Raw genomic sequence first — 144179 nt, 5'->3', positions numbered from 1 at the left:
CAGTTTACTAGAGTGGACGCTTTGGTTATTGCATTGAGATTTTTCTTCATTTCTAATCTGAATTCTATGTGTTAAATTTCCCTTAAACACTGCTTTTGCTGCATCCCACAAATTTTGATAATTTTTTGTTTTGTTTTCATTTGATTTTTAAATATCTCTTAAGATGTCTTTGTCCCTTGTGTTACTTAGAAAGGTGTTGATTAATTTTCAAGGGTCAATGATTCAATGAAATAGACTAGTTAATAAATATATAGAAAAGATTCAACTTTTCTAGGAGGAATAAAATACAGGCAAATAATAGTTAAACCAATGTTCTGCTTTCACTTAATATGTTAAAAAAAAGTGTCCACTTCATTGACTCTAAGCCATTTTTTTATTCTTATTTTAACATTGAAATTAAGTTGTGGTTTACAACTAATCTCCTTTTTTTTTTTTTTCTTTGCGGTACGCAACCTCTCACTGTTGTGGCCTCTCCCGTTGCAGAGCACAGGCTCCAGACGCGCAGGCTCAGTGGCCATGGCTCACGGGCCTAGCCGCTCCACGGCATGTGGGATCTTCCTGGACCGGGGCACGAACCCATGTCCCCTGCATTGGCAGGCGGACTCTCAACCACTGCGCCACCAGGGAAGCCCTAATCTCCTTTTTCAATCATGTTTGGTCAGGCAATCTTTTTTATTATTGCCTGAGTAAAGATGTAATTATCATTGCCTGAGCATGGTCAAGCATTAAAACTACTATTAGGAAAACCTTCAGAATCAATGTCAGTGATTTTGAAAAAACAAACAAAAAAACTAAACCCCAAACCTGGGTACAACATACTAGTGGAACATTTTTTAAACACTTAGTACATAATGTGGTGGGAGCAGTGGGAGGGATAAAACAGAAGTGTGTAGCAGCATTCTGAAATTGAAATCAGAAGCAGAGCAATCCTACATAATTGCAATATGGCTTAGAAACCAAACACCAATAGCTTTAATTTTCTACATAGACTCTGTTAAGAAATGCTGCAAAACCAATATTCTTTTGTATAGAAGATGATATCGTGTGGGGAAACATGGACAATAATGTCTCTGACTCAAAAAACGCTTCAGAAGACTCAGACTCTGAATGGAAAGACATTTTAGGAATACCATAATGAATATCATTTCCTGATTTATTATATGTAGATATAAGACAAATATCAAAATTCATGTTTAAATGTCTAAAAAAGCACTTTTAGTATTTGAAGTTAAAAAGTCTAAGTGATGGGCTTCCGTGGTGGCGCAGTGGTGGAGAGTCTGCCTGCCCATGCAGGGGACACGGGTTCGTGCCCCGGTCCGGGAAGATCCCACATGCCGCGGAGCGGCTGGGCCCATGAGCCATGGCCACTGAGCCTATGCGTCCGGAGCCTGTGCTCCACAACGGGAGGGGCCACAACAGTGAGAGGCCCGCGTACCGAAAAAAAAAAAAAAAAAAAGTCTAAGTGATAAGACATTATGTCACTTGATTGGCTGAATTTTTTTCTTTTTTTGCTGTACAGAAAATAAGATGCAATGTATAAGCAATGGTATGAGATTCACTAAAATATGATCATTGATAAATGTTCGTTTATATGTAATAATTTTTAACAATTAGTTTTTAAACTCATTTCTGTTTACCTTTTGTGAATTCTTTTTCTTCTAAACAAATATTTTACTACATTTTTTAAAAATGTGTTAATTCCCTCATTCCCCATGTAAATATTCACTTAAATCTTTAAATATGTTGTTTTACTTATAGTCATCTAGGTATTTTGCCTATGTGACAAAATAAAATTTAATCATTTAGGGCAGATTTCATTATTTAGACATTGCCATAGAAATGATATTTATCAACTATTCAAACCTTTGTTTGATACCAAGATATAAAAATTATACAAATGGATTATTGTGGCTTTAGCAGAAAGAGTAACTTCATAGATAAATTTCTGACATAAGTATAATTGCACTGTGCTCCCAAACTGTGATAAAGACTTTCATGGTCAGTGTAAAACCTTTTGACATTATTTATTTTCATTTAGAATTTTGTTCAATCTTCATTTTTTTTAAGAAAAGTATTTCTTTGTCTAACTTGTCACAGTCATTCTTTTGACTTTTTATTGCCACTCTTGTCAAGAACTGTGGAGACTGAAAGGCAGTATTGGTATGGCCGTGTCTATGGAGCCATAACTGGGAGTTTGTTTCCAGCTTCTGTTACTTAGCAGCTGAGTGACCTTTGGTGAACCATCTAACCTCTCTGTTCCTATTTCTTCAGATGTAAGATGGGGATTAAAATAATCATTATATCTATAGCTAACATTTACAGAATACTTCTTATTCAAGTAATATATTAGGAACTTTATGCATATCATTCCATTTAGTCTTCACAAGAAGTCTATGGAGAAGGTGCTATTATTACCTCCATTTCACAGATGAGATGCTAATGACACAATAGAATAAAATGAAATAGTGCTTATAGTACTCTGTGTGGAGAGTAGGCACTCAGTATGGTAATGATGATGATGTCAAAGATGAGATGACAGGGGGCTTCCCTGGTGGCGCAGTGGCTGAGAATCTGCCTGCTAATGCAGGGGACATGGGTTCGAGCCCTCGTCTGGGAGGATCCCACATACCGCGGAGCAACTGGGCCCGTGAACCACAACTACTGAGCCTGTGCGTCTGGAGCCTGTGCTCCGAAACAAGAGAGGCCGCGATAGTGAGAGGCCCGCGCACTGCGATGAAGAGTGGCCCCCGCTTGCCACAACTAGAGAAAGCCCTCGCACAGAAACGAAGACCCAACACAGCAAAAATAAATTAATTAATTAATAAACTCCTACCCCCAACATCTAAAAAAACAAAAAACAAAAAAAAAAGGTGATGACAAGTGGTGATGGTGACAGCAATGACAAAGATAAAATTTCCATGCATCAGCATTATGCCATCATCTTAGATAAATATGCTTTTAACTCTTAGAAATATAGCATCAACAGTTTATTTCATAAATATTTATTGATAGCCTTTCATGGCCAGACCCTGAATGTATAAATGTATATAATGCTATTTTCAAGGAGTTTCTAGACTAGTAGAAAAGGGAAAAATATGGTCAAAAGAAGAAAATATTAAGGGAAGGAATGATGAGGCGGAAAAGAAGGGAAGAAGAAAATAGGGAAGAGAAAGTGGAGAGATGGTAAAATGAGAAAAGAAAACAAGGCAGGATAATCTTGTAGGAAATGCAGTTGGCTTCATTTGGATTGCACAATAGGAGGTATATTCCAATCTCTAATACACGCCATGCATCAGAGCCCAAATTCAGAAATCAGCTGCTGGGAAGACACATGTAAACACAGCAGAGAATTTTTCTTAAGGATGTGTGATGATGCATAGCACCTGTCAAGCTGGAATCTAGTTTTATGCAAAACGACTGCTGGATCAATGGTCCTGATTCGGTGTGCCATTCTTTAAAAAAAAAAAAAGCGCTGTAGCACATGTGTGTACAATTGATATTATGAAATGATGTTAAATTACAAAATCTAGTGGGAACAAGATGGATCTTTTTTTTTATTCATGCTGTGACCAGTTTTCTTTTCAAACATGCATATCTAAGGATTATGGAAAGGGTGGAGAGGGATATGGAGAGACAGACAAGAAGAGGGGAAAAAGGGCAGAAATATCATAGTTTCCAGCTGCTTCAACTCCCTTGGAAAGAGATTTGGTATAAATTATATCAAGAAAAATAGGTGCATTCAATAGCTTTAGATACATTTTCTGCCTATCCAGTTAATATGTCAAAATGTTCTGCTTTAAGCAAGAGGACAGAAAAGCTTTGCCACACCACAAAGGGGCGTCTTAATCCCATCACTCCCTCATTACCCTCCAAGGAAGTAACATTAGGTAAGCATCTGATTTGCATCAGGGGGCAGCCTTGATTTCAGCGAAAGCTGTTTGCAATTCAATAAGCTCCATGCACTGTGTTGCCTTTTATATGATTCCTTATGGTGTGGTTGATCATGATCTTAATACATTTTTTTCCTTAATGGAGAACACTGAGGCAATGCTGCAGAATTAAACTTGGTCTCTGTGCAAGTTAGAGGATATATGAAGATTAAGAGAGACGAGCCTTCATATTTTATGATCTCTGACCTGGATTAAGAAAATTTGCATAAGGCACTAGGTTAGGTGGAGGCAAGGCTGAATTGATGGCCTTAGAAATGAAGACTGGGACAGCTTGAAAAGTGAGGGAGGGAGAAAAATTGGAAGAGAAAGAGAGGGAGAAGAAGAGAGAAAAAGAGAAACAGAAGAACTGAGAAAATAGAAGTTGCTTGGGAGACTGGATCATGGGATAGAAAAGCAATTTTGCAACCCTTGAAAAGGTTAGAAGTTCATATGATATTCATCAAATGCTCTGCTCATTTCCCTAATTCATTCCTCTTAGCTTTTTGAGTGTGCTGGTTATGCCACAGCATCTTTATAAAGCCTGAGGTTTTCTTTCTATTTCCCATTTTGAATAGTTAAATAACAATCACCTCCTTTATTGTCCTATAAATATTAATTCTGTTTCCATCTGAGCTGAGTTGTTAAAAAGTTAATAATTTAGAGCTATTTCCTGCTTTGCCTAGGTTACTGTTTGACAGAAAACATTTGAGGTAAGGTACTTCTTAATGTGATGGGCATGGCTATGGGTCACTAACTTGGACTTTCCAAGTGAGATGGCCATGGTGTTGAAAGCAACAGTCAAACACAGACATCTCTGCAAATGTGATAGAAATGAGTAAAGATACCGCTGATATTAGGGGAGAATAAGAAAGGAGAAATATAAAAAGCAATGGCTGTCAATGGCAAGGACCTTGAGAACAGGGTCCATGCATTTTGTAGCAATCGCCACAGAGTCTGGTACACAGCATTGCACAGAAAAGATGCTCCATGTTCATCATCACTCATCCAAAAGCATGAACTGATTGCCCTGGTGCCTGTAATGAAAACAAGAACAAGATTTCTAATTTCAAATTGCTTAAAGTCAAGTAGGGTTGAGACAAGTAAACCAGCAGAAGAAACATGAGTATCTCTAACACATTATCCTCATATAAATTTTGTGTTGCCAATTTATTCCAAATGGCATGCAATATTTTGGAGATATGAAGACTATTATATGAAGTGGAGTTTCTCAACTTGACGTTGACATTTTGAGCCAGATAATTTTTTGTGTTGTAGGCTCTTCCCTTATGTATTGTGGGATGATTAGTAGCATCCTTGGACTCTTATGCAATAAATGCCAGTAGCAACCCACCCCCATTTGTAACAACTGAAAATATCCCTAGACATTGTCAGATGTTCCCTGGGGGGACAAATTGTGCCTAGTTGAGGAACACTGCCATAGAGCATTCAGGTTCTTTTTTTTCTTCTCAGCTACTCTGGATTTTTGCTATATCAGCCTTTGTTATTTTATGTTGTATATGCAGTAAAACTGGCAAATTGATGGACTTCCCCTGAAAACCATTCTCTCCTTCCTCCATGGCAGTGGGTGCACATGGCCACTCCATTAGAGACTACATATCACAGCTTCCTTTGCAGATTGGTGTGGATGTGTGACTAAGCTTAGTAACTAAATTACTGGAGTGATTAGTGGTACTTCTAAGCATTGGCATTAAAATAAAGGACAAATTTTTATACTTTTCCTTTCCATTTTACTGTGAGCTGGATCGTGGACAGAGGTGAGCTAGCTTCAGCAATGCAAGAAAGGCAATGCCCTAGAGGACAGGAAAACAAGAGGATGGAATAACTTGGTCAGTGACAGTTTCCCTGAATTTGTGGAACAGAACAGTGTCATCAGCCTCAACGACCCACCTGGAGACTCTTAAAGACTTCTTCTTTATTTAAGCCACTGTGTTCTGGCGTCTCTTTGCTATAGAAACTTAGCCTCTCAGATCCTATCTGTTAGAATTGTAACAGATATAGAATATATATATGAGTCAATGCACATTAATATTTATACACATGCACACACACGTATGATCAGTGTGCAACATTCTGGTCAGGCAAAAAGTTAATAAAGAGGGAATATATAAGTATGTACATATTAGAATATAAATATAAAAAGCTATAGGAACCTTAGCTAATGGAGTAATTAATTCTGCCAATGTGGTTTCTGGGCCTTAAATGATGAATAAGAGTTTGTCAGAAAGATTAATGAACCAATGAAGGACTGTTCTCTAGTTTCACAACTTGAAAGGCTCTCATCCAGAAAGAGCGAGTGGTAGCTCTACATAAAGCAGCAGGGTTCAGCCAAGTCACTGATGGATGCTCTCTTTCAGTCGAATCACTTAGCTGCACTCCTACCTCACACCAGGTTGATCACCAGACTTGGAGGAGCTTCAAGATGGCGGAGGACTAGGACGTGGAGATTACCTTCCTCCCCACAGATACATCAGAAATACATCTACACGTGGAACAGCTCCTGCAGAACACCTACTGAACGCTGGCAGAAGACCTCAGACCTCCCAAAAGGCAAGAAACGCCCCACGTACCTGGGTAGGGCAAAAGAAAAAAGAATAAACAGAGACAAAAGAATAGGGAGGGGACCTGCACCAGTGGGAGGGAGCTGTGAAGGAGGAAAGGTTTCCACACACTAGGAAGCCCCTTCGCGGGCGGAGACTGTGGGTGGCGGAGAGGGGAGCTTCAGAGCCTCGGAGGAGAGCACAGCAACAGGGGTGCAGAGGGCAAAGCGGAGAGATTCCCGCACAGAGGATCGGTGCCGACCGGCACCCAGCAGCCCAAGAGGCTTCTCTGCTCACCCACCGGGGCGGGCGGGGGCTGGCAGCTGAGTCTCGGGCTTTGGTCAGAGCGCAGGGAGAGGACTGGGGTTGGCGGCGTGAACACAGCCTGCTGGGGTTAGTGCGCCACGGCTAGCTGGGAGGGAGACCGGGAAAAAGTCTGGACCTGCCGAAGAGACAAGAGACTTTTTCTTGCCTCTTTGTTTCCTGGTGCGCGAGGAGAGGGAATTAACAACGCTGCTTAAAGGAGCTCCAGAGACGGGTGTGAGCCACGGCTAACAGCGCAGACCCCAGAGACAGGCGTGAGATGCTAAGGCTGCTGCTGCAGCCACCAAGAAGCCTGTGTGCAAGCACAGGTCACTATCCACACCTCCCCTCCTGGGAGCCTGTGCAGCCCGTCACTGCCAGGGTCCTGTGATCCAGGGACAACTTCCCTGGGAGAACACATGGCGTGCCTCAGGCTGGTGCAACATCACGCCGGCCTCTGCCGCCACAGGCTCGCCCCACATCCGTACGCCTTCCTCCCCTCTGGACTGAGTGAGCCAGAGCCCCCTAATCAGCTGCTCCTTTAACCCGGTCCTGTCTGAACGAAGAACAGACGCCCTCAGGCAACCTACACACAGAGGCAGGGCCAAATCCAAAGCTGAACCCCAGGAGCTGTGCGAACAAAGAAGAGAAAGGGAAATTTCTCCCAGCAGCCTCAGGAGCAGTGGATTAAATCTCCACAATCAACTTGATGTACCCTGCATCTGTGGAACACCTGAATAGACAAGGAATCATCCCAAATTGAGGAGGTGGACTTTGGGAGCAAAGATATATATTTTTTTTTTCCCCTTTTTCTCTTTTTGTGAGTGTGTATGTGTATGCTTCTGTGTGTGATTTTGTCTGTATACCTTTGCTTCTACCATTTGTCCTAGGGTTCTGTCTGTCCATTTTTTAATTACTTAAAATAATTATTTTTTCTTAATACTTTTTATTTTAATAGCTTTATTTTATTTTACTTTATTTTATTCCTTCCTTCCTTCCTTTCTTTCCTTTTCTCTTTTCTTTTCTTTTCTCCCTTTTATTCTGAGCTGTGTGGAGGACAGGCTCTTGGTGCTCCAGCCAGGGGACAGGGCTGTGCCACTGAGGTGGGAGAGCCAAGTTCAGGACCCTGGTCCACAAGACACCTCTCAGCTCCATGTAATATCAAATGGTGAAAATCTCCCAGAGATCTCCATCTCAACACCCTATGCAGGACATAGGACATAGTGCAGGACACCCTATGCCAAACAACTAGCAAGACAGGAACACAACCCATCAACTAGCACAGAGGCTGCCTAAAATCATACTAAGGCCACAGACACCCCAAAACACACCAACAGACGTGGACCTCCCCACCAGAAAGACAAGATCCAGCCTCATCCACCAGAACACAGGCAGTAGTCCCCTCCACCAGGAAGCCTACACAACCCACTGAACCAATCTTAGCCACTGGGGACAGACACCAAAAACAACAGAAACTACGAATGTGCAGCCTGCGAAAAGGAGACCCCAAACACAGTACGTTAAGCAAAATGAGAAGACAGAGAAATACACCGCAGATGAAGGAGCAAGATAAAAACCCACCAGACCTAACAAATGAAGAGGAAATAGGCAGTCTACATGAAAAAGAATTCAGTATAATGATAGTAAAGATGATCCAAAATCTTGGAAATAGAATGGAGAAAATACAAGAAACGTTTAATAAGGACCTAGAAGAACTAAAGAGCAAACAAGCACAGATGAACAACACAATAAATGAAATTAAAAATACTCTAGAAGGGAGCAATAGCAGAATAACTAAGGCAGAAGAACAGATAAGTGACCTGGAAGATAAAATAGTGGAAATAACTACTGCAGAGCAGAATAAAGAAAAAAGAATGAAAAGAATTGAGGACAGTCTCAGAGACCTCTGGGAAAACATTAAACACACCAACATTCGAATTATAGGGGTCCCAGAAGAAGAAGAGAAAAAGAAAGAGACTGAGAAAATACTTGGAGAGATTATAGTTGAAAACTTCCCTAATATGGGAAAGGAAATAGTTAATCAAGTCCAGGAAGCACAGAAGTCCCATACAGGATAAATTCAAGGAGAAACACGCCAAGACACATATTAATCAAACTATCAAAAAATAAATACAAAGAACAAATATTGTTCTTTTGTTTCAAATATTGCAGAAACTCTGCAAGCCATAAGGGAGTGGCAGGACATATTTAAAGTGATGAAAGAGAAAAAGCTACAACCAAGATTACTCTACCCAGCAAGGATCTCATTCAGATTCGACGGCGAAATTAAAACCTTTACAGACAAGCAAAAGAGAATTCAGCACCACCAAACCAGCTTTACAACAAATGCTAAAGGAACTTCTCTAGGCAGGAAACACAACGGAAGGAAAAGACCTACAATAATAAACCCAAAACAATTAAGAAAAATGTGATAGGAACATACATATTGATAATTACCTTAAATGTAAATGGATTAAATGCTCCAACCAAAAGAAATAGACTGGTTGAATGGATACAAAAACAAGACCTGTATATATGCTGTCTACAAGAGACCCACTTCAGACCTAGGGACACATACAGACTGATAGTGAGGGGATGGAAAAAGATATTCCATGCAAATGGAAATCAAAAGAAAGCTGGAGTAGCAATCCTCATATCAGACAAAATAAACTTTAAAACAAAGACTATTACAAGACACAAAGAAGGACGCTACATAGTGATCAAGGAATCAACCCAAGAAGAAGATATAACAATTGTAAATATTTATGCACCCAACATAGGAGCACCTCAATACATAAGGCAAACGCTAACAGCCATAAAAGGGGAAATCAACAGTAACACAATCATAGTAGGGGACTTTAACACCCTACTTTCACCAATGGATAGATCATCCAAAATGAAAATAAATAAGGAAACACAAGCTTTAAATGATACATTAAACAAGGTGGACTTAATTGATATTTATAGGACATTCCATCCAAAAACAAGAGAATACACATTCTTCTCAAGTATTCATGGAACATTCTACAAGACAGATCATGTCTTGGGTCACAAATCAAGCCTTGGTAAATTTAAGAAAATTGTAATTGTATCAAGTATCTTTTCTCATCACAATGCTATGAGACTAGATATCAATTACAGGAAAAAATCTGTAAGAAATACAAACACATGGAGGCTAAACGACACACTACTTAATAACCAAGAGATTACTGAAGAAATCAAAGAGGAAATCAAAAAATACCTAGAAACAAATGACAATGAAAACACAACGACCCAAAACCTGTGGGATGCAGCAAAGAAGTTCTAAGAGGGAAGTTTACAGCAATACAAGACTACCTTAAGAAACAAGAAACATCTGAAATAAACAACCTAACCTTACACCTAAAGCAATTAGAGAAAGAAGAACCAAAAAACTCAAAGTTAGCAGAAGGAAAGAAATCATAAATATCAGATCAGAAATAAATGAAAAAGAAATGAAGGAAACAATAGCAAAGATCAATAAAACTAAAAGCTGGTTCTTTGAGAAGATAAACAAAATTGATAAACCATTAGCCAGACTCATCAAGAAAAAAGGGGGAAGATTCAAATCAATAGAATTAGAAATGAAAAAGGAGAAGTAACAACTGACACTGCAGAAATACAAAGGTTCATGAGAGATTACTACAAGCAACTCTATACCAATAAAAATGGACAACGTGGAAGAAATGGACAAATTCTTAGAAATGCAGAACCTTCCGAGACTGAACCAGGAAGAAATAGAAAATATGAACATACCAATCACAAGCACTGAAATTGAAACTATGATTAAAAATCTTCCAACAAACAAAAGCCCAGGACCCAATGGCTTCACAGGCGAATTCTATCAAACATTTAGAGAAGAGCTAACACCTATCCTTCTCAAACTTTTTCAAAATATAGCACAGGTAGCAACACTCCCAAACTCATTCTACGAGGCCACCATCGCTCTGATACCAAAACCAGAGAAAGATGTCAGAAAGAAAGAAAACTACAGGTCAATATCACTGATAAACGTAGATACAAAAATACTAGCAAACAGAATCCAATAGCACATTAAAAGGATCATACACTATGGTTGAGTGCGGTTTATCCCAGGAATGCAAGGATTCTTCAATATAGGCAAATCAATCACTGTGATACACCATATTAACAAATTGAAGGAGAAAAACCATATGATCATCTCAATAGATGCAGAGAAAGCTTTCAACAAAATTCAATACCCATTTATGATAAAAACTCTCCAGAAAGTAGGCATAGAGGGAACTTTCCTCAACATAATAAAAGGCATATATGACAAAACCACAGCCAACATTGTTCTCAGTGGTGAATAACTGAAACCATTTCCACTACCATCAGGAACAAGACAAGGTTGCCCACTCTCACCACCATTATTCAACATAGTTTTGGAAGTTTTACCCACAGCAATCAGAGAAGAAAAGGAAATAAAAGGAATCCAAATTGGAAAAGAAGAAGTAAAGCTGTCACTGTTTTCAGATGACATGATACTATACATAGAGAATCCTAAAGATGCTACCAGAAAACTACTAGAGCTAATCAATGAATTTGGTAAAGTAGCAGGATACAAAATTAATGCACAGAAATCTCTGGCATTCCTATACACTAATGGTGATAAATCTGAAAGTGAAATCAAGAAAACACTCCCATTAACCATTGCAACAAAAAGAATAAAATATCTAGGAATAAACCTACCTAAGGAGACAAAAGACCTGTATGCAGAAAATTATAAGACACCGATAAAAGAAATTAAAGATGATACAAATAGATGGAGAAATAAACCATGTTCTTGGATTGGAAGAATCAACATTGTGAAATGACTCTACTACCCGAAGCAATCTACAGATTCAATGCAATCCCTATCAAACTACCACTGGTATTTTTTATAGAACTAGAACAAAAAATTTCACAATTTGTATGGAAACACAAAAGACCCTGAATAGCCAAAGCAATCTTGAGAATGAAAAACGGAGCTGGAGGAATCAGGCTCCCTGACTTCAGACTATACTACAAAGCTACAGTAATCAAGACAGTATGGTACTGGCACAAAAACAGAAATATAGATCAATGGAACAGGTTAGAAAGCCCAGAGATAAACCCACGCACATAGGGTCACCTTACCTTTGATAAAGGAGGCAGGAATGTACAGTGCAGAAAGGACAGCCTCTTCAGTAAGTGGTGCTGAGAAAACTGGACAGGTACATGTAAAAGTATGAGATTAGATCACTCCCTAACACCATACACAAAAATAAGCTCAAAATGGATTAAAGACCTAAATGTAAGGCCAGACAGTATAAAACTCTTAGAGGAAAACATAGGCAGAACACTTTATGACATAAATCACAGCAAGATCTTTTTTGACCCACCTCCTAGAGAAATGGAAATAAAAACAAAAATAAACAAATGGGACCTAATGAAACTTCAAAGCTTTTGCACAGCAAAGGAAACCATAAACAAAACCAAAAGACAACCCTCAGAATGGGAGAAAATATTTGCAAATGAAGCAACTGACAAAGGATTAATCTCCAAAATTTATAAGCAGCTCATGCAGCTCAATAACAAAAAAACAACCCAATCCAAAAATGGGCAGAAGATCTAAATAGACATTTCTCCAAAGAAGATATACGGACTGCCAACAAACACATGTAAGAATGCTCAACATCATTATTCATTAGAGAAATGCAAATCAAAACTACAATGAGGTATCACCACACACCAGTCAGAATGGCCATCATCAAAAAATCTAGAAACAATAAATGCTGGAGAGAGTGTGGAGAAAAGGGAACACTCTTGCACTGCTGGTGGGAATGTAAATTGATACAGCCACTGTGGAGAACAGTATGGAGGTTCCTTAAAAAACTACAAATAGAACTACCATATGACCCAGCAATCCCACTACTGGGCATATACCCTGAGAAAACCATAATTCAAAAAGAGTCATGTACCCCAGTGTTCATTGCAGCTCTGTTTACAATAGCCAGGACATGAAAGCCATCGACAGATGAATGGATAAAGAAGACATGGCACATATATACAATGGAATATTCCTCAGGCATAAAGAGAAATGAAATTGAGTTATTTGTAGTGAGGTGGAAGGACCTAGAGACTGTCATACAGAGTGAAGTAAGTCAGAAAGAGAAAAACAAATACCATATGCTAACACATATATATGGAATCAAAAAAAAAAAAAAGAAATGGTCAGAAGAACCTAGGGGCAAGACGGGAATAAAGATGCAGACCTACTAGAGAATGGACTTGAGGATACGGTGAGGGGGAAGGGTAAGCTGGGACAAAGTGAGAGAGTGGTATGGACATATATACACTACCAAACGTAAAATAGATAGCTAGTAGGAAGTAGCAGCATAACACAGGGAGATCAGCTTGGTGCTTTGTGACCACCTAGAGGGGTGGGATAGGGAGGGTTGTAGGGAGGGAGATGTAACAGGGAAGAGATATGGGGACATATGTACATGTATAACTGATTCGCTTTGTTATAAAGCAGAAACTAACACACCATTGTAAAGCAATTATACTCCAATAAAGATGTTAAAAAAAAAAATCACCGGACTTCTAGAAGTGACAGGTGCTTTAGCACAGCTGACTCATGTGAACTCTGTGTGTTTTGATTAAAAGAGCTCTAGGTTTTCTTTTCTTGTCTGCATCAAGAGTCTCTGAAACAACCTTTAACAGAATATGATGGTGCTTTTAATGATTCATCTAAGTTTTCTTCCTCTGTTTTGCAGTGACTGTGATTGTATATCACATGGATTGCCCTCTCCTCTGAATTAAATGCTGCACTCTAAAACACTGCCATCCAGGAAACAAACTCACATTTGATAATATACTTATGAAAAATGACATGATGATTCAAATCAATTTTCTTAAGTTAAACTGAACTCAGACTGTCTCATGAAAATCAATATGCATGATGTCAGCTTATTTGCATTAATGAAAAAATTAACTATCTGAAAAAGCAATTGAGTTGTCCTAGCATCATTTTTTCCTAGAAATTTTTATTCTGTCATATGGGAAAAAGCCATATCACATTTTGAAAGTGGGTCACGATTACATCTCACTATAAATGAATTCCAACATTCTTTATACTAAATCTGTGAAATTTCTCACGAAACCTTACCATGCTTACCTTTTACCAGATTTTTCAAATATAATTGAGTTTTTCCAGTGAGCTGTACTCTAAACTTCTCTCACATTTGACCTTATATAATATGCTGATGAATCCTGGTATCAACTTTTCTTATTTATTTATTTTCTTACTGTACACCACTGAGTCTGTTTTTTTAAAAAAAATTGTAAGAAGTTTGATCCCTTGCTTAAAAACTTTATTCTCTGTCCTTTTTTCTTGTTTGATAGTTGCAGAAGATCCTCTCTTCATGTAATCTTTTCATCTAGTAGAAGTTGAATAATGTTACTTCTTTCTTTTCAAGAGGCTACTTCTGTTGCATCCACATTTAATTCTTTCATGGATATTGTACTGAACCAGTGGCACTCCAGAAACTTTAATTGTAATAATATGTCAGTAAATTTTTCTTAAAAATCTAATTTTAAAAATCTGCTAAAATATTCAATAAGCCCTTACAGTGCAATTTTGATGCTAACTACCCAAATCTAGCACAGAATTCTCAGGTTAAAGAAACAGTCCCCATTAGAACTCCCCTTACATCAGACATCATCTCCAAGTTTAGGGGTGCCCAGGCCACTTATACTTCTGATGAACTGGCTACCAAATTTGGGGGCTTCCACTATCCCCTCATATTCAATAATTCACTGAAGCAACTCACATAACTTAGGAAAATGTGAAATATTTTTGTATATGATTATACTTTTATTTTAGCAAATGGGTACAAATCTGAACCAGCCAAAGAGAGAGACACATAGGGTGAAGCCTGTGAGGGTCCCAAATGTGAAGCTTCCTTGTCCTCAGGACATATCACTCTCCTGGCCCTTGGATGGATGATTATCAACCAGGGATGCTCACCTGAGCACCAGATTCCAGAGTTTTTATTGGGGTTTTATTACATAGGCATGATTGATTGTTGAATCATTGAACTCAATCTCAAGCTCCTACCCACTCCCTGGAGATAAGAAATCAGGCTTATATCATTCGGCTCAAACCTCAAACCTTTTAATCACCTGATTGGTCTTTCTGATGTGGCAAGCTCCCATTTTGAAACTACCTGGGTACCTACCATGAGTCATCTTATTTGCAAAAACTCAGGTGTGGCCCCAGGGGCCCACCGTGAAAAACAAAGATCTCCCATCACTCAGTAAATTCCAAGGACTTAGAAGCTTTCTCCCAGGAATCTGGGACAAAGACCAGACAAGTTCTTTAGTATACAACAATCCTCCCTTTAAATTAAACTCAATTTATACATCACTGAGATACTCACTAAATGAGTTTGGTGCTTTTTATCTATTACTATACTTTTCAGGAAGAGCGTAAAAGAAGTTTGGGGGGGGGAAGAACCAAGAATAGAATATATGTGTTAGGAGTAGGCTTCGGTGAAATTGTGAAATATAGATCTTCCTCCACTTACGATGGGGTTATGTCCTGATAAAACTATTGTGAAGTGAAAATATTGTTAAGTAGGAAATGCATTTAATACACCTCACCACTGAACATCAGAGCTTAGCCTAACCTGCCTTAAATGTGCTCAGAACACTTACATTATCCTACAGTTGGCAAAGTCATCTAACACGGTCTGTTTTACAATTAAAATATTCAATATCTCATGTAATTTATGGAATATGGTACTGAAAGTGAAAAACAAAATGGTTGTAAGTGTATAGGTTGTTTACCTTCGTGATTGGATGACTGACTGGGAGCTGCAGCTCGCTGCCACTGCCCAGCAACATGAAAGAATATTGTACCACATATGGCTAGCCTGGGAAAAGATCAAAATTCAAAAATTACAATTGCTACTGAATGCATATTGCTTTCAAACCACCATAAAATCAAAAAATCTAAGTCGAACCATTGTAAGTCAGGGACTGTCTGTAGTTGAACATTAGAATATTAAACTTGAAGAGATTTCAGAGATTCTCTACTCATGTTATTTTTCTTTCAAAACAAATAGGTCAGGAGAATTAAGTGCTTTACCTGTAGAAAAGAAAATTAACTCTCAAATTGGAATGCAAATTCAAGTTTCTCAGCTTTTCCCACCATACCACTTGAGTATTCCTTTGGAGCCTGCCTCAACTCTTCACTTAGGGCCCACACATTGGAGTTTCTCTACCCTGCCCTCTATCTTTCTCCATCAGTTGGGAGACTTCATGATACCTAACTCTCTTCTTTCCCTCCTGTTCTCTTCTACCTCTCCCTCTTCAGCACTTGGCAACTCCAGTGGGCTAAAAACTGAACTACAAATTCTGTTCCTTACACGTTCAGATCTCTGAGATCTGGCAAGGCCAGAAATGTGCTCATAATTCATTTATAGCTCTTCTAGATATCATGATAGCTTAACTCAGGTTCTGAAAATTAACCTTCTCCATTGGCATTAATGAAGGGGATTTAAGAAAGGAGGGACTTGGCTATTTTGTGTACACAGGTAGTTTTTTATACCACAGAAGGCAGAATCTGAGTAAATAAAAATCTTTGCAGAGTAGGTCATTAACTGAGTGTGCTACTTAATGTGACAGGAGAAGAATCAGAATAACAGAAGTGCCTGCTGACTGATCCTCTCATGGTATATCTCCTATTCTTCTCCCAGGATAACCTTTCTAAAAGGCAAATCTTACCTGAAACACAGGGCTGACAGTCTGTCAGTGCTCTCCACAGACTTCAGTCCCCTTAGCTTTGCATGCAATGGCTTCCTTCATCTGGTTTCAGCCTGTCTTTCAGTCTACTCTCTAGCCACTCCAGCTAATGTTACACTGTACCTCCCCAACCATATTATGGCATTCCACACTTCCCACATGCCATTCCCTCTGGCTGAAATGCCCTCCTGCTAATCCTCCTGGGCCTCTTTAATGCATATGGGTAATCCTTGAAAAACCAGCATAAAAATTACCTTTCTTTGAATATTTCCCAAATAGATTTGATTAAAAGTGTCCCTGTTCTAGTCTCTTTCACTAATCTTTCGAAAGCCCTGAGTTAGCACTTTTCATGCTGTAATCTTTATAATGAGTTATCTGTCTCTCTCTCAAATGGATTATGAATTCCCCAAAGGCAAGGACCATGTGTGCTTGATTTTGTATCTTCAGAACGTAGCACATAGCATGAGCTAAATTAAGGTTTGATGAATGAATGAATGAATGCATGAATGAACAATGTATATCATTATCATCCCTTCATCTTTCCTAGAGCATTATGGAAAAGGTCTTTAAAGTGTTAAATAATTTCCAGTTTAGGCTTTGGAAGAATCAGTAACTTCAATAAAGTCATGAGTGTGTGTGTGTGTGTGTGTGTGTGTGTGTGTGTGTGTGTGTGTGCGCGTGTGTGCGCGTGTGTGCGTGCATATAAAATCTTGCTCCCTCTCCCTCCCCGCTCTCTTTAAATTCCTCAGTGTTCACAGGATGTTATTTTGAAATTGCATTACACATCATGAATTTTTTTCCAAGAGAATATGTTATGATCTTTGTTTTCAAATATAAATAGTAGGATGTCAGAGCTGTGGTGAAAGGTAAATGTTAGAAAATTTCATTCTCTGCAGTGGTAAATATTTCAAATGAACTGAAAGAACACTATCCCCAGCTGCATCCACGATTGCTATAGCCACTATTATATTTTGACAAAATACACATGGAATTTTGGCAGTGTCTTTTACAAATATCACAAGATTATTTTTTTTTTCCAACTTAAAGGCCAGTGTTTTCTCCTGGCTTCTGCTGTCAGGGCATTGTCTTCTTACCATAAACCCGTTTCATAATTTACTCAGTTTCATACAATTCACAGAACGTGTAAACAAAAGTCTAAGTTCATAACACTGTAAATTCTCAAAAATCAAAGATAAGCATCTATTGACAACGCTGTGGGACAGCAAGCAGGCCTCCTATCTCTTCTAAAATTCACCATTGTTACTTAGTCCTCACTTCCACAAGGCTAGAGCTCTTTGCTTGGAATTTTATTTAAAAGAAGATAAATAATGGATAAGTTAGTTGAAGTGAACAAGGTAGTATGTAATATCTAGCTCTCACAAAAGTGACATTTTAAAGGCAAGAGCTTATATTCAGACAGAATTTTTCATGGTATAAAATGTTTGTACATGTGAATGGATTGATTTTTAAAATATAGATCATAAAAATTGACATTTAATAACACAGCAGAATGTAATTATTTGTGTCCACTATTCCTGTTTGCTTACCAGATGTTGGCATCAAAAAAGATTAATGATATTCAAGATGTTTATCTTCAGATTGATATTTATACTGTTTTTTGAAAGTTTGGGCTTCCATTTTTATATACATATATGTAGGTTCTCTGATTTTGCATCTCTAGCAGACCTCTGTGGCTCCTATAATGATGTTGACAAAATTTAGCTAGGCTATTGTAAAATTAGCACAGTGGGAAAAATAAAGTAAGACACAAATAAGTTGCATGAAATATTCCATGGAATTAATGAGAGTTGAGGCAGAGTGCTAGTTTCCCTCGGTAGATCTAAGGACCTAAGAACTGTTCTATTTTCCTTGATTAATTAAGTAAAATTTTACCTTTTTTTGGGGGGGGGGGTGGGAGGAGGGAAGCATGTCTAAAAGTAGGCTCAGTAGTACAATTTTGGAATGTTTTAGATGGTTAAAACATTAAACTAAAACAACAATAAACATATTTTCTCTGTTAAGATTAAAATCTCAAATTTTAAAATACTGTAGCTAATAGTCTTTTGGCGTAAATACATGTACAATTATGACAACTAAGCATTAAATATATTATGCTTATGTAGAGTATCCATAGTCTTGGGAAAAGTTGCCAAAGCAAAATAGTATGTATTTTTAGATTTACATTGTGTTTTGCTGTATAGTCTAAAAGAAATGATATAGTTTGCAAGATGAGCTCAAAGCTCACTGTGAAAGTTTGCAAGCTTTAGTTACAACCCTGAGGCTTAGGATGCATCTCTGTAAATGGCTGGTGAATCATCATGTTCTATTGAATCCATTTTTTTTTTTGATAACTAAATCTCTACTATTTCCGTAGTCTATTTGAACAATTAAGTAATATATCTGATACAGTCATTAAAATTGCTAAAATTCAGGTAATGTTGACCAGGTATGACAATAATTTATTATTAACATTATTATTATTTTGGTAGAGGTAATGCATTCTTTTGGGAAAAAAATTTTTTTTTTTTTTCTCAGTGGGTCTTTTTTTTTTCTCTCTCATTCTCCAAACTCTACCCTGACAATTCAATTGAATTAGAGGAAGGGGAGAGAATGTATCCAAAGGAGACTTGAACAATGCATTTTCCTGTTTATGTTGATGCCCAAAAGGCGTTTAGAACAGGCATTGGCTGGTTTGCAGAATTTGCAGTAACTTAATTCAAATATCTTGCTGATCCTAAGGGTGGACTCAAAAAAGGCTATAAATGGCAATAAGCACTAAAACAAGTGCTGTGGTTACTGTTGGTAGAATGTTTTGGTAAAAAGTCTCCTCTTCCTGTGAATGTTCTGATGTAAAAAGGTTACAGACCACACTGAGATTGTGGAGGTCAATGAGGTTAGGAACACTGAGTTCTGCCAGTGACTTCCTGTGTGGTCTCCAGGAAAGATATTTAAACTTTCAGGGGTTCCACCTTTTCATGTATGGAAGAGAAATAATAACACTTAAATATTTCTCAGTGTATTGCTTTAATTAATTCTTGTGAAATGCTTTGAAATAAGCATCAAAGAGATTCACTTATGTGCTTCAGCTTTGATTTTATTTGTTAGTGAGGAAGAACATATTTTGCATGGGAGAAAAAAAAATCTTGGTAATACAAATGGTAAAATTCTATGCATTATATTAAGTTCGAGCTACATGATTTCATTAAGATCATTAAAGACACTGGAAAGTCCCCTTCTGTTTCATGTGGGTGTCCACAGAGATGGTATTCTCCCTCCTGGTAGCCACAACCACCCCAAACTAAGTATTGGGCATTATAGATGCAAGACTATATAACAGTGTACCTTTGGGAAGTTTGCAGGTTAAAAGGCTTTCCTACTACCACTGAGGGTTAACATTATTCAATTGACTAAAATGGGTTTGTCAGTTAAGATATTTTCAATACAAAATAACAAAAAACTCATACCGGCTTCAGCAATGGAGGACATGCACTGGCTTTTTCAATGGCAAAGATCAGAGATGATAGATAGTAGTAATCATTTTTCACAAGGTTATACTATAGAAAGGATTCCAAAATTGCAGTAGCTTATATTAAATGTTTCTTTGAAGCAGGCTACTGATATACAAAGGTCTACTTTTATCCTTGTAAGCAGGGCTGAAGGGCAGCCCCTACCTAGTATATCTCATGGAATAATACAAAGAAATGGTGGGATTATATATTGGCTTCTAAAGCTTCTTCTCAAAAATCACATGCTTTTGCCAACTCACAAAGCAGGTTGCATGGCAAAGGCTGATGTCAATGGGGTGGATAAATATAATTCTTAGAGGGATAGGCAATGAATATTCTGAAATAATTATGTAACCTGCCAGTGAGAATGCAGATCAGATGCAGTTTGGTCAGGGCTCAGCTCCATTTCCCTGAATGACTACCCTCCTTCATTTACTGGTTTGACCTCAGATCATTGTTCTTCATAGTAGTAAACTGATAATCATTCTCGGTCTCATATCCAGAAATCATCCATCAAAAGAAGAGAACTCTCTTCTTCCAACCATTATAAAAATATTTGGGTTTCATTTTCATTGGGACCACTTGAGTCACATGCTCAAGCCAGAAATCATCACTGTGGCCAGGAAAGGCCAAACATTGATTGTCTGAGACCTACAGTTGCAATGAACTCTGGGTGACTTTGACTAACATGCTGCACCCTGAATCAGAGATTGATGTTGATGCCACCCAAACCATACTGTGGCAGGGCCAGAAGAAATACAAGGAGCCAACCCCAGATCTGGGACCTGGGACTCCAGGTCCCAATCCATCTCATGATTGGTCAGCTTTCATGTCACTCCCTCATGAAGTTCCATTGCCCTCCCTGCCCTTAAATTCTGTGATATAACCCCCTATATGGTACTGTCATAACAACCTTAAGTTTGATTTAATTTGGAAGGGATTTCCGTTACTTGCAACTCAAAATGTTTTACTTAGTAAAAAAAAAAATTACAGGATTCACAACAAATTGTTACATCAAAGAGAGTTCAATAAAATTTTTTTTTAAATTGACCTTAGTTTGAATCTAAATCCTCTACTTCCTAACTATGGAATTTGCAACAAGTTATTAAATTCTCTAGGCATATTCCCCTATCTTTAAAAAGAGAATAATAGATGTATAAGGCTTTGGGCAAAAATTCAGTGAGGTAATGTACATGTGTAAAGGTCTTGCCTAGTGTAGGGTAATGACTAACTAATGTGGGGTGTTTTATAAAGTGCTAGAAGAGTTTAGAGATGGTAGAGATCATAGCTTGAGGGATTAGAAAATCTTTGTGGGGAATGTGGCATTTAAGCTTGATTTTAGCATCTACATAGAATTTCCACATGGGAAATCTCTAGAAGATAATAGGTAAGCATCCAAGGCTCACTGGCTTGTATCCAGCAAAGGTGCAGAGGTGGGATACACGAGGAGTGCTCAGAAAATGGGAAATAGGCAGGTTAGTTATATAAAAGTTCTTATTCACAACTCCCTCCATATTTCATCTCTATTTCCATCTCCAAACCTAAAACAGTCCTTTTGCCTATTTCAGCCAGGTTTTTACATGTGTGATCAGGTTCAGCTCCAGCCTCCTCCTCAGTGGTATTTCCTATCTCTATATTCACACTTTTCATAAATGGTTGCTTATTCAAGCAGGGCATTTTCAATACTTTTATCCATACTTTCATGCTGTTATCCATCTTACTTTTATGTGAATATTTCATAATTCCTAACGTACTCTGGCATGAATAAAAAATATATACCTTTATTTAAAATGTGCGTAATTATACTTCTGACTTGAGGGGAAAAGGAAACTTTCCAAATGGAATTAATTTTATCCCAAAATGAGCAATTAATAATGTATATTATGTACATTACATAGAATATTCCTCATTTAGAGAATGGCACAAAATTCACTTTTTTCCTAATTAAATTGTGCTTTGTTCAAAAGTGTGTGTGCATTATTTATTGCTGGGCCTGATTTCAAGAATGAAAAGAATTAAATATTCTCAGTACCACAGAACTAGTTTTGGTTTTCCTTTACCAGGTTCCATCCTTATATGCTTAACATGAGCTGAAAGCATTAGGGAGCTACCTAATTCCACAGGCCACTTCATCATCAAAGTACCAAATTCAGTGCTTCCAAAATCCCCAGTATAGAATATATCAGTTGCCTGTTCTCAGAGTCTCCTTTTTTTCTGACCTTTATAATAAATTTTTTATTCTTCTGTTTGAAATCTATTTCTCATGGCTTGCTGGTGATCTGAAATGCTTTGAACACTGAATAAAATATGTTGAGCTTCTAATCAGAAAAATTGGGTCACAATTTTTGAAAATAGGCATGATAATCACACATAAAAATGAGGGAAAATTGAGGCAAAACAAACAAAAGAAGGAAGTAAAATTCTTGGATTTAAAAACGTTGCATCTGACATTCTTAAACTGGATTTTGTTGTCGCCATTCTTGGTATGTTTGTATGTTTGTGTTCTTACTGGCACTTTTTAACCACCATTAAGCATTGTTTTGTTGCAATTGCTGCATCAGCCAGTGGAAAGCAAAGCATTTCTGGTCCAATTCTGGTAAAATTCTGACAATTGAGAGGAGGACTTTGAAAGGCAGTCCCCAGAGAGAGGGGTATATTTAAGTCCCGTCTTTACATAGGTTAATACTCCAGGCATTCCTGTCTCCTGATAAAAACATTCCTGGAGTTATTTTATGCCAAGGAATATCCATTTTTTTGTCCTCATAGTATGACAGTTTTGAATAAAAATCAAATGTTTTTAATCAGACCATTTAGTTCCACCTGTACTATACCAATCTGATACAAAAAAGAATGTTCAGAGATCATTTAAAACCAAGTAAACAAGAAGTTCAGGCCACCTGCCCAGTCTTGGAAAGTTCTGTTTTGCATTACAGTGCACTCAGGGTTAATTGGTTTTAATCTCAGTTTGGATCTCATTGCTCAGAATCACCAGAAACAAAATATCAAAATGAATGGATATAATGGAAAATTTTATTACTGGCCATTCTGAATGATCTTTGACAATATAAAGAAATGGAAGACCTTAGATATATGGCATTTTATTTGTTTAACTTAAAACTGGAATGGGGGCTTCCCTGGTGGCGCAGTGGTTGAGAGTCCATCTGCCGATGCAGGGGACACGGGTTCGTGCCCCGGTTTGAGAGGATCCCACGTGCCGCGGAGCAGCTAGGCCCATGAGCCATGGCCGCTGAGCCTGCGCGTTCGGAGCCTGTGCTCCGCAGCGGGAGGGGCCACAACAGTGAGAGGCCTGCGTACCGCAAAAAAAAAAAAAAACTGGAATGGGAGAGGGAGATGACAATGTTCGTTTCCCAAATACAAATTTCAATCCCCTCCCAAAAAATAGCTGAAAGAATAAGTAATCATATACAATAAGAAATTAATTTATGTTTGTATTTAACAAACTAAAAGTAATTAAAATATCTACAGGAAGCCGCCAATGACATGGACTTAGGAGAAAAATATTTTTTAAAACAATCCTGTAAAATGACTCAAAGAACTCAAAGATCTAGCTATAAAAAATATTTTCTTGTCTTAGAGGCCTCTGTTTCTCCTCAGAATGCTGTCATTATTGAAGATGCTCCATACTATAAATGGCTGAGAACACACAGAACCCTGCCTGTCTTTCATCCCACCAGGAGCTCCTTGCAACTCTTTTGACAACTAAATGAGGTAAGAGATAAACAATTGCATAGTGAATAGTCACGTGCTAGGCATATGTCACTTGTTTTGCTTCATGGTAGGTCATTGCTAGATTTTCTCTGAAAATCAACCTGAAACAAATTCTGTTTATATCATGATTTTGCCTCTAGATAGCTCTTGTGATGATTGTAAGTATATATACACCATTTTAAATGGGAGAGAATTTCAATTTTACAGTCAAATAAATATCTCCTTAAGCACGTGATTATTTTAGTCATCATTTCCTTGGATTTGTTTGTTTGCTTGTTTCTTCGTTATTGAAGTGGTCAGTTTTGCAAATGCTGCCCTAGATGTAGATACACCATGGTTTTGAATACAGGTAAAAGTAAATTCTTTGGTTGGTTTCCAGGAAACTTGTTGACGCCTATCATTTAATTGTCAGCAGCATTGAGAGCTCATTTCACAGGGGGCACTCCCGTAACGGCAACCTCTCCACTACTGTTTTGTGAGGGATTGCTTAGAAGAATCATTTCATGGACATCCTATGGTACATTTTTTTTTCCCCTTTCAACTGGTTACCTTTTCCCCTGGAATTCATCCAAGCCCTTTTCCACCCACTCACAGTAACTTTGGGCATCCCCCCACCACCCCCGCTCTGGCATTTCACTACTCAGAGAAAGCTTAATGCCATCTGCAAAGTGGGAAATTCAATTTAGAGAAGTTGAGAAAATGTGAAATATAATTGATCTTAGCATATTTCCAGTAGGACCCAGCACTTAACCATTTTATATCTGTTTGAATAAATGCTGTGGAAAACCCAAATAATACGGTTTTTTGTCTGCTTGTTTGTTTTTTTTTCACATTACAGTATCAAGTGACCAAACTTTATGCATTTTAAATTGCATAGTTTAAAAATAATTTTAACACATTTAATTCTTTAAAAATATTTTATAATAAAGGCACCATACATTGAAGACTTACTATGAGCTAGAACAGTATTAAATATTCTAATTTAACCCTACAACAACCACAGAGGTAACTATTATTAGCTACATTTTACTATTGAGGAAGTAGCTTAGAAATAATCTTTTTTCTTACCCAGGTACACAAAGCTAATAAAAGAGATAGAACAACAATATAAATCAATTGCCTGAGTACTTATCAGTTACAAATTAGGATGACTGTAAGTACAGTTTTAAAATCAGTTCATCTAAAGTAGTGTTTTCAAATACTTTAACAGTGAAATATTCTTTTCCTAAAAAAATCTAATGCAAAAGAGATTGACTGCATTTTGTCATGTAATATTTATTTTTCTTTTTGACAACAATAATGTGTATACATTGTAAACATTCAAACAGCATGGAAATGCACAGCATGAAAAGAAGTGAAAATTCTGTTTGACAAACACAAAACTTTCAGATAGTAATTTAGGTGACTGCTGAAGTCCCATCAGCCTTGGCATTCAATTTATTTTTGTAATTTACTGGGTTGTTTAGGAAATAGAACATCTTGACTCTTACAGACCAGCAAGAGGGTATGACCTTGTATTTGTGTGTGTATATATGTGTGTGTGTGTGTGTGTGTGTGCGCACACACAAGCATGCACAGATATGAGTTACAAAAAAACCCAGTACAGCTATAACCATCTTAATCAAGGACACATGTCTGAAAGTTCAAATATAGTCCCAGAGATGGTAAGAAAGATTTTAAGTTAGGGCCTGCACAAAAATGAATTCACCTGGCAGCAGAAATCAGTATGCTAGTGGACTACAGTGTGTTAAAATGTATATATAACACATCTGAATGTGTGTCTTAACAATTTATTACAGTTAAAATATTAAATTGGAATCAAATATCCATAAACCTTTCAAGACACCTTTAAGAACTAAGGTTCCATAGAAAACAGTGTGAAAATCACCTCTCAAAACAGCACGTCCACAACTAACCCCCTTTTTTTGAGTACTGTAATCCTTTCTAAACTCTGCCTAAGCTGTCGATCTTCACATCAAATAGTTGGCAAGCATCAGGGAAGATAAATACACAAAAACACACTCTCACACTCACTCATGTACACGTGTGAGCGCACGCACACACACACACTTCTCTAAACAATCTGTAGCCAATACCTACCCTAAAGATATCTGTTTGACACATATCAAATATGTTTTGATCCTGGGGTTGTAGAGAAATAACGGAAAGTCCTAAGCCAATGGCTCATAATGGGCCATACCAAAGGTAAGAATATCATTTGGAACAGACAATTTGTATAAAACAAAGAATATGGTTAAAGTTAAAAGTAAAACAACACATAAAACCTATGCTGAGGTTAAGATTGGTGTTTATTTTAATCCTTGGTTATGGTACTCAAGGATGTCAATCTTTTAATTTTTCCACGAATATGTTTTCTTAGGGGAAGAGAATGCTCAATTAGGGATATTATCTTCAACACTCATCCATATACAAATTGGTTATTTTAAGAGAGGTCCAGTCTTGAAAATCATAAACTTAGATTCAGTGGCAAGCAGATTTTCCTGTAAGTTTGTTTGTTTGTTTTATTCCTCATGTGGCTTGAATTCAAAACTATGACTAAGCCCTTGAACCAAGCCTCTAAGTCGTTTTGCCATTTGATTAAGTACCTGTTCTGGCTAAGAAGCTACATTTGTGCAGATGGTAGAAGAGGCACGCTAAAATATAAAAGGAAGACCAGTTTCTTCCTATTTTTTAATGTTGGCCTTACAGCAGTTGAGGGATTTAATTATCTTCTTTTGAATCCTGTTGTGTTTTTTTCTTGTTAGACTTGGTGCAGCTTTTATTATTCATTTCTATGACGGCACAAGATGAACTGAAAAACACCAGGCACATAAGGAACTAATTTAACTTGGGTCCCAGTTAAGAATGAAGGAAGGTCTTGGTTCTGTGCCATATACAAAAGTGAGGGGCAGCATTCTGTGTTGCTTTTGTACTATTTAATATACCATCTAAAATAGTCCTTTCAAATGGTGGTTTTCAACGTGGGTCTTCTGGCTCGCTGGAGTTCCATGAAAGTCCTCCACAGCCATCTGCATAACAGTACCAAATACAAATAACAAAGGTAAAAAGACAGGTGAAAAACAGGACTCGGGCTATAGAAAAAGCAACATTAAAAAATAGAGAAACATTTTAAAACAGCATAATGAGGCTTTTCTTTTTTCTGTCTTTTTTTATTTTTTAGCATTATGAAGTAAACTGTGTAGGTCTGAGGAGTCTTTACTGTTTAAATATAGTCTATAAAACAAAAATTGGGGATAAATGCTAATAGTTTTATTTACACAGTTGATTTCACATGTCAAAGTGTTTAATAACATTGGAAGAGAGAAATATAGACCATAATCCCTTATATAAAATTTTCAAAGTCAGATGTGTTTCAGAATTGAGAATTTTTCATAATTTAATGAGGTAATAACAAGATATATGACATATATCATGTAACATCACTAGGAGTGTCTGTCTGAGGTAATGCCCAGTAATTAAACATGTTAGTATCTACACAGCAAAATGTATGAATATTCACATTAAATAGAATAAAGAACATAAATAATCTCATTTCCATCATTTCAGGGCAAGTCTTGCCAAAACTGTTTTTGGTGTTTTCTGCATTTCAGATGTAGTTAAGGGATTATGCACCTCTATTGCCTAATAGCTCTCCAAGATGGCACACCAGTTCACACTCCCACCAGCATTTATAGATGATTTCTTGGCAGGTCTTTATCATCCTTGAATTAGTATCCAGCATGGTGTCTAGCTCATAGTGAGTATTAATTTTTTAATTGAATTATTTAAGCAAAATATTACCATCAAGAAGAAGAACCAAAATAACACCCTCTGGGGAATGTTCAGTGAGCAGTCACTTGGAAATAAATTGAATAACAAAAATATGGGGTTTTCTCAGATGCTGTAATTTGGTTTTGGTTTGAGTAAGGCTAAACTAAACAATATCTGCATTTCCCAAGGCATTAGGACCCCCAAGTATTTAAATGACCAAGCTGTATGCAGTCAGTTACAGATCAAACACATAGTCCAGTTTAGGTGTTTAAACGGCCAAATATAAAATGTGTTAGAAGTGTTTCTCATACCTTTACAGTGAGCATGCTAGGAGCTTATTGACAGTTCAGGATACAGGATTCTTCTAGCACAGAGGTTGGCAAAGTTTCACTATAAATATAAACCTCATCAGCTGAAATCTAATTATTATTATTTTTCCTTAAGAATACTATGGCGTTTTTCCTATCTCATATCGTCATTAAACCACAGCAGTCCTTTCTAATTAGCATTTGAGGGTATTTGTCCAAACAGTATCAGATCTGAAATATACCAAAAGTTATCATAATATGTAATGCAATTCCACCAAGAAAAAGTAATCCTTGGAATGAATCTCAAAGAGTAAGTCTTTCTTGGTTTAACACAAAACAGATTAGGCATCTAGAATATTCACCATTTACTTGTGAAAACAATTGTCTTGCCCTGTTTTTTGCCTGACTCTGCAGAGATGCCCCTCTCCTTGGTTCTGGGCTACCAGCACTCTCTAAACCCCATAGCTGCCAGGCATATTCTTTTAGAAAGTGAATATTCCAGAAATGCATTTATCATCAGCTCTGGATCTAGAGAATGCTTCATGAATTTCCTCTGAACATCAAAGCTCTTATATTTTAGAAATTATAAATATTTAGGAGGGGAAATGTTAATTCAGAGATTTACATTTTTTGTTTGCCCCCTACTGTTTACCACTCCTTCCAGGCCATCTCTCACCCTATCATAGTAATGTGTCTAAGCCATTCATCTGTTTAATCATGTTGGTCCTTTTCTTAGAAACCGCCTTTGGTTCCCTTTTACCTTTAGTGTAAGAAAAATTATTTTGTATGTTTGTTACTCTTATTCTGAATTTACTTCTCTGGCTTCAAGTGTCTTCCTTCCTCACCTGCCCCAAGTATACTTGTGCTTCAACTTCAGCAAACTCCATGCTGTTCTAAAAATACCAAAACCTTGATCTTGTATTATACCATTGTACATTCTTGTCTTTTTGTTTGTGATACACTCCACTCCTTCTCAAGCAAACTCATATTTATCCCCCAGGAAGCAGTTTAAATGTCATCTGAGGGAAATTTCCTAACGATCTCCCTTTGCGCTTTTATAACACTTTTTACATCCTTCTATTATAGCACTTTGTCAATGTCATTTTAAGTATTCTGTGATATTTCTATCTCTTCTTAATCTTTCTGTGTCTTTCCAGAACATCTCATATTGCCAAGCATATTTTTGGTGCCCTGTAAATGTACCTTGATTAAATAAAAATGGATGAATGTTTCATGGATTCGTTAACAAATTTCTTTTGAGGAGGGGTCAGTTCATGACATAATAAGAAAACTCCACTCCAATAATACAGAAATCCATGGATTTTTTAACTGAAGAAATAAATATTTTTCATTTTGAACCCAACTTATGCTATGATGAGGCAAAACATCATGCAATGTCTGTGAAAATAACATCGTCTGTGTTCATGAGATTTGCAGATCTTTCTCAACAATCAAGTTCCTAAAAATCCTCTGATATGTGATAAAGAGTGGAGATGAAGAGTAATCCAAGTTGTAGTAAATGTCAACGATGAAGGATTATGAGAATACCAAACACGTGTGCTAAATTGACTTTCTTCAATATTGCACACAATTTTTAGAACATATGATGTCTTAAAAACCAGTGACAAAGAAGCCACCCAGGCCCTGTTTTCATGCAGGGCTGAGCCTGATTTCTTTATGGCACATTCTTCCTGGAGCCCAGGACCTTTCTCTAGGCTATTTTTTGCTGTCAAGAGAACAAAATGCAGGACTTCCCTGAACTGCCATCCTTCCCTGCCCAGTTTCACTGCTCTCTGCCAATATCACCAAGCAAAGCCCAAGGGAACCAGGACCTGAAAACGAACCATTTATTTGGTTGCATTTCCTCACAGGGTGATATGCAGTGTTCATCTAACTTAGACACTACAACAGCTGAGCAAAATAGGGTGTCACAAATGAAACACATTATGGCTAATCCAAGATTATTTGTATTTGGAGTAATTGATTTGACTCTCTTCCCATGATGGCTGTACCAGGAGACATCTTTTCTCTGAATTTCCATTTTAACATTCCTACTTGAACCTAGGGATCTTATACTCTTCTACTGAAATTGATATCACCCAGCATGAAATCCTCTATTGAATCTTCCCCTTTTATGCGGGGAAAGAGGAAGCACTTAGCTTATCCCCATTTCTCTACACGTCATTAATCCTATATTTTTTTCTGCAGCCCTGAAAGAAAAAGAGTTTTTATTATTTTTGCACTGGTGTTCTTATTTTAAATAATCCTACTTCCTGAAAGGATTTATAGAAAAAATATAGGAAATTTTAGAACCCCCAGATATTATTGTCAAATAGGAATTAGTGCCTGGATGTTGTACTCAGCTATTAGGAATTTGGGTTGAAATATTCTAAAATTTTGCAATTTTTACATAAATGTGGATTATGCTGGATATTCAGGGATATTTCTCAATATAAAGATTCAAATTCTTTACCATCTCTGGAATATTGACTTATTTGCCTTTTATGATACTAACATGGTACTGTCTTGATTACTGTACTTTTATAATAACTCCAGAAATCCCGTAGTGTTATTCCTCCAACTTCGTCCTTTTTCAGAATTTTCTTGACTATTCTAGGTCCTCTGAATTTCCATGTGAATTTTAAAATCAGCTTGCCAGTTTTTACAAAAATGTCTGCTCAGATTTTGATGGGGATTGCATTGAATCTATAGATCAATATGAGAAGAACTGACATCTTAACAATAATGAATCTTACAATCCCAATCTTAATAATACTGGATTTTGTAAGAGAAAAGATAAACTCATGTGCTTTTATCTAATCTCTTTACTGGAAGGTTTGTTTATGATCTTTCATTTTTTTTTCCACAATCAGTCTTCCCCTTCTAACTTCTAACATAGAAAGTTTCAACTGTTGCTAAAATAAACAATACTCAATTCACTTAACACAGTTATCTTTTCTCACCAGTTCTCTATTTTCTTTCACAACTAGATCAATGGAGTCAAATTGCTGTTAATACATTTTCATTACTAACATTTCTGAGATCTAGTTTGGCCTACAACTTTACACCACTAAGTCACTAGTGTTCCCATCCTGATCAAACACTAATATTCCTTTTCTTAGTCCTTTTCTTCCTGATCTTTTGGTGTATTTCACCACTGCCTTTTCTCTCTGTAAACCTCCCTTTCCTCATTGAATCCTAGGGACTGTATATTTCTGGTTCTGATCCCCAAATCTTTGACTATACTTTACACCAGCTATTAGATGTAGTGTAATATTTTCTAAAACATATTCCAGAAAGCACCAGCTCCTCAGGATATTGATCAGCAAAAAAAAAAGAAACAAAAAGAAATATTAAATATAGTCAGCCCTCCATATACACAGTTTCCACATCTGTGGATTCAGACAACCACAGGTAGAAAATATTTTTTTTTAAATTCCAGAAATTTCCAAAAAATAAAACTTGAACTTGCCACTTGCAGGCAACTATTTACATAGCATTTACCTTGTATTATGTATTATAAGTAATCTAGAAGTTATTTAAAGTATATGGGGGAGTATGCATAGGTTATATGCAAATACTACGTCATTTTATACAAGGGACTTGAGCATTTCCAGATTTTGGCATCAGCAGGGTGGAACCAGTCCCCCACGGATACCAAGGGACAACTGTAAGTTTAGGCAACACAAGCTTAGAGTTCTTCAGTTTGAAGCCTTTAATATGCTAATGCGCATCATGTATCACATGGAAGATGTTACAACATATGGCATTTACCAAACCTGCAAGCCTTGTGATATAAGCTCTGAGCAAGTAATAGGGCGTTAAAAATTGCCATGCCTAGCAGGGGAAGCTGAGTAATTCAGGTATCTTCCCATTCCTTAGTTTCCTCTGTTTTATTCACATACAATTTTCCAGTCTCATCTTCGAAATTTAGCATAGATTTTTTAAATTTTATTTATTTATTTATTTACATCTTTATTGGAGTATAATTGCTTTACAATGGTGTGTTAGTTTCTGCTTTATAACAAAGTGAATCAGTTATACATATACATATGTTCCCATATCTGTTCCCTCTTGCGTCTCCCTCCCTCCCACCCTCCCTATCCCACCCCTCTGCACCGAGCTGTTCTCCCTGTGCTATGCGGCTGCTTCCCACTAGCTATCTATTTTACGTTTGGTAGTGTATATATGTCCATGCCACACTCTTGTGACAAAGCATAGATTTTATTACTCAAAATATCAATTCTTGATTTTTTCTTTAACTTTTCATCATTATAACAGTTATAATGATCCTAAAATTTCAGCACAATATTCCTTAACTTGAGAGATAGCTTTCTCCTAGCAGCGAGTAGAATTACTTTTAGTTTAACAGGTATTTTAAAAATAATTTTGAGGGAGAGAACAGGGGTGGAAATGGTGTTGAAAAAACAAAATCATCTTGGAGGAGAGCATAGCTCTGAATTATAAAAATATTCCAATCTTCCATTCTGTGGTCAGAGGGAAAAACTGGATCTCAAAGTACCAATTATGGGTTATAGCTAGTATGTTCAAGATGACTAGAAGTACTCTGCATCAGAATACAGAACACTGTGGTCAGACTAGGAGGAAGATATGCACTTAAAAAAGTTTCAACAGTTGGACTAAACCAAGCTCCCTCACGCCCAAAAGAAGAATGATTTCAAACTCTAGTAAAAGCATAAGTTTCCAGTCAATGTGACAGAATGGCCTAATCGGTAATAAACTGCAATGAGTTTAGGGGCTATTTTACCTTCTTTGGTTAACATGGTATCTGCCATCTTTCTGGAGCTCTGCAAAAAGTGATGTTCCCTGACTTCCAGGGTAAAAATTGGCAAGAAGTACCAAGGTCTGTCCACGTTTATGAAACCAAGAGCTTAGACTATATTCTTTGGAATTTAAGAACCAAGGAGGGGAAAAAAAGGTAAACAAGCATCCATTAATTTAAAATTATTTATTTCATTTAAAGAAAAAAAAGTACAAGAACATTCACGCTTGATAAATGAAGAGGGATAAGGATATATATTTTTGAGTTCATTTTACGTGTGATTTATTTTAACAGACTTTCTCTACTGATTTTTAACTTGGATTTTCCAACTCACGTTATAATATTAACTTGCAAAATAAATGTGCTTTCAATTTTGTTTTAATATGAAGTCATGGGTATTTGATCAATATTAAATGAATATTAAAAACATATTTATCTAGAATCAAAAATATGAAGTACCACAAGGAAGGAAGTATAGTTTTTGCCATTAATCATTTAAAGATATTTGATAGTTGTGCTGCCTGCTGGGTCTTTTGGAGCAATGAAATCTTTTCTTCTATTTTTTTCATACTTAAGAATAATGAACAGATTAGAATTCATCCTGTTCGCTGTCATGGTATAGAACCTTACAACAGGGAAGATTGACTAATGTGTTGTCTCATTTCAGAAAATGAAACATCTTTTTTCTTAAAATCCTTATTTACTGTGGTTTTGATATGAGAGATGTTCTAAAAGCCTTGGGAGAATGATTTTCATTGGAAAGGTGATTGCATATCCAGGTTCTCCAAAGTGTACTTTAAGTTAAGCAATTTGTGGCAAAATTAACATCTTAGATTGTGTGATAGTCAATGTTATGTCAACTTAGATAGCCTAAAGTCCCCAACTATTCAATTAAATATTAATCTTGGTGTTGGTGTGAAGGTTTTTGGTAAATGTGATTAACTCCACAATCAGTTGCCTTTAAGTAAAGGAGATTATCTTTGATAATTTGGGTGGGCCTGATCCAATCAGTTGAAAATGTACCCCCCCCCCCAAACCCCTGAGATTTCACTGAAAAAGAAGAAATTCCACCTGTGACTGCAACTTCAGCTTCTGCTCTAGAGTTTCCAGCCTGCCACATGGGTTTTGGACTTGCCAAGCTAGCCTATCCCATAAGCCAGATCCTTGCAATAAATCATATAGATTATATATGAATATAGATATATATATTCATATAAGCATACATACACACACTCACACACTATGTAAGTGTGTTTTCGGTTAGAGGATTTTGTGTCTAATTGTAAATTATATGTATTTCTTTTTTGTTGAGGACTAATTGCACAATATAATTGTACGTGTGTGTGTGCGCGTGCGTGTGTATGTATGTCCCACTAGTTCTGTCCCTCTGGTGGAACCCTGATTGATACAGAGCACGTGCTATGCACTGTCCAGCTGTTCCCCAGAGAGACATATCCTGGTCATCCAAAGTTTCGTACCCTCCCTTTCCCATCATTATTTAGCACAGCATCATGCCTATTTTCCTCATAAAAGTTATAATGATCTGCAAATTTTTTAATTGTTTAATTTTTTTTTACTGCCTTTCTACACTAAAATAAAATTTTCTGAGGTAAGGCACCCTCTTTCTTCCAATAATGTGTCCTTTAGACTCAACACAGTGCCTGGCTCATAGTAGGTGCTCATTTTGTTGGATGAATGAAAATAAATGAATTATCTCATTTAATCCTCATAAAGTCTCTGTAATGTGAGGTCTATTATGCCCATTTTACAAACCTCAGAGAAATTAAGTGATTTACCTCAAGTCACACAACTAGTAAGTGAAGAATCTGAGATATAAACCCAAATTTTTCTATTTCCAAATCTATATTATTTCCTTTGTGTAACATTGACTGATTAGGCTTTTTATTAAACTTAGCATCTACAGTATATCAGGCTGTCAGTTAAGCACTGTGGAGAACACAAGAAGGAATTACACACAGTGTGATCAGATATACAATTCGCTCTATTACTTAGCCACGTGCATACCTGCAGATGAAGCAACTGTTGTGGTACTTCTGCTTGAGATTGGGAAGAGGCCTCAGAGCTAAGGAAGCCATTCAGATGGGCCTTGAGTAGTGGGATTGGAACTGTGAAGAAGATCAGTTTAAACACAAGAGGCAAAATTGGCAAAGACACAAGCAGGTGAAGGTTGAATGAGGAGTGGTGACAATTCAAGTCACTTTAGAGTAGGAGGTATGTGGGTGTCAGGAACAGATAGGAGACCACGTGTGAAATGGACTTGAAAGCTGGACTTAATCCTGTATGTAGTTGTAACAACCATGCTAGGTCATGCTTTGTGTGTTTGTTTCGTTTTGAAAATGTAAACTGTGATTTAAAGATTGTTAGCAAGTTTGAGTTTTGATCGTGGAGACATTAATAACTATGGACTAGAAGGAATCTTTCACTGGGCCCTTTTAGGGTGTTATTCCTGTCCCCTAAGAAACAAATAACAAGATATAATTAAATTTGCAAAGATTTTATTAGGGACCACAACTGTGTGAAATAAAATGGAGAGGGAGCTAGAAGAGACTAGAAGAGCCGTCTGAAGATGATGCTGACTGGATCCCTAGTGAAGGAGAGAGAGAGGGGAGATTCAGCAGAAGCATCCCTAACTGTCCAACAATATCAGGAATGTTCAGCAAGGCCATCAGGAGTTTTTGAGTGAAGTAAACTATCTCAGGAGTTCCTTGTCTCCAGGAATGGCCTGACTTTGTTCTCCCCATTATGCTCAGTAATTGACTGGGTGTGGCCTGTGGGAGGTGTGGCACAGCTTCTGAACCCTTGATCAGTGGTGCTGCCTATAGCTGGAGTCTGTGAGTCAGTCTTTAGTTACATACTTCAGCTAGCCTGTGCCCTACAGAATTAAAGATTTCTTTTTGTCCTAATTAGGGCTTTAGACTATAGACTCCCTGAAAAGTATTATTTACTTTAGGGAGAGATGGGTGATGTTTGGTACAATTATTTTTCAACAAAAATAAAAAATATTTATTTCACAATTAGACACAAAGTCCTCTAAATGTGAACCACTGAGGTTAGGTTTCCACTTAAATGCCTGTAACTGAAGATACATCGCTTCTATTTTAAAAGGAAGACATGAGCTGGCAAATAGCAGGCTATGGGATGGGAAAGGAAAAATGTATAGAAGAGAACTAACATATTATTTCATATATATGAAAATAAATATTTTTATATTAGCCATTAATTTTATATCCATTTTCCCACTGTAGAAACTGAGGCTTAGTGAACCTCACACAACTACAAAGTCAATAAAGGTTGTATCCATTTCTCTGTTCCATGATGCTTTTTTCTTTTTTAAAACTTTATTTTTTAGAGCAGTTTTAGGTTCACAGCAAAATTGAGAGGAGGAAGGTACAGAGATTCCCCGTATAGCCCCTGACCCCACACACGCATAGCCTCCCCCATAATCAACATCCCCCACCAGAGTGGTACCCTTGTTACAATTGATGAACCTACACTGACACATTGATAATCCCCCCCAAGTCCATCGTTCACATTAATGTTCACTCTTGGCGTTGTACATTCTATGCGTTTGGATAAATACATAATGACTTGTCTCTATCATTATGGTATCACAGAGAGAATTTTCACAGGCCTTAACATTTTCATCTCCCTTCCATACCCATAGCAGCCACTGACAATTTAACTGTCTCCTTTGTTTTGCCTTTCCCAGAATGTTGTATAGTTAAAAGTATACAGTGTGTAGCCTTTTCAGATTGGCTTCTTTCACTTATTAATATGAATTTAAGTTTCCTCCATGTATTTTCATAACCTGATAGCTCATTTCTTTTTCATGCTGAATAATATTTGGTTGTTTGGATATACTACTGTTTATCCATTCAGCTACTGAATGACATCTTGGTTGCTTCCAAGTTTTGGCAATTATGAATAAAGCTTCAGTCAACATCTGTGTACTAGATTTTGTGTGGACATAACTTTTCATTCCTTTGGGTAAATACCAAGAAGTGAAATTGCTGGATCATGTCGTTTTATAAGAAATTGACAAACTGTCTTCCAAAGTAGCTATACCATTTTGCAGTCCTATCAGTAATGAATGAGAGTTCCTGTTGCTCCACATCTTTGTCAGCATTTGGTGTTGTCAGTGTTCTGGATTTTGGCCATTCTAACAGGCCTGTAGTGCTATGTCATTGCTTTAACTTGAAGTTCCCTGATGACGCATGATGTGGAACATGTTTTCATATGTTTATTTGACATCTGTATATCTTCTTTGGTGAGATGTCTGTTAACATCTTTGACCCATTTAAAAATTTTTTTTGGCGGTACGCGGGCCTCTCACTGTTGTGGCCCCTCCCGTTGCGGAGCACAGGCTCCAGAGGCGCAGGCTCAGCGGCCATGGTTCACGGGCCCAGCTGCTCCGCGGCATGTGGGATCTTCCCGGACCAGGGCACGAACCCGTGTCCCCTGCATCGGCAGGCGGACTCTCAACCACTGCGCCACCAGGGAAGCCCGACCCATTTTTAAAATCAGATAGTTTGTTCTCTTATTGTTGAGTTTTGAGAATTGATTATTTTATATCTTTTACATAGATGATTATGTCATCTGCAAACAAAGACAGTTTTATTTCTTTTTTCCCAATGTGTATACCTTATATTTCCTTTTCTTGTCTTATTGCATAAACTTGAATTTCCATACAGTGTTGAAAAGGAGTGTTAAGAGGGGACATCCTTTGAGCTCATATGCTTTAACTTTTAAATTCCTACACTAACAATCACTCCTTTGCTTTATTTTTGCCCCACGATTTAATAAAGATGTTGTTTTCAGGGTCAATATGTCACAACCAGAGGAAAAAAGAAGAGAACTTGGAAGCCCATAAGGTCAATTACATGAATTAAAAATATGATTTTGGGGAACAAATGAAGAAAAACTTGGCAAGGGTCTCAAAAATCTGGTTTTCATATTTTGGAATGTATCTCTAAAAGATAAGATCTCTTTAAAGACTATAACCACAATACCATTATCACCCACCAAAATAAATATAACAGTTCCTTAATATCATCAAATATCCAGTCTGCATTCTCATTTCTTTGATATTCTCATATTATTAAATACATTACTTATTGAATCTTTTCTCCAACATTTTATTATAAAACTTTTCATACAGCAAAGTCAAAATTATTTTATAGTGAACACCTATTTACAGATGCTCTGTCTGAAATTAATATAGTAATTTCTGCTTTCTTTTGATTAGTGTTAACCTGGTATATTTTCTTCTATCCATTTATTTTTAATCTATACTTGTATTTCTATTTGAAGTGGGTTTCTCATAGACAACATTTAGTTTTGTGTTGTTTTTTTAATCCACTCTAACAATTTCTGTCATTTAATTGGTGCATTTAGACCATTGGCATTCAAAGTGATTGTTGACATAGATTACTGTCCACCATATTTGTTGCTGTTTTCTATTTATTGCCCTCATTTTTTGTTCTTATTTCTACTTTCTCTGCTTTTGTGGGTTTATTTTTTTTAAGGCAGGGATGAGTGGATGGGGAAGAGGGCCAGGGAATTGTTGCCAGTTATAACTGTCTCAGTGATTGCTTTTAGATGCCTGCTTGCAGGGTGGCTTTTCTCTGTCTTTAAATAGGTTTGGGTGTGAGTGCTTGCCTTTTCAGCACAAAACCATAAAAAGATGTGGTGGATAGTAAAAGAAAGCCCTCTCTGTTCCCCAAGCATGCTAACCACTTTTGTGGTTTTAAATGAGCATTTTATATGATTCCATTTTGTCCTTTCTTAGTGTATTAATTATACTTATACTTCTTCTCATTATTACTGTTATTTTATTGTTTTTAGAGGTTGCTCTAGAGTTTGCACTAGACATTTACAGCTAATCTAAGTTCACTTTAAAATAACACCATACCACTTTATGGATAGTTTGAGTACCTTATAATTACAAAATTATTTTAATTTCTTCCTCCTGTTCCTTTTATCATTGCCGTTATTCATTTCACTTATATATAAGCATATATAAGCATGTATTTATATATAAGATATATACATAAACATTCATAGTCAAATACATATTGTTGGTATTTTGATTTTTAACTAGTTATCTGTTAGATCAATTAAGAAAAAGAAAAGTTTCACTTTACTTTCACTTATTCTTTTTTTGTTACTCTTTCTTACTTTGTAGGTCTGAGTTCTGACCTATATTATTTTCCATCTTGCCAAAAAATTTCTTTCAACATTTCTTGCAGTGCAAGTCTACTGACAAAAAGTTCTCTCAGTTTTTATTAGCTTGAAAATGTCTTTATCTCTTCCTCACTTTGAAGTGTAATTTTGCAGGGTACAGAATTCTAGGTTGGTGTTTTTTTCCACTGAACACGTTACATATTTCACTTACTCTCTTCTTGCTTGGATGATTTCTGAGGATAAGTCAGATGTAATCCTTATCTTTGTTTCTCTATAGATAAGGTGTTTCCTTCCTCACCTCACCCCTGGCTTCTTTCAGAATTTTTTCTTTATCTTTGATTTTTGTAATTTGACAATGAATGCCTAGGTACAGTTCTTTTTCTTCTTATTAAAAATATTTATCTGCATGGTGTTCTCTGAGCTCTCTGGATCTGTTGTTTGAAGAAATTTGAGGAAATTCTCAGTGATATCTTTTTTCAAATATTTCTTCTGTTCCTTTCTATCTTTCTTCTCCTTCTGGTACTAGCATTATACATGTTACACCTTTTGTAGTTGTCCCAGTTCTTGAATATTCTGTTCTGGTTTTTTCTTCGTTCTGTGTGTTCTCTTTGTTTTTCAGCTTTTGAGGATTCTATTGATGTGTCCTCAGAGATTCTTTCCCCAGGTGTGTTCAACCTACTAATAAGTCCATCAAAGGAATTCTTTGCTTCTCTTACAGTGTTCCTTTTATCTCTAGCACTTCTTTTTTGCCTCCTTCTTAGGATTTCCATCTCTGCTTACATTCCCCATCCATTCTTGCATGTTGTTTATCCATTAGAGCCCTTAGCATATTAACCATAATTGTTTTAAATTCCTAGTGTGATAATTCCAACATCCCTGCTATGCCTGATTCTATGCTTGCTCTGTCTCTTCAAACTTTTGGGGGGGGATTGTTTGTTTTTTGTTGTTGTTGATTTTACTTTTGGTATGACTTGTAATTTTTTTCTTGTTGGTGGACATGATGTAAACAGGTCTTTAGTAATGTGGTAGTGATGTGTGGGGATGGGGGAAAATTCTATAGTCCTATGATTAAGTCCCAGTCTTTTAGTGAGTCTATGCTTCTGAACTGTGAACTTCACAAAAGTTTCTCAGGTCTTTTTCCTCTCCTTGCTAAATGAGCAGGGTGCTGAAAGTGACCACCCTGCCTTTCCATTTGTCACTTATTCATTGTCAAGTTCTTACTGCTCATTTCCTATGTGGAAGGTACTGTGCTAGCAGCTAGGAATTTTGCAGTAAGTAGGCCAGATGTAGTCCCTACCTTCACAGAACCTACTTTTAATTAAGTGACAGGGTAGCAGTTGCGCTTGCCAAAACTAGCTATGTTGCAGTAACCAGTATGCATGTTTGGAGACTCCTAACAAGCTTCCCTATTATTGAATAGAGTCTCCCATCCCTCCCTACACTTACACATACACACACCCTCAAAATTATCCTCCAGCTATCAGAATTGTCTTTCTCAATGTATCTGACCTTAAAAACCATCCATAGCTGTCCATTAACTCCAAACTTCATAGTATGACACACATAGTGTTTTTCTATGTGGCTCAGCCTGACATTCCAGCTTTATCTCTCTTTATTCCCAATCTACCTTATATAGGTATACCTTGTTTTATAGCAGTTTGCTTAATTGTGCTTCACAGATACTGTGTTTCTTACAAATTGGTGGTTTGTTCCAACCCTGAATTAAGCAAGTCTATTTCTACCATTTTCCCAACAGTATTTGCTCACTTTGTGTCTCAGTGTCACATTTTGGTAATTCTTACAATCTTTCAAACTTTTTCATCATTATTATATTTGTTATGGTGACCTGTGATTAGTGATCTTTGATGTAACGTTTGCAAAAAGATTACAATTTGCTGAAGGCTCAGATGATGGTTAGCATTTCTAGCAATAAAGTATTTTTAATTCAGGTATATACATTTTTTTTAGACATAATGTTATCACACACTTGATAGACTACAATATAGTGTTAACATAACTTTTATATGCACTGGGAAACCAAAACAATTTGTGTGACTCATTTTATTGGGATACACACTTTATTGTGGTGGTTTGGAACCAAATCCACAATATCTCCAAGGTATGCCTGTACTCCAGCCATGCAGAGATGCTCCAAGTTCTCCCAAAGTATCCTATTTTTTGTATGTGCTGTTTCTTTTACACAGAATGCTTTACTTCCTTTTTTCATCAGGCAAACTCCTATTGACCTGTTATGGGCTCATTTAAATGTCCCTTCACCTAAGACGTCTTTACTTTTTCCTCCGGTAAACTGGTCAGCTCTCCTCTGGAGTCATAATGATTTATATTTACATGTGTTACAAAGAACATTACATTGTATTGTAATAATTTGCCTAACTGCATTTCACCTTTTGTTCCTCTAAGATACCACGTCTTCTTGTTTTTGAGCCTTCAGTGCATAGCAAATTTCCTACCACATGGTAGGGAATGAATTAATGGTTAGTTGAAATTGATTTCATTTGAATTAAGACTGTGGTTGAGAAAACTTGGTTTTGATTATTTGTGATGAGCATTAGTTCCCATCCAGAAATGTCGTTTAGTTAAGAGCACCATGTTCTCATTTTTTGATGACTACATATCTAGGTGTATAGATTTAATCAGAGTAAGTCACCTTGTGAGAATTGTGTATAGGTCTTTCTCAACATTTTGTTAATTCTGATTTAGAGCAAAGACATTTGAAAATAAAATATGATGAGTCACAAGTGCTTAACATTTTAACATTTCAAATGCTATAATGTGATTTACCTAAAATTCAGGATTTAGGCAAAGGTTACTCCAGAGATATATGAAAATCCCCATGCTCTTCTAAAATAACTGAAGGAGGCTGTTTATTTTTACATGATATACAGTGAAAACACTGTAATTAGGAATGGGTAAACCCAGATGTGCTTTGGGTTTATCAAATTTCTCAACGTTGTTTTTGACTATTTGGGGTCTATGAAGACTAAAGCCTACATTTCCAAGAATTTTCCCTCAATTTTTAAATCAGTGTTTATTTTAAAAGAAGTACAATCCATATGGTTTTGATTCCTTTACACTTAACTCATCCAAATGCAGTTTTGCAAGAACTATTTGAAGTGAAAAGCATTTTGAAATTTTTATGAGCTTTTTTGCCTTTTTTCCCTCCCTCAGAAAAGGAAGCAATACTTTGCCAAGTGTAAACAAAGCTAATCACCAAACAGTTTTATATTCTAAAATAATGAAACCAGATTGGGTGCTGAATTTAACAAAATAGTTCGTTTATCCCTAGTGAAGTTTTGTCTAAGCTCATACAGAAACTGCCTTCTGTAAAGCACAGCCCAGGTGACGCCAGCATTGTACTATTCAGACTTTCAGCTCTCACACAGAACAGCAGCCAACTGAGTTGTTTCCCAGCCAGGGTTTACTTATGATATCTTTATTTTGTCACAGAAGCCACCAAGGTACGATATTAAATGTCATGACAACCCAGAAAAGTTAGTGATAGGGTATGTGAATGGATAAGCAATGCTGCATCTGTGAATAAGTGCCTTTCAGGATTGTCAGACCTGAATAGGAAATCAAGGAAATCAAAAAGCACAGGACTCCATACATGCTTTTAAAGTTGCACCTAGAAGAGCTGTAGACAAGCTATAGCCCATAGACTAAAAAAAGCCCGCCGTTTTTGTAAATAAAATTTTATTAGAACACACCCATTCCTCCGTATATGATCTATGGTTGCTTTTGTGCTATGATGGCAAAGTTGAGTAGTTGTGACAGAGACCATATGAAGGGTAAAGTCTAAAATATTTACTACCTGGATTTTTACAGAAAAATATTGCTGAATCCTGATCTAGGTGATATATGGCTAATAACCCTTAGCCTCTCAGCTCTGGCCATAATACAGAAATTCTCTCAGTGTCATATTCTCTCTAGATCAAGGATTAGGAGGATATTTTTTTAAAAAAGAAGGTATTATTAGAAAACAAACATATGTTATGAATATAAGTTATTTTTCATATGACAGAAATGAACATTTGCTGAAAATTTCCCAACTTCTAGCTTCTCTATGGCCAGACATTCTGGGGATTTGAAAAATGTATACAGTTCTCCCAGCACTAAAGTATTCATGGTAGAGATCTGTTTGGTGAGGTGATTAATTTTTTTTCCTTCTGTCATTAATATAACAGAAAAATAATAGTCATATTTCATAAACCTTACTTTGTGCTAACAACTAAGCTATGCATTTTTCCTGCATTATTAATCCTCACAAAAGCACTTTCCTAAGTTGTTTAAACTCTTCTTCTTTTGTAAAATATGGATAATAATATTACCTACCTCACAAAGCTATTTGGAAGAATAAAGAATTTAATACATGTATGATATTTAGGAGAAGGCCTAAGTTATCTGTCAGCCCCCATAAGGAGCCCCCAAAAGCCAGTTGAGCCAGCAGAACTCAATTTATTAAACCTACTGTGGTAAAGGGGAGTTCCAATCCATAGTCTTAGGAGAGTCTCAGAAGAGGGAAGTCAAGAGGAAAAAAGAAATATATAAAAATATGTATATGTAATACCACATATATGTATTTTTATGTGTGTATGTATATGTTTATATTGTGTTGTGTATGGTATTAGAATTTGGACTGATGATTTTGGGAGGAGTCTGGCAGAGCAGGTAACTGATTAGGCCATTTTTGATGTGAGAGTTATGGATTGGTGGGCACAGTGAGGCAAGGGGTTTGGTTCGAGTATTGATGCAGAAGCAGTTAGTCTTGCTAAATGAGTTGTTTTAGTGTGTCTTCTAGGAACAATTTCCTGGTCCACGTAGCTGTTAATTTTTTGCCCAGTCCCAGAACTGTTTAGCACAACAACAGGAAAGTGTGTTGATTTCAGTTTCACATCAGATGTAGTAAGGGCTAAATATGTATTACCAATTTTCATTAGTTTTTAAAATTATCATTATTTTATAGATGAGACTTAGGTTAGATAATTTTCCCACGGCCACACAGTCCAGTTATCATTATTGCCCACGTTTTGTTCATATCCAAATGCATTCATGTAAGTGTAGAATTAACAAGGTCTGTACTTTAAGCATCTCCTTGCTCAAATAAGCCTCATTCTCTTATAGGAGAATTTTTCTTAATTTTAGTGTGTGGGCTTTCAGTTTTGTTTTGTTTGTATTAGTTCAGCTGGAATCAGTTAAGTTTGATGGAGCTGATGGTGGTATGTGAATGGTGTTGGTAGCAGCAGAGGAGAGCGATGGGGTACTATGAATATCCTCAACAACTCCCCCTCAAAACACAAAATATATGTCACTTAGGCAAAGCTGTTCATCAGACCTATTGCAGTAAGAGGGAACATTACCTGGACAGTTTTAGTTAGGTCTCTGAAGGGAAAGTCAGAGAGGGATATCTATCAGTGTTGAGATCTGGTCACAACTGGTTTAAAGTGGCTTTTTCAAGACAGAAAACTGATTGAGATTAGACACAGTTAGTGGCATAAAACTGGTGGACGCAGTGAGGCAAGAGTTTTGAAGCAGCTCTAGTTAAGTAAAATATTGTTGGATAAGTGAACTGTTGGCCAGGTGAGCAATCTATTGTCCTAATAGGAGAGCTGTTTGCCTAGTTGAGCAAACTATTTGCCCAAATTGGTTTGCACAAATTTCCTAAAGCCAAGAATGAAATTATTTATTGGTTATATTCTTATCTTCCTGGGTGAGAACTTTTCTGAAACAAACACTTAAGCCATGTTGACACAGGTGGGCTTAGTTCTCATTCCTATTAATTAAGCTACACGGATGTAGGTGGGTTCAATTCTGAAATCAGACAGTGATGGATTATACTTGTGCTTATTCTCATTCCCAAGACTATTTCTTTTCTAAAAACCCCCTTTCGTATGTTAATCCTCTAATCAGGTGAGTTGTATGCAGATTGAAAAATTCAAAAATTTATTAGGTTAAACAATGTTACTCAGGCCACCAACTTAACTTATCATGGATTAACTTTATCTGCAGCCTTTGTATAGTATTTTTAATTTGTGGCAACTTTGTTAACACCTCTATCTTATAAAGTGCAAGTGTTTGTTTATTCACCTATGCACTAGAATTTTACTATCTTGTAATGTTGTGTCAGCTGGGCTAAGTCACTTGCCAAAGCTAAATGTCCCCTAGTCTTTTTCAGTTTGGATATATCTATACCTTTTATTTATTAATTATTTTTTTCAATTTTCTACCTTTTCACGGTAAATTAGTTGGGAGATAATTCCGTTTTTTTCATGCTGCTGCTGATCTACTTCTTAGGGTTTCACTTTTACTCACTAAATAAAGAAAAGAAAAACAATTATACAATTGTACCTGAGCAAGCAGATAAAGCCCTAAGATGAATAGCCGTAAGGATCCACCTAACTACATATCAAGTAAAAAAGAATGTAAGCATTCTAGGCAGAAGCTAAATAAATATCGTTAGGGAAGGAGGATGGAAGGGAGGGAAGGAGGGAGATAAGTAAAATTTTTAAAACTATTAAAAAAGAAAATCATTCTTTAAACAGATGTGTTGAAACATGATCAACAAAAATAACAAAAAGTTTTTAAATAAAAGGAATAAATCATTTGGAAAGGAGATATTCCAGATTTTAAATATAGATATCCAAGTGCATAAACTGTGTATCACAAATCAAGTTTGCTAAGATGCCATAGTAATTTAAAAATAAGAAACAACTAGGAAATGGTCAATGATCAACATTAAATAGAAGTCTAATAAAACCAGTATGCAAAGGGACAGAGTATGTCAGGCCTATGAGGACTATAAGCAAAATGCAGAAATATCTCTCTCTAAATTATTATTTTTATAAATTTCATCTCCCTTGGTTAACCAATGAAGTTCTACAGGTGAAAGTTACAATTAAATACGCATTTCCTATCCATTACGGAGTATACAAAAAGAACTATAAAATGAAATGCAAATGAATTACCCTTTCTTGGAGGGGAAAATAAACGTTAACAAGGAAGCTGTATGGTAACAGGAACCATAGACATCTGACAAGCCACTACCAATTATGTATTATAATTCATGTTAATAATCAGCCTGTTCTTTTCAACTTTACATGTATTCATAGCACTTTATATTAAGTACAGAGAAAGCAAAGCCAGCAACCAGCAGCTGAGGCAGATCCTTCCAACATGGCAGCCAGTGGCAGTCAGTTAACTGCACCCTTGTGGCAAGTTCTTTCTTGAAGGCAAGTCTCACAGGAGCACGTTCATAGCTATCACAGCCTCACCTTGTGCCACGTCTCCCTGTATGCTGGGGAGCAGCTCCTCAGTGTTCTCCATTGGACTCTCTTCCTGAGAGAAAAGCTAGAAGGAGGTTAATGGGGTAAACTGCAATCGCCATCGCCACAGTTGGTCTTGGGGCAGCAACTGATGCTCATCCAGTCTCTCCTCCGCTATCCATTCCAGATTCTAGCAGTTCTAGTTATCTTACCTGATGGTTTGACCTAAATCTTCATTGCTGATGGATCTGAGCCCTTGGCAACCATTCTTAGCAGGAGTTGTTGCTCCTGTCAATTCATAATTAGAGTGGGACAAGGGAGTATGAGGAAGTGACCACGTTCCACACATACTCCTCCTTCTACTGTTGAGGGTCAATTCCTCTGGTATGACGGCAACTCTTTCTCTTGCAATCCTAAGTGCCCTGGTAACAGCAGCAGTGTGTAGTTCAATACTACCCTTGCTGTTCCCCTGGTAAATGTGCATCCTTTAAGGCAGGGTTTCTCAACTTTAACACTATTGACATTTGGCAGGAGGGTTGTCCTGCATGTTGTAGAATATTTTAGCATCATCACTGGCTTCTACACAGTAGATGCCAGTATTTCCCTACCCAATAGTGATGGTAAGTGGGGCCACCCTTGTTTCCATCCCTTGGATTTCAGATCCCATATATTTTTCCTATTTGGGACACAAAGCAGTATAGAGACCTCTGATTTAATGTCAATATCACATTATGAAGGATGGCGTGCCATTCTTTCAGACTGTTTATCTGAGCTGGTGCTTCAGCTGGGTCTTTAGAAGCATGTTCCAGCTCTCTGAGTCCAGTTACTTTTGGATATTGTGATATATGATGCTGCACCTTCTCTGCTGTGAAGTGGGCCCATTGGTTAGATTTTTTTATTGTTTGGGATTTAATGTTTGTGGATCAGGCATTCCATAAACCCTGGACAGTTGAGCTGACTGAAACTCAAAAGGTAAACCAATACTTGTAATAGGTATCTATCCCTATCAGGATGAACCATAGAAAAGGTATGATGTAGTCAACTTACAACTAAGTCCCTGGTTGGTTTCTTCAAGGAACAGTGCCAGATCATGTGCTCAGTGTTGGTCTCTGCTGGCTACACAAAGGTAACAGTAGGTAGAATGGCCTTGGTAAGTTGAAGTCCATGCCCTTGGGACCATATATAATCTTCATCTCTCCCACCATGTCTGTTCCATTCATTTGCCCATTGTGCCAGTTCCAGGGAAGCCAGTGACGAAGGCCATCTAATGTCAACTGGCTGAGTCACTTTGTTTACATGGTTAATTCAGTGCCTTTTCCATGTTGGATGTTTTCTCATAGCCATTACTGTATGATACAAAACTCTTCACATTTTATTTCCACTCCAGTAATGTCCAGCCACCTGCTTCTGTGCCAGACTTCCTTGACTTCAATCTTCTAACCCCTTTCCTTCCAGACCCTTAACCAGATGGCTAAGTAATTGGTCACTGCACGAATCTCTCTCTCTCTCTCTCTCTAAATATAGTGTTGGCACTATAACCCTAACAGGCCTATCAGACACTGTGCTATTTTCTTTGTTGTAGGAGACACAAAATGCAGCAATCTGTCTTTCAAATTTGAGGTAATATCCCAGTACAGCCATGACAACTAAACCCCTAAAACTATACTGAAGTGACAGGTCTGAGATTCTTTGTAGAGTTTATCTCCTACTCTCTGAAGCCCACATTGTCTTGCCAAGATTTCCAGTATGCTAGCCACATCTCACTCTTCCTGTCCAATCAGCATGATGCTGTCAGTACAATGCATCCATGTGATGTTCTGTGGGATGTCCCAATGGTCTAGAGCTCTTCACATTATATTATGTCATGGGAGGGAGTGTGATTAATATAACCCTGCTGCAAAACTGTAAATGAATACTGTTGCATGTGAAAACAAACTGTTCGTCATCTTCTTTTCCAATGGGAATACAAAAGAATGCATTTGCCAAATCAGTGGCTCTGTGCCATAGACCTGAGGCCTTATTAATTTGCTCTAGCGATGTTTCCACATTCCACACACCAGCTGTGATAGTCCTAGTAATTGGTTGAGCTTGTGGTATCTCTAGGATCCATCTTGTTTCTGCTGGGGCCAGACTGTGAATGAAAAGGAAATATGATAATGATCATCATTCTAGTTTTTTATTTATGTCACTAATCTTTGCTACCTTATTCCTACTGCACAATGTGATATGGTTTCTAATTTGCCATCTGGGCCGGTGGAGTCAAATTCAGAGGTTTCCAATTACCTTCTCCCACAATAATAGCTCTTACCATACCAGCCAAGAACCCAGTATGGGGGTTACTCCAATACCCACTGTATCAGTTCCAATTGTATACTCAGAATCTGAGGAAATGATGACTATGTTGGTCCACAGACCCAATGGTGCACTGTGAGCTGGGATTTAGTCAGCACTTCACTTATTACCTGGCTTCCACAAGCCCCCACTCTAACAGAAGGGCCATGAGAATGCCTCAAATCTCTGGCCATCAGCATCAGCTCAGACCCTGTGTCCAGTACTTCTTGAATTATCTTTCCCAGTGTGTAGGTGGCCGTAAGTCCCTTTACGAGAGGACTGAGAGAACCATTACATTATTTACTTGCTTCAGCGTTGCAGAGTCCTTCATACGAGAGACCTAGTTATATTTTCAGTCAATGGGTTCCAGATCTGAAAATGATTTCAGCAACTAAACAGGGAATTGTGACTTTTTATCTGGAAGACTGTCCTCAACTTCCTATTCCTCCATTCTTGACTATTTCTTGTTGTAGATATTAATCAGCCATCTTTTTGGTTGCCTGTGTACTCTTAGGGATACCATGCTCAACTGTCTCCATAACTCCCTGGAGGTCATACCCCCTTCACAGCCCTTCTGACCTTGCTGGTGTTAATGATCGTTGTGGTCCCCAAGCTTCTGGTGGTTAAGAGCTACCACCTGGCTTCTATTTCTTTGCAGTCCCATTGTCCCCAGTGACATTACATGCTCAGAGCTAGTTTGCAGAGAAGGACCTATATTGACCTCATAAGTCATGATGGTGCTATAATCACCAGTACATTTCTTATATTCATGGCGCATGGTGTTCTCTGGGGCCACCCATAAAATATAATCTTCTGATGAGCCTTATGACCACACATATCCATTCCAGCAGGCCCACTTTCCTCACTCTCTTTATTCCTCCCTTTACTCTCTGCCAAGGCATCAAGAAATCCACTTTGCTCTGTGGATTGGCCATCATTTTCCATGCTTCCTACCTCAGGGGTCATTGGCAAGGTTTTATGCCCTTTGTCCTCAGAGAGTGTCTCCAAGTCAATGAATTCTTGCCCTCCTTGGTCAAACACCCTCAAAATGAAAAGTTAACTCTATGCCCAGATGGTTTCACTTACGATTTCTACCAAATATTTAGGGAAGAAATGAAAAATACTAATTCAACATAAAATCTTCCAGACAATTGAAGAGGAAGGAATACTTAATGACACATACCCATGATGAAATAATTCTAAAATCCATAGAGAAATGAAAAAAATAAAAAATAGTTTAAAAAACTTATAAAATAGTAAAAAGCTAGAAAAATGTATAGTACATGACTTCAAGACTTATAAATCTGTAGTCAACAAGACAGTGTGAGATGTACATAAAGGTAGACACATAGATCAATATAATAGGATGGAGTCTAGAAATGGATCCACACATATATTCTCAATTGATTTTGAACCAAAGTTCAAAAGCAGTTCAGTGGAGAAAGGATAATCTTTTCAACAAATGGTGCTGAAACAATGGATATCCATATGCAAAAGAAAGCACTGTCCATACCTTGCCACTTACACAAAAATTAACACCAAATGAATCATAGACCTAAGTATAAAATCTAAAACCATAAAAGTTCTTTTAGGTAAATATTTCTTAGGTACAATGCAAAACGCATGATCAATTTAAACAAACCATAAATTGGACTTTACCAAAATTAAAAAAATATAAGTAAACAACTTTTACTCTATGAAAGTCACAGAGGTGACTTTCCTCTGTGGAGAGGATACCAAAGGTGTTGAGGTCCAGTCTCTTAAGAGAATGAAAAGACAAGCCATAGACTGGAAGAAAGTACTTGTGAATCACATACATGTGAAAGTACTTATATCCATAATATATAAAGAACTTTCAAAATTCAATGATTAGGAAGCAAACAATATGATTTTTTTTAACAGCAGAAGGTTTGAACAGACTCTTCTCCAAAGAAGATACATGGTAGACAAATAAGCAGAAGAGGAAAATAATAATTATGATAGTGATGAAATAATAATAAATTTAGAAAGTAAAGCCTGTAAGGAAGTTGTTACTGAGTAAGGATTATTTAATTTAGCAATTTGAATTGGCTTTTCCAAGTTGGAACCAGAATTAATTAAACTGTGGGCATATGTGAAATTATAGGTGAGCCCTTTCTGCTACCATTTTTGGTTGTCTTTATTCATGGTCTTATGTTGGTGGTAGCAACATGCAAAGTCAGGAATTATTTGGTTTAGCTAAGCATAAAGATTGATTCAGTATTTGCTCTGGGAAGATATAAATTTTCTCTGCTGCTTTTGCAGTTTGTTTATAATGTTTCTTAGTTGTAAAACTACAAAGGCCATTCCCATGGTAGAGATAGAGGGGATGGGATGGAGAGGAGTGCTTCCTGAATAACAAATTAGAGGGAGAGTCAAGAAATTACGTTGAGCTGTTAACCTCAAAAAGAAATGGTCTAATTATACATTGGAACCATTTATCTTGGAAATATCATGCAGCCCAGGGCTTAAAGGGAAAGGGCCAAAGATTAGATCCAGAGAGAAACCTGTGAATTTGTTTCTACAGTGTTCTGAAAACCCCATCAATAGAAGCAAAGGGGCCCACTGGCCAACTGAGTTGGTCTTAATACCTACTCTGTCCTTGGCATCAGCAGACAGGGGAGTACGTACAGTCCTTTACAGAACAGACATAGTCTGTGAACTCTGAGTTTACAATCTGTCGTCAGCATTTGGGGGTGTAAGGATAAGGCTTCTATACTTATACTTTTTTTTTTTTTTTTTTACTCCAAATCAGGTCAGATTGCTGGATATTAAGTTCATATAAGCCAGTATTAACTTTAGGCCATGTCATAAAAATTGAAACTGATCCCACAAGTGACCCAGATACATTGAGGGATCATCCTGATCTCCAGGGACAGACAATTTGTATCTACATAATAAGGCCTAATTCTCTCCCAAAGTTCTTCTCTAGGCCAAAGACAAGATCCCTTGGTACCAAGTAAATAACCATGTTATCAAGTAAGAATTGACTGTTTAGGGTGAGCAGACTAGCCCACCCACAAACCCTATATGTGTCTTTTAACTGGCCTCTGCTCCAAAGCATTTTAAACAAAGTATGCGTGCCATGAATTTCAAACTTGTAAAGCTTCTTGTGTACATCTTCACATAGAAAAATAGATAAAAATATATTCACATGTTTCCAGGACTTTGGGGAGTTTTCTTCTCATTTCCTTTCACTCCATACAATAATGTAGAAATGCCTTTATTCCGTTTGGCTGATCTTAATGTTATTTAATTATCATTTTATTTAAGTTACCAAATAGACCCTAGGATTCTAACATATATATATATATATATTTGAGCATATTTGTCGTGTGATCTACTTTTAATATCTTTTATAGAATTTGATATATTTTGGTAGGATATTAAAAGCAAGGGTTCCCTTTGTGCCAAATATTTTTGTGTTAATAAATGTAATATTCTGGAGCTGTATGTTATACTATTAATAATTAATAACAATTTACTGAGCACTTACTGTGTGCAAAGCAGTGTGTCAAGTGCTGACATAATTTAATTTGATCTTTAAAACAACTCCATACTGAAGGTATTACTGACACTTTAAACAGATTGGGAAGTTGAAGTTCAGGAGAGTTAAGTAAACTGTACAAAGCCCCACTGTCAATATGACCCCAAAGGTCCTTCCTCTTAACTTCTGTTCTATATCACCTCACCACATTTAAAATTCCTTTGTTCTCAAGAAGCTAACATTCCAAACAGATGTTAATGTTATTACCTTTTCTTGCAATTTTCACTCATGGTTTCACCTAAATTTTGGGTCATCTCTTTTTTTTTTTTAATTTAATTTAATTTATTTTTTTATACAGCAGGTCCTTATTAGTCATCAATTTTATACACATCAGTGTATATATGTCAATCCCAATCGCCCAATTCATCACACTGGGTCATCTCTTGCTTTGGTTACATGCGAAATTGGCCAAAGAATTAACACTCATAAAAGGAAGAGATTCTGATGAAACTTCTACTGACTATTGATCATTTCAGGACTTTAATGGAAGAAGTTTATTTCATATTTCAAAGGGAAGACAAGTTCACTGTGAATAGTCTTTTATTAAGCAGCATTCTAGACAGCAGTCAAACTAGGAGGACCAATGTAATTACACATGTTCCCAACTAAAGCACATTAGTCATGTTCTATTTTAGAAGAAGAGCCAGGTTTGCGGTAGGCGAGAAAAACAAGTGGAGTGATTGAACCACTAATTTGTTCTGTGTGATATACATAAAGCAAAGGTGCAAAGTGGAAACAAGGTGAATGAATGTGTTTTCATCTGAAGAACATGTCCTTTGGTTTTTGCATTTTTCATGACCAGCCATATATAATAGCCACCTACATAGTACAAAATTAATTGTTCATTTATATTCTAAAATATCAGCAGTTTTTAGTTTAGTTGTGTGGTTTTCCTCTTAGAAAGGATGAATGAGTGGCATCTAGTGCATAGTATGGGGACATAGATCCAGTTTATATTTTTGATGTATAAATTTCAGAGTATTTAGCCTCATGTTTGGCATAAATAACTAAACAAACATATAATTACAAAAATAAATGTATTTCATGATTTGGAGCCATTGCACGTTTAAGAACATCATTTTGTTAGGAAACAAGTTGGGGCCCCTAAAATAGCATCATCCACCTAGAAAAAGTTTTTGAGTGTTTATTTAAAAATTTTTAAAACACACACACTTGGAATCACTTTCTTGAAAAGGTTTAATAACTTCTGATTAAATGTGTTTTAAAATGTTATGATGTGGTCATTTGAGTTTTGTACTTTGAGATGGGCTATAGAGTTAAGGCTTTAGAAAAGATAAATTCTTTATCATGTTCTATATTTTCTGACTGGAATGCTTACCCTGGTAACAATTGAATGAGCAATTTATTTCACCCAGAAAAAAAAGTATGTATCATTAAAGAGAAGCAGGAACCCAGCTAGTAATATGGATAAGAAAACTTTTCCTAATTAGGCAAGAGACTAGCTTTCATGAAGATCAACATCTTCACATCCTGGCAAATTAATCTCTCTTAGCAGGAACTGGAAAGAGGATACTGTCTTTATCTTCCACAAAGGGCAGTGTTATTTTTGTGATATGAGAGATGGAAGGAAGCAAGGGTGAGAAAAGACAACCTAATTCTGCCCTTTGATTAACTAACTATGAGCTTCTTGAAGTAAGACAACAAATAATGAGTTTCTTTTATTTCCTATAATTCAATGCCTTGCAGAAGGTAGAGGTATATGTGTGTTGTGTGTGTGTGTGTGTGTGTGTGTATTAAACCTTCTTTCATATTGGCCATTAGGTTTTGCTCCCTAAAAAGATGAACAAAAAGCATAGATTTTACATAAAAACAGTATCACAGCTATGAGAAAAAAGGAAATATAATGAATGACAAGTTTTATTTCAAGGAAATATAAAGATGGAAGGCACATTTTTGTCATAACGGGATAAAATGAGGAGGATATTAAGAGATAATGAGTAGAAGAAGAGTGAAAAAGGTAGCAAACTGTGCAAAGGAGTTTATTGTAAAACAGGTGTTGGTGGTTTTCTTTAATATCGTAATGTTTGGAGTTATTTTGTGTTGTGATGAAAGTTTTAGCTGTTTGAATCAATTGTCGAAAGGACTTTATGTTAGTCAGAAGTGTTTAGGGCGGCCATGGAGGTATGATGCACAGACTTCCTTTCAAAAGAAAACCTGTCAAAAGAAGTACAGTTAAATCACAGCCTCCAGATCCAGGTGCCTTCAAACTATGGCAAACGTGAACATGAGCCAGGGCCTCATGTTTCTTGCACAGTGCTCAGCCAGAGAGCATGGCAGTGGCAAAAGAGCCTCAGTTCTGAGGCAGAACAGGACTCCTCAAAAAGCAGTCTTTCCAATGAAGCTTCCCATGAGGTCAGCTGAGATTTTCTGAGCTGCACTGCTGTGTGAGGCTTACCCTACCCAATCCTCTGGCCTTCCTTCCCTCTTTCACAGGAGCCAGAACTTTGTCACAGTTGGAAGGCTTTCCTTGGATGTTCTTGCCCCCTTTACCTTTTTATGTTTCACAGATATTTTTTTTCCAATACATTTTTTGGGGTTTTGTCTTGTTTTAGTTTGGTTTGTTTTTTTTTTTTGCACTTTTAACTCAATGGCTTCTGCTTCCCCAAAGAACCAGTTGACATGATTGACACTGGAAGTGGTTTAGGATATCAGTGAATAAGATAGGGTTTGGCCACTGGATCATTTGCCACCTACCAGAAAATGAAGATCCCTTCCCAGTGTATGGATTATGGATAGTTTCTGGCACAAAACAGCAGTCCAGCTGATAAACATTTCATCAGTGGTGACTTTGGAGAATGTCTTGTTGAATGTGAATTCCCTAGCTAGGACAATATTCAGGTATTTGAAAAATATGGAGCAAAGAACCAACAGAAAAACAGTGGAATTACCTGATTATTAGTAAGTTATACTGTAGACCTAAAGAGAGTTAATGAGAAACTGAACATGGTTAAGAAGTAGCTTAAATGTAAGTATGAAAGCAGGAAGGCTTCTTGGGTAGCTTTTAAACAGTTTCTTATCTTTTGCAAAAGGAGAGTGTACATAGTTGGAGAGAAAATTCAGAATCTGGTATTTAGGGCCACTGAACTGCAAAGATGATTAAATGTTCAGTTGAGGAGTGTTCTTATGATAAGGTCAGAGCTCTGCTTAGTAAAAGTTGGGGCATAGAAACATAGGATGGGCACATCTGGGTGAATTCCCCCACAAAGCTATAACCTGAGTACCTGCAGAGTTGGCCCAAACACCTCTCTGAAGAGCTAGACATTTTCCCTTGCAGGAAGATAGTTTAGAGGCTGATCCCACACAATGTAAAACAGACATCCCTCAGTTGTCTCTATCTTCTCTCCTGGCTTCTAGGCTGAAAAGTATTGTTAAATTCCAACATAACCCAGCTGTGGAATGAAAACATACTGGTATTGATAAACAAGAAAAGAGATAATCACCCCATGAATCCTCAAGAATTAACCAGCATGTATTATCAGGAGTCAGGAAAGTATCTGTGGGATTGGATTTTCAGAGTATGTGGTCAACAGGCCTGGAAGTTATGACTAGAAAAGTAAGAATTTATTGATGTGGGGGCATTTTCTTGAAACATGGGATTTAATGTTCTGGTAAGGATCCCAGGGCATGGAAAAAATTTGCCAGAAGAATGGGTCTTAGAAATCTGGAGAAAGTCTTAATAATATTGAAATTCCTGAATTGCCACATAAGACGGTGGAGGCGTAAAATGGGTAAAAGACTCTGGGAAGGGGGTATGTTGGAATGGATATATCATGTCATGCCAAGAGACTTGTCAGAGTAATTTTTTCCATGGAAGAACCCATAGGGCACATAATTCACCAAAGCCATGGGGAATGTGCTGGTGAGACACCAGAATCATTAATTTGCTCCATCATGGCTCTTTTCTGAGGATCAGGGCTGACAGTGGCGAAACTGTTACATAGGTTAGTGTGTTAATAGCGATGGAGATGATGGGAGGCCTGAAGTCTCTGGGTCCAGATGGCCATGCTTAACTGCTGTAATCAGGAGGCTGCAATGACCATAACAACTAGCAAGGTCAGAGGGGCAACCAAAAAGCCTTCATCTGCAGAGAGTTTATATGCCGTCAGAAAAGAAGATTAGAAACAGTCTGCATTCACAAGGAACCCTCAGCAATATAATGAACATTTTTTTCTAAATTTTGACTATGTTAACTCTCCTGCCCTCTGTCATAATATAGTCCAAAGATATCAGAAACATCAGGAAATTTCACAGAACATGACATTGTTCCATTATACTCAAGTTGATCAAGACAGACTAAGAAAGCAGTGGCTAATGAGCTCAAAGCCTTGGTAAGACATACAAGCTCCAAAATGGGATAAAATCTACAAAGTTTCAGGACTTGCCACTTGTAGTCAGATTTTAGGTGTCCTGTGTCTATAATGTACTGGGTTATCCCTGTCAAAGTAAAAGACAAATTGATGTATTTTTGTTTTGTATCCCCGTCACAAAGAAGGAGGCACAAAAGTTGATAGTCCTCTTTGAGCTCTGTGGACAACCCATTCCACACCTAAGAATAGTGTCTGGCCCGAATATGGTGTAACACAAAAGGCTGCCAGGCTTGAGTGCAGTTTGGAGTAGGAAAAGGCTCTGTAGCTGGTCTAGGCTGCAGCGCAAGCAGCCCTGCTGCTTGGACCGTACTATCTGGAAGACCCTGTACTATTGGAGGTGTCAGTTATGAAGAAAGGGGCAGTTTGATGTATATACCAAGAGCCAGTGAGAGAATCACAACATTGACTTATGGGATTTCCGGATCAAGATCATACTATCTATAATGGAGAATTATAAATCTTTTAAGAAACATCTCCTGGAGTGCTCTGGGGTACTTGTAGAGATGCAATATTTGACTATCAAGTCAAACAAGTGACCGTGAACCCTTAGCTTCCCAATTCAAGTGAACCCAGTAGCAGTCCATCATAAAATAGAAATGACACATCTTGAATCTAGCCAACTAGAAAGTGTGAATAAGCTTCATGTACAGGAAATCCAGGCTCCCAAGTGATCCCATCTGGTTGAACTAGTGTTCTTCCCTCACCATGCAGCTAAGGTCAACTTAAAATGGTACATTTGGTCATATACTTTGTGCGGGATGAGAAGTAGCTTGAGGTAAAAAGATATATGGATTCATGGAAAGGGGCCAGTAGCCTGGCCAACTGGTGAGAGATCCAGATAGAAAAGGATCAAAAGATTAGGTTAAATGATAACAGATGTGGAAAGGTGAGGTAGAAAGATGTTGATGGATATATGGCAGCAGGCAAAAGTATAAGCTTTATTTTATCCCATATTAATTTCTATTAGAAAGCATTCAATACAGAAGAGGCAGTGAACAACCAAGTTTAAAAAAAAATGGCTGTGTTAGTTGATATTAGCCAGTGTCCATCACTGGTCACTCCAAAACAGGCACAATGGGCACATCAACAGAGTTACCACATTGGCCAACATGGATGCGAAGCCTGGGCTCCACAGTATGAATTCCTGTTTAATAAAGCCATTCTGACTACTGCCACCTCTAAATAGCCAACATATCAGCAATAGAGACCAACAATGAGCCCTTGCATAGCATTATTCCTTGAGAAGATCAACTGGCCACTTGGCTGAAAGTTGACTAGGTTGGGACCCTTCCTTCCTAGAAGAGACAGTGGTTTGTTACTCTAGGAAGAGATACCCATTCTAGATGGATTTGCCTCTCCTGGCTGCAGATCATTGGCTAGCACTACTATCAGGAGGCTTAAGGAGTATCTGATCTACTGAGTTGGAATTATGCACGAATCTCTGCAGTGAAAGTCCACTTCACAGTGAAAGGGCTACAGAGGTGAGCCATGAAAATGGGGTCCCTGGTTGTATTGCATACCACACCATCTAGATGCTGCCAGCCTGAAAGATAGAGCACTGGAATGACCTGCTGAAGGCTGAAGCTGAAGCACCAGCTTGGAGGCAGTGCTGTGCAAAGACTGTGTACAGGCTGAACTGACTACTGAGGCGACAGAGAAAGCCCAGAGGCAGAAAGTCTGAGGGTAGCATGTCTAGTGCTTGAGTTGTGATGCTGTCAGCATCCTCAAAACTGCCAGAGCCAAAGGTGGGCTTTGAGATAATAGAAAAAATATACATATTGGTCTCTGCCCCCAGTTCCTGGCACAGAACTCTTAAAATTCTTTTAATTTCCTAAGTAATGAGAACGTACACAGGAGCGTCTTTTGTTTTAATATTTGGCCTTTGACCCTCATTCCTAATATAGAGCTCCTAAATCCGTTGGAATTTCCTGAGTGATAGGAGTATCCTTTGTTCTAATGAGAGGACTACTGGGGGCTCCTGAATGGGGGCTGGTCAGCAGAAAGTCCAAACCATGATTAGAAGCTTGAAATTTTCAGCCCATTCCTCATTTTCCACAGAGGGGAGAGGGGTTAGAACTGGAGTTAGTGATCAATCATGCCTATGTGATGAAGCCTCCATAAAAATCCCAAAAGTACTGTACAGGGTTTGGAGAGTTTCAGGAAGGTGCTGTGAGAACTCACTCTCCCTCCCCCCATACCTTGCCTTATGCATCCCTTCCATCTGGGTTTTCATATGCATGCTTTGCCAGGTCTTTATATAATAAACTGGCAAACAGAAAGTAGACTGTTTTCCTGAGTTCTGTGAGCAGCTTTAGCAAATTAATCGAATCTGAGAAGGGGGTGGTGTGAGCCTCTGATTTAGTGCCTATGAGTCAGAAGCACAGGTGACAACCTGGACTTGCAATTGGCATCTGAAGGGGCGGGGGCAGTCTCGTGACACTGAGCCCTTAACCTGTAGGATCTGACACTATCTACAGGTAGATACTGTCAGAACTGAGTTAAATTGTAGAACACCCAACTGGTGTCCCGGAATTGCTTGGTGGGTAAAAAAACCCCACCCATCTGGTGTCAAAAGTGTTGTGAGTTTGGTAATAATGTGAGAATAAAGGCGAGACACGGGACTTGTGCAGGTTTTCTTTACATGGGTTCAGGTGATATAATATGTGATACCAGGTGTTTACATCAAACTCAGTTCGCATTTGAGTTCCTCCTCTCTGCCATGAAAATAGCAAGTCCCAGGGGAGAGCGGCTGCTTCTTTAGTCTAGGTCTAGAATGAGAAGACACGAGGAGCGAGATCCAGTTGAGCCCTAGTCCTCATGTAATATAAACAAAAACTAAATATTTATGCCATAAGCCACTGATATTTTAGAGTTGTTTGTTATTTCACCCAGAATTGACTGATATATTAACCAAGGTTTGAGTTGAGGGTGTTGTATAGATTTTTTAAAATCTTTTTCTGTTTTTTCTTTTTAGTGCCAGAAGGAAGAAAATAATAGAAGGTTCACCTTTGATATTCAAAATGGTATAGAATTTTCATTATAAAAATCATGAATAATGGGCATTTAAAATTTCTATTTAGCTGCTTTTTATAGGTTTACCTAGAAAGACTGCATTAGTATTCCATGATATTTCTAACTTGAAAAGTATTTCATAAAGAGTATTCTAGGAAGTTTATCTATTTAAAACATGCCGTCTCTAAAAACAAATTTAAAATATATAAGGACCTTTGAACATCAATAAAGCATTTCAGAGGTTATTTTTGCAGACTTGGGAATTTGGTTTTCATTGTAATCCTCTTCAAAATTCATTTTCATGAAAGAAAATACTCATTTAAAATCAATAATGGTAAACAAATTTTTATTCATTTAATATTTTAAAATACTAAAAAAATAAACTCAGCCAATTATAATTTTAAGAAGATAAAGACAGTCATTCAAGTGATAGCTAATAAATCTGTACTTTAGAGCAAACCAAAATATAGTAGATAGCATAGAGTTTTATAGAGTATTTCAACCTACTTCTTAATAAGATATAATTTAATAATCATCACAGAAACTATTCATTATGTATGAAATTTAAGTGAATAGCAATGTTACTTATTCCTTCAATCACTAAATAAGAAAAACAACATAAAATACCATTGAGTAATCTGAATATTTCTTTCCTCTAGGGACAAGGAAACTTTTAACAGAGTTGTTTTTCCAGTTGCTTTCATCAGATTAAAGCTTCTTCCCACTCTGCCCTATACTCTTTCAAAATCTTTTGACCTAAATTGAGGCCAAATTTAACATGTCTAAATACTATTTAAGAACTGGGGAGAAACTATCAAGCAAAAACTTTTGCTTAATGTTCCCAATGTACTTTGAGTTTAAAGCTTAAAGTCCACCCCAGCTACTTGAAATTCAGCTCATAGAGATTTCCCATGGTCAGTGCTCCTGAGGAATTCTTTTTGGTCCTTATTTTCCTTCTCCTTGTCTCTCTATAGAGTCTTCTTCCTGTCGTACACACAGTAAGTCACCAAATTAGTCCTAGTTTGCCAGGGACTTTCCTAGTTTTAGAATGAAAAAATCCAAAAATCCAGTATCTTCAGAAACCTCTGTGGCGTGGGCACATCAAAACAGTGGGTCACCCTTATCCAGTCCAACTCCAATCCTGTTTTTCCTCTTACCCAATTGACCTTTAATAGTAAATCTGCGGTGGTGTAAGAAGGAAAAGAAGGAAAAAATAAGCGAGGATATGAGAATTAAAATAATGGAGAAGATTAAAAAGGAATTAGGAATAGGAGGAAGGAATGAAGGAAGAATTCCACCCTGTTAAAGATGAGTACCTTTCCAGAACAGCTAGCTGTTCTCAACTCCACATTCCCATTATCTTCTCCCCTCACTTATACGTTTGATCTAAGAGCTTCTTCTGCCCACCCCTCCCCATCCAACCCCACCCCTCTTCCAGCCCTTTCTGGAAGAGGTGGTTGAGGACATTAGCCTTGAAGCCCGAATGCCTGGGTCCAAATTATGCCTCTACCAGATGAGTGCTGTGTGCAGGTCACTTGATCTCTTCGTCCTCATAAACTCTGGATGAAAGTAATGCCTATCTCTGAGTTGTTGCTAAAGAAGTTAATACATGTACAGCTGAGTAATTCACTATATTATTGATATTACTCTTCTCCAACTCAGAGATCAAGACAAAAGGTAGTCAGAAGCTTTAGCACTCCGTGCCAGGCTCTGATGGGTGGGCCTACGTACCTCACCACCATGTAGCAGTGTTTCAGTGAGGAACTGATTCTGGGTTCTAAGCAACTTACACATAAACTCTTGGGAAAGAACCTGCTCATAAGCATGAGATTGCCTGTAGATCAGGTACAATTTATATTGCACTTGTCATTCTCATGCTTTGTTGCTGAAGCTGATTTTATCTGAGAGTAAAAATCTGGCATAAGCCATTTGCTCATGCATTTTTAATTTATGGACTCAAGAGTTTGGAATAACATTCAAAGTCACAGATGCTTATCTGAACCAAACCCAAAATATTTTGAGGTTTTCATATCAGTCATAACCATCAGAGAACTATAAAAAAGAAAAAAACCTTCTACCAAAAAACCCAACTATAATTTACTTTTAATATTTATCTTCAGAAAAACTACCTCTAAATTTACAAACTATATCACATGTATGGATAGATTTAAAAATTATTTTGCTTCAGTGAAACTTGGGCAGAATAATGAATAGTCCCCTTAAAGGGATTCATTCAATTATTTCAGGACATTTATAATCTACAAAATTTTAAAAATTTCTGAAGAGGACACAATTTTTAAGTAACAGAGGAAACCCCAGGGTACTTGGGATGGAACTGGGGATATTGGAAATAAAGAGAGGCTTTCCAGGTGCTCTAGAAGATAATTCTGAATAATTCTAATGGTAGACTAGAGCAGTGGGTAGCTTAGAACCCAAAGCTAGCTGTATAAGATAGATACACATAATGACAAATATGGCTTAAAATTAGTGGAGGTCCAGTGCACAAAGCTAAATAAATTTTACTGAGTAAGGCAGGCACAACTAGAAAGAAAGTCCAAAGAATGGAGCTTGATTAAATACTCTGAAGATTGGTCTGGAGGGCCTGTGGGCTTATGGGTAAGAAAATTTACAAGTTACATCTCTAATAATATTGGAAGGTCCATTAACTGAACCTTCCACATACTAAAATAAAATACCACCATGATTTTTTACTTTGTCTTCAGCAAATACATGTTTTAGATTTAAATGCAGATATCATAGCTAAAGTTGGCCTGAACTTAGGTTGAAAACCATAAACAACAAACAAACATTATGACTTTGACTAATGTATTAGGGAAGACAGTGCTGTCTGTTCTTTATTTAAGATGGGAGTTTGAGGAGAAAGAAGCAAAAGACCAAACGAGAAATGATGGAATCTGCATCTGTGGCTACATTAAGCCAAAGTGGTGGTGATGGTGGGAGGGAGCAGTTGATTTAATAAATTCTTTATTGTCTAATTAATTTTAAAAAGATTCTATGGATAAAGAAGATGTGGCACATATATACAATGGAATATTATTCAGCCATAAAAAGAAACGAAATTGAGTTATTTGTAGTGAGGTGGATGGACCTAGAATCTGTCATACAGAGTGAAGTAAGTCAGAAAGAGAAAAACAAATACCGCATGCTAACACATAAGAAAAAAAAATAGGTCATGAAGAACCTAGGGGCAAGACAGGAATAAAGACACAGACCTACTAGAGAGTGGACTTGAGGATATGGGGAGGGGGAAGGGTAAGCTGTGACAAAGTGAGAGAGTGGCATGGACATATATACACTACCAAACGTAAGGTAGATAGCTAGTGGGAAGCAGCCGCGTAGCACAGGGAGATCAGCTTGGTGCTTTTTGACCACCTAGAGGGGTGGGATAGGGAGGGTGGGAGGGAGGGAGATGCAAGAGGGAGGAGATATGGGAACATACGTACATGTATAACTGATTCACTTTGTTATAAAGCAGAAACTAACACACCATTGTAAAGCAATTATACTCCAATAAAGAATTTTAAAAAATAGATTCTATCAAAATAGTTTCAGAACTATCAATTAATTGGTGAGTTTTTTAAATTCCTCATGAGTTGTTTTCAATGTGGACATAGCTCTAACTTCTATTTTGCACTAACTCCTTAAAACCAAACACTTCTGTATCAGCATGCCAACCTCTCTGTCACCACCTCCATGTCCCACCTCATTCTATTCCCACTCATCCTGTTTACAATGACTTCGCACATGCTGCTCCTTCTGCTTTGAACTCCCTTCCCTCTTCTTAGTCTGATTATTTCTAAGTAACCTTCAAGTTTCAATTTATGTAACTTCTAACTGCAAAGCTTTCCTTGGACTGTCCCAGGTTTTCATCTATAATACTTCTAGATTTTGTATATAGGTCCATTATCAGTAGACAGTGATGTGATTGGTATCTGTGTACAAGCATCGCTGAGTCCTTCTGTCACTGCAACGAATGGTCTATTTGTTTCCTTCCACCGATAGATGAGGAACCTCAAAGCAATGACAAATTCTTATGCTTCCTAATACAGTGTCCAACATACAGGAGGCCAGGGATAGACAGAAAGTTAGTTTCAGCTCTAGTATCAATTCTATTTTACTGGTGTGGGTGCCAGGAGCACTTATGAAGGAGGATTCTGATGTTTAGCCTGTTCTAAGAGGAAAGAATTCCATAATCAATTGGTGATGTCTGCCACGGGAGCTGGAAACTGGAAGTGGCAGTACATGTGCCTCACATTTGCTTCTTTACCTAGGCATTCTGTAACTGTTCAGAGAATGAATACATAAGTAAAACAAACAGTAACAGCACCTGGAATTTATCCAGCAGTTTTAGATAAAATATGCTTTACCAAGTCTCAGAGCCTCTGATTTAAAGGATACATAACACATTAAGTACATCTTATGTCACTACTTACTTTTGTGTAAGTTTGGATATAGGTATTAATTTCCCTTAGAAGGGAATCTGAGGCTCAGAGTCCATACAGACATGATAGATTTTCATAAGACAAATGCTATCTCCATAGTATCAAATACTCAGGGAGTCTGCTTTCTTCACTGACTTGACTAACAGATTTTACACAACCTGAAGATGACATGACCAGTCAGAAATAGGGCTTAGATGCTTCGATATTTGCCCAGTAGAGGAACCATATAATTTGTAGTTCATACTGGAACACTTTTGAGAATGAATGGGGTGATATTCATAATTATGCAGCAACAAATATTAATAATTACGCAGCAATAGGGGATGTAAACCAGGACCATTCTGGGAAATCTGGGATGTATAGTTACCCTACCCTGTAGAACCATTATTCTCATTCTCCAATATGATATATTGATGTATTTGCTTTATATAGACCTAAAATTGTAATTTCCAATGGATTATCTATGGTTTCTTAAGGCACTATTGAGATGGCTTCTCGGGCTGCTTCTGGGCTTCACAGAAAAGGATGCTCTGATCCACTGTTAACCAAGATGTCCTGCTAACCCTGTAGCCCTATCTGTGAGTCTCTGGACTTCAGATTTGTTGCCTACTGCTTCTAGTTCTAGCTGTGTTTCTCAGGATCTAGATTCTTTGTCTATCCATAATGTCATCATTGTGGACTTCTTTGTAGAGTTACTTCTACAATTTTGTAGCAGCAATTCTACTAATTGTAGAGAAGTAACTCTATTAATTGTAGAATTACTAGGCTTTTGGTCTTTGACCAGACCTCTCCATGCAGTGCATAGCTATGGTTTCTTGTCTTTTGTATCCTTTCGCCTTCAACTCCTAGCTTCCCAGCTATGACCAGTTTCTCCCTGGCACCTATAACTGACTAAGTCCTAAGTACTTATGTAGCAGTTAATCTCAAAATCTAACTTCCAAGTCAGTGCTCTTTCCAGAGACTGTGGTTCTGTTTCCAAAATGAACAAATAAAACATGAGTGATACAGGTAATTTTGAAAAAAAAGAGAACTCAAAAATAAAAATTACCCAGGAGAGTACCCCAATTATCAATTTTGTTTTGGCACAGAAGACAAAGCCTGAATGGTCTTTGCCAAATCCCTCAAATGTTTATTAGATGGAGATTATAATAATGACAAATTCTAGTGAGTGTTTTGAAGAATAACGTTTAAATGAAAATGGCTTGCTTTATTGATGCTAAATGATAAACACCTAACTCCTTTGTAGGATCATACTGAAGATTAGAGGAAGTAATGAATAACATAGTTGTTAGAAAATATAAAGTATGGTTTTTGTATGATTTAAATCTCAGGTATGCAAGAAATGGCTTTTGTATTATTTTTCTTAACCTACTTTTAACTCCAAGACCCAATTCCACCATAGTGACAAGAATTCCTGTAGCCTTCCCAAAATAGTATCAGAGACTGGGAGACTTAAATCTTCCTGAACACAAGGAACACAGGGACCATCATGTCCCAGCTCACATGGTCACTTCTGATTTTTTCACTATCCAAGAGATCCCCTTGAGGTCTGGTAGCTCTCACATGCTTGTCTGACATTCTCAGGTGGGACTCTTTGGAGAGGTGGGAGCCTGGGTGTAGTCATCCTTCCCTGTATCCACCTCACTCTTTTGGGCTTCCAAGGTCTAGTGTTCAACTCTGGAGTCATCCTGCCTCTCCAGCATTTGTCTGGGGACCAGGGCTCTGGTTCCACTGCTCTGGGGCCCACTGTCAATAAGACTCTCTCCTTAATTATTGGTGTAGGCCTGGAAACCGAAGCCAGGAAGGCTTTCAGTCTTCTGCTTTTTGCTTTACCACATTTGTCTCTGAAGGGATGAACCTGAGCCACAGAATCTATTACCCCTTAGAATGGAAAGCATGGGTGCAAAACAGGAAACAAGGGGGAAATGGGGAAAATAATATTTTTAAAACATACATTTTATGCAGACGTTCATATAAGGCTTCATACTGATGACCAGTTGAGAAAAGAAAGCACCTTTATTTCCTGTGAGGAATACTTTTGGCCTCTAAGAAGAGGAGGAAAGGAGGTTACTCTGTGCTTTTGACTCCAGCTTCAGAGTTGCACTGGCAGATAGGAGAAGATTTTTGAGTTCCTTCTTCTCTATTCTCCTCTTACAGAGCACCCTGATGAAGGGACAGCTGTCAGGGCTGGGCCTTGAGCAACTCAGCAGCTGAAGGCACCAGGAGATAAGGAACGGATAGCTCTCGCAGCCTCTTCCACTGAAACCACCCATCCTAAACTAAGCGCTGGTTACTCCCTCATGGGTAGTGTAACTACACAGTTGGTGAGAATTCCTTTAACTGGCTCTGGGCCAACATGATAAAACCAAAACTATAAAACTCACAAAAGTACTTAAAGAGAACAGTACCCACATTCTTTCTAGACACGGAATGTTAAAAACTACATATATACAATCCTCTGAGGATTTAGTTGTTTAGGAATATAATTCCTAGGTTGATTTTTCCCCACAGGAAACTATTTTAAAGTGAATGCAAGAAAAAGGTATATCACCTCTCTAGTTTTTGTATGACTTGTTAGGAGAATAGGATACTCCTCTCAGCAAACACCCTTTCTCCCATCCATGTTTTATGGCAAAAGGTCTATTAGGGCTCATAAATGCAGTTGGGACCAATAATTAGCAAATGCGATATTTTTTGACTATGCATTTCCTTAAACAGGTAACTTTTAAAGAAATATTGCTCTTTGCTTACACCTAGTCACATAATAAAATTAGAATTCCATTTTACTGAGATGTTTGATTTACTAAGGTCTTTTATGTCACACCAAGAATAAAAGTTAATTAAGGCTTCATTTGATAGTCATTTATCAGAAAAGCTATATTGAAGACAAAATGCATTGAACCTGTAGTTTTCTGGGAAGAGAACATGTAAATAATGTATTTGCAATCTGTATTTCCTTGTCAGCAGTAACCTGTACAGGTTTTCTACACAAGAGATTAAAGTGTGCGTCCTTGTGTATTTCCTACAGCTTGGAGCCTACAAAGCGTCACACTGTCTTTCAGTTATCACCTGCTCAATAAAGCCAGTTTAAAACCATGAAATGGCTTATGAGCGCCTATGTGTTATGTAACATTTCTAATGGTTACTATAGCAACATTTTGTCCTGTACAACATTTCAGTTCCATGCGAAGTAATCTGTATTGTTATGGGATGCTTTGTCCCATGGTGATCACCGCAGACCATGCTTAAGGGTTTCAAACGCTGACTCCCCCACTTCCTTTTGTCCTACCTGGAAGGCACCTACCAAGCCCATTTTCTCCTTTCATGTAAGATTAAAGGGGGAAGCAGACTGAAGAGGTTCGTCAGCTGTGCAACAGCGACCCCTAGAGGCGAAATGCCTTGACGATGACCAAAACCTCCCAAAGCTCAATGCTTCTGCCTCATATCAGGTCCTGCTGTACTGTGTTTATCGGGCGAGCTATCACATCGTTAATCCAGAACTGCCTTTATTTTGAGAACAAGAGATATTTTTGATGCCCAGAAACCCAAGTCCAAAGTTTCGGGAGCTTTACTACCTACCCTCCACGGCACATAAATTTTTGTCTTCTCTTTGTGCGATTTAAGGGAATCGTGGGTGAGTTGCTTTCTGTTCATCAGCAAATCAGCGTAATAACACATTTGTGCATAGTCGGGACACTACGCCTTTGATTTGCTTTTTCCTTGGTCAGAGAAAACGCTTGGAAAATAATTTAAAGTATCAGGGAGAAAGAAAAAAAGAATCCTAGCGCTCTTACTTTTCTGGGTTTGCAAATGTTATGTAGCTCAAGAGCCCGGATGATTCATCCCCTGAAAGCCTGAGCGCTCCATTTGTTTTGTAGATTTCACTACCCCCCTTTGTTCTGCTTCAAACCTTTCAGAGGGCTGAAATGCATTATTACCTTGTTAAATCTCAACCAAAATCATTTCTACAGCCTGAAGCTGTTTTGACGTGGGTTGAGCATCTCACACACAAAAGAATTGCTTTTGTTCCCAGAAGCTCTCATTGGCTGAATGGTCTTTGCACCGAGCCAATCAGAAGCTAGTTGTTAGGCTTGGCTGGCTATTTTTAGCCTCACTCTCAAAAATACTTGGTCTTGGAGAGGGTAGGCTGCAGAATGAGAGTAGCATAGTTGAAGCAAACAGCTAAATACATTTTGCCTGTCACGGCGTGTTTGGCATTTTTCCTTTAAATACTCATACGCTGTTACATTAGCATGTGTTTTTGTAAACAATAAATTTAGGAATAGAACTGCATTTCTCAGTTCCAAATTATCCTTTTAGTAAAGAGGCAGGAAGTCTAAGAAGTAGTCAATATTCCTTTTTTTTTAATCCAAGAGCATCTAGTTATTTCACAAATACACAAAAATACCAGTTACCATATAGAGAATACTGAGGTGGGGTTGTTTTTCAAAGAATTTTGATAAATTTTCATTTTGAGTTAATAGAAATTTTAAAGGACTTGCTCATCATGAATTATAAAGTCATAGTCATCAAATCATCCTCTTCCCTTGACCTTTAAAGGTGTATATAATTGTCCAAACGACTATGCACATGGTGTGTAACAATTAAAATCATAAATATTCAGTGTGTTCTATGCATGGTGATAAAGCATTCTTTTGATCGTGTTCTTTCATTTGAGCCATTACTCAGTAGGCACAAGAAGTATTTTCCCCAAATGCACTTGAAGTGACAAAGCATTAGAACACACAATTTGTTAATTATCTAATGTTATCAGGAAATGAAAGTTGCCAAATGGGAAAAATCAGGCCCTAAACTTTTGTTTTCCATCAGCCATCTATTTAGCTGGGCAAGAAGGAGGCAGAGCCGAACTGAACCAAAATTTCATAACATAAAGCAATTTTATTAGCAGGAAGGGAAACCTCTTCTCGAGGGGGGGGAAAAGAGCAAATCTGTGTCTAATTCTAATTCTTTAAAATATGTTTAGGTTTTAGACTTCCCAATATTTATTACTTGGGCTTGGAATGTGACCTCATTTGCTGTCACTTGCTTGCTTGCTTGTTTTAAGAAAAATCCCTTTTTACTTCTGGTTGCAAGAGATCAGAATGCAATTTAGACATATAATAACAGGGAATCTGTAACGTGAGTATATCGGTTAAACTGGAAGACTTCGAGAAAGAGAAAAGATTCAAGATCCAAGCCTGGGATTGCAGAAGTGGTTTACAGTGGTCTTCTATGAGCAAGGATGGCCAAATATATGGCAGGTATAGGCCAAGAAATTCATGAAGAATTCTACCAGAGTGAATGGAGCACAAAGAAATTTTGGGAGGAAACTTTGCTCACTTTAAGCGGTACAGAATACAGTGTTGAGGGGAAACGTCCCCTGGGTTTCTGAAGATGAATTTGAATAGCTGAAATAAGGCACCTTGGGAAGAGTTATCTTCTTTTTTCGACATCAGTTTGGTGCACATTGGGACAGGTTTTAAGAAGGCGGCTGTACAGTAGCTCCCAGGAGTTCAGCTGGGTTTTTGTAGCCAACCAGCAGCTAACAATTTAGTTTACTATGCAGTCTTAGTAAATTAAAGGAATCTGATCAATTGAGACCCAGCAAGATTCTTATTTGTTTGCCATGGCATAACATGTTGAACCCTAGCAGAAATTAACCCATTGCCGTTTTCTATTCAAGACTTACATTTTATTTTCTCACTTTCCTGTGCCAGGTGTTTTGGCTCCAGACTTGGCCATCTGAGACATTCCTTAGTTTTATACTTGTCTGCTTAAAAAAAATATACATAATAATAACAATAATAATAATAATTTTAGAATCATGTTGATTTCTAGTTTTCTCTATGTATTTGTATTTAAACTCCTTGAAGGCAAAAATAAATAAAATAAAAAGAATTTGCTACTCCTTTTGTATCTTAACCTCTCTACCTAGCATTTAGTTAGTCTTAAACTTGGGAGGTATGCATTTTGTTTTCTGTGGGAATTGAGGCACTTGTGGGAGGAGAAACATGCAAATTTGCACTTAACTTCTTCTCCATGGGGGTGGTGAGCAGAAAAGGGATAGGGTCTTGCTAGATACCTAAAGGATAGAGGAGATATGGACTGACTGGAGACACCAAAATTTAACATTGCTAATTTCATTTTTCTGTACCTACACATGATTCTGTTACCTGTGATAGTCGTTGTAAAAAGTGCACGATTACTAATTGATAGATAATTGTTCTAACATTAATTGTGAAATGTTTAAATATCTGGATTTTACCACTCATATCTACAAATGTATAGCGCCAATAAGCCAGACACAATTATAACAGGTCAAATTCTAGTTCTCCTTACAATGAAGTAGATATTTTCTTAGAGTAACGGAGTTTCCTGTGTTTTGGCAAAACTGTGAAGGCACTTCAGTGCCTTCAAGTCTTGTTTTAATTCTCCCTTCTGTGTAGTCTTACCAAAGGCCAACACTACCTCGTGCCCCCAAACACTCCTCCCCCATCTTCCAGGTAGGAACAAATAGAAAAGCCTTTTTTCCTCTCTGTTTAGATTCAATTGAAAACATAGTAGCTGCTTCTAAAATTATTCATTATCAGTTGTGTGTGTGTGTGTGTCATTGAATACAAGTTTGTGGAACACAAGTGTGTGTGTGTGTGTGTGTGTGTGTGCGAGTGCGCCACAGAACACATTCATTGTGCTCCTGGGTTGTCATCCTTTCATTCTGATTAATTTGTGTTCTCATAGAAAATCTGTGTGAATTACATTAGCTTTGTTGAGCCCATTGTGCAGGAAGTCAGTCTGTATAAATATTCTTCCAGGCTTAACAGTTTCACCTTAATAGGCTTAGTAGTTGCCTGTCACTTGTCGCTCAGCCTTTAAAAAAATCTTGTGAATGGTTAGGCAGATAATTTGTGCAATATTAAAATGAAAACCGTAAAACATGAGAAGAAAATTAGAATCATGTGTAATTTAGTAGATTAGTTGTGAGGTAACTTTCTACAAAATTCCGAGGGTGTTGTAGGAAATCAGGATCTTTAGTGACATGAGGGTATCCCAAGTTGGGATCAGGGGAAGTTCAGGGGAAAAGATTTAAGTTGAAGTGCAACTCCATGCAAGGATGACTGACATTTGTAAATTTTAGAAATTTACCATGCAACAAAGCCTACAAATTGAAACAACAATTTTAAAACAAACTGTCTAAATCAACCTTTTAACTAGAATGAGGTGAATGCTGTGGGGAAAATTATTTTATTGTGACAAGTGATTTAAGAGCAAGTAGATGTCATTAAAATTTTTACAACTCTGAAAAGAAGAAAAAAAAAATCACTAATCATGGAAACAAACGAAATATGAAGATTAAAATAATAATAGGACACGTAATAGGAATTTGTCCTGACTTAATCTTCTGGATTTTATCAAAAGATATATTGTATATTGCTAGTATTTACTCTAAAATATATTTCCCAAATGAGAAAATAATTGTATTTACATTATATTGTATATTATGTTTCAAAAGTAGTTATTGGAGAGTATAAAAATAGACCTCAGAGTAATGTAACAAAATCCCAATATTCCTTGTGTTTTTAATAAAACAGAGCTTATCATTATGGCTTTTACACTAAGGAAAAATATTGGAAGAATATAGGTAAAGAAGGTGAGGAAAAACTTAGGTGGGAGCAAAAACATGTAAACAATTTTGAAATAATGTATAAGTAAAGCAAATTATTTTAACAATTTGAAAGAATCTGTAAATAGTAGTTAAACATTCTTTTTCATTGACATCCAAGATCATTAATCATGTGAAGATTCATCATATAATTAGATAGTCACCCATAACTATGAATTTTATGAACCTCAAACATTTTAGAGCTCCTCGGTGAGGTCCCCCTGCGGCTTTAGAATTTGTCCAGAATAAATGAGCAGAAAGCAGCAACGTGAAGTGGCACCATTAGTAGGGTTCATCATAGCTGTATGCCTAAGGGTCTTATTTACTGCTGACCCTTCCAATGGTGGTTCTTTCCTCTTTCTTGCATTTTGAAAGCCTTTGTAATTTCTAAGGGAGGAGATTTGTTGGTTACTACTGACAGAACTAACAAAAGAATGCTTTTAAAAGCCCATGTCAAACACAGACTGTTGGGAAAATGCTGTGAAAGTCACTGAACCATTTTTTTTTCTTTTTACTTTTATTTATTTATTTTTTCATTTTGGGGGTTTTGTTTTGACTGGAACACCACTGTCCATCCGTGGAGTCACTAAAAGTAGAAGGACAACTGTAGCTTTTCTTGACACATAATGACTTAGATTTGTTTTGAAAAGACCCTTTGTTAATCTATCTGTTTTCCATTTGGGTGTGAGTACTAACGTCCATGACAAGTTCTTGCTTTGTTCCTTCGTTTACTTACTGAAATGTCAATGCTATGCTTCCTTTGATTAAAATAATAGAATGCATGATTGAATATTTTATAGGACCCATCACACTAGGACTGGTGCCTGTGGTGCCAGAGTGCATGCTTCAAATGAGCACATGAGCTATTCAGCAAATTACTCCTGAAAAGAGGCATATGCACAGGCTTCTTGAAAACCTCACAGTTGTAGTGCCCAGATGTTGGCTGACATATGCCCCTGGGGTCAGCTTGGGAAAAGGAGTCATGATACTTTGTGATGGACTCTATATTAAACTTTACATCAGGAGCAAAACACAATTCAAACTGATGATGGATGAGGTGTCTTGAAAGCTAATGAGTATTACTTTGTCACCATTGAAAGGCATTACTCTTTACACAATGGACAACCCCATTAACCTTTGGGACTAAATCTTCTTCATTAAAATCATCCCAGACTTTGTGCAGATTTTGCTTTAACTGTAGCCACTGGTATCAAAAGGCAATGAGACAACATGGGAAACTGGACACTGAAGCATTTCCTGGCAGAAAATATATAAGGTGTGGGCACTCCACATGCTAAAGGCTGAGAAATGCAAGATATTCGTGTTGATCTCCAACCTTTCACCCTATGCTAGAATTTGTTGAACACACTTAGAACTAAGGAAGCTGGAAGAGAAACAAAAAACCTCTAATCCAATCCATTTTAGAGCTCCCCTCTTGCCAGTTTATCTTTCTTCATTTAATATCATTTCTCAGGAGTATCAGGAGTAATGTAGTATTTTTGCAATTTGAATTTCATGAACTATACTCGCACTACACAGTATAGGCATAGCCCAAGGCTAATGCAGTCCATCCAACTTGTAGAACAAGAGAGGAAGCCTGCTCAGAGAGTCATCCCTAACACTTAGAAGGGATTTTTCTTTTGGCTTTTTTTCTAAGAGGAAGAAAAGGCCAGGTCCACCAGACTACTGGCATAGTTCCTGATAAGGTTAAGTTAGCTAACTTGGGCAGTAAGAAAGATGGTGAATCACAGAGACCATGCAAGGAAGTGATCACAGAGCTTTCCCTGATTAAGAAAGATATCTCATTTCCTGCAAGAGATGGACATATGAAGATCCTTCTAAACAGAGCCCTGGGGTGCATTTGTTGCTCCAGATTGGTTTAGGCACTTGGACTAAAATGAGGGGACTTGGAGAACACTCAGAAGTAAGTATTCCTTCCAAACTATTTCTGACTTCCCTTTGGTTACTTTAGGAACACTCTGTATATTCATTCATTCATTCAACATTGCAATATCATGTAAAGATGAAAAGGCATAACTGCTATCTTTGAGAATTACCTATGGCTAGGATATAGATTATTGTGGAGACATTTACAAAATAAGGTACCCAGTGCTTTAATGGACAGTAAATGTGTTTGCTATACAAAATGGGCATTGAACAGGAATACTTAAGCAAGAGAAGATATTGTGAAGCCTTTAAACTAAGACCTGGAGGAAAAGTAGGTATTTCACAAGGGGATGATTCGGTTGAGTGGAGACAGAAAGGACATCCAGGCAAAAGGAACTGCTTGTGGAAAGTCATAGATGAAAAATATTCAGAGAAAATAATTAATTAGGAATAGCTGGTGACCGGGGGTAGAAATGGCATTAAATGAAACCAGACTTTAAGGTGACTCCACATCCTAAAATGTCTCATATGTGATACTATAGTTAGGATGACCAGGTAACTTATAGTCTAAATTGGGACCTTTTGAGAGATGTAGAGGGGTGCTATTAATAATTCCCCTGATGAGAGCATAAACCAGGAATGTCTTTGCTGAACTGAGACCTATGATTACCCTAGCTATAGGCAAAGGGTACCACTAAAGGATTCTGAAGAGGAAATGGTGATATAAGATGTAACTGGTATACTGACAACACTCTGATACCAGCGTGAAGGCTGGATTAAATTTCTGGACATTGGGAACTAGCTTAGAAGGGACTTTTTGCTAGCGGCATGAACCTGAGAGCCCACCTTTTCCTGGATGGCTAAAGAGAAACTCAACTGGGTCAGCGAATGCATGAGGTGACCCTTTTCACCCCCTCAGATGTTCAAGAAGTGACGTTGCTTTGCACTTTTGAGTCCACAGAAACATAAATTGCTAGTGAGCTAGCTAGTCAGCAAAGCGAGGCTCTCTACCTGCTTGTCTTGACATTTTATTCAAAGAAAAATATTGGAAAAAGGGCTGAGGAGCTGGTGAATCGCTACTACTCTTTCTTTCTCACTGGTCCCAGAGCACTAATATTTACGTAGCTCAGCTGAGTCAGTGATGTGCAGCCCGCTGGACCCTGTACAATGCTCTTGGCCTTAATGGGTTGATGGGACCATGAAAGGAGGCCGAGAGGGAGGCCAGGGGTTGGGGGGTTGGGCTGCAGGGCACATTAAAACTTCAAGAAAATCACTCTTGTAAAAGCGACTGGGCCTGGAGGGAATGTAGCTGTTTTTGCTTCTGCATACGATGTTTTCAGAGTCAAACTTTTGGCTTTATTTCTTCTGTCTTCTAGACTCCGATTTGCCACCTGAAGTTTTACCAGTGGAGGAATCCTGGGTCTTCGAAGCTCCTCTGGTTTGTATTTGCTTTCCGGTTCCCTTCTGTGTTCCTTAGATAATGACTAGTTTTCCTAATGACTCATTTTCGCATCGTATTTTACATTTCTTTTTTTGAGCTATACATTTTACATTTCCCTGAGGCAAAATAACCCTAGTCAGAGTTCTTATAAAACAGTTTTGTGTACATACCAGACCAGTATAAATAACATTATGCTTTTAGACCCTTAGCCCTTTCTAAATGAGTACTGATTCTCTTATTTGTGTATTTTAAATGATCCTTGGTACAACAAAATTTTTTGAGCATGCTGTTACTCTAAAAAGAATTCTATCCATGTAAAGAATTCCCATTTCCATTCTTTCATATATTAAACAGTTATTTGTTGCATATCTATCATGCCCTTAGCACTGTACAAAATCCTGGGCTCACAGCTATTTGAAAGACAAAATCCTTACTCTTACAGAATGTATAATTTATTGTAGGTGAAATGGGGGAGGTTAGTGGAAGGAACCATAAATACAGGCTATTTCTCTGTAGCAGTCATTCTCAAAGGGTGGTCTCAGGCCCAGCAGCATCTGTATCACCAGGGAACTTGTTAAAAATGCAAATTATTGAGCCCGTCCCAAATTTGTTGAACCAGAAACTCTGGGTTGGGGCCCAGCAGTCTTTGCTTTAACAAGCCCATTCTTGACTCTGAGGCTCACTCGTTTGAGAACTGCCAAACTATAATATATTAAGATGTGAATGTTGGATGGCATGGGAGAACATGTGCATAGGGGCTGACTCACTTGCATGGGGTCAAGGAAAGCTTCTCATAGAAGTTATTTCTAAATGGAGAATTGAAGGATTGGTAGGAATTGGACAGGCAAAGGGAAGGTGGGAGTGGGCAGAAATCAAGTCCAAGGAGATGATATCCTGAAGCAGGCTAGAGGTGAAAAATATCAGAGTTTATTCAGGAGGAATTCAGAGACGCTGGCACTTCTGATAGTGATGGGTGGGGACTGTTTACATCTCTTATCCAAGGGCATGCAAAGCCTACTATTGCATCTACAGACAACAGTATAGTGAAAAACCACAGCTGCTGTCAGAGGTGACAGGTAGGTTTTTCACATCAGAAAAGTAAGTCAGAATAAAGCCAATGGGGAAGGAGTCACAGCTGGGAGTGTGGAGTTAGGGAGCCTCTGGGATCTCTCTAAGCAGACAGGTGGAAAGTCAGTAGGAAGGATGATCCAGAAAATATGTGTGAGCTCAAATTAGGACGACTCCTCAGGAGGATGGCATCTTAGTTTGCTATGGTTGCCATAACAAAATCCCACAAACAGGGTGGCTTAACCAACAGAAATTTGTTTTCCCACAGTTTTGGAGGCTAGAAGTCCAAGATCATAGTGTTGGCAGGGTTGGTTTCTTTGAGGCCTCTCTCCTTGGCTTGCAGATGGCCATCTTCTTGCTGTGTCCTCACAGGATCTTTCCTCTGGGCATTTACATCCTAGTGTCCCTTTTTGAGTCTGAATTTCCTCTTCTTATAAGGACACCAGTCATATTGGATTAGGGCTTACCCTAATGGCCTGATTTTAATGTAATTACCTCTTTAAAGACCAATATCTACATACAGTAACTCTCTGATATACTAGGGGTTAGGGCTTCAACATGTGCATTTTGGAAGGACACAGTTCAGCCCATAACAGAGGGCAATAACAGGCAAGACTCAAAGCTCAGATAAAATGGAATCCTTGGTAGTTAATTAAGTCATGGACCCAGGAAGGTGGTGAGAATTCAGGAGTCTTGTACCTAGAGCAATGGGTCCATGTAAGAAAATAACCTGGTTTGTCACAACAACACATCAAGTCCCTACATGGGGCTCCTCAAAGTTCCCTAGGCTGAGGAAAGAGATTGGTTTCATATTTGAAGCATCATGAACTCACAGGTGTGGGAAATGAAAATGTGATAATATGACATAGTAAGTGTGCAGAGAGACAAACTGATTGCCACAGAGGGAAATTGTATAGTAAAATATCACCAGATTTGGAAATCAGAAAAGCTGAATTTAAATGTGGGATTTGCTGCTTTTCTCTTGTGTGATCTTGTTTGAGAAACTCAGGTAGCCACTCAGTCTTAATTTTCTCAAAATGAAGGAGTCCTACTGATACCTACTTCATAGAAGTAAATGAGATAATATGTATTAAAGGACCAAAAAAATGCAACAGTTTTACAAATGTAAGCTACTGTTAGCAACTCCAAACATAATAATGGTTACCTTTTTATTGAGAGTTTTCTATAAATCATATGTTTACACTAATGCCTTTATATACATGATCTCATTTAACTATAGTCTGTAAATAAAATCATTCGAAAGTATCTAAAATAAATATTCAAGAGAATTAACAAAAAAAGTATGTCTATCCAAAATAATCCTTTCTAAGAAATAATTTACCAGTATTAGTTAGTAAGGTGCTTTCCAAGTTCAACACAAATGATCAGAAGTCCACAGGAACTGTGACTAGAGATGTAGTATATGGAAAGTAAGCAATATTTCCTTTACATAGAATTGTCTTATTTCAAATAATTCAGTGACATGGATATTAAGTTTCCATGGAGATTAGAAAAATGATGGTGAGCCAGAGGTGAAAAGAGGTTGTAATCATTTGATATGTTTAATCGACTTTCTCTGGCTAACCCACCTATATAGTGAAGGTGAGTGTATCAGGATATCAGAGCTGGGAGCACCAGCCATGAAGGCTGTTCTACAAGGTCTATCTAGCTTTCTGTACACACAAAGCAATATTCCCACGGTATGTGATTTCTCAGGTGGGCATTTCGACAAAGGGAGAAAGAACAAACCAGCCATGAATGTTGTTATATGTCAATGAAGACCAAATGACAGTCTAATCTATCAGACCCCTCAATTTGATTCAACCAAAAATCACAAGGACACTTTGACATAGATTATTCAAAATATGAGGGAATTATAAATTCCTCTGTATTCAAAATAAATTATTAAAAATAAATTATTCAAAAATAATTATTTTATAAATAATTTTATAAAATTATTTATAAAATAAAATTTTATAAAATTTTATAAAAAAAATAAAATAATTTTTTTTTTTTTTTTTTTTGCGGTACGCGGGCCTCTCACTGTTGTGGCCTCTCCCGTTGCGGAGCACAGGCTCCGGACGCGCAGGCTCAGCGGCCATGGCTCACAGTCCCAGCCGCCCCACGGCATGTGGGATCTTCCCAGACCGGTGCACAAACCCGTGTCCCCTGCATCGGCAGGCGGACTCTCAACCACTGCGCCACCAGGGAAGCCCCCAAAATAATTTAAGTATGGGCCTAAAACATGATGTGAAAAGAGCAATTGAGCACATTATGTAAGTTTGAAACCACTGGGGAAGAGTTAGGTCTTTGTGCAGGTTAATCACATTTTGTCCTTCAGCATCCCTCTATATCTTGCTTTGTATCCCAGGAGACTGGCATGAGTAGGCATTGCATCATCCTTGCCTTCCTCTCCTATTTGGGATCATTCAGTGGGTGGCAGTAGACACCAGTAGCGCAGTGGAAGAAGGGAGGAAATTGAGGCCAGGGTTTCAGTCCCCTGACCTTCTCCCTGCCACATTACTGCAGGTTGGTTTTATCCCTCTACTAAAGGCCACGCTTCTTGCTGGGCAACCTCAAATCTCTAGATACTGGTAATGGTTCCCTCCCCATTCTTTACAGAGCCATCTATTTGAGGGTTCCCTTCCCACTGTCCACATTTAAGAAGAGGGTCCCTTTGTAAAACTTCCCTCACTTATCCCACTTAAGCACTACAACTATATTCTGATGATATCCTGATTGATACATTTACATAACAAAATAACTGAGGAAAAGTCAAAAGTTCATTCTGCCCAGAGTTGCTGGTGCAGTCCCCCAAAGCCAGGTTTTATTGATTTGATTTTTCCCTCTGTTCTCTCATCTCTCCATTCTCACCGAGATGAGTGGCTATTTAATATTACCAAGGATATGCAGAATGATTCCAAAGTTACCATTTAAAGAATTGGCCACCTTGAAGTGAGGAAATTATTTCACATCAAAATTTTTTATTACCATAGAATAGATTTCATATTCATAAGTCTGTAAAAGTCCTCAGAGGTAATCTAATATTGTCCAGTGGTGCCTGAAACTGGCTCATGATCAAAGTCATCTAGACAGCTCTCTATATATTTATTTACTTCTCTCTCTATATATTTATTTCTATTTTTTCCCAAGCTCACCAAGATCTCCTACATCAGAATCTCTGGGGGCAGCATCCGGACTTCTATTTTATTTATTTTTATTTATTTTTATTACTATGAGCTTTCCTGGCCTATGATTTCCATTTAAGGGGTGGTAAAATTTAGGACTATTGAGGTTCTATAACTTTCTCAAGCTCAGATAACAAGTTAGAGGCACAATCAGAATGCGATCCTCTACTCTTGACTTTCAGTTATTGAGAGCAAGGGAATTGAGAAATGGGGGAAATCAACAGAAACTTTAGATAGAAAGTTAATGCCCTAATTTGGAAAAGTGTAACACTGAGCATAAATTAAGGGAAACAAGGTTGTTTCCCAGTCTCCAAAATTTTATGTTCACCAAACGTTCAGCTGTACCTCACGTAGCTTTTAGGACTCTATCATTTTGATATGGACCTTTCGGTAGAGTTGTTTCTTATGATGACAATGATAACCTGCAGTTCCCCCATTCTATTTACATACTAGGATTGCAGTTCCACAGGAAGGACTCAGTGTTCTGATAAGTGATGGAATTAGTCATTTCATTAATCAGAAGATAACCCTGAGCCTTGCTTTGAAGTCTCACTGTTGTTTTCTGACTCATTTCCTAAGAAGAGAAAACCTGCCAAAGTCTTCCAAGAAGATAAACAATATTTGGCCAGTGGAAATCCGGAGTCTGAAGACAATCAACTGATCAGATATTTTCTAACAGAAAATCATACAAAATCCTTTAGTGTATAAAATAATTTCTTCTCCCACAACTCTTTTCAACAATAATACAGTCTCTCTTCACTGATGAAGTAAGAATAGACTCTGAAAAGAGAAGTAACCCATTCGTTTCAGTTTGGATGAACTTCTTTGACCCTGATATCTTACAGCAGATATTTGTTGGCTTCCTCAACTATCTAAAACCAGAGAAGGAAGAAGTTTCTCCCACAGCAAAATCTGATTTGGGGCTAGCCAATTTATCTTATCCTCTGCTGCTTTTCTCTTCATCAGTTTAGGCTATCTGAGCACTGTTGAGAATATTGAAGAGACATTCCAGGGATTATCCAGGGCAAGTAAGGAGGTATGGTCACTCTACCTTCAGCAAGTGTCTTAAGACCTGAGGTGTCCTTCATCAGTATTGATTAACCTCACTGTGACCAGTTGAGGCTAAAGTTGTTATTCACTCCCACACTCTTTTCTGAGTTCTTATTTGAAGTTTCTTCTTAGATATGATTTTCAGGTTCACTAGTAACTTCAAAACTTGTTTATATAGATGTCTGTCCAAATTTGTGGAAGAACTGTGATGATGCATCTTATAAGAACACTAGTTGCAGTTGCAAAATGCTTTGGTTAGAAGAACATAGACAAACGTAGTACTTTAGGTCAGTATTTAGCAAAGAGCCATTCTGAATGTTTGGTTATAGGTTATAATGTTATAGGTTATATAGTTATATAATAGGTTATATAATATATAACCTATATATAGTTATATAATATATATAGTTATATAGTTATAACTATATAGTTATATAGTTACATAGTTATATAATAGGTTATATAATATATAACCTATTATATAGTTATATAATAGGTTATATAATATATAACCTATTATATAGTTATATAATAGGTTATATAATGTTTGGTTATAGTATTTATAAAAAATACTAATTTTTTAAAAAACATATTTTTACCTAATGACATATTTTTACCTAATGACAAGACAGCATAGAAGCTGGAGATCATGTAATTTAGTAAACTAAAACCTTAATTTCTCTTATTTAATTCTCTCATTTTTTAGTTTTGAAATCCCACACCTCTTTGGAATGATCTCAGACATTCTTAAAGACTTTGAATGACATTCTAAGCAATTCTTAATTTTAGTCTCATAATAAAAAGGGGATATTTGAGCTCTGAAATCTTATACAGTGTATCAGCAGAGGTTGACACAGTGTGCAAACCACAGATGCTCCAAAAATGGAAAACCTGTATACACTAGGATGGCAGATATCTCTGTCACTTTTATTTGGGAGTTTTGACCAAAACTGGCCTTTTGGCCACTTGAAGGCACTAATGCTTTCTCCAAACTTGGGAAACTTGAGGTTTCAAGTTTGGGGATTAAGGGGGAGGAGATATAGGAAGTATTTTCCCTAAACCATAAAAACACTGAGCAATTTGATGGGTTATTTTATATTGCAAATTCCCATTCTATGCCATCATTGATCTGGGATAAATGCAATGGGAATACTTTAAACATTTTAAAATCACATTCTTAGTCTTTTTCAATTTGTCTATTTTCAAATGACAAGAAGATTTTAAAGTTGTTTTAGGACTCCAAGTTTTAAATGCTTTTCCCTCTGGCATTGCAACTGAATCTTAATTTTCATTCTTTGAATTTTTTTTCTTTCAAAAATAAAATTAATCGTTAACAATCTCCTTTTTCCAGTATCTTAGATTGGGTTTCCCAGGAGCAGAATTGGAGACCGGGAATTCAAATGGAGCTATTTAATCAACGAAGAGCCTTTAAGAGGCGGGAGTGGGGGAAGCAGGACAGGCAGGAGGAGGAGCTAAGCTAGGATGAAGCCTCAGCTGGAGATGCTCCAGCCTCTGATCCTACGGGGGGTGGGGTGGGGGGCTTTGAAGCATAAATTGTACCACACATTGGGTCCCTCAATGAGGCATGCACTCTACCATTTTTATCCCCGATTAGTCTGTCGTCAGCTATGGGTTATAGAAGGGTAGAGTGGGGTGAGCATAACGTCTCAGGCTAGGCGGTACTGAATTAAAGAGAGAAATTCTCCCGAGAAGGGGATACCTGTGAACAGCTATCATCTCAGGAACTGGGGGGCTGGTGCCACCCCTGGCAAAGTGGATCAGGCTGTGGCAACACCACCACCATCTACTCAGATAAATAGAACTCTTACTTGTTCTCGGCTAAATAAAAAGTAACTATTTGATCAGTTTAATATTTATGACAAAGCTATTTTTTATCTTTAATTATTTATTATTAGTTATTTATTAATCAAATTAAAAGAAGAGCTCACGGGCTTCCCTGGTGGCGCAGTGGTTGAGAGTCCGCCTGCCGATGCAGGGGACACGGGTTCGTGCCCCGGTCCGGGAAGATCCCACATGCCGCGGAGCAGCTGGGCCCGTGAGCCATGGCTGCTGAGCCTGCGCATCCGGAGCCTGTGCTCAGCAACGGGAGAGGCCCCAACAGTGAGAGGCCCACGTACCGCAAAAAAAAAAAAAGAGCTCACCTTTGCTTGACAGAATGGAGCTAGATTTGATTCCTAGTTCTTTCTATAGTGCCAAAAAAATCAGTAACTTGACTTTCCTATACTTCATTCTTCCAATATATAAGTAAAATTACATCAATTTTCAAAAGTATAAGAATGTGCAATATGTTTCAGGTGTGCAACATGGTGATTTGACATTTGTATACATTGCAAAATGGTCACCACAGTAAGTCTAATTATCATCTGTCACTTTACAAAGTTAATATACAATATTATTGACTGTACTTTTCATACTGTACATTATATGCCCATGACATTTATTTTATACCTGGAAGTTTGGAGACCTCCAAAAAAAATAAATAAATAGAATCAGCACTTTGATCTCCTTAAACATGAAGAGATATTAACATTTCAAAATTTACCAGTCAGTTCTGTAAATGGTACTGAGATAGTCTCCATTTTATTCATAGGACAGAAAATCAAAACTACTGGAGCAGGAATGAGTGGCATAAATGGAGCATTTGCATTGTGCAAGACATACACTTGGTTTTTTGCATTTGAAATCATTTTTAACACTCTCAACATATCTGCTAAGTAGAGATTGTGATCCCCTGTTCTAAGAGGGAAATTGAGGCCCAGAAATTTTGAGTGACTCACCTTGAAATCTCTCAGCTAGTAGGGAGAGCTAAGATTTGAACACAAAGCTGAAATATTCCCACTAGAATCAGGCATCTTGCTTTTTTTCAGTATTCCAATAAGTAAACTACCTTCCTAATTTATAATGAGAATATTTTCTGGGCAAATTCATCTTGGTGACAAGATAGTTTGTCATGTACCTTAGCTTATGTTCTTACAGAAGGTGTCAGAGGAGTATAATGGTAAAAGTTCTTTCAGATGTTCAGAGCATACTTCTGGTTAATAATTGTGTATCATTGGCCCGAATCCTAATACTCTCTAGAAAGTCAGTCCCTCCAATGTTGTCTTTTTTAAAGACTGGGCAACAGAACCCTAAAAATTCATACTTTCAGGTACTTGAAGAAGAGAAGGAAGTTGTTTCTATACCTCATCTCCTTCTTCATTGAATTGGTTTTTTTTTAAGTCCTTTTATTCCCCAGTTGGTTGATGATATCTCACCTTTTCTCTGGGTTCTCAATGTCAGGGGCTAAAAATGGAACCTCATTTCTCTTAGTGCATGTGCACAGCATGATTAAAAAGAAAGACATGGTGCAATAGCCCAAAAAGAATTCTGTTTGAAATGCAAACATTGCCTCTTGCTGCCATTTACTTTATGACTCATAAAGAGTACCAGGTCTGTTATTTTCCATATTTCATTACCAGTGTTTCTCTTACTGCTTTTCTACTTTGTATGCAGTTTTCAATTGCTGTATTTTACTTCTTTGCACATTCCTCATACCTCTTTAATTATTCTTGCCAGGATTATGCTGAGGAAGAGGGTTGGGGTGATGATGTAGGGAGCAGACAGGGTTTGGCTGTCTCTTTATATGTCCCGTGGGAGGTATCTGACCCCAGTAGTTGGTGCATAATTAACTGATGTGTTCTTCAAATGTGCCATACATAATACCTCTTTTTCCTCAGCTTTGGTTCCTAGCAATCAACTCCAAGGCAATAGAAAACATCACAAAATTTTGCCATAAATACATTATCATATTTAAGTTCCCCCAAATTCCCACTGAAGCTCAGAAAGTTTAAGCAGTTTGTTTAAAGTCACACAGATGGTGGTGGTAGATTTGGTATTCAAGTTAGGCCTGACTGGCTCTAGGCAACACACACGCTCAATACCTGTGACTCCAGAGAGGCATATCATTTCCTGGGGTTGAGTCTTGGGAAATTCTTCTGTGGATTTTAGTATAAATTGTTAGGTGAGACATCAGAGCATAAAATATGCAAAGACATCCAGGCCTGCCCCTATATTTTGAGAGTTGGAACTAAGATCAAATGGGGACCTCTGACTCATGCCCTGTCCCCCCTTTCATTCCACAACTGGCTCTATTCTACACTCTGAGGAATCTCTGGCCATTTCTTGGGCCCGGGGTACTCTCAATAGGATGGGTCTGGGAAAGGGGTCTATGCAAATCCCAGAAGCAATCTCAGGGAATCTTAGCAGGAAAATTCAGGGGCCTAAGTAATGGGAAGAATGTCTAGAAAGATGGGGAATGTGGGTAACAGATGTCTCATGTACCTTTGCTGCATAAACTCCTCTCTTACGGAGAGAAGTACAGCTAGCAGGACAGCAGTGCAAGCCAGGCGGGAGGCACCAGTGTGTGGCCCCAAGGGCAGTATTGAATTTGTCACTGTAGGACACCTGTGACCACAAACTAGCACAGCTTGTGTAATTAGCGAACCATCAAAAGCACAGTGTGTTAAATCTGAGCTGTGACTAATTTGCTATTATGAAGCACACCTGACTGTATGAAATGTCCTTCCTCTGCTAATGCAAATATGTGGCCAGGGCAGGATGGCCACATCAGTGGGTTGGCGTTCTAAAGAGAGTAAGCAGTTAGTTTAAAAAAAAAAAAGTGTCCAGAGCCTTCTGTTCAGCTGCTAGTTGTTAAATGTTTTCAATTAAATATTTACTCAGCCACTTTGTGCTGGAAACTGGAGTTATGTAGGAAATAATAATAAAGAGGGTGATACTAATAGCAGTGTAAAGAAGATAACCTACTGTGTACTAGGCCCTGGGTACATATGCAGATACCAAGGTTACCAAACATACCTGATTCCTGCCTTTATGGAAACTTTCAGCCTACAAGTATGTAATAGACATTTAAAATGACTTCTGTATGGGGCTTCCCTGGTGGCGCAGTGGTTGAGAGTCCGCCTGCCGATGCAGGGGACACGGGTTCGTGCCCCAGTCCGGGAAGGTCCCAAATGCCGCGAAGCGGCTGGGCCCGTGAGCCACAACTACTGAGCCTGCGTGTCTGGAGCCTGTGCTTCGCAACGGGAGAGGCCACAACAGTGAGAGGCCCACATACCGCAAAAAAAACAAAAAATGACTTCTACATGTAAATAATTGTAGTTAGGGTAAGTGCTACTAAGAAATTTTGGAGTGCTATGAGGGTTTATGTTACGAGATGAATTGTGTCCCTTCAAAATTCGTATGTTGAGGTCCTAACCCTCTGTACCTCAGAATGTGACTGTATTTGGAGAAAAATATTTAAAGAAGAAAATAGGTTAAAATGAGGTCATTAGGGTGGACCCTAATCCAATATGACTGGTGTTCTTATAAGAAGAGGAAATTTGGATACAGACATGTACAGAGAAAAGATGATGTGAAGATACAGGAAGAAGACGACCATCTATCAGTCAAGGAAAGAGGTCCAGAAGAAACCAGCCCTGTTGATATCTTGCTCTTGAATTTGTAATTTGCAGAGCTATGAGAAAATAAGTCTCTGTTGTTTAAGCCACCCAGTCTGTGATACTTTGTTATGGCTGCTGTAGCAAACTAATATAGTACGTAACACAGAATCCATATCTAGTAAGGGATGGCTAAAATCAGACATTTTTGAGAGTGCCTTCTAAATAGAGACCCAAAGAAGAAATAAGCCTTTACCCAGACGTAAATAGAAGAAAATAGAAGAAACCTGAATCATGGATGAACTTGGAAAAAGGTCAAGGAAGTACAACCACAGTGAGAAAGAGGGGGAGTGACCTTTAAACAGTTATGGGAGTTGGTGCACATTGAAGATAGTTGAGCTAGAGTGGGAAGTTCATGTTCCCAGCTCAGTCCTTGGCTAGCTATAGAGCCTTACCTTCCTCGTTTATGCATGGGCATGCCTTATAAAGTTATGGTAAGAATTAAAATAAAGGCTTTTTTCTTTGTTTCCTGGTATGAAAGAAGAAGGAGAGAGAGAGAGAGAGAGAGAGAGAGAGAGAGAGAGAGAGAGAAAGGAGGAGGGAGAGAAGAAGGAAGGAAGGGAGGGAGGAAGGGAGGAAGGAAAATGAAGAGAGTGAATATGTGATTTACTTGATAGATACTGCTAGATAGTTGGGAACTTTTGAATAACTGACTGAGCACCTCACTTTGTTTATGTAAATAGTTGTAGTGCCTGAATTTTACAAGAAAATTTTACATCAGTATCAGAATCTAGGAATCCTAGGCCCTGTTCTTCCAGTGTATATTTATCGACACCTAGCGGCAGGATTTTTCATTGTTCTAGCATACTCGAAAAGTAAGTTGTTCACACAATAGAGATTTCAAGTCATTTTAAACATGCATTTATTCACTTGTTTATCCTACAACTATTTATTGAACTCATTTTATCTATCCAGCACTGTTTTGTGGGGAACTCAACTAAACTGAGGTCTATATCCTGATTTACATGAATTCAATCATGTCAAGAGCCATGATTTATTGAGCGCTTACTATATACTAAGCATGGGGCTAGGCAGTTTTTGTACATTATTACATTTGAAATTGACAACCAAGTTCAGAATTTTTATGCTTTTCCTCAAGTGAGGAAACTGGGGCTCAAAAAGCTAAGATATTTTGCCCAAACTTAGTCAGTTAGTTGAAGAACTGCAGTTCAATCCTAACCTGCTTGGCTGAAAGGTTCAAGTTTATTCTGCTTTACCATACAGCATCTTAAACAAGTCATTCATAAATTTATTTATTTAACATATATTATCCTGTTTTATATATTTATTTAAGATGTATATGTATATATATTTGTATATAAATGTGTATGTGTGTGTATTACCTATTATATGCATGACAGGGGCAGTATTAGATAAAGGTGCATCTATTTATTCACAAAATATTTATTGAGCAGCTACTATTTGCCGTGCATTATGTTGTGCTGACAATACAATGGTTGGCAAAAAAAGATGTGATCCCTGTCCTCAGTGTGTTTAGGGCCAAATAGAGCAGAGGGACATTAATCACATAATCATACTAATAATAATGTATGCACAATTTTTTAAAATTAATTAATTTTTGGCTGCATTGGGTCTTCGTTGCTGTGTGCGGGCTTGCTCTAATTGCGGTGAGCGGAGGCTACTCTTTGTTGCAGTGCGTGGGCTTCTCATTGTGGTGGCTTCTCTTATCGCAGAGCATGGGCTCTAGGTGCGTGGGCTTCAGTAGTTGTGGCTCATGGGCTTCAGTAGTTGTGGCACGTGGGCTCAGTAGTTGTGGCTCACGGGCTCTAGAGCTGAGGCTCAGTAGTTGTGGCGCATGGGCTTAGTTGCTCCATGGCATGTGAGATCTTCCCAGACCAGGGCTCGAACCCGCATCCCCTGCACTGGCAGGCAGATTCTTAACCACTGCACCACTAGGGAAGTCCCTGTATGCACAATTATAATCTAGACTACACTTTATTAGGAATGACAATTCAAGTATGTGTGTATATACATAAGAATCTAACTGCTCTTAAAAGTTCAAAAAGGGTTTCCCCAAGGATACACTGTTTCAGCTGAGATCTGAAGAATAAGTATCTTGAACATGTGTGTGTTTTAAGGAGGGAGTGGCAGGGGCAAGTGGGCAGGTGAGAGGTGTGTTCCAGATAGCAGGGACAGCATGTGCAAATGCCCTCTGGTCAGGGAAGAGAGAAAAGAAATAGCGTGGTATCAAATATGACTGGGGAAGTAGAGAAGTAGGTAGATAAGAAGGATAACTACTCTGAAGATTTGTTTATGATGCAATGTATTTTCACCAACATCATGACACAGGAACTCTCCATCTGCATCTGGCTATTGCAAAGGGAAGTCGTCCTCCAATGCTGCGGGAAAGAAAAGGTAGTATAGATCCAGGGCAACCTCTGTGTATGGTCCTTACTGGGGCTGAGGCTGGGTAGTTGGCCATAGGCTGACTCAATTACCCTGCAACCTCTGGGAATACAAGCAGTGTCTTTCATGGGTGGCCCTATTCTGTGGCACTTTTCATTCTCATCCATGTGGCCCCGTCACATCCAGTCCCATAAACAGAACCCCAACATCTTCACTCCTCTTATCTCTACGCTCTTTGTCTTTCCTTTTCTTCTACTATCTGGGAGAATTTTTTCTAACCAAGTGCTCCCTGCAATGCTAGAAAGAAATGCTAGGTGTCTTTCTTATGTTAAAAAGACACCTCTTTTTTCCTCTAGTTTCTGCCTAATCACACTTCTCTCCAGATGCACTGGGCTCAACGCCGCATGGAGGAGAGAAGAGTCTGGAAAAGAATTAGAAAGAAACAAACAAATATTATGAGGTATCTCAAAATATCATCCCTCCATATCTCTTGGAAAAACTGCAGCCCTGCAAAATAATACAGAGTTCTCTAGATGTTCAGTTTTCACAGAAGGTAGGGAAGTGTCTTGAATCGGTTTCTCCAAGACAATGATTTCCTCTCTCAAAGCAACTTAAGACAGCGTGAGCCATATTTCCCCCAAGTTCTCCAAGAGTCAAGTGAGTGAATGTAAATCACCCCCTTTGAGGATAAGTGCTTATTTCCTCAGACGTATTCCTGGGGTAGAGAACCCTCTCGCAAAGCTGGTTTTCCTCATTCTTTTGGTTTTAGTTATCTCTGCCTTGTCTTGCAGATCAGCGTCTCTGCGGTGGGATCTGAGATCTGGCACATGACACCTCCTTACAGGTCATACCCCCATCTCCCACTTTGCTTGGTTTACTAATTCCTTGGTGCATGAGAGTCAAAGATTCCTGTATTCTTCCCAGAAAGCTGTTAATATCCTAGTTCAACTCTCTCAATGAGAATAGTTCTCCTTCTAAATCTGCCTATACAGGAAAATCCACCCCCACTGCAGTGAAGTTCCTTTACTTGATCAGATCTATTTTTCTCCTGCACTTTGACTCTCCGTTAGAATTTTCAAAAGGGGTGGGATTCCCACCGCACCTCTTTTTCCCTAATCCAGAAGTTCTCAGTGTAGAGCAATACTCTCCGTCCTCTCCTTGCAGAACCCTTGACAATTTACCTTGACATCATAGCGTATGCCTATTGTGGTCTGCATTGCACTAAGCTATGTTATAGCTTAGAAAGTTCAGTTTCCATAACACATTTTTAAAGCAAACTGAACACTGAAAAAGATGCTCACACATCACTCTTCTGTCACCCACCTTGAAGCAGAGATCAAAAGCAAACCAGGATCTTCCTGAATGGTAAAATATAAGAAGGAAATCTAGTGGTATCATTCCTGGCGTCCTTGTGAACATATGCTAGGAGAGCCAGGTGCCAAGGAGGAAGTGTCTACATGTCTAGTAGAATTTGCTTTTAACAATTGATTTATTCCATCATTGAAAGTTTCTAACTCTTTGGTTCCAAGGATTAGAGATGTGTAACTCCAGGGGTTCATTGCAATGGATAGATTTCAGACAAGGTAAAGACTCTGAGAACAAGATCTTCAGCTGGATGTGGAGGCGTAAATCTTGCATTTGCTGTTGACTGAGAGCTTCTGCCATTTGGGGCCAAAAATCTTGACCTAAATTTATCCTAAAGCTCTCTTCCTGGACAGGGTACCCAAACCAGGAAGTGGTATTTACAGAACAGCATAGCTTTCTACTTTTCTTGTCCTAAACCCTGAGCTTCTTAAAATGGAATTCCACTAGTGACTTCTGGACTGCTCCAGTCTTCAGCCAAAATTTTAGGATCTTGGTGACTAAACTGGCCCTCCTGCCCTTTCCCTTTATCACCTCCATTTGTTCACAGTCAGCTTATTTTGACACCTTCCTTTCTTATATCCCTAACTTAGGAGAACAGATTTGGCTAGTTGTCCTCTGAATATCCATTCTGTACTCACTTCTTAGTAATAGAACCCCAAACTAATTCGAGTCACTAATGTGTCCAGCTGAAAGACTACATTTCCCAGCATACCTGTCAGCCAGATAGACAAGTGGCTACATTCTGGCCGATAGTATTAAGTAGAAATTTTTGGTAAGGATTTTCAGGGAAGCTTCTTTTTAAAAAATGGCGTGCAACTAAGAAAAATCTGATTTTCTCTTCCACTTTCTTTCTTTCCATGTTGGAACGTAGTTGTGATGCCTGGGCATTCAGTAGCTATTTTGAACTAGCAGGTGACCTTGAGGACAGAAGCCTCATGCAGAAGATGGTAAATGGAAAGATAGCAGAAGACTCCATGGAGATAATTTTGCTCTGGATTTATTTTACATGAAGAAGAATTAAATTTCTTTATTCATAGAGAGCTACTGTTTGTAGTCTCTGTTTCAAGCTACCACCACAATTTTTAACTTACCCAGTGAGAGAGTGGAACATGATCTAATGCAGGGTATGAGGGGAGGCACCTCAAGCTTTTGCTTACAAAACTTTTCACTCTCAGAAATATATACTGTCCCTTTGGAATCCTAGATTTTCCTGACCTCCTCCCTGGGAATAATTTCACTATCCTGAATGTGGTGTTTGCAGGAAGGTGCACCTGAATTTCTATATTAAATACTAGAATTATAGGCTGCAACTATGACTGTCTATCACTGCCATTTGGAAAATTAACCATTGGTATGTATGCATGCTTATGAATTGTTGTGCTATAATTCAAAAGCTACCCCCACGTCCTTTTCTGTGTTGGAAAGTTTTTAGGCCAGAAATATTAACCTGAGAAGAGGATAGTATGTCTGATGTTAAGAAAAATCCCAGTTGATGAACGCTATTGGCATGCCCATGCTTCACCTCTGGAGTGAAGGCATCTGAAGAGCATAGTAGGATTAATACAGGGGCTTCAGGGAAGGTGGTAGAGAAGGATGAATGAGCTCCATCTGCACTTCACCTTTTTACCTTCTGAGAACCGAATACCCCAGCTCGACTCTGATAATCGAGAAATCTGAAACCTCCTATTGGAGCCACAACTGCCACCCCCCAAAAGCATTTTGTTCCCTTTGATTCATGGATCCAAGCACACTGATGTTTTTCTCAGATGTGGTGATTTCTCCTTCTTGGGACATTATATGTCCAGTGTTTTTCACAGAGCTTTGCCAGAATTGTCAGTCACCAAGAAAAAAGCCTTCAATTTCAAGGCACCTGGCAACTTGAGATGTTGTTATTTGTGTCCTTTCAGAGTTCTGCCAAGACTAATTATGTCACTAAATAGACAAACCCTACAAAGTAATTCATATTCCCCAGTAATCTTTTCTGTTAATTAATGAACACTGACAGTGGTCAAAGAAATCATTATGAGCATCCTTTTAAGATTGAGAGAATCCTATAGGGTATATATGTAAACAATTTGTTTGCTTTTGTTTTGCTCTCATCAGTCATACATATTTGATAATACCCAGTTCTCAGAATCAGCCTGATAAACAGTTGGTCACAAAGACGCTGTCCAAGACCACTTAGCCTCAGGGTACAGTTACCAGTCAATGTCAGTGAAATTCTTCAGTGTAGGGTGGTCTCAATATATCTGTATTTTGTCATCTTTCTTATGAACCACCATGATGGTAGATGCCTGAATGGAGAAACCAGGCACTGAATTACTGTCTTCTGATTAGGATCCCTCAAGTCCTTGATTCCAAGCAATGCAGTCTTTCTGAGATCTAGCTTGGAACTGACAAACCGTTGTTCTTCTGCATTCTATTGGACAAAGCAAGTCACAAAGCTAACGCAGATTCAATGGATAGGGAAATAGACTTGTTGGGAAGAGGTCCAAAGTTACACTGCAAATAATATGAAAGAGGGAAGCATGAACAACTGGGGCCGTGCCTGCAATCGATCTACCACAGTGAGACAACACCCAGAGCCAAGAGAGTGGAGAGAAAGTGCATCTATTTCAGGAAAAGAAGTCAGGAGACATTTCCCAGAGGATGCGATTTCCAGGATTCATCTGGAATGAGAGTTGTCATTGAAAAAGTGAAGATAAAATCAGGGGAGAGGCTTCCCTGGTGGTGCAGTGGTTGAGAATCTGCCTGCTAATGCAGGGGACATGGGTTCGAGCCCTGGTCTGGGAAGATCCCACATGCCACGGAGCAACTAAGCCCGTGAGCCACAGCTACTGAGCCTGCGCGTCTGGAGCCTGTGCTCCGCAACAAGAGAGGCTGCGACAGTGAGAGGCCCACGCACCGCGATGAAGAGTGGCCCCTGCTCGCCGCAACTAGAGAAAGCCCTCGCACAGAAACAGGGACCCAACGCAGCCAAAAATTAAATAAATAAATAAATTTAAAAAGAAAAAAATCAGGGGAGAGTACGGCAGAAGGAGTAGCCTACACAAGCATGAAATCAGGACACAACAACTATTTTTTTTTAATATCTTTATTGGAGTATAATTGTGTTACAATGGTGTGTTAGTTTCTGCTGTATAACACAATGAATCAGCTATATATATATATACACGTTTATCCCCGTATCTCCTCCCTCTTGCATCTCCCTCCCACCCTCCCTATCCCACCCCTCTAGGTGGACACAAAGCACCAAGCTGATCTCCCTGTGCTATGCGGCTGCTTTCCACTAGCTATCTATTTTACATTTGGTAGTGTATATATGTCATTGCCACTCTCTCACTTCATCCCAGCTTACCCTTCCCCCTCCCCGTGTCCTCAACTTCATTCTCTACATCTGCATCTTTATACCTGTCCTGCCCCTAGGTTCTTCAGAACCATTCTTTTTTAGATTCCATATGTATATGTTAGCATACAGCATTTGTTTTTCACTTTCTGACTTACTTCACTCTGTATGACAGTCTCTAGGTCCATCCATCTCACTACAAATAACTCAATTTCGTTTCTTTTCATGGCTGAGTAATATTCCATTGTATATATGTGCCACATCTTCTTTATCCATTCATTCATTCTCAGGGTATATGCCCAGTAGTGGAATTGCTGGGTTGTATGGTAGTTCTACTTTTAGTTTTTTAAGGAACCTCCATACTCTTCTCCACAGTGGCTGTATCAATTTACATTCCCACCAACAGTGCAAGAGCGTTCCCTTTTCTCCACACCCTCTCCAGCGTTTATTGTTTGTACATTTTTTGATGATGGCCATTCTGACTGGTGTGAGGTGATACCTCATTGTAGTTTTGATTTTCATTTCTCTAATGATTAGTGATGTTGAGCATCCTTTCATATGTTTGTTGGCAATCTGTATATCTTCTTTGGAAAAATGTCTATTTAGGTCTTCTGCCCATTTTTGGATTGGGTTGTTTGTTTTTTTGATATTGAGCTACATGAGCTGCTTGTATAATTTGGAGATTAATCCTTTGTCAGATGCTTCATTTGCAAATATTTTCTCCCATTTTGAGGGTTGTCTTTTTGTCTTGTTTATGGTTTCCTTTGCTGTGCAAGAGCTTTTAAGTTTCATTAGGTCCCATTTGTTTATTTTTTTTTATTACCATTTCTTTAGGAGGTGGGTGAAAAAGGATCTTGCTATGATTTATGTCATACAGTGATCTGCCTATGTATTCCTCTAAGAGTTTTATAGTGTCTGGCCTTGCATTTAGGTCTTTAATCCATTTTGGTTTATTTTTTTGTATGGTGTTAGAGAGTGTTCTAATTTCATTCTTTTACATGTAGCTGTCCAGTTTTCCCAGCACTACTTATTGAAGAGGCTGTCTTTTCTCCATTGTATATTCTTGCCTCCTTTGTCAAAGATAAGGTGACCATATTGTGTGGGTTTATCTCTGGGCTTTCTGTCCTGTTCCACTGATCTATATTTCTATTTTTGTGCCAGTACTGTACTGTCTTGACTACTGTAGGTTTGTAGTATAGTCTGAAGTCAGGGAGCCTGATTCCTCCAGCTCCGTTTTTCTTTCTTAAGGTTGCTCTGGCTATTCGGGGTCTTTTGTGTTTCCATACAAATTGTGAAATTTTTTGTTCTAGTTCTGTGAAAAATGCCATTGGTAGTTTGATAGGGATTGCATTGAATCTGTAGGTTGCTTTGTGTAGTATAGTCATTTCCACAATATTGATTCTTCAAATCCAAAAACCTGGTGTATCTCTCCATCTGTTTGTATCATCTTTAATGTCTTTCATCAGTGTCTTATAGTTTTCTGCATACAGGTCTTTTGTCTCCTTAGGTAGGTTTATTCCTAGGTATTTTATTCTTTTTGTTGCAATGGTAAATGGGAGTATTTCCTTAATTTCTCTTTCAGATTTTTCATCATTAGTGTATAAGAATGCAAGAGATTTCTGTGCATTAAATTTGTATCCTGCTACTTTACCAAATTCATTGATTTGCTCTAGTAGTTTTCTGGTAGCATCTTTAGGATTCTCTCTATATAGTATAATGTCATCTGCAAACAGTGATAGCTTTATTTCTTCTTTTCCAATTTGGTTTCCTTTTATTTCTTTTTCTTCTCTGATTGCTGTGGCTAAAACTTCCAAAATGGTGAGAGTGGGCAACCTTGTCTTGTTCCTGATGGTAGTGGAAATGGTTTCAGTTATTCACCACTGAGAACAATGTTGGCTCTGGGTTTGTCATATATGGCCTTTATTATGTTGAGATAAGTTCCCTCTATGCCTACTTTCTGGAGGGGTTTTATCATAAATGGGTGTTGAATTTTGTTGAAAGCTTTTTCTGCATCTATTGAGATGATCATATTATTTTTCTCCTTCAATTTGTTAATGTGGTTTATCACATTGATTGATTTGCATATATTGAAGAATCCTTGAATTCCTGGGATAAACCCCCACTTGACCATGGTGTATGATCATTTTAATGTACTGTTGGATTCTGTTTGCTAGTATTTTGTTGAGGATTTTTGCATCTATGTTCATCAGTGGTATTGGCCTATAGTGTTCTTTCTTTGTGGCATCTTTGTCTGGTTTTGGTATCAGGGTGATGGTGGCCTTGTAGAATGAGTTTGGGATTGTTCTTCCCTCTGCTATATTTTGGAAGAGTTTGAGAAGGCTAGGTGTTAGCTCTTCTCTAAATGTTTGATAGAATTCACCTATGAAGCCATCTGGTCCTGGACTTTTGTTTGTTGGAAGATTTTTAATCGCAGTTTCAATGTCAGTGCTTGTGACTGGTCTGTTCACATTTTCTATTTCTTCCTGGTTCAGTCTCGGAAGGTTGTGCTTTTCTAAGAATTTTTCCATTTCTCCAAGGTTGTCCATTTTAGTGGCATATAGTTGCTTGCAGTAATCTCTCATGATCTTCTGTATTTCTGCAGTGTCAGTTGTTACTTCTCCTTTTTCATTTCTAATTCTATTGATTTGAGTCTTCTCTCTTTTTTTCTTGATGAGTCTGGATAATGGTTTATCAATTTTCTTTATCTTCTCAAACACCAGCTTTTAGTTTTATTGATTTTTGCTATTGTTTCCTTCATTTCTTTTTCATTTATTTCTGGTCTGATCTTATGATTTCTTTCCTTCTGCTAACTGGGTTTTTTTGTTCCTCTTTCTGTAATTGCTTTTGGTGTAAGGTTAGGTTGATTATTTGAGCTGTTTCTTGTTTCTTGAGGTACGATTGTATTGCTATAAACTTCCCTCTTTGAACTGCTTTTGCTGCATATGATAGGTTTTGGGTCATCGTGTTTTCACTGTCATTTGTTTCTAGGTATTTTTTGATTTCCTCTTTGAGTTTTTCAGTGATCTCTTGGTTATTAAGTAGTGTATTGTTTAGCCTCCATGTGTTTGTATTTTTTACAGATTTTTTTCCTGTAATTGATATCTAGTCTCATAGTGTTGTGGTCAGAAAAGGTACCTGATTCGATTTCAATTTTCTTGAATTTACCAAGGCTTGACTTGTGACCCATGATATGATCTATCCTGCAGAATGATCCATGAGCACTTGAGAAGAAAGTGTATTCTGTTGTTTTTGGGTGGAATGTCCTATAAATATCAACTAAGTCCATCTTGTTTAATACATCTTTTAAAGCTTGTGTTTCCTTATTTATTTTCATTTTGCATGATCTGTCCATTAGTGAAAGTGGGTTGTTAAAGTCCCCTACTATGATTATGTTACCGTTGATTTCCCCTTTTATGGCTGTTAGCATTTGTCTTATGCATTGAGGTGCTCCTATGTTGGGTGCATAAATATTTACAATTGTTGTATCTTCTCTCGGATTGATTCCTTGATCATTATCTAGTGTCCTTCTTTTTCTCTTGTAATAGTCTTTATTTTAAAGTCTATTTTGTCTGATATGAGAATTACTACTCCAGCTTTCTTTTGATTTCCATTTGCACGGAATATCTTTTTCCATCCCTTCAATTTCAGTCTGTATGTGTCCCTAGGTCTGACGTGGGTCTCTTGTAGACAGCATATGTATGGATCTTGTTTTTGTATCCATTCATCCAGTCTATGTCTTTTGGTTGGAGCATTTAATCCATTTACATTTAAGTTAGTTATTGATATGTATGTTCCTATTACCATTTTCTTAATTGTTTTGGGTTTGTTATTGTTGATCTTTTCCTTCTCTTGTGTTTCTTGCTAGAGAAGTTCCTTTAGCATTTGCTGTAAAGCTGGTTTGGTGGTGCTGAATTCTCTTAGCTTTTGCTTGTCTGTAAAGGTTTTAAACTCTCCGTCGAATCTGAATGAGATCCTTCCTGGGTAGAGTAATCTTGGTTGTAGGTTTTTCCCTTTCATCACTTTAAATATGTCCTGCCACTCCCTTCTGGCTTGCAGAGTTTCTGCTGAAAAATCAGCTGTTAACCTTATTAGGATTCCCTTGTACGTTATTTGTTGTTTTTCCCTTGCTGCTTTTATATTTTTTCTTTGTATTTAATTTTTGATAGTTTGATTAATATGTGTCTTGGCATGTTTCTCCTTGGATTTATCCTGTATGGGACTCTCTGTGCTTCCTGGACTTGATTATTTCCTTTCCCATATTATGGAAGTTTTCAACTATAATCTCTTCAAATATTTTCTCAGTCCCTGTCTTTTTCTCTTCTTCTTTTGGGACCCCTACAATTTGAGTGTTGGTGCATTTAATGTCCCAGAGGTCTCTGAGACTGTCCTCAATTCTTTTCATTCTTTTTTCTTTATTTAGCTCTGTGGTAGTTATTTCCACTAATTTATCTTCCAGGTAACTTGTCCATTCTTCTGCCTCAGTCATTCTGTTATTGATTCCTTCTAGAGAATTTTAATTTCATTTATTGTGTTGTTCATTGTTGTTTGTTTTCTCTTTAGTTCTTCTAGGTTTAAATGTATTAAATATTTCTTGTATTTTCTCCATTTTCTCCATTCTATTTCCAAGATTTTGGATCATCTTTACTATTATTACTCTGAATTATTTTTCAGGTAGACTGCCTATTTCCTCTTCCTTTGTTTGGTCTGGTAGGTTTTTACCTTGCTCCTTCATCTGCTGTGTATTTCTCTCATTTTGCTTAACTTCGTGTGTTTGGGGTCTTCTTTTTGCAGGCTGCAGGTTCGTATTTCCCGTTGTTTTTGGTGTCTGCCCCCAGTGGGTAAGGTTGTTTCAGTGGGTTGTGGAGACTTCCTGGTAGAGGGACCAGTGCCTGTGTTCTAGTGGATGAGGCTGGGTCTTGTCTTTCTGGTGGGCAGGACCACATCTGTTGGTGTGTTTTGGGATATCTGTGAACTTGTTATGATTATAGGCAGCCTCTCTGCTAATGGGTGGGGTTGTGTTACTGTCTTGCTAGTTTTTTGACATAGGGTGTCCAGCACTGTAGCTTGCTGGCTGTTGAGTGGAGCTGGGTCTTAGCATTGAGATGGAGATATCTGGGAGAGCTCTCGCAGATTGATATTACGTGGGGCCGGGAGGTCTCTGGTGGTCCAATGTCCTGAACTCGACTCTCCCACCTCAGAGGCTCAGGCCTGACACCCAGCTAGAGCACCAAGACCCTGTCAGCCACACAGCTCAGAAGAAAAGATAGGAAAAGAAAGAAAGGAAGGAAGGAAGGAAGGAAGAAGGAAAGAGAGAAAGGAAGAAAGAAAAGATAAAATAAAATACATAAAGCTACTAAAATAAAAAAATATTATTAAAAATAAAAAAAATTTTAAAGTAATAAAAAAAGAAAGAAAGAAGAGAGCAACAAAAGTAAAAAACAAATCTACCAATGATAACAAGCACTAAACAGTATACTTAAAAAAAAAAAATGGACAGACAGAACCCTAGGACAAATGGTAAAAGAAAAGCTATACAGACAAAATCACACAAAGAAGCATACACATACACACTAACAAAAAGAGAAAAAGGAAAAATATATATATATAAAATAGGAAAAGAGCAACCAAATCAATAAACAAATCTACCAATGATAATAAGCTGTAAATTCTAAACTAAGATAAACATAAAACCAGAAACAAATTAGATGCAGAAAGCAAACCCCAAGTCTACAGTTGATCCCAAAGTCCACTGCCTCAATTTTGGGATGCTTCGTTGTCTATTCAGGTATTCCACAGATGCTGGGTACATCAAGTTGACTGTGGAGGTTTAATCCACTACTCCTGAGGCTGCTGGGGAAGATTTCCCTTTCTCTTCTTTGTTCACACAGCTCCTGGGGTTCAGCTTTGGATGTGGCCCTGCCTCTGCGTGTAGGTTGCCTGAGGGCATCTGTTCTTTGCCCAGACAGGACGGGTGTTAAAGGAGCAGCTGATTAGGGGGCTCTGGCTCACTCAGGCCAGGGGGAGGGAGAGGTATGGCACGCGGGTTGAGCCTGTGGTGGCAGAGAATGGTGTGACATCACACCAGCCTGAGGCGTGCCGTGTGTTCTCCCAGAGAGGTTGGCCCTGAATCATGGGACCCTGGCAGTGGCGGGCTGCACAGGCTCCTGGGAGGGTAGGTGTGGATAATGACCTGTGCTTGCACACAGGCTTCTTGGTGGCTGCAGCAAGAGCATTAGCATTTCACGCCCGTCTCTGGAGCTCGTTTAGGCGGTGCTCTGTATCCCCTCTCCTTGCGCACCCCGAAACAATGGTCTCTTGCCTCTTAGGCAGGTCCAGATTTTTTCCCGGACTCCCCCCCGGCTAGCTGTGGTGCACTAGCCCCCTTCAGGCTGTGTTCACGCAGCCAACCCCAGTCCTCTCCCTGGGATCTGACCTCCAAAGGCTGAGCCTCAGTTCCTAGCCCCGCCCACCCCAGCGGGTGAGCAGACAAGCCTCTGGGGCTGGTGAGTGCTGGTCGGCACCGATCCTCTGTGCGGGAATCTCTCTGATTTGCCCTCTGCACCCCTATTGCTGCGCTCTCCTCCGCGGCTCCGAAGCTTCCCCCCACCCAGCCACACCCCGTCTCCGTCAGTGAACGGGCTTCCTAGTGTGTGGAAACTTTTCCTCCTTCACACCTCCCTCCCCGAGGTGTAGGTCCCATCCCTATTCTTTTGTGTCTGTTCTTTTCTTTTTTCTTTTGCCCTACCCAGGTACGTGGGGAGTTTCTTGCCTTTTGGGAAGACTGAGTTCTGCCAGCGTTCAGTAGGTGTTCTGTAAGAGTTGTTCCACATGTAGATGTATTTCTGATGTATTTGTTGGGAGGAAGGTGATCACCACATCTTACTCCTCCCCCATCTTGAAGGTCACAAGACCTTTTTGAAAATGATACTATATATGCTGTAAAAGTAAAGGAGAGAGGCTCAAAACAAGTTTTTAAAACACAGTCAGTTTTTTTGTGCAATTTGGAAATGTCCTATTCCCTTAATCGAAGGAAATTGCTTTCTTTCTCTTTTGATTATTTTGTCACCTTGTTGTTTGCTTGATAAAAATCACGGTTTTTTCTGTTCTTCTTGACGTGCAGAAGCAGAGGAAAACACACCTTGGGAGAACGTAATTGTAGACTTTCACTGTACGTGGAAATGTCTTTTTGACAGAGTTGTCCTTACTGATATGTTTTGAAGGACTAATGCACACTTCTTACCCTGAGATGTCCCAGAAGGGAGCCATTTGGAATGAATGATGTGTGGATAGATGACCGTCAATCAATCTGTCTAAAAAGCAATTCTCTGAATGTCAGAGGATGGTGAGGAAGACTAGAAGGGATTTGAAATGAGAACATATGACTCCTAGGCCATTAAGATTTTTTTCAAATACTCAGTATGATGAGAGACAGGGAGAAAAAAACTCCAACCGCCGTGAACACATAGAACTGAAAGGCAGATATGTAATATAGAAATCAGTGGAATGATTAGTCTAGATGAGCTTTCATGAAATCATTCAATTCTCATCATTTTCTCTTGGTTCTTTAGATTATATACTATTCCACAATTAAAAATAATCTTAGTTTTCATAACTACAAACAAAATATCAAATTTTGTTATGTTATGAAATATTGGCTCCAAACTGGATTAATTTGTCATTTGTTTGGAATGCCAGCCATGAGTTATGAAGACATATGTACCAGAACTGGAATATTTTCATAACTATAGGATGATATTATTTTAAATTGTTTTTTTTTTTTTCAGTGTTGTCACATTCCACATCTAGAATTTCCCCCTCTCACCTATCCCCATTTATTTCTCTGGTATACCACTAGTATTTCTCTGAAATTTAATTCAAGTTTATTTTTTCCTATATAAAGTGTTTTCTGTCTCTGCAACCCCTTTCCACTCCAACTTGGTGGAACTGAAAGCTCTCCTTTTATGAGCAAGCACTGAAGTTGGTACCAGTCTCTACTCCAATACATTATCACAACACATTGCATGTATTGATGTCTGTCTTCACTATTAGACTGTGATTTGCTCTAGGATAAAATCTGTGTTTCCTTGGTCTTTATGTCCTCTCATCCTATGATGATGACGTAGTAGCCACCCAATACATACTCATGGAAGTAAGTGATGCATACATGTGTGAGTGGCTTTCAACTGCAAGTGCAGCTTTGAATGAGATGCATCTGTTTCCATACAAAAAATTGAAAAAATATATTAACTTAGATTTCTTTTAAATAACACATTATTTATGAGGCCCTTATATATACCCTATCATTCGGCTGATACTTAGGACAACCACATCATCCCCATTTTTAAAGTAAGAACACTCATGTTCACAGGAGATTATACAGCTGCGTGAAAGAAAATGCAAACATTCGGTCACGGCCCCACACCCCATATTCCACACTGTTGAGGTAAATAGCAACTAAATGGGATGGCAGTTCTGCAGACAACTCTTTTAACATAAAGTTTGGGTCATTTCTATTTTTATTATTCATTTTTCTTATGTAGAAATAAGGGAAGTAGACAAGAGTTCCCTTCAACTCTACCTTACTTAACGAAAGCTACTTACTAAAAACTTTGCATCTGGGCACCACATTATCTGAGCGCTAGATGGCGATGCAGCTCAACTCTGTGCTGCAATCCTAGCATCTGAGGAAAGCTGCACCCAAGGCAATTTCCCACAGTCAGAAGTTTTTGAAAGATAGATATTATATTATAGTTAAGAATTCACCACATCCTTTTCCAAATGTGACTTCCTGGATTTCCCTTGTGGAGAAAGTGTTTTAGGTTGCCAGCCATCCATAAGCTTAAGGAAGAGGAACAGTCAACTTGAGGCCAGTGCTGGAACACAGATCAAGAAAGGGGCTCATGTTAAGTCACTAAAAGCAAAGTATGATAGCCATGCCAGGACAACATTACCAACTGTAAAAGGCAAAATTAAAGACTGTGGTTCCTCATCAGGCTCTAAACTTCATTACTGCAGACAATGGGTTTGTTCATTGTTGAATTCCCAGTAAATAGGTACAGAGAGAATAAATGTACTAAGCATCAACTCGGAGTAAATCCATGTGCGAGAGGCTGGGGAAGAAGTTGTCACTTCAGTAAGGGTTCACAGTCAGAATCATATATTTATTTATTATTTTTATTTTTTGCGGTACGCAGGCCTCTCACTGCTGTGGCATCTCCCGTTGCGGAGCACAGGCTCCGGACGCACAGGCTCAGCAGCCATGGCTCACGGGCCCAGCCGCTCCGCGGCATGTGGGATGTTCCCGGACGGGGGCACGAACCCATGTCCCCTGCATTGGCAGGTGGACTCTCAACCACTGCGCCACCAGGGAAGCCCAAATCATATATTTAATAAGCACTTACTGAACACGTTCTATGTGCCAGGTCTCAAGGAAATAGTGATAATAACGTCTACTATTGTTTATTGATTGCCAGGGACTCTGCTCAGCCCTCTAATACTTAACTCCTTAAATCCTTACGACAGCACTGCATATTAAAGGTTTTTAACCCCCTTTTACAGAGAATGAAAGGGAAGCTCAGAGAGATTAAGGAAATTTGCTAAGGTCCAACTCCAGTTTTTACAATAATAGGAAGACTAGGAGGATACCGGTGAATGTGAGGCACGTGCCAACAAATCCAACAGATATTACTCCAGAGAGTAGCTAGATGTGCACTTTCAGATCACAATCCTTATTCTTGGCCTTGGTTCTTGAAATTCACTTCCTTTGGTTCAGAATAGGGAAAAGGTAGGATTTCTGCTTTGTCTCACAATAGCCGTTGTCCACCAATTTCCTCATACCTGTATGGTCTTAGGCTGGCTCATTTGGTGATCCTAAATCCAGAAAATTTTATTACCTCAGTTGCAAAGCTTGATACTGTGCCTGTACCCTGGGAAATATTATTTCATTGGCAAGACTTATCCAGCCTATGCAGAGGCTAGAGAAAGGCCAAAGAGACAAGTTCTCAAGGTGATATAATAAGATTCTCTCATCACAGACTTGATCTGGGTCAGTATTAAAACAGTAATTTTTAAAAGTTTATATTCCTTTTACCAAGTTGCATAGATTACTTATAAATTTGGCCTCAATTTGAATGCTTTCTTTTGTTGATATATATCATCACATATATGGAAATATATATATATGTGTATATATATATATATATATATATATATATACACACACATATATATATATATTTCCTATATTCTTAGACCAAAGGAAACATTTCTGGAAACAAAGAAGGAAGAAAACAAGGAGAGGTCTTTTTGCCCCTGGCTTGTAATCTAATATTGACAGAGTCCCATAACATGAAACATTAAAGTACTGAAAACACAAGTTTTTTTAATCACAAGCTACAATGATAGGAGGAATAAATCCAATGAAACAGCCTTCACCCAACAAAGAATGGCACTTTTTATGTACACATGGGTAGCAGAGATTGCTCATTAGAGTTGTGCCCCTATCTGCTAGGCTAATTCTTTCAAATGACCTCAAAGTAGAAAACATTAAGTGAGGGTCAGAGGTTGGGCAGAGCACAGGGTCAGTCTCTAGGAGACAGATATTCTCAAAGATTGTAAATATGCAATTTTAGCTTTGCTTGTTGACTTGAAGCCCACTGTGGGAGAGATTGCCAATGATCTTTCAGTGTTTCTTCTTCCTTAATTAATTCCTCTTAGTAATAAAAGCCCTTAATTTTAAGTGAAGCCTTGTGACTGAATTCCTTAACCCCCAATGGAAAATGAGTACAAGTAACATGCCCAGCTTCCAAGTCACCCTCTTTCCTTGGATACAAGGACTACAAGACAAGTGTTGATAGCAGCTTTCTCCAGCCCTTCTCAACTCATCTCTGATTATGAGAGTGACTTATAGACTATTGTCTTATAACATCTACTGCATTTAAAAATACTTTGTTACAACAACTAGCTACTACAGAAATTAGTGTCTGGATGTTAGTCATTATTATAACAAAAAACACATGGCTATTGATTAGCAGTCCAGCAGTGAATGATAAACAAATAGCTGTTCCAACCCAGAGACCAGTACTGTGGCAAAACGTCTGGTAAACGTATTGCCTGTGATATTTGAGGCAGATCTTTTGCCTCCAAAGCATGTAGCGAACTCCTGGGCATAAAACATAGAAATCAGTGGAATGATTAGTCTAGATGAGCTTTCATGAAATCATTCAATTCTCATCATTTTCTCTTGGTTCTTTAGAAAATTAAAAATAATCTTAGTTTTCATAACTACAAACAAAATATCACATTTTGTTATGTTATGAAATATTGGCTCCAAACTGGATGAATTTGTCATTTGTTTGGAATGCCAGCCATGGGTTATGAAGACATATGTACCAGAACTGGAATATTTTCATAACTATAGGATGATATTATTTTAAATTGTTTTTTTTTTCAGTGTTGTCACATTCCACATCTAGAATTTCCACTTCTCACCTATCCCCATTTATTTCTCTGGTATACCACTAGTATTTCTCTAGTTCCAAGGGAACATTCCATGTTCCAAGGGAACAGCTGAAGAAAAAGAGAAGTGACTTCTCCAGATTCATATGGTTGAACCAGAATTTAAGTCTCGGGTTTATTGTTCATTTAGTTAAATACAGAAGGAGGTGCCCTGATCCCCACGACAAGAAGTTATCTCTAATCTATGCTCTTCTAATGGGTGTTCAGCTTCACTTCAGTTAAACTAAATTGAATTCCCATAAGATATGCAAATATTACATCACTGTCTGTTAAATGAATGTTTTCTTATTTCATTAGCATCATACATATAAAGATACATTCTCTGGGGATGTTAATAGATAAAATTAGGTTTAACAACTTCTCATTCATGACATCCTGTTAGTTGTCAACTAATATTGATTTGAACAGAGCTGGAAAATGAACATTGTAAGTGCCTTTGCTTCCCTAACCTCCATCAAGGCTTCTCCAATCCCTCTCCCCCTTATCTTTGCCATCAGTCAACAGACATGACTTTTTCATCATAGCACTATTTCACATAAGCCTCCATTTATTCTCAAAATTATCCTCAACCCATCCTCTAGGCAGCTCTACTTACTACAGAGTCAGCATAGGATAGGAGATTAAACCTATTTGGTTTGTGGTGGGTCCAGGAGAATTTACATTGAATAGGTACATTTTTTTAAAATTAATTTTTATTGGAGTATAGTTGATTAACAATGATGTGTTAGTTTCTGCTGTACAGCAAAGTGAATCAGTTATACATATACATATATCCATTCTTTTTAGATTCTATTCCCGTATAGACCATTATAGAGTATTGAGTAGAGTTCCCTGTACTATACAGTAGGTCGTTATTAGTTACCTATTTTATATATATTAGTGTGTATATGTCAATCCCAATCTCCCAATTTATCCCCCCACCCTTTCCCCCTTGGTAATCATAAGTTTGTTTTCTATACATCTATGATACTATGTCTGTTCTGTAAATAGGTTCATTTGTACCATTTTTTTAGATTCCACATATAAGCGATATCGTGTGATATTTGTCTTTCTCTGTCTGACTTACTTCACTCAGTATGACGATCTCTAGGTCTGTCCATGTTGCTGCAAATGTTCTTTTTTATGGCTGAGTAATATTCCATTGTGTATATGTACCACAGCTTCTTAATCCATTCCTCCATCGATGGACATTTAGGTTGCTTCCATGTCCTGGCTATTGTAAATAGTGCTGCAGTGAACATTGGGGTACATGTATCTTTGTGAATTATGGTTTTCTGCAGATATATGCCCAGGAGTGGGATTGCTGGATCATATGGTAGCTCTATTTTTAGTTTTTAAAGAACCTCCATACTGTTATCCATAGTGGCTGTACCAATTTACTGGCACAAAAACAGAAATATAGATCAATGGAACAGGATAGAAAGTCCAGAGAGAAACCCATGCACCTATGGTCACCTAATCTATGACAAAGAATGTAAAATGGAGAAAAGACAGTCTCTTCAATAAGTGGTGCTGGGAAAACTGGACAGTTATATGTAAAACAATGAAATTAGAATATTGTCTAACACCATACACAAAAAGAAACTCACAATGGATTAAATACCTAAATGTAAGACTGGATACTGTAAAACTCTTAGAGGAAAACATAGGCAGAACACTCTCTGACATAAATCACAGCAAGATCTTTTTTGATCCACCTCCTAGAGTAATGGAAATAAAAACAAAAATAAACAAATGGGACTTAATTAAACTTAAAAGCTTCTAATGAAACCATAAACAAAACGAAAAGGTAACCCACAGAATGGGAAAAAATACTTGCAAATGATTAATTTGCAACAAGGGATTAATCTCCAAAATATACAAAGCAGCTCATGCAGCACAGTATCAAAAAACAAACAACCCAATCAAAATATGGGTGGAAGATCTAAATAAACATTTCTCCAAAGAAGGTGTACAGACAACCAAGAGGCACATGAAAAGATGCTCAGCATCACTAATTTCCAGAGAAATGCAAATCAAGACTACAATGAGGTATCGCCTCACACCAGTCAAAATGGCCATCATCAAGATTGGGACTGACATATACACACTACTATATATAAAATAGGTAACTAATAAAAACTTGCTATATAGCACAGAGAACTCTACTCAATACTTGTAATGGCCTATGTGGTAAAAGGAATCTGAAAAAAAAAAAAGAGAGAGGATATATGTATATGTATAAATGATTCACTTTGCTGTACACCTGAAATTAACACAACATTGTAAATCAATTACAGTCCAATAATTTTTTTTTTAAATCTTCAAACAATAAATGCTAGAGAAAGTGTAGAGAAAAGGGAACCTTCCTACACTTTTGGTGAATCTGTACACTTTTAAGAGAGAGTGCGTCTTAAGGTAAAATTTCCCAGCATACAAGAAGGCTGGTGTAAAGTCAACAACTCCACCATCTTCACAAAGCCAACCAGGTACATCCACCTCTTCCTACTGACAAGGATAGATCTGTGTTTGATTTCCCATGAGTACCATCTATTTGAGTTCCAAGAATCTGAGATTTCACAGACATTTTCCAGGACCAGAAAACACTTCCATTTTAGCAGCTAACAGCAGTGTCCTCACCCTGAGTTGGTAAGTAATGAGATTTGAGAGCAAACGTTCAAGAATAACTGCTACTTAGGATTTTGTAAGTGTTCTTCTCAGCAAGCTTTACATATGGCTAAGTATGGCATTCTACCAGTGTAATGCACTTCCATACTTATTCCCAGAAGAGCTGGGAAGCTCATCTTTGGAAAGTAGGGAACCATCATCATTCTTTGCATTTCACCTTGGAATTTTGGCATTCATCTTGGAATTTCTTCCCACAGTCTTCTTATTCCAGTTTTTCATTGTAACTACGGACTGTTAATGCCATTATTTGGTTATTTCAAAGGAAAGAATGTTCTATTGCTTTTAGGGGAATATTCAGCAACCCAAGCCTACAATTAGTGTTTCTAGGCATATGCAAGTTTCTATTTTTCCTTTTTATTTTAAATTGGAAACCCCCAAATCAGTATTCCAAAATCACTTTTGGTTTTTTTACAGTTATTTTGACAGCAGCTTTGTCAAAATTATTTAAATAACTAATCAGAAAATGTTTTTTATCCACTAAATAAATCAAAATATCTACCCTCTTGAGATCAAATTTATACTAGGAAATATGTGAAAACTTACAAAGACTAGAATTATGTAGTTTGAAGAAATATTTTAAAAAACTATTGAATTTTACAGCTTGGATGGTTTTAAATGCTGGATAGAGTATTTTAAATGCAATTCTAGATGGCTTTCACTGTAATACTATAGCTTTAGAAACAGGGAAGAAGGAAATTAAATTTGATGCAGTTTAATTTTGTGATTTTGATTAATTCAAGAATTACAAATCATTATCTACATTTTATGCCACCTAAAATAAAAAGGAAATGCAAGATATGTACATGAATTGCAAACTTCTTAAACTGGTGGCTCAATCCTAACGTACCCAGCTACCAAGATAAGGGACACCGGGAGCCTCTAGCCTCTAGCCAAATTCACCAGGACTGGTTGCCACAGAGGTTTTTAGAAGAGCAGCAGCAGTTAACCCTGATGATGTGACATTGGAGGCAAGGGCTCTGTAGGAGCAACTCATTTGTCTTTTACTTACACAACTAGCAGTTTTATTAAGAATGCTGAATCTGTGTATCTGATATGCTTTTTAGATTTGTCTTCAACTAATAAAACAATGGTTAGCTTTGGTATAATGTACAAAGGACCAAAAAAGGATTTAAGGTACCTGGATCCATAACTATTTTGCAATCCTCAGGCATCAGTTGAATTATCTCTCATTACTCATGTGCAAAATGTAGAAGTTGGGTTAGTCCTATGGTCTTAGAGTGGTTTAGTGAAAAGAGCAGGGAGCATTGAATTCAGATAGACATATGCTAGAATTTCAGCTTTGCTTCCTTTTCTACATGGTACTTCTGTCTTTAGTTTTTGATAAATAAGTTGGGGGTAGGAATATCTACCTCCAAGATTTGGGAGAATTATGCGAGTTAGCAGAGATAAAGCTGCTAGCACACAGGGAAATAGTGGCAGCTAATATCACTGCAGGTCTAATATTGTACCTTTCTCTGCAAATACTTTCTCTCAGCTCTGTTCTACTACCATCATCATATGCCTAAATTTTCTGCAACTGACATTTGTCCAGTCTATGTAGAGCTAGGGGAGAACTATAGATCCATGAGCTGGAGAAAAGTAGAAATTAAAAAAAAAAAAAACATTTGAAGAATAAATTGTTGGATGGCACAGAATGAGATCTGTATTTGGGGGAAGCACCTCTTATTCTCCTTTTGTCACCATGTCTATGGCAATAATTCCATCCATACATTCATTCATACATCCAATAAACATTGATGAAGCTTTGACTATGTGCCAGGTCCATGTCCATATTCCCTGACCTACCTCTTTCCCCAGCCAGAATAGGCTAAATCTGTTTTATGAGTTAAAGTGGTGAATATTTTGGTGCTGATTGTTATGTAATTATGATTTATAAACACCAAGGCAGCTTTTCTTTATTTACCTCCAGACTATTACATGACATATGGTTTGTTTTTTGGATATTTCCTTCATACTTTCCTAATTAGATCAACTTTGTCTTCAAACTCCCCATTTAGAATATCTTCCAAGACTGTGTTCTGGGTTACTTGCATTTTTAAACATGAAAAGAAATCAATTCAAGTTTGTTATTATTTCCACCAGTCAGATTTTATCTCCTTTTACGTTTGCTTTCGAAGGTGCTGAAACATAATGGGAATCCAAAAGTTCCCAATATTGGGGAAATTGCCACTTAAAAAGGGGGACCTGGGCTTCCCTGGTGGCGCAGTGGTTGAGAGTCCGCCTGCCAATGCAGGGGACATGGGTTCGTGCCCCAGTCCAGGAAGATCCCACATGCCGCAGAGCGGCTAGGCCCGTGAGCCATGGCCGCTGAGCCTGCACGTCCAGAGCCTGTGCTCTGCAATGGGAGAGGCCACAACAGTGAGAGGCCCGCGTAACGCAAAAAAAAAAAAAAAAGAAATAAAAGTGGGGGGGGACCTATGTAATACTCTCATAGGTCATATTGATAAAGTCATGTGGGTAAGACAGGCTAGTAGTGAAGATACAAAGATTCTGGCCCCAAATTCATCAGTGAGGTGTTATGAAAAGACATGTAACAGCTCTGGCCCTCAGTTTTCACATCTTGAAAACTGGGAAATAATAGCATCTCAGTTCTAAATGACAGTATTGAATAATAAAATTAGATACGTATTTGACCTTGATAATTATAAAGTGCTTTATAACAAATAGCAGCAATTACCATATCCTGCCTTAACTAGGCTGGACCACTAAAGGTGGTCTGAATTTGAGCATTAGAGAGAATGATGACTTGGAATAGATTTGGGTTACTGGTGAATCAGCAAACATACAATGCATGGAATAAACACATGGTCAATGATGCTACCAAGTGGCCCTGACTCCAGGGTCCCTCCATTTGCCTTCACAGAGGTGTGCCCTGTGCTACAAAACCAGATCCAGCAACCCTCAAGGAGTGGGGAATCTACCAAAACAGAGCACCCCAGGACTACAGGATTCCTGTCTTTCATCTGTCATTTTTCCTGGAGGGATGGGGAGGGGAGGTTGTATACATCAGCATGCGTGGGAGGCCTTATTTCCATAAAAGGAAATTCTTGTTGTGCCACTAACGAACGCACCAACAAACCATTTCTTTCTTTGGCCTTGAAGTTTCAGTCATCTGGCCGGCTTTATCTGACCACTGTGCCCCCCGAGGGACTTCAGAGAAAAAGGAAGACTCTGGCTTTGACTTCTGCCTAAGAGAGGTTACTTCAGACAACCACCCAGTAAATATAAGGCATGGCAGAGACAAACAGATACAAAACCAGGCCTGACTTGAATAAATTAGACTCTAGTAGAGTTGTTTGTTTGTTTATTTATTTATTTATTACCCTTAGATTCCCCCACCTCTTCAATCATTCTCCATTCTGAGCAGACTCTCCTTACCCCAATTTTCTACTCTATCCTGAAACAGCAGTGCTGCTTCAGGGACCATATCGATACCCACTGTTCAGAGTCTGCTCTGCAGGAACCTGCCTATTCTCTTCCTCCCTCCCTTTGGAATGTTTATTTAGTCTTTCCTGTCTCACAGGCATCCTGATCTTCAAGATCAGTCTTTCAAGGTACCGGGTACCTGTCTATCAAATGCAAAGCGATAGAATTTAAGAGAAAACTGCTGACTTCAGAATCACATAGACCTGAGGATGAATCTTGGTTCTGTCACTTGCTTGCTGGAGGATTTGGGGCAATGATCTAATCTCTCTCTAAACTGCTGCCTCCTTACTCTTGAACAGGCATGGTGTATCCCAGCTCAGAGGCTGGTGTGAGCACTACATGTAAATTTTATGTGAAATGTACGTGGTAAGTTGTCAACAAATTTGCATCTTTCCATTTGCCCCAATCTGCAACGTTGACAATTTGAGAAACAAGACTAACAGGAATACTTTTGATCTAAGAAATTAAACTCACTTAAGGGTTGCCTGGGTTTTTGGCTGCTCCTTGCCTAGGCAACTTCAATTCTTGGCAAATTATGGACCAAATCCTAAGGAATCAAGATGAAGCATAAAGTATCTATATGCCATATCTTCCAGACTTTGAGTTTTAAAAACAGTTGAAATGATATTTATTTCTTATAAAATATATCTCAAGTATGTTCACCATTTGCCTCTGAGTAGAAGGTAGGATACACCTTTTGCTTTTTTTTTTAGTTTTATATCTAGGAGTTTCAATTTATGTTAGATGTTTTAATTTATATTAGATCTTTCTTAAATATGAGTCTTTTCCTTTTTTCTGAGTGTAAAAAAGAAGATAGGAATACATTCATGGTGATGAAAAATATTTAGAATCATATACTTTTTCTTTCTTTTTTTTATCATTTCTGTTTCATAGTCTCACATTGGTTTTTCAGCTGGGTTTTAGTCAACACTGAACATGATTTATAATTGCAAACACTGTCTTTGTAGACAATTGAAATTGTTCCTGTGCCTGGAAAATGTGTGTGTGTGTTCTTTAAGACAGTGAAAAAGAGAAGCACCTTTAATGCACACTTAGATTCTTTTCTGGAACCCTGAAAGTCAGCGTCATTATATCATTTACCAAGATTATCTTGCAATTTATATCTCATGGGGGAATGTTTCCACTTCTGGGAAATGCATAGTATTAAGGATCCCATAGGACTTGGGAGGATGGGAGCAGCAAATAGCCCTCCAAAAACCACTGTGATGTCTTACTTCCTTTATTACTATTCTTCAATCTCTTCTAGGCTTTTGCTGATTAAATAATTTATTACTAAATTGAGGGACTTCTACAAAATATTTATCAGTTAATAGTAAAGCATAGCTCAGGCATTGAATACAATATAATGGTCAAGACTGTCTCTATAGTTCAGTTATGTGATGAAAGCCTAATAAGACATGGGAGGTTGGTGCACTGGGAAATGCCCAGAAATGGGATAACAAAGGCACATGTGAAAGGAACAAGTAACATATAGATTTAAAATAATGCTAGTGGAGCAATAAGAAAAAGAAAATATTTGGCAAAACTGTGGACAAGGGAAAACAACCATAACAACAATAAAAGCATCATAGAAAACTCATTGCAGTATTATATGCCCCAATATTAAGATAAAACTTGGATTGCAACATAAAGAAATAATCTACGTATAAGTCACTGTTAAAACAGAAAGAAGAAAAGAAGAAAAATATTTTTTATTTACTCATGCCAGAAAGGCATAGTTAAAGTTCATTCCACTTCTGTGAAATATCAGAATCTTTGACACAATTTCAACGCTTTGTGACTTTTGCCAGCTAAGCCTCAGAAATCTCTCAAAAATCTAAAACTGTTCCCAACTCCAGTGTTTATTAGGCCTTTTGTAATATAGATGGATGCTGCAGAAACTGGCATTGTTTTACATAATGATAGAAATATTCTATAATACGGAAAGAATGTAGTATTTTTCTTGATCCATGAATTTCCCCAAAGGCCTGAATTATCTGCAGTAAGAAAGCAGAGAAAATGCTTGGGCATGGAGAATCCAAAATAACTGTTTTTCTTAAGGAAATATATATCCTTGCAACTTGGTAGATGAGAAGACAATTCTAGGTATGCTTTTTCTTTGTTACCTTGAGAAAACTGAATTCTAAATGAATTATATTTATTTAAAGATCATGTTGAAATGACTTTATTTTTAATTTTGTGAGTTAAGCCACATGATTCAATATCCTAAGCTATACCTTCTAAGTGAAGCTAATATAAACATTTGCCCCTTTTAATGTAGAATGGTAAGCACCATGTTGACCTGATGGCCATGTATTAGTAGTCTTTTATTGTCTGGGTCAGGAATCCCTAGTGTTTTTAATGAGTTTATCTCCCAAATGTACTTTGAATCACTGGCTTTTATTATGAATTCCTTAAATGGAAAGTGCCCTAGAGCAAGGTTTCTTCATGAAGAAAAACCCATCCACGTAATTAATCCTCTCCACCCCTTTATTCTGCTGGCTTTATCTCTGAGTAGAGATTTGCCTTACTTCCCTTAACCTCTTCTATTTTTTTTTTTTTGTATTTAAAGAGTTTCCTTTTGTTTTTGTTTTTTTAATTTTATTGAAGTATAGTTGATTTACAGTGTTGTGTTAATTTCTGCTGTACAGTAAAGTTACTCAGTTATATATATATATGTATACATATATATAATATATATATAGTTATATATATTATATATATATATACATATATATATATATATATTCTTTTTCATGTTCTTTTCCATTATGGCTTGTCACTAGATATTGAATGTAGCTCCCTGCACTATACAATGGGACATTGTTTATCCATACCATATATAATAGTTGCTTCTGCTAATACCAAACTCCCAATCCTTCCCACCCCTACCACCCCTTGGCAACCACAAATCTGTTCTCTATATCTGTGAGACTGTTTTTGTTTTGCAGATATGTTCATTTGTGTTGTACTTTAGATTCCACATATAAGTGATACCATATGGTATTTGTCTTTCTCTTTCTGACTTACTTTGCTTAGTATGATAATCTCTGGGTCCATCTATGTTGCTGCAAATAGCCATTCTTTTTATGGCTGAGTAATATTCATATAAGTATGAATATTATGTGGTATATATATATATATATATATATATATATATATATATATATATGCCACAACTTCTTTATCTATTCATCTGTCAATGGATATTTAGGTTGTTTCCATGTCCTGACTATTGTAAATAGTGCTGCTATGAACATAGGGGTGAATGTATCTTTTTGAATTATAGTTTTGTTTGAGAATATGCCCAGGAGTGGGATTGCTAGATCATATGGCAACTCTATTTTTAGTTTTTTGAGGAACCTTCCTACTGTTTTCCATAGTGGCTGCACCAATTTACATTCCCACCAGCAGTGTAAGAGGGTTCCCTTTTCTCCACACCTTCTCCAGCATTTGCACCTAAGCTCTTCTTGATCTTCTCTTTTTCTCTGAAAACTCATGACCAAGGAGGATGAAATATCATAAGGAGATAGGTCCATATTACTTATCGTGGAATTGATCTGAACTAAATTGCAAGCATTCCTTTCCAACTGGAGATATAAAATCACCATAGGTTAAGGCCCCCACACAACCAATGAATTGTTTGATGTGTCACAGAAACAGAGGAAATTTAGTTTTTCAATTTGGTCAAAACCTAATGTTACCAAAATAATGTTTATAAATTGTCGTTTTATCTTTGTCGTTGCTGGTTGTTTTGCATACACAAACATCTACCCTGCTTAGCCAATATAAATCATTTGTATGATGTGTTTGTTTTGTTTCCTCTTTTCCTTGAAAAACACCAAGAACAAAATATTGCAAGAGCTCTTACAAACAGAAAAAAGCTAAGTGTATTGTAGACAACAAGTTTATAGGAAGGAAGTTCTTGACTACGTTTTTTACCATTTGGTTTTCACAGTAATTAACAGAAGTGATTACGTACAAATTTTATTTTTCTATTTATTCTTTCAGAGACAAGTACTGCCAGTAATTCTAAACTGGCTCCCAGGAAAAGTTTCCAAATATACAGCTTTTCTCCATCTTTCTTATGTTGAAATCCAGCTCTTTCCTTTTATCCTTCTTACATTTTTTGGTGGATGATGGGAAGTTGAACTATAAGCCCTCTTGAAATTTTATGGATTGAATCTGAACAGATCAGAGCTCATTTCTATTAGCTACACCTGCCACTGCATTTCCTAAATGGACATGTCCATATAGACATCAAAAAACAGAAAGAAAAAACCCTGTGGCCAGCCAAAAAATAAATAAATTAATTAATTAAAAAAAAAAACCAGAAAAGGGACTTCCTTGGTGGCACAGTGGTTAAGAATCTGCCTGCCAATGCAGGGTACATGGGTTCCAGCCCTAGTCTGGGGAAATCCCATATACCCTGGAGCAACTAAGCCCATGCACCACAACTACTGAGCCTGCGCTCTAGCGCCCGCGAGCCACAGCTATTGAGCCCTCATGCCACAACTACTGAAGCCTGCATGCCTAGAGCCCGTGCTCTGCAACAAGAGAAGCCACCACAATGAGAAGCCGATGCACCGCAATGAAGAATAGCCCCCGCTCACTGCAACTAGAGAAAGCCCACGCGCAGCAACAAAGACCCAACACAGCCAAAAATAAATAAATAAATAAATTTTTTTTAAAAAAAGAGAGCCTGTGCTAAATACAAAGGAATTTTTCCTGTGGTATTAAATATATCCAAAGACTAAAGACGTGTTGAAATTCATAAAGTATATGTGAAAAGCAACTGATGACAGGAACTTGAAAAAAATGAGAATTTTTGAACTAACTTATTCTGCAAGGAGGTTATTGAATTTAATGAGAGATAAGGTAAATTTGATGGGAGGTAGGAGGTTGAGGGATCCCTACAATCTAAGTTGAATTTTTGGCATGCTCTACTCCAGCTCACACTGGCCACCTTGCTATTTCTTGAATATACCCCAACATGCTACTGCTTCGGATTTTTGGCATTTGCCATTCTCCATATCTGGAAAATTCTTCTCCCAGATAGTCACATGGTCCACTCCATCAGTTTGTTTAGATGTTTGTTCAAATGTTACCTTAGTAGAGATAAATTTTCTATCCGCTTATTTAAACAGCACGTGCCTATCAACCTCTAACTTCCTTCTTTGCTAATCTTTTCTGAATAGCACTTATCACAACCTAATATATAATTTGTTCTCTGCTGTATCCCCAAGGCCTACAACAGTGCCTGGAACTCTACAGGGCCTCAATTTATATACATTGAATAGAGAAATAATTTAAACAATTATATCTATCATCCAGTGAAATCTTTTCAGTGTACCTCAAATATTACGATACCTGCTAAGTAGGTCATTAGATTAAATGGAATAGAGTGATTTTGAAGGATATTTGATCCAGTTCTTAAAAAGCACCCCCAAATTTTTTTTGAAGATTTCTCTCTTCAAAAAGACAATGGTATCTTTCTGCTTGTTATATAGTTCATTCTATTGTGTAATCCAAAAATGTTCCGATTTAGAGAATTCTGATGAACTTTTCTATCTTTTTTTTTTTTTTTGCGGTACGTGGGCCTCTCACTGTTGTGGCCTCTCCCGTTGCGGAGCACAGGCTCCGGACGCGCAAGCTCAGCTGCCATGGCTCACGGGCCCAGCTGCTCCAGGGCATGTGGGATCTTTCCGGACCGGGGCACGAACCCGTGTCCCCTGCATCGGCAGGCGGACTCTCAACCACTGCACCACCAGGGAAGCCCAATCTTTTCTGTCTTCATAGTGTATTTCATTAGGTGCTTGTGATGTGTCCTGATATTCTTACTACAATTTCCTCTTTGTTTCCGAGCATACTGTTTGAGGATCTACTGTGCTTTATAATCAATGAGCATCTCAAAGCAACTATGCTGTCCAGGAGCCCTTCTGCCTGATGCAGATTTTGATAGATCAATCTTATATTAGTATTCTGATCTTCCTGACACATTTGGTTGTAGGTGATACCAGCTGCCATTCATGCCCCCCAGTACTTATGGTCTCCCTGGAGTCACCCACATAGAATAATGAAGACTAATAGTGACCAATCTAGGGTGTAAATCTTAGAAGCTTTTTTGACCTCTCGCTGTGTATTCATATCAAGGGAATATGTTTTGGGTCCTAAGTGCAATTTATGGCAGAAAGTTTTCATTAATTTTAGTTGAACTAAACCCTTCCTCACTTTTCAGTACCTTTCATATGCCCTCCTAATCCACATCTATCCCATCACCATCACATAACAAAACAAAAGCATGGTCTATAAAAGAATAAACTGATAAATTGGATTTCATTAAAATTAAAAACATCTACTCTTCACAAGACACTGTTGAGGGAATGAAAACGCAAGTCACAGTCTGGGAGAAAAGATTTGCAAAGCATATATATGCATGTGATATATATGATTTAGGATATTTGATAAAGGATATGTCTTCAGAATATATGAAGGACTCTTACAACAGAATAATAATGAACAATGCAACTAAAAATGGGCAATATATTTGAATAAATAATTCACTAAAGAACATATGCTGATGACAAGTGAACATGTTAAAAGATACTCAACACCACTCATTATTTTGGAAATACAAATTGATGAAATACCACAATGAGCTAACACTATATACCTATTAGAATGGCTAAAATAAAATAGACCTACTGTACTCAGTGTTGGCAAGGTTGCTGGGGAAGTAGAACTGTCATGCATTCTTGGGAAGAATGTGAAATGGTACAAACACTGTGGAAAATAGTTTGGCTGTTTCTTAAACAGTTAAATATAAACTCAGCTATTTTACTCCTAGTTACTTACTCAAGAGAAATAAAAGCCCTATGTTCTTACAAAAACTTTTACATGAATGTTAATATTAGCCCTATTTGTAATAGTTAAAAATTGGAAACAACCCAAATGTTCATCAGCAAATGAATGGATAAACAATCTGCTGTATATTTATAAAATAGAGTACTAGTTAGTCACTAATAGAAAGGAATTCATCCTAAAACATGGATGTAAATGTCAGCAAAATAATTATGTTAAGTAAAAGAAGCTATATAAGATAGGACATAATGTAGAGTTCTATCTATTCTAGCAAATGAAAATTAACATATAGTGTAGAAAGATGGTAAGTGGCTGCCTTCTATGGGAGAAAGGTGAGGCAGGGCAAGAGTGAGGGATTACAAAGGAACAGGAGGAAACTTTTAGAAGTGACAGTTTCATTCAATATCTCAATTGTAGCGATGGCTTCCTGGAGATAGATACAGATATAGATATATAGATATAGATATAGATACATATATATAGATATATGTTAAGGCATCACATTTTACACAATAAATATGTACAAATATTTTACGTCAATTATGTCTCAATGATTCTTTTAAAAAACAAAGCAATATAAAGACCTTCATCCATGTACCTCAATCTTTTGCTCCAGACCGCTGCATAGGTGTCATTTGTTGTGTGGATTGGTTGGCATTGGATCAGGGGCTCACTGTTGGATTTACCAGCTATGGGTAGAGAGTGGAGATGTGGTGTCCATCTTTTGTCATCCTGAAAACTTCTGTTTAAGAAATTGCCTTAGGTTGAAGGGTTGCAGGCATTCTGAGACTTGGTCTGTTTAGCACACCATCTAATATAAAGGAGCATGCAAGTATCACCAAGAATAAATATGAAACTAGCGAGGTAGGTTTGAAACATTTCTTACTGCTCAATGTCCCTCAGGCTGGTTTGCAGGTCCAGTTTTGTAGTGACCTCGTTAAACTTCTCTAGCACTTCCATTTATTCTGGTAATTTCAAACTTCACAATCCACATTCCAAAAAAGTAGGTGTTGCTGAGACTTTGGACTTTGGTTTGAAATGTAATGCTGTACTCTACTAGCCATCTTGCGGTACACGGGCCTCTCACTGTTGTGGCCTCTCCCATTGTGGAGCACAGGCTCTGGACGCGCAGGCTCAGCGGCCATGGCTTACGGGCCCAGCCGCTCCGCGGCATGTGGGATCTTCCCGGACCGGGGCACGAACCCGTGTCCCCTGCATTGGCAGGCGGACTCTCAACCACTGCGCCACCAGGGAAGCCCTAGCCATCTTACTTTACCACAACATTTTGACAGCTGTTTAAGGCTATTAATATTGAATTAATGTTCAAGAAATTTACAGTCACTCACTAGGGGTAAAAGGGTATAAGTTAACCAAAAACCTTCTTCTTGGTATAGGTCAGCAAAGAGATGCCTGTGTTTTATTGCTAATCAATACTCAGATTTCATCTTTCTCTGTCTCACACATTTTGGTTTTCCTTTCTTAAAAAGGCTACTCAGGTGAATAATTATATACTTACTAACAGATGTTTAGTGGACAGATTTTAAGAAGGCATTAGGACAATTGCAAAAGAGGAGAATAAGCGTTAAACAAATCACAAAGTAGGTATTGTGCATTATTCCTTTAATACATATTCATCAAGCATTTCCTACATGTCAGGCATCATATTGGAGCTGGATGAACAATAGTGAGCAAAAACTTATCTGTTTTTTGCTCTTAAATAGCTTATAGTACAGGAAATGCATTCAAGTAGATGTGCAATTTATTCCAGACTCCAGCTCCTGGTTCTTTATTACTCATTTCCATTCAAATTATTTTAATTAAGTAAATTCACACTTATATTACTGAGGTTATGGAACAGCTAGGAGTGAGAGGATTTTGGTACAAGGTTTTCTAAGAAGGTAAGCCCCTCTCGTCATTTCCCTTCCTCCCTTTTCTCTTCTTCCTTCTTTTTCTCTTTGTCTTCATTCCCCCTTCTTTTACCATTTTCAATTTTTAATTTTGAAATAATTTCAGATGCCCCCAAAATTTTCAAAATTAGTACAAAGGATTCCCATATACCCCAACCCAGATTTCTCAACTTTTTACCACCATAGCTTGCACCCTCTCTCTCTCTTTCTCTCCCTCTCTCTCTCCCCCCATGGCTATGGCTATGGATATAGATATAAATGTAGATAAAAATACAGCTATGTCTAAATATTTTTTCTGAAATATTTCAGAGTAAGTTGCAGACATGATACTCTGTACATCTAAATATATTAGTATACATTTTTTGCTACTTAACCACATCTCAATGAATATAATCAAGAAACTAACAATTCCATCATATATATATATATATATATATATACACACATATATATGAATATTATTTAGCCATAAAAAATGAAGAAATCTTGCCATTTGCAACAACATGGATGGACCTTGAGGCATTATGCTAAGTGAAATAAGTCAGACAGAGAAAGACAAATACTGTATGATCTCACTTATATGTGGAATCTAATTAAAACATAGAAAAAGAGATCAGATTTGTGGTTATCAGAGGAGAGGGGGAGAAGGCATGGAGAAAGGGAGTTAAAAAGTACCAACTTCCAGTTTTAAGATAAATAAGTACTAGGGATGTAACATACGGCATGATGACTATTATTAACATTGCTATGTGATAATATAGGAAAATTTTTAAGAGAGTAGATACCAAAAATTCTCATCACAAGGAGAAATATTTTTTCTTTTTTTATTGTATCTATATGAGATGATAGATGTTAACTAAACCTATGGTGGTAATTATTTCCCAATATGTGTAAATCAAACCATCATGCTATATACCTTAAATGTATACAGTGATGTATGTCAATTATTTCTCAATAAAACTGCAAAAAAATTTTTTAAAGAAACTAACAATACTGCTAGTATCTAATCTATAAGCTATATTCAAATTCAGCTATTTGTACCACTAATGTTCTTAACCAGTCCAGGATCACCTGTAGTGTATTGTTGTCATGTCTCTTTTTCTTCCTTTAATCTGGAACAGATCCTCAGTGTGTGTGTGTGTGTGTGTGTGTGTGTGTGTGTTGTCTTTCATAACAGATATTTTTGAGGAATACAGAACAAGTATTTTGTAAAATGTTCCTCTGTTTGGGTTTGTCTGATGTTTCCTTATTGTTAGATTTAAGTTATGCATTTTTGGAAGGAATACCACAGGGATGATGTGTCTTTCTCAATGCATCGTGATGTACCATTACTGGGATGGTAATTTAACTTTGTCCACATGGTAAGTGTGGTACCTGCCAATTTTCTCCAATGTAAAGTTACCACTTTTCCTTTTGTAATTAATAACTGTCTTGTTGAGAGCTACTTTGAGATTATATAATCATCCTGCTTCTCACTATACTTTTATCTAGAAATCCATTGATGATTCTTACCAGATATGATTATTACTGGGGTACTATGGTGGTTTCCAAATAGTGATTTTTCTATTTCTATCATTCCTTCCACCTTTATTAGTTGTAATTCTACTGTAAGGAAGAGCTGTCCTTTCTCCCCTGGTAAACTTCTTTTCTGAGTTCTCCCCATCTGTTCATCCATATATCTATCCATCTATCTCTCTATTTACTTTTTATCCACCCATTGCATCATTCTGTGTAGTACCAAAGAGCTCCATGGTATAGACCTGTTTCATTTTTCTCATCTAACTGAATTTTCACAGAAAACTCACAGTGATGGTCCTACTCAAAATATTATGTCCCTAAGGATAACTAAGTATTCATGAAGTTTTTTTAAAATTAATACTTTTTCATGGGATTACATCAGAAAACGGGATAAAAGCCCATTCTTAAAAATCTGTTGGAGGCTTGTCTATAAGGGAGAGATTAGTACTTTCCAAAGCGACCTCACATCATCAGATGAATCCAAATATATTTGGATTCAAATATCCAAATATATGAACATGCATTTAGACTGTCTGTAATCCCTGCTTGGATTTTAGGCTGAAACCATAAGGGTTGACTACTGTAAATTTGCTGTTTCTCTCAGGTTGTCTGACTCTAGTCCCATGCTTTACACTTACTGAAAAGATTAAGACATCTTACATCCTCTCATGACATCCCTGACATCTGTCCATTGAACTTCCCAAATTTGGGATTTTAGTGACAGTGCTCCACCAGGTTGTCAAGGTACAGACTGGGAATTCAAACAACTGCAAATGAAATCAATTAAGTCAATTTAACCTAAGCACATGGCAACACATTTCAGAAATGGAAGTGCTAATAAACTTTTATTTGAAACTATAGAAGATGCATAGTTTTTCATTTTTTTTTTAAATACAAAAATTGTGGGAAAAATACAGCCAGAGATGTCATATATGCAGTGCCTAATATGCATCCCCAGTGCCTTTCGTATACCATTTGAAAGTCTAATAAAACTCTACAAAGTCCATGTTGATATCACAATTAAAAAAATCTGCAACGGGGGTTTTGAAGAAGCTACATAATTAGACTGAGTTCAGAGCTAACAAGTAGAAGGGCTGGACTACAAATCCGAGTCTGTCCTTACTGAAAAGGCCATGCATTACACTGATAATATACCTGTTACCAGTAATAAATATACAGAGGAATAAACATGTATTGTCTATGAAATCAGTAAAAATAAAAGCTGGTGAGGTTGTGTGGCAGAAAAATCAAATTCTCTTATTTTTAGACTGTAGCAGAGTACTCAAGTCAAAAATATTTATTTATTTGACTTGGCTTTACTTGTTTTGTTCCACTTATCTCTTTCCTTCTCCATAATATCAGTATATTTAAAGATCTGCACACATGCTCAAAAAATACATTATTTAAAAATCTTAAAATCTGAGAGATGATGATAATAATGGCACTTTATCCTCATGATGAAATCTAACTAGACCAAGCTTTTAGCTCCCATTTCTGTGACTGTAAGTTGACCTCACTAAATTGAATTTTCCGTTTCAAACAGCAGGTGGTGGTACTGGGTTATTCTATTACGTTTAAGTACTTAATTATAGATATTGCAGTGTTGATGAAAGAAGCATGTAATATATATTTTGGTTTCAGAACATCATCATGTTAAGATTTACTTTATAAAATAATATACATGATGAGGTCTTATATTACTAGAAAAATTTGCATATACATAAATCCTTTAGAAGAAAGGAAATGTGTATATATATATATATAACATATTATTTAAATCATTTAAATGGTTTATTATGTCATACAATTATTTAAATGATTTTAACTTTTTTTGGTAATAAATATGATTTAATATTGGGGATTAACTATATTAAATATACTTTAAATTTGTAATTATTATAAAAATAATGGTGCTAAATGGTAAAGACTAAATAAATTCTTTTCATTTAGTAAAAGAGTGGGTGGAAAAATAAAGCTTTGTCTCCTTTAATTAATTCCTAGTTGAGTATAATGATTACTTTTAATCACTTTCAACCAACCCTATAATTTACTATATATTTTATATTACTCATCAATCTATATTCCCATTCCACTATATTTAATATCTTTAAATAATTTATTTTGAGTCTTGGCTACATTTCAGTTCTTTATTGGTCTTTAGTGAAGCTTAAAGGGGTTGGTATTTTTCCAGGCTTCGATCCAGCACTGGAGTTGGTTGGATGGTGGGAAACATATAAGGAAAAAGGAGAGCATTGTACTTTTTAAAAAGCTATTGCTTTTACTGGTGAAAAAATATTTAAATGTTGTAGTTCACTAGGCCATGATGATCATTATGATGTTAAATTATTTGAGCCAGTATCTCAGAGGTCCCATGTCATACAATGCAAAGATAATATTCATAACCTTGGGTGATTCATAGGCAATATTAGGTAGCAGATGGCATCTCTAAAAATTTTAATGACTATTTTGCAGTGCCTGCTTCATGGCAGATGGAATGGAGGAGTGGAGAGGCAGTGGCTGGGGACTGTTGGAATAAGGTGGAACCAGATGGTTGGCAGGAATTAGGGGTCCTGTGGAAGGAACAGGGGTTAAAATAGAGACAGTAGTTAAAGAGAAATAAGGTGAATTAGGACTAAAAGCGCTGTATAGCAGAGGCTACAAAGTGGAGATATGGGGACAATTTACATTTTATTTTAGGGTCAATCTATATGACTTCAACGATTTTATTGTGGCCACTGTGAAATTGGAACTGGAATTTAGTGGTGAAGTCATTACCAAAGTGTTCTAAATGATCAGCTGTATCTCTGACAGAGTTGATATGAGTAGAATCAATACCTCCAAATGTGTGCTCAAAGGGCTACTTTGAAAGAGAGTGCTTAAAAATGGAAACTTCTGTCCCCTCCCTAGCACCTTACGGTTTTCATCATTCCTAAATAGGAAGCCACCCAACAGAGAAGCAAAAATTTCAGCTTATTTTAAAATGAAAAATGTCACTAGCAGCCAAATTCTAAGGCTCCTTTCAATTTTGAAATTCTTGTCTAATATTTTATTCTCAACATGTGATCCAAAGACTAGCAGACTTAGTTGGGGTGTAAATATATAGGTTTTATATATATATATACACAAATATATTGTATATAATATGATATATAATATATAATCATATTATACACACAGATATGTTGCATATACATCATTTATGTAATATATATGCAATAGATACATATATTGCATATATATCGTATATATAATATACAGTATAAATATAGATGGTCTTCAACTTGTGATGGTTCAACTTAATGATTTTTCAACTTTATGATTGTGCAAAGGTGATATACATTTAGTAGAAACAGTACTTCAAATTTTGAATTTTGATCCTTTCCTGGTCTGTGATATGTGGTAAGATACTCTCTTGTGAAGCCGGGTAGAGGCATTGAGCCACAGGTCCCAGTAAGCCATACAATCCCAAGGGTGAGCAACCAATATGCTTATAACTATTCTGTACCCAGACAGCCATTGTCTTTCATGTTCAGTACAGTATGCAATAAATTTCATGAGCTATTCAATACTTTATTCTAAAATAGACTTTGTGTTAGATGATTTTGCCCAACTGTAGGCTAAAGTAAGCTTTCTGAGCACATTTAAGGTAGGCTAGGCTAAGATTTGCTGTTTGGTAGGTTCATGTATTAAGTGCATTTTTAACTTAGGATATTTCCAATTGGGATCCCATCATAAGTTGAGGAAGATCTGTTTTCTTAAAGTTGCAAACTAGACTACTGAAGTAGAAGCTCTGTAGAGTAGGAATTTTGGAATCACATTTAAACAAATTTCTTCAGATAACTATTATGCACAGTATAGTTGAGAACCACTGGTTTGGATATTTAAAAGGCAGTTGCTAAAAGCAATAGCTTCATAATATTAGTGAAAGCAAAACAAAAAGAAGCAGCACAGGCCTAGTGAGGCAAATCAGCTTTATGTGGCTTGAAACCCACACATGTTGGGAGTCATCTTTATGGAATAAAATAAAACAATTAGAAGTAAAAAATTGTATACAGTGTCTTCAGAGTAAATCAGTTTCTGCGGTTTAAACATTGAGGCCAGCTTCATTTCTTGTCAGCCTGGACATGTTTCTGGGCCTTTATGAGTTGAGAATAATGGTCTCAAGGGGTTGTAAAGATCAAATAAGCCAACAGCCCTTCATAAACAGTGAAACACCCTATGGTTATGGAGGCTATCATCCTCTTCACCTCTGATTACCTACTTCATATGTGAGGGTGTGAAGTGAACAGAGAAAACTGCTCAAGATTGTGAGATACTCAGTAGGACAACTATGCACAGTTGTGCATAGTCCTCTGCTCTTCTTCAACTTTTCTAGAGAAATTCAACACTCCAACACACTCAGGCCTTAGTATTTGTTGATTATATGACTGATTGAATGATGAAAAAATGAGTGAATGGGTGAGGGAAAAAATGAAAAGAAAGATTCATGGCCCACCTGTTGCTATCATCAAATATGATTGGACAGAACCTCAGAAGTGACTTGTTCTTTTGAAGATTTTAAACTGATTAACTTTAGGCTGGGAAGAATGTGATTAATTGAGTTGGGTGGAGTTTATCTGTAAGGATCTCCTGGAGGAAGAGCGTTTTTGCAAAGCTTTGGAAGGAAGGATAAAAGCAACAAGAAAGCCTTCTAAAGGGCATTTTGTTTTTCATTTCCATTCCAACATTAGCATACCAATGGTGCTTATTCACCTTGTACATCAGGGTGGTTTCACTGAAAAGTATTTAGGCTTTTAAAATAAGCAAAATTAATAATTACTAAGAGTCCTGTGGAAAAGGCACAGGAAATTGCACTAAATTCTCACCATAACCCACAAAGTCAGATTTTTTTTTAACTGGAAAACTGGGGCTTCAGGAGCTTAATAACTGCCCAAGATCACAAGATCTTGGATATTACACAAGATATTGCAAATAAGTTTCAAACCCCAAACTTTCTGATTTAATACCCATGTTCGCTTACTATATAATTTTAAGTAACAAAATATTTTTTTACATTTTATAAAAGTATGAGTAGACAAAGAACCTCTCTATTTTAATCATTTCCCTGTTGAGAAAATGAATAATTTTTAATTATATGCATTCATTTTATAACATCTTCTACTGGGCTCATAAAAGGCTATATATTTCCTGGTAATGGTCCCTAAACTGTGTCTAAATCCCACACTTCCTACATGCAACGTGGTAAAATATGAGGAACGCATATACATACAGACACTCCACATACACAGTAGACAAGCACATGCATACATAGATATATATGTGTGTGTATATATATATATATATGAATCTATATATGTGCGTGTATATTTATACCTTTTTACTTTTTTAATTACAGAATTTTAAGAAGAAATCTTAAACATCATGTTTGAATGCTTGCTTACTTGAGTACTGAAATATATGTAGGCTGAAGTACGTGAAAATTAACTACAAAATTGACCAGTTTGTAAGCTAAGGTGAAAACAATCAGGAACATTCTGAATGTATTGGTGGAATGTGCAATGCTTGTTTCTGTTTTATTGCCATGTGCTCTATGAATTTTAATAAAACATATATCAGAAGAAACAAGAATTTGATGGAAGCTATAGTTTAGAGAAAATGCATTTATCAAATAGTTACAAGTCACTTTTTCTTATTTTATTCAGGGCATTATCATAGTCTTGCAGTCCTAAAGAACCCTATCTCAGACGTGCTTATATATGCAAATATGCCTTGATGTGTGTGCTTGTGTGTGTGTGTGTGTGTGTGTGTGTGTGTGTGTATGTCTGAAGAGGTAGAGCACAGACTTTTAAGACACATCCCCTTTTCTTAACCTCAAAAAATCAAGTTTCAGCTATCCTGATCTTACTCTCTAAGTATTTAAATCTTCTTTTATTTTTTCTAGTCATTTTTGATAATTCTTTGACTTTACTGACGATGTGACAGAATCAGAGGACACGTGTTTTAGATGCATGTGCTTTGTGACTGTTTGGGATGCAAATTAAATGTAAGAGTGCAAACCCCAAATAAAGTATGTGTGGCCAAATTTCAGAGGTTTATGAACCCACAGGGAGAGACCAGATATAGGGATTCTAATTAGGAAAATAATAAATATATATTGCTCCCAGAAGCTCATTCAAAATGTTACATTTCCTTGGAAGATCTTCACATTGACTTTTCATGTGAAATTCCAAGTAATTTTTGCAAAAGTCTGTTCTGAGTGATACTATTAAATGTCTACCTTCACTTTAATTTTCAGAGTTCAAGGATTGTGGATGTGTCCTATTGATTCGATTCCCAAATTCTGGTAGTTGTCCCAGTAGAAAAAAAAAAAATGCATAAAAATAACCCAGATCCAAAAGTGCCCATTAGTTAGCTCTGAGCATGCCAAAGTTGTCAAGTGATATTGCAGTTATGGTCTTTAAAGCATTTCAAAAAAAGCTGGATAACATTGTAAAAAAAGCTGGATAACATTGTATAAAAGCTGGATTTTATGGCTTTGTCTATGCCAAAGAGATTGTCCAACAGAAAGCACCCTGGTAAGCCTAATTATTACTCCACATATGGTACGTGGCATTATAAGCTATTTTGAGGTTTTTGGAAAGGGAGAGAGATATGAGTGACAAACACAGCAGGGCGTGCTGAAGAATTTTAACTCCAGCCCCTAACAGCCCCATGTTGGCAGGACATAAAACACAAAAATGCTGTTTTAGTAATTTATTTACTATTTATTTTCAGGGTGAATAATTTTGTTAAAATTTACAGGGTAGAGTGGGGAAGAAAGTGATATAAAAAAGTCAGTATAGTACATGTATTCAGTAAAGATTGTTCTTCAAAATGTTAGGGCTGTTTATATAGGCAGCTTTCATTTCTTACTTTAAAATCAAAGCAGCTTTTGTCACATTTGGTTTTGGGAATAATGTAGAATCTGATCTGGAGTACAATTTAAGGTAAACATTAAAAAACACTTTGAATGTGTACGTGTAGGTGGTTGTACCAAGAAAATAGTTTGGGAGAATGAACTCAGAGAAACATGGAAGCAATCAGCCGCATATCACATTTGCTTCTACGCCTTTAATTGCTTATGTTTGAAAGGTTCCTCAGAGAGAGAAGAGGACATATGAGGAAGAGGGCTGTTTTATACTTATGATTTCAATGTGTCAGTCCAATGAGAACTATTTCTAAGTCAAAGTTTTGGGTATCTCAACATGGCTTAAAACAAAATTCAGACATCCCCTAATTTCCATCTCTGAAGTATTTTAAAGATCATCCTCATCTGTTTAGTTGCAGAATCTTGTGCTCAGCAGTCATAGTAACAGTGGAGGGCACACCCAGAATGCCCAGGACATGTGAAAGGTGTTTGCACATATTAAACAATCATTTTGCTTACATCCTCTACCAAGCTTCGTAGGATTTCGAAAGCCTTGACCATCCAAGTCCAAGAAACTTAGCAGATTGCTGGCACCATTTTTTCCTTGTTTTGGATTAAATAAAGAAAAATTCTCTTCTCTAGCAAAACAAAGGGATCTGCCTCTCTGGTTTTCCACTCTAAATGTTAAAAACAAGACACTATGTGAGTGAAGTTACAGATTATCCAACCTAGGGAAGAGTAACAATTAATATTCCCAATAGATCTCTATCCATGATCAAGGCTAAAAGAAAATCATGACGTTAAGATTTGGGGTAGCATTTTGTTCTTTTGTGGTTATTTCAAACATTGTTTTAAAACAAAATCAGTTATACTTTATTACTATAATATAAAAGATGAAGAAAACCAAGGCCATATTTTAATTCAGCTTTTATATTTTTAAGTCAAATGATTTATAAACTTCTCTGGGATATAGCATTATAATAAGATTAAAATGATATTTACCACTTCATTTTTCCCTTTGAGAGTTCAATAGAGTTAATGTTTAAATCTAGCCTCTGCTGCTATTGCTGTTTTCTCCAAAAGGTGGCACTTGTGTAATCTTTTTCTTTCTCAGGGTGCAGAGAACCAGGGGAGCCAGAGGGACCGGAGTGAATTTTCAGAATTGTTTTCCTTTAACAGATTCCAAATAGCCATGTCAGAAATCTGCATTTCTGCAACTGCAGCTACCTTATGCTCTTAAGAACCCTTCAAATAAGAATTAGTCTGATTCTGAGAAAGAAAAACATGCCTTCCGTCTTAGTTTGGTTTAAACTTTGGAGTTCTTTATCCCAAGTTTATTTTATAATGTTCTTCCCTTCTGATCTTTGACTAAAGTTCTAATTCTTTTTTTTAGATAACCTTGATCCATTTGAAGTTGTCCTTCTTAATTAGAATGCATAAGCAACACATGAGTATGTCTAGACTCTATATAAACAAAGCTTTCTGACAGCATAAATCTAGAAGGATAAATCATTCAGACAGGAGAAATCTTTTGAACTGTGAACAGACAAGAAGAGTGAAAGGCATAGAGGGAAAGGAAAACATGTTGGAGAGATTCTGATGATGAGACAGGAAGGAACAGATGAGACTTAAATCAGACTAGCAGTTTCTTTCCAGCAATTCACGTAAATTTCCTCCCAATCCCTACAGCTGAAAAGAATTTTAAATATCTAATGAAGTCCAACCACTTCATTTTACAGATGAGGAAATTGAGTCCCAGAAAGCTAAAGAGTGTGTTCAATGGAATGCAACTGCATTCTGTTTCTACATCTGGTGGAAGAATGCAATGATCTGTCAAAGAGAGGTGTTAAGTCACAAGTTATAGAAATCAAAATCTCAGATAGTTTTGAAAATTGGAATCTGTTTAACCATGATTCTTCAGGTACAGATTATTTTGAGCCACTATGCTGTCTTAGAAACCCTCTTCTGCTCCAAATAGGAATATGGTCATTCATTAACCATGTAAGTTATTAGATCTGTGTTGTCTAATACAGTAGCCAATAGCCACATGTGACTACTTAATTGAATTTTAAATTAATGAAAATTAAATAAAATTTAAAATTTAGCTTCTAGTTACACTAGCCACACTTCAAGTGCTCAACAGCTACATGTGGCGAGTGGCTGCTATACTGGGCAGGGTACACATAGAATTTCCATCCTTGCTGAAAGTTCTCTTGGACAGCACTCACTTAGATCATCAACTGTAGAGAGTATGGGAAGAGTACAACACAAAGTCAGGTATACAGTGTCGTGGGGTAATTCAGTGTGTAATGGCTAAAGGCATTTGTTATGTGGGTTTATAAGCAAATTTACAACCAACTCTGGAAAATTAGCAGGTTTATGTCTTTTTAGGCCTTCTGCCCCTCCCTTTTTCATTATACTTTTGCCTTCTCTAATATTCTTCACTTTTGAGTGTTCAGCAAGTCTTTGTGGGCACTTCCATGGTGGCGCAGTGGTTAAGAGTCCACCTGCCAATGCAGGGGACACGGGTTCGAGCCCTGGTCCGGGAAGATCCCACATTCCTCAGAGCCACTAAGCCCGTGCGGCACAACTACTGAGCCCACGTGCCACAACTACTGAAGCCCGTGTGCCTAGAGCCTGTGCTCTGCAATAAGAGAAGCCACCACAGTGAGAAACCCGTGCACGGCAAGTAAGAGTAGCCCCCACTTGCTGCAACTAGAGAAAGCCTGCGGGCAGCAACAAAGACCCAACACAGCCAAAAATAAATAAATAAATAAATCTTTGTGAGTACCTTATTTATTTCCTCTTCTATGCATTATTCCATTACATTTCACAATGTTTATTGAACATCTACTGTGTGACAAACATTGCACTAGGTAACCAAAAAGGAAGAATTAGATGCTCTGTGATAATGAATCAGGCAGGAGGAAAACATGTTTCCAGAACCGATTCAGGGTATAGAATGAGCTCTTCTAACCATTTGAATTAGCAAAAGAAGTATTATTAGAATAATTACGTGGATTAAGAGATGGAAGCTTATTATGAGAGGTTTAGTGACTTGTCCAAAATAATACAGGTGGTATAAAAGGTATCCTCAGACTGGAATTCATGTCTTTTTATACCAAGTCCAGTGCTTTTTCTAATCTATTACCAACTCAGAGTAGAGATTGGTTTATGCCAACTTCCTAATTTTTTCTGACATCTGCCAATGAAACATCAAATAAGTTGTGCCTTCCATACATCAACATTTTCTTTTTTTAAGTCCAGTTTTTGAATTTCTTTGAATAAAGACAGAATTATATTTGTGTTTTTTACAAGAGTTCTCTTTGGAACTCTCAGCTAAGTGCTTGTAGAAGGTTCTTGTGTTGAATTGACCTGTGCTTGGCGTTCTATTAATACTTAGAACTCATAGGGGTTGACAGAGCTTAAATGTAAATTTACAAAAATGTTCTTTCTATTAAGAAATAAAGAATAGATATAATTCTTATTTTTTTTTTTTTTTTTTGCGGTACGTGGGCCTCTCACTGTTGTGGCCTCTCCCGTTGCGGAGCACAGGCTCCGGACGCGCAGGCTCAGCGGCCATGGCTCACGGGGCCCAGCCGCTCCGCGGCATGTGGGATCTTCCCGGACCGGGGCACGAACCAGCAACACCTGCATCAACAGGCGGACTCTCAACCACTGCACCACCAGGGAAGCCCGATATAATTCTTATTAGTTGGCAGAATTAGTTAAGAATAACTAATTTTTATTAGTTTTATTAGTTGAATAAAATTACACCATTTGCAGGTGATCAGGGCAGCATCAATAGCATACAACGTTTGAAATTTCGTACTTCCCATGCCTTTCTGCATAAAAGAGTGATTCAGTTAGGCACACCTAATCCAGATGTCATCCAAAATCTAGGTCTTATGTCGATTTTCTCTTTCCAGCAGTCCTTGCTTGGAAACGTGCCACCACCATCCTATCATTGAAGTGGCTTGGTAATGGGCTGTAACAACACATTACTAAGCATCTCTGCAGTACAGTATTTAGAAATGCTCCACCTATATCACATGCCACTGAGTATGAAGATTAGTATAATGACTTTCCCCACACACATTCGTTATCAGTCAAATGTTAATTTTTATTTTTTGATGGGTCTTAGGATACGCTGTGTTACTTGCAGTTATTTTAATCACAAATTGTATGATAGTGAGATGGTACTGCATTTATTTATAAAAGAAACCTAGCTAGAGATTGTCCTTATCTTCATCAAATAGAAACCTCCAATAAACCTACCATGTTTTCTTATCTTATTCATCAGATTTGCTATAGAGGATTTAATTGACTGAAACTTTTTCCCAATCCTTCATAGAGTACTTCCCTGATTCAATCATCTTTTTCACTTTGTCATACTCTCCTACCAAAACAAAGAAAATAAAACAAACAAACCAGCCAAAATCCTCTTCAGAATGACTCTTCTGTGTTTTAGTGGCTCATACTCTTTTCTTCCCAACCCATAAATTCAAAGAGTCTTCCTCTTCTTATCTACAATTCATTTGTTCCTCTCTTTCGGGGTTTTCCTCTACTATCTTAGAATGTAAAGGTTCTCATAACCAACAGTACTGTTCATGCATTTTCTTTTCTTTTCTTTTCTTTTTTTTTTTTTGCGGTACGCGGGCCTTTCACTGCTGTGGCCTCTCCCGTTGCGGAGCACAGCCTCCAGATGCGCAGGCTCAGCGGCCATGGCTCACGGGCCCAGCCGTTCCGCAGCACGTGGGATCTTCCCGGACCGGGGCACGAACCCGTGTCCCCTGCATCGGCAGGCGGACTCTCAACCACTGCGCCACCAGGGAAGCCCCATGCATTTTCAATACACTCTTCTTGCATAACAAAAGTGTATTCATGTATTGAATAATATATATGCTGCCCAGTGTAATGAAACACAATAACGTTTTCAGAGCAGGCACTCTCTACCTATGTGGCATTGGGCAAATGACTTTATCATTTTGGATTCCAATGCTCTCATCTAAAAAGATTAATTGAAGAAAACGCCTGAGGACATGGGGAGGTGGAAGGGTAAGCTGAGACGAAGTGAGAGGGTGGCACTGACTTATATACACTACCAAATGTAAAATAGGTAGCTAGTGGGAAACAACCTCATAGTACAGGGAGATCAGCCCAGCTCGGTGCTTTGTGACCACCTAGAGGGGTGGGATAGGGAGGGTGGGAGGGAGACGCAAGAGGGAGGGGATATGGTGGTATATGTATATGTATAGCTGATTCACTTTGTTATACAGCAGCAATGTAAAACAATTATTCTCCAATAAAGATGTTAAAAAAATAATAAAAAGAAATTTTATTGTTCGTATTCTATTTTTCTGTTTTCTTTTAAAAGTCTAGTATAAAAAAACATAGTAGCTAGTAAATGTTTTTTTTTTCCTATAGATTGTGTGACAGTATAACTCAAAAATTCTCTTCTAGAATATGTTATCACTAGTGAAAGTAATTTTGGAAAACAAAAACTTTTGGTCAAAGATAAAATTTATTTTCTTGAGGATTTGTATGACTCTCTGCTAGAAGACTAGAGCTGGATATTTTGCAAAATAAATATACTCTAACACTAGCTACAAAAATAGGGAAAAATCAGTATATGTTTAGCTGAAGAGTGAATTTGTACCATTAAAATATATTCCAGTTTATATTACATAGCATTAAAAAATGCCACAATATTCTTTAATAATCCACACCTAGAAATTGGATGCATACTTAAATGGCATTTGTGCCTGTTTCAGCTGGAATAATTTGTATTTGTTCTGTGGCTTGGGAATCTCGCCATCAAGTAAGGAGCACAGAGCCAACTTTCTACTAGTCAAGCCTCCAATACACGTGCCTCTCTCATAGCCACAATACATTTCAACTAGCCAACTTGGCATTTTAAAAAAAGTATTTACCTTGATCACATTGAGATATGCGGCTCTTCATACGAAAAGAAAAATTTTATGTACAACAGAGAAATTCTGAGTTGTTTCTTGTAAAATATTTCAGAAACCAAAATAGCCAGACCACCACTTTGTAGGCTTTACTTCCAAGTAAAAGTTACTTATGTGGGCTGTACTCTATCTTGCTGTGATACCAGCTCAAATCTTGCAACTTGCTGAATATTTGGGCTCCCGTTACTCTATGAATAAAGCACCTGTTGGCTGTTATCATACTGCTCTTTCCCTCATTACTTTTCTCTTTAATATGGCTCTACTCTTGACAGAAAAAATGTTAGATCCTGAAGTGCATGATCTATTTATTATACATCTTTGACATGAGCAAAGGTCTAACCAGAGATCATAAATCTGGACAAACTACTCTTGAACAAAAAGAAAAACACTGAGAAAAAAGAGAGAAGAGGAACATATTAACATAAACTATTTGCTTTTATTAATTTTGACTACATGCCTTTGTACTTAGCTGGTCTGTAATAACTACTTATTGATTTGTCGTGAAAGACCTTTGCTTCTCTCTGATTCTCTTTGGCAAAATGCAACTTATAGTTACCATCCATTATGTGATAGTAGAGTATCCACTCAAACAAAAGAACTATGTAAGAATTTATCTTGTTTGAAAGTGACAAGGTAGTGTATACCAGCTTATTATGTGAAAGTAAATAGTTTCCATTATTTTACAAAGTGTCTTTAACTAGGAAGATGGTGACTTTTTGCATCTGTGGGTTAAGGTCTGTTAATCTCAAATGTGAGACCAAGAGAGGCAGCAAACTGCTTTTCTGATATCATTTAAACAGCAAAGATTTTTATGCTGCCCTGTTTTGAGCTTAACAGTGTTGAGTCACTATCTTCTGAGGTTCTGTCTCAACAGAACTAATTGGAAATTCAAGGGATACTGGAAACTATAATTTTGCTGTAGCTTGAACTTGCCCAGATTAAAGGAGGGACAAATTTCTAAACAAACTCTCTTCTGGCTGAAGACCAGTACTACTCTATGCCAAATACCTTCTTTTTTGCCTGTAAAATGAAAAAAGGGGGTTCTTTATAAAGAAAAGTTATTTTCATTGAAAATGATTTTTCATTCATCTTCTCACATTTTAGGTATCTTGAACTCTGAGCCTTTTAAAAATTTTTTTCTTTCCTTTATATTTTTTAAAAAACACTCTAAATTACCTAGAATGAGTGATGATTGAAGAATTTCCCACCATAGCCATAGACAAACATCAACAAGCAGGCAATGGATGGATGGATAAAATGACATTGGCAAATTCTTCTATTTATAAACATTGAAAAATAGGGACCTTGTCTTTTATCTCTCTGAATATTTATATTCTCAACATAAAATGAAGTTGTAGAGACCTGCCCATCTGTTTATTTTTTAAAATCCATGGCGTCAACAGTTTAGAAGTTTCCAGTAAAAACCAGGAATGAAGGCATTCTTGTGGGATTTCGTCAAGTCAAGGAATTCTGTCCAAATCTTTGAAACAAACAAAGTATTTGGCTTATGTTTCAGAAAAGTTTAGATAAGCTTTTCATTTTTATAATTTACATTCTTTCAACTGATGTGTGTGTGTGTGTGTGTGTGTGTGTAGTTCTTAAAATTAGAAACAAAGTACTAAGGAGATCCCATACTGTTTGATAGCTGTGAAAACCTGGTTGACATCAAATGCAACTGAGAAGCTGATGGTGTTTTGGCTACCAGGGTGGGAGGAAGGTATTGAGATGGGGAGGAATCACCCTTATTTGGGCATCATTTACTGGGACTTGGCTAGGAACATAACACTAGAGAATAGCAAAGGGTGCTTGGTTGTTCTCTCTTTGCCTTCTTAGTCTATGCCCCATGCTTTTCTCCCTTCTGGGCCTTAGAAGGAAATTGATGAAGACTGCCTCACCTGGGCTCCCTTGCCAGCTGGCTTCTGCTTAGAATCATCCATCGGTCCCAGTGGCCTGAGATACGAAGGTGAAAAAAGAGAAAGATGCATTTCGTCCCCATTCCCTCCCTTCGTCAGCACCCTGTCCCTGGTAATAACCAGATTCCTCTTTCCCAACAGGAAACCACTCTTTTGCAATTCCAGTTCTCTGTGAATTCTGGTAACACCATTTCTTCCTCTTGTCTCTTTGGTCCTATGGGTGGAAATGACTTTCCACTGTTGCTAGTCTCTGGGTGCCCTGCCAACCCTTGTTTGCTTCCTTTACTGTGCCCACACATAGTCAGGACTCCAATCAATAAAAATAACTCTAATCTTTAAAGGCAGATATGTACACTATGTGGGAAGGAAGGGTGGGATTTGTTCATTGTCTCACTGGCTATGGAAATAGAATTAATTATTGTTACTCAGCCAAGTATTCATTATGGAAATCAAAAAGTAATTCATATTTATTATTGGATATTTTTTGAAAATACATAACATGGAAAAAAGTAAATAGGAAAGAAAATAGTAATTAATCTTACTGATTGACAGCAGTGTATTAACTGCATCTCTATGAAGTAGGCATTGCCATTGCCCCCATTTTAAAATATAAGAACCAAACTATTGAAAGGTGAAATGACTTGTGTAAGGTCACACAGCTATGGAATGGCAGAGGAAGGATTTGAACTGAGTCAGACTAGTTCCTAAGCCTATGCTCTTAACTACTAAGCACTACTACCTCTTAGAAAGGAAATAGGAAGCGAAGGGAAAAGCATCTATTAAGTACCTACTATGTGCCAGGAAGTGTACTAGATGCTTTCATATGCGCTATCTCATTTATTGCCCTTTCAGAAGCACTTGACACTGTCATCCATTGTCTGTTTTGAGGAACAGTTTCCTTTCTAGTTTTCTGTGACACCACGTGCTGCTATGATTTTTCTCTCATTTTCCTTTTCTTTGCTTGTTCTTGTCTATTCAACCTTTAAATGTGAGAATGTTTTGAGTTCCTTTCTTGCTTCTATTCTTCCTTGCTAAACTCATCTAATTAAGTGGCTTATGCCAATGATCTGCAGATTGTTATGTCTTTTACTTCCCTTCTCCTTAATGTCATACCTGTATGTTCAGCTGTCTCCTGGACATCTCCCTTTGGGTACCTAGTAAGCATCTCAGACTTAACATGGCTAACTGAGAATGCTTGATTCATTTCTTCTTCAACCTGTTTCTCTCTCTCTGTCATCTCCATTTTATAAAATAGTACTGTTATTTATTCCAAATGATCAAGCTAAAAATTGAGGAATTATCCTAGAGTGTTCATGCTTTCGTTTTCCTGATATCTAATTATCAATACATTCTGTCTGCTCCACGGATGGAGATCCAAGTCCCTCCCCACTCACTACCATGATGTTTTGCCTAAGTCATTGTGATAACTTCCTAACTAATCTTGCTATTTCCAGTCTTGCTCTCCTTCAAGGCTTTCTACATATGGCAGTGAAATAATTATTTTAAACATATCATGCCACTTTGCTTAAAAGCCTTTATTGGTTTCCAAACAAAATGCAATCCAACTTCTCCTTTGCATAGGATAAAAACTTTTATCTAAGCTGGTCTCTGTTGAATGAATGAATCCTATAGTATCAATAGAAATGTTTGGGCTTTACAATAGCTCTTGCAGGTGGCTATTCGTATGTTCATTTTTTATTAAAGTAGATATGGAGGCAAAAAATAACATTATATTCTCCCATCCCTCAGGAGGCCTTGAAATCAGCTCTTAGGTGGACTTGACTAATGTAATATATAATAAGCAGCCAATATTTTCTGAATTACTTACAATGTGTTAGGCATAATACTTTGGTGGGCACTTTTCACATATTATCTTAATAATTTTTTAAAATGAGAGTCTTAAGAAGGTGCTATCATCTGCATTTGATATTTGAGAAACAAGGCTCAGAGAGGTTAAGTAATTTACTCAAAGTTACAGTGCTGGTTAGTGGGAAAGGGGTGATCTAATACCAGGTCTGTATTCCAAAGCCCACAGCCTTAACCATGTGACTTTTCTACCTCCTTGAAAAGATGATGTATACATTTTATTATTCCTACTAATTATATACACACCCACATTTTTTCTCTTTCAAAGAATATAAACTACTTTAAATATGCCAGGACTTAACATTATTATAAACTCTGTGTTCGTAGATGGACGGCAGAGACAACAGTTTCATTCAAAACCTAGTGACTATTCTGTTTCTACTTGGCTTGTCCCAAAGCGATTACCAAATGGCACTTAACTATGGAAAGGAAGGAGGACATTTATTGTGAGTGTTTAAAGGGAATTTTTTTTAAGAAATAAACTTTTTATTGACATCTTCTTAATTTGACCTTGTTATATGTAATTTCTAATCAGGGAACTTTTAATTAAAAAAATTCATACCAAAGAAAAAGAATCATTTATACATGTGGTTATGATCAATCTTTCTCTTATAGAAGAAATATTTTCATATCAAATGGTTTTGATTCACACTGGGAGGAAAGAACACAAAAATATTATGTTAATATGTAACACAACAATTGATATGCAATGTAATCCCCCAATTCTACTAAACTGGATATCGGCATGATATGCCTTTATAGGGATTCCATCTTGTTCATGCTGGGAGAGAAACACATTGTAATTTCCATTTTGAAAATGACTCTTTAAAATTGCCAAATATTTAGTTTACTACACAACTTGCTGCTTTGACAATGGTGAGTTTATTAATGTCAATATATTGTTCCAAGTTAATCTTTTGCAGAACTATTTCCTTTTCATGACTAAAGAAATCACAAAGGGAATATGTCATCTTGTTTATTCCAAAGAAATTATGAATCAAGATTTATTTTCTTTCTTGCCTTGGAAAACAAATGTCAGTAGAAAGCACCACCAGTAAGAAGTAAGGAAATTTGGTCCTCGAAGCAATTCAAATTGAAAACTAAGTTCAACGTTACCTAGGTTTTTATTCCAACATGCCACATTGATCCTTTCACTTACAGTTGCTCAGATAACTTTCAACAATAAGTATTTTTGTTGGTTTGCCTTTAAAAATAAAGATCCAGATGTTATGGTGAATATGCAGGCAATGACCATAATTTTATGGGAATAATTTTCTTGTATGACTTAGAAAATGGTCCTGATGAAAATTACCAGGAAGTGTTTCAAAAATGTATTGAGCAATAGAAGTATCATCATATGGTATCTCTTATGATGGTTATTATGAAAGACAGCAGCTATTTCTATGTGTGTCTTATGCTAAAATTATTATGTTTTAAAATTATTTTCAATGCTTGATCATTTTTCCTTTTGTCCTTAACATGATAGCCATTAATTGTACGTCTGGCCTAATTTTCTGCACATCTCAAAGTTTCTTTAATGACACATCATAATCAGTAATTATTCATGTGGTTATTTGTTTCTGGATAATTTCCCCTCCCTTCCTGTGATAAATTCTAAAATACCTTTGAGAACATTGACTAATGGCAGATTGGGTGTGGACCAAGTCCGATTAGATGTTTAAAAATTATAGTGCTGTGCCTATCACAGAGGATTGATCTTTCCAGGGAGTACATGCAGCTAAAAATACCCTCAAAATGAAGTTATCCAGTTTCTGGTCCTATAATCCCTATGTAGACATCACTTACTTAGTCTTACCAACATCTCTGGAAGCAATGAGATAGAAACTACTATTAAGCATTACTTTCATAACTCAAATTTATTTATCAAATGCCCAATCAGTTATCTCCCAGGACCTGAAGGAAAAAGGGAAAAGAGAAAAGCTTTGGTATTTTGTTGGCAGTGATAAAAAAATAAAGATCTTCAGAAAATGGTGAAGCCTTTTTTTTTGGCACACCACGCTGCTTGTGGTTCCCTGACCAGGGATTGAACCTTGGCCCAAGGCAGTGAAAGCCCATGTCTCAACTACTGGACCACTAGGGAATTCCCGTCAAAGACTCTTTTTGACCAGGCTTTAGTCAGCGTCCTCTAACCCCTTTTTTCACTAGGCCTCATCCTTGGGCTTTGTCCTTAGACCTGCATAAACCAGTTTTAGCAAGAATCCTACAAGTCAGTTTAGTGAGAATCCCCAACACTCACCCTCAGTTTCTGATCGTTCTCGATATCTGATCAAAACCCTCATTCCCCCACCCATCCAGGTGGTAGCTGATTATCCTGGCCTGCCTTCAGCAAGAATCCTGTTAGGTCTATTCAGCAAGAATTCCCCCTACCCTTGACGTCCCCTCTTAGTAATTTTCTATCCACCCCTCCCTACAACCTGCTTCTTGCCTGTAAATTTCCACTGGTCCTTGCTGTATTTGGAATTGAGCCCAGTTCTGTACCAAGGTCTCTTTCCCTCTATTGCAGTAGTTCCTGAGCAAAGTCTGGGAAGCAGGTGGGACAATATGTTGCTCATAAACGAGTAAGGGTGAGAAGGTGGGAGAAGAACCAGAGAGAGGAAGCTTTACTGGGGCTCACCAACGGTCAAATACACTCCAATGTGTCTGTGTCATAGATGAGCAGAAACTTCCCAACTTCCTCCAGATGAATAGAGTTCTTATGTTTACATCTGCAGAGTCTTTTCCTTTGCTCTGCTCTCTGTATCATGCTTTCCAACCATTTGGTCACTGGTCTTTACTTTTTGCCCTGCTACTTTATTTCACCATGTTCTTAAATCATGTTGCTCTTTCCAGCTTTTAAAAGTAATTTCTCTTCTTGTGATGCAATCCATTTCCATCAGTCTTTAATTTGGTTAGTTAGAATTTGTCAAAACTTGAACTGATGTCATCTTTTCCCTTCTTAATAGTGAATCATAAAAATAATCCATTTTGTGATTTTAATTTGTAAAAACACACTTTGAGTGCAATTTTTTTCTTTCTCTTGTGACTTTTCTCTTTTCCTTCGCACTTCTCCCTTGATTTAGGATCTGTTCCTTCTCAACTTCTACACTGACTTCTTTGGTCACCTTAGCTCGAAGCACAGCAGGCATCATCCCGTTTTCTATAGCCTCTCTCCCTAATTGCTTCTCTAGATAACTTCTCTCATTTCTTCTTTCCTTCCCAATGGGTTCAGATGGACTTCCCTCTTCTGTTCACGCTTCACGGCAAGGGTTGCATTCCCCAAGGAGATGACTTGCACCATCCATCATGACTCTGGTTGCCCTTCTGTCTTGCCACCACCTGAAAAGCATCTTAATTTTTCTTTTCTCCTGAAAAGCCTCTTCATCCTCTATCCCTTTCTCTTAATGGCTTTTAGGTCTTCCCTGCATTGGGCAGATGTTACCCCTCAGTTTTTTAAACTCCCCTTTCATTCTGAAACCTTGAAGCTGACCCAGCTGCATCTGTCTCCATTTATTTTGATTTATTATTAAGAAGTTTGCTCAAATTTGTTCTTCTCTGCACAAACTTTTTACATCCCACTGTCTGCCTTGTTGTTTTGTTTGAGTTTGTTTTGTTTTTAAACAAGTTGCCTCTGTAGTCTAGATACCCAAATTTTTTCAACCATAGATTTCTGGAAGCTTTTTCTAGTCTGTTCTTGGGTATCCTTTACCCTTTTGGGGAGGTCTCCCCTGTCATATTACTACTTCAAATTCATATCCCTTTATCCAAATTCCAAATCAGTCTCGTATTTTAATGTCTAGTACATCAGAATGACTCCTGCTTATATAACACAGTGCCACTTATCTTCATCATCTCTCTAAGCACTTGGGAAACCAAATAGCCTTCTACCTTGCTGCTCAAATGTGGTACCTGCTCCAAGTACTATTAACATCACCTGGGAGCTTGTTAGAAATGCAAATACTCAAGCTTAACCACAGGCCTTCTGAATTATAATCTGCATTTTAACAAGATTCTCTAGGTTATACGTACTCACACTGAAGTTTAAGAAATGTCAGTGTGCTACAATATTCACAAACTTGAGAGTGCATAGGAATTAACTGAGTGAGCTCAAGTATCTTGTGATTTGTACCCATATCATATTGCCTCAAAGCCACCTAGTTTCTCTTTGGGTTTACATATAGCTATTGCAGTTACTATTACTCCTTCTCCTTATTGAAATTTACCAAACACTCTCCTTCCCAGCATACATCGTGGTCACCTAGATGAACTTCTTTCCATGCCCATGGGCAAGGTAAGACAATTATTTTATTCCCCATTTTACTAATAGAAAACTGAAAAGAAATTACCTGATTTTCTCAAGGTTACCCAACTAATCACAAGTAGAATGAAAACACATACTCAAAATCCTTAACCCTTGGTCTAAAATTTGTACCATTACCATGCTGTTGTTTGTTGAAGAAATATACAATGCTATAAATGTTATTTTTTCCCATTTATCTCAATGTTTTTTAAAATTAATATGCAAGTTTTAGATTCTTGTTAAAGACACATTTGGAAATATAATCATGTCTGTAACATTCTATTTAAGTATACCTTGAGAGAAAGTAATCAAAAGTAATTGAAGCTTTAGAAATTATATGCAAGAAAAGGTGCAGATTTGCTTAGAAATGCACAGAGGTTGGTGATGAAATTTCACAAGGAAAAGTTTATTAATCTCAGATATCTTTTGGAGATGACTAGAACTATTCTATGGTATGTGCCATCCTCCTTAAACTTTTACTGTCCCTTCATCCAGTTTGTCTTAACATACTTCCCCATCCCCCAAAACCCACCCGTTAGCTTGTTTCCTTTCTCTTTAAAATAATGCAAATGTTATCATTTTGACTCTTCCTCATATATTGTAAATCTCTCTAATATTGATATTGGAGAAGCATGGTTTGAGGGAAGAAATGGAGTCACATTGAGGGACATTAAAAGCTTTATGAACATTCACAAAAAATGAAGAACTACTATTTTCACAGTGAAAGTAGAGTGATAGTCTAATTTGAGAGTCTCAACAACTAGTCCATAAATAATTAGATAAGTTTTATAATGTAGCAGTATGCAAAATAAATCTATTAGCTAGTAATTTTGGCATGCAATTAGAAGAGGAACATCTGCAGCTGAAATCAAAATATGCTACTGCTACATAATTTAAAATTCTATTAAAATACCTCACTAGAATTTTTTTCATTTCTCTATTACTCTTGGAAACCTTAATTATTGACACCATATGATTTACAATGTGGAAATAAATATTATGGATGAAATCCAAATCAAAGAGGCAGCATTTAAAATGAATGTAAAATTTGGGAGCATATGAAGGACTGAACTTGAACTTTGTATCTGCAACTTATTGTATAACCTTGGATAAGTGACAGAGTGAACTACTGATTTGCTTGGGGCTTTCCTGGTTTTAAAATTGAAAGTCCAGTATCCAAGGAACCCTCTTTATGTTGGGCAAACTAGGATGGTTGTTCATGCTAGTAAGTGACTTAGGCTTTCTAAGTATCAGATCCTTTACCTGAAATCTATACATATGAGATAAGATTTAAATCTTTTTTTCTCTCTTCATATATATATATATATATATATATATATATATATATATATTCTACCACAGTGTCTATGAAAATTAATTCTTTAGCAGGTTATATACAATGATTGTAATAGATAAATCATAGTTATAATGGAGGAGGAAAACATCACCAATCGATCAGCAGAATTTGCACTTTAAGCACAAATTCATTAACACAAGAGTTTTCTCTAAGAACTCTTAGAGTAAAATCAAATTTTGAGTGGAAAACAAGATGCAAACTTGATTTAGTAATAGTGCAAGGAGACAAGGGTTTGAGACATCTTGCAGCCTGGAAACCAAATTTTCAGTTTTTAAAAGTAGAATGTTTTGGTAATATTATTTAGCCCACAGTTGAAATGAGGAAAATTGATGTCATTTTCCACTGAATCTTAACAGAAGTTTATGGGAGGATGTTCTTTAAACAAAATAACAGAGATGTCTCCCTGATTCATTTCCTGATCCTACTTGTTTTAACAAGAGTCTTTGTGGAATATTGAGACTCCTGATTTCTGTGAAAGAACTCCATTTATTCTGTCATTCCTGCAATCCTCAAATAGACACACACTGGACTCCTTCCCCACATCAGGAACTGAACCCAATATTGTGGGTATAAGGTTATCATCCCTGCCCTTGAGGAACTCGATTTAAGGAGTGAGTCAGGTAACATATGGAGCCATATGGTTGAAGTACAATTTGATACATGCTAAAATAGAATTCTGAACCGTACTATGGAGACAAAAATGAAGAACAGCTATTTGCCCAAAGGAGTTTGGAAGGCTTCAGAGCTTATGACACTTGAGTAGAGTTTGTAAGGATCAGTTAGACTCCACCAAGCAGAACAGGGTCAGAAAAGTAGTCCCATAAAGGAAACAGTATATCCAAATGCAAGAAGGCATGACAAAGCCTGTCATCTTTGCGGGAGAGCAATGCTGGCAGAATATTGGTGTCAAGATCAGAAAGATGAGCAGAAATGAATTCGGAGAGACTTCCTTAACATGTTAAGGCCTTTTAGTCTTTTTCTTTTAGGTATTAGGGAAACATCAAATTTCTTTAGGGAAGGAATTGAGAAGCTTGGGTTCTTGTTTTTGAAAAAATAACCTTGATGGACATATGTTGGAAAGATTAATATGATGAGGGAGACTAGAGGTAAGAAGCTCAGAGTGAA

At 37.4% G+C, this 144179-nt stretch overlaps 1 long non-coding RNA gene across 1 annotated transcript; it reads left to right on the top strand.

The window, feature by feature from the left end:
- Positions 1 to 23716: 23716 nt before the first annotated feature.
- LOC125960546 (uncharacterized) lies at positions 23717 to 141688 on the top strand. The gene is made up of 3 exons (XR_007470326.1): positions 23717 to 23832; positions 74861 to 74922; positions 141640 to 141688. It is a non-coding gene; the product is annotated as an uncharacterized LOC125960546 (long non-coding RNA).
- The last annotated feature ends 2491 nt before the right edge of the window (positions 141689 to 144179 follow it).

This window comes from Orcinus orca, chromosome 11, assembly GCF_937001465.1.
Source record: "Orcinus orca chromosome 11, mOrcOrc1.1, whole genome shotgun sequence".
NCBI lineage: Eukaryota > Metazoa > Chordata > Mammalia > Artiodactyla > Delphinidae > Orcinus > Orcinus orca.
The sequence above is the reverse complement of the archived record's forward strand: the minus strand, read 5'-3'. Positions and strand labels throughout refer to the sequence as shown.